This window comes from Pristis pectinata, chromosome 6 (genome assembly GCF_009764475.1).
Source record: "Pristis pectinata isolate sPriPec2 chromosome 6, sPriPec2.1.pri, whole genome shotgun sequence".
In the NCBI taxonomy this organism is placed as follows: domain Eukaryota; kingdom Metazoa; phylum Chordata; class Chondrichthyes; order Rhinopristiformes; family Pristidae; genus Pristis; species Pristis pectinata.
The window spans coordinates 97,951,154-98,095,332 of record NC_067410.1 but is presented as its reverse complement, the minus strand read 5'-3'; the positions used below and the strand labels follow the sequence as shown (position 1 = coordinate 98,095,332).

The 144,179-nt window shown below is 42.3% G+C and overlaps 1 protein-coding gene across 2 annotated transcripts; it reads right to left on the bottom strand.

The window, feature by feature from the left end:
• Positions 1 to 24,608: 24,608 nt before the first annotated feature.
• Positions 24,609 to 90,798, bottom strand: LOC127571651 (transmembrane protein 255B). Of its 2 annotated transcripts, none has more exons than XM_052018231.1 (9): positions 90,489 to 90,798; positions 85,529 to 85,671; positions 79,973 to 80,035; positions 40,411 to 40,500; positions 39,351 to 39,431; positions 36,199 to 36,284; positions 30,334 to 30,493; positions 27,628 to 27,777; positions 24,609 to 26,546 (listed from the first exon to the last, which is right to left on the bottom strand). In XM_052018231.1, exons 1-9 carry the CDS (start codon positions 90,715 to 90,717, stop codon positions 26,409 to 26,411), a joined length of 1,140 nt encoding a protein of 379 aa, XP_051874191.1. In that variant the 5' UTR covers positions 90,718 to 90,798; the 3' UTR covers positions 24,609 to 26,408. The 2 variants fall into 2 exon arrangements, with proteins under 2 accessions (XP_051874191.1, XP_051874193.1); XM_052018233.1 differs by lacking the exon at positions 90,489 to 90,798 and adding an exon at positions 86,853 to 86,877.
• Positions 90,799 to 144,179: the final 53,381 nt, after the last annotated feature.

Here is a 144,179-nt window from a genome sequence, read left to right as displayed (position 1 = left end):
GGATTAATCATAGAACATAGAACATTACAGCACAGTACAGGCCCTTCGGCCCACAATGTTGTGCCAACATTTTATCCTCCTCTAAGATCTATCTAACCCTTCCCTCCCACATAGCCCCCCATTTCTCTGTCATTCATGTGTCTAAGAGTCTCTTAAATGTCCCTAATGTATCTGCCCCCACAACCTCTGCCGGCACTGCATTCCACGCACCCACCACTCTCTGTGTAAAAAAAACTTACCCCTGACATCCCCCTTATATCTTCCTCCAATCACCTTAAAATTATGTCCCCTCATGTTAGCCATTGTCACCCTGGGAAAAAGTCTCTGACTGTCCACTCGATCTATGCCTCTTATCATCTTGTACATCTCTACCAAGTCATCTCTCATCCTCCTTCTCTCCAAAGAGAAAAGCCCTAGCTCACTCAACCTATCCTCTTAAGACCTGTTCTCCAATCCAGGCAGTATCCTGGTAAATCTCCTCTGCACCCTCTCTGAAGCTTCCACATCCTTCCTATAATGAGGTGACCAGAACTGAACACAATACTCCATGTGCGGTCTGACCAGAGTTCTATAGAGCTGCAACATTACCTCGCGGCTCTTGAACTCAATACCCCAACTAATGAAGGAATCATGTTGCTCAAATGAGCAGATAAGGAACTTCATTGCTATTAATTCACGATCTTGATTTGACAGTTCTGTGTTTCTTTAGAGAAAACTCATATAGAAAGTTCAAATTCACTGGAAGGACAAGCCTACCAGTATCAGTGTCTTCTTCCAGGCCAACATCCCAGGACTGAGGCCCTAGTTAAACTCAGTCATCTATGGTAGGCAAGTCAAATGGGTCACATGCCTGACACCAGCCCACTCAATGCTAACCTAATGCAACAGACATTTCGTAACCTAAAAGGCCAGAAGTTATCAGTAGGAGAAATAGAAAGGCAGACAAGTAACTATGCAATTGATCTGTTAAGTTGTCATTTGTGATCATTGCATCAATTGCAATTTATAAAGTTAAAATACACCATGGTAATATTCTTGTACTATTAAATTTCCCAAGGCAAGCATAAAAATCCATACACGATGACTGCAATCTCCTCTGGGGGTTGAGTAATTTAATTGAAATTTAATTGACATATTGTTTTTGGGTGGTTGAATACATGTTTGCACTTAATGCACAATTTGTCTCAGAAATAAAACTACTTGTCAAAAAGTTGTTTTGACTGTTGTCAAAAAGTTCACTTTTTAATATTTTCTCAAGGATCCAAAGCCAAGAATGTTTCTACAGTTTTATGTTCAGTAAGAAACCGTTCAGTTCATTTTAATTGCTGAGACTCGTCTAGTAGTATTTCATTTTAATCATTCACCACTGGAAATGATGGCTTAACAGCAGCAGATTCTTAGTCCTTCACCTTAACTCCTTGTGAAGGAAGCAGGGTTCACCATTCAGTTTATGCCTATGAGTTAATGATACGTACATTAAACCTGACTTATCAAGCTGCCTCAAGGTTAACCAATTTGAATGATATTGGAATCTATCAGAAACTGCAAAATTTCATTTATGTCATAATATAATTTTACCAATTACCAAAGCAAATGTCAAATGTACTATGGGATGTACTGTGCTGTAATGTTCTATGTTCTATAAAACTCCTCAGGATCTTATGTTTCAATTAAATCCTCTCTCACTTCTAAACTTCAGCAGGTAGAAGCCAAACCTGTCCAATCTTTCCTCCTCAGACATCTTGACCACTCCAGGTTCTAGTCTAGTAAACCTTTCAACTGCTTCCAACACCTTTACCCCCTTCCTTTAGTAAGGAGACCACAACCCACAGTGGCACAGTTAGTAGAGCCACTGCCACCCAGGTCCAACCCTGACCTCTGTGTGGAGTTTGCACGTTCTTTCTGTGCTCCGGTTTCTTCCCACGTACCAGAGCCATGTGGGTTGGTGTGTTAATTGTCCCCTGTAAATTGCCCCTAACGTGTGGGTGAGCGGTAGAATCTGAGGGGAATTGATGAGAAGGTGGTGAGAATAAAATGGGATTGGTGTAAATGGGTAGTTGATGGTTGGCACAGACTCAGTGGGCTGAATGGCCTCTTCCAGTGCTGTAGCTATGTCTATGTAGTCTCTCCAGTGCCCTATATAACTGAAACATCGCCTCTTTATTTTTGTATTCAATTCCCTCAGCAATAAACAGTAAGGTTCTGATTGCTTTCCTAATTGCTTGCTGTACCTGCATACAAGCCTTCTTCCAATCATGCTCAAGGACAGCCAGAACCCCTGCTTCTTAGAGCTCTGTAATCTCTCACCATTTAGATAAAATGCTTTTTTTTCTCAAAATGGGCAATTACACATTTTTGCAAATTATATTCCACGTGCCAGGTCCCTGCCCACTCACTTAACCTATCTATATCCCTTTATAGCCTCTTTACATCCTCCTCCCAACTTAACTTCCTGTCCATCTTTGTGTTATCAGCAGAGTTAGCAACCATATCTCTGGTGCCTTTATCTCAATCGTTCATGTAACTTCTAAAAAGTTGAAGTTCCAGTGATGATCCCTGTGGCACACCACTTCTTACAACTTACCAGCCCTCTCATGTTTTCTGTTAGCCAGTTAATCTTCCATCTGCACCAATATATCACTATGAGCTTTTCTTTTCCACAATTATATTTGATGGGGAACCTTTTGAAATGCTTTCCGGAAATGTAAGTATAGTAAACTTTAAGGAGAGGTTGGACAGGCTAGGACTTTATTCCTTAGAACGTAGGACACTGGGAAGTGATCTCATAGAGGAGTACAAAATCATGAGGGGCATAGATAGGGTGAATGCACTCAGTCTTTTTCCCAGGGTTGGGGAATCAAGAACTAGAGGGCACAGGTTTAAGGTGAGGGGGAAAGATTTAAAAAGAACTTGAGGGGCAACTTCTTTTTACACAAAGGGTGGAGTGAGCTGCCAGAGGAAGTGGTTGAGACAGGTACAATGACAACTTCTAAAAGGCAGTTGGACAGATGCATGGCAAATGGGACTAACTTAAATGGGGCATCTTGGCCAGCATAGACCAGTTGGGCCAAAGGGCCTGTTTCTGTGCTGTATGACTCTATGACTCAAAAATAGCAGGTGTTAACTTTAACATATTATGGAATATTGTTTTAACTGATTATTAAATGAATGATAGATCACAAATGTCATTTAGTTGTCACAGTATTCAACAATTGCTTGCAGATTATAAATTTATGGCTGAGATTAGTATCTGACATAGATAGAAACTGGAGATTAATTTAGGATGAAACAGTAATTAACCACAGAATTTTGAAATTAAGGTTACGATATAAAGAAATGTCTTGAGAGTTTGGTGCCATGACCAATGCTTTCTGGTGTATACCAAAATCTTGGACCAGGGAGCACAATTTTGAAAGTTGGTGCAGCAACCAATGCAGAAGACAGTGATAGACTCTAGGTTAATACAGAAAGCTTGTATGCACAAAGCAGGACAATTCCAACCTGGCTAATTGCCACCCAATCACTCTCAATTATTAACAGAGTGATGACAGGAGCTTTCAAATGACACATACCAATAAATTGCTCACCAGTGCCCAGTGTGGGTTTTGCCAGGAACATTCAGTTGCGGACCTCGTCAGAACCTTGGTTCTAATATGAACTGGAGAGGTGAGAATTTCTGACTTTGCCATCAAGGCAACATTTGGTATTGATATTGGTTTATTATTGTCACTTGTACCAAGGTACAGTGAAAAGCTTGTCTTACAAACTGATTGTACAGGTCAATTCATCACACAGTGCAGTTATATTGAGTTAGTACAAAGTGCATTGATATAGTACAAGTAAAAACAGTAACAGTACAGAGTAAAGTGTCACAGCTACAGAGAAAGTGCAGTGCAATAAGGTGCAAGGTCACAACAAGGTAGATCATGAGGTCATATTCCATCTCATTGTATAAGGGAACCTTTCAATAGTCTTATCACAGTGGGGTAGAAGCTGTCCTTAAGTCTGGTGGTACGTGCCCTCAGGCACCTGTATCTTCTACCTGATGGAAGAGAAGAGGAGAGAAGAGAGAATGTCCTAGGTGGGTGGGGTCTTTGATTATGCTGGCTGCTTCACCAAGACAATGAGAGCTAAAGAGTCCAAGGAGGGGAGGCTGGTGTCCGTGATGTGCTGGGCTGTGTGTCCACAACTCTCTGCAGTTTCTTGCGGTCCTGGGCAGAGCAGCTGCCGTACCAAGCTGTGTACATCCAGATAGGATGCTTTCTATGGTGCATCGGTAAAAGTTGGTGAGAGTCAAAGGGGACAAACCAAATTTCTTTAGCTTCCTGACGAAGTAGAGGCACTGGTGAGCTTTCTTGGCTGTGGCATCTATGTGATTTGACCAGGACAGGCTGTTGGTGATGTTCACTCCCAGGAACTTGAAGCTCTCAGCCCTCTCGACCTCAGCACCATTGATGTAGACAGGTGCATGTACACCACCCCCTTTCCTGAAGTCAATGACCAGCTCTTTTGTTTTGTTGACATTGAGAGAAAGGTTGTTGTCATGACACCATTCCACTAAGCTCTCTATCTCCTTCCTGTACTCCGACTCATCACTGTTTGAGATACGGCCTACGATGGTGGTATCATCTGCAAACTTGTAGATGGAGTTAGAGCAGAATCTGGCCACACAGTCGTGAGTGTATAGGGAGTAGAGTAGAGGGTTGAGGACACAGCCTTGTGGGGCACCAGTGTTGAGAATAATCGTGCCGGAGGTATTGCTGCCAATCCTCACTGATTGCGGTCTGTTTGTTAGAAAGTCAAGGATCCAGTTACAGAGGGAGGTGTTGAGTCCTAGGTCTTGGAGTTTGGTGACAAGCTTGCTTGGGATTATTGTATTGAAGGCAGAGCTGTAGTCAATAAACAATAGTCTCACGTAGGTGTCTTTACTGTCCAGATGCTCCAGAGCTGAGTGTAGGGCCAGGGAGATGGCATCTACTGTAGACCTGTTTCAGCGATAGGCGAATTGCTATGGGTCCAGGTTATCTGGTAGGCTGGAGTTGATGTGTGCCATGACCGACCTCTCAAAGCACTTGACGATGGTGGATGTCAGAGCTACTGGTCGGTAGTCATTGAGGCATGTTACCTTGCTTTTCTTTGGTACCAGGATGATAGTGGTCTTCTTAAAACAGGAGGGAACCTGAGATTGAAGCAATTTGACCAAGTGCGACATCAAGGAGTGCTAGTAAAACAGGACATCAAGTGGAAACTATAACAGTGGTTTGAATCAGACCTCACAGATATCATTGCTCAATCAACCCAGTACAGGACATCACTGCAGAATTCCCCAAGCCCAGCTATACAGGTATGTGGCTATTTCTTTAAACCTTCTTCCATTTCAAGATTAGGAGTAGGGATGTTTGCTGGTGATTGTACAATGCTCAACTCCTTTCAAAACTCAGTAGCGTGCAGCAAGACCCAAACAATATGCAGGCATGGGCTGATATATTACAAGTAATATTTGTGTCACAAAGTGACCATCTCCAACATGAGTCTAACCACCTATTCTTGACATTCAAGACAATACAATACGTGCTAGAGCTGACCTGGAATTCAACAGGTCCAGCCACAAAAAATATTGTGATTACTACAGTAGGTTACCTTGCATCCTGATACCCTAAAGCCTTTCTCTAATCTACAAGGCATGTTGGCCACATAGTGGAATATTCTCCACTTGCATGAATGAGTGCAACTCCAGAGACTAAAGAAGCTTAACGCCATCCAGGACAAAGCAGCCTACTTGACTCATACTTCATCCATCACCCCAAACACTCATTCCCTCCACCAGTGGTGCACAATGGCTGCAGCGTGTATCACGTACAAAATGCACTGCAGTTACTCACCCAGTCTAATCTGACAGCACCTCCCAACCTGCAGCCTCCTACTATGAATGACAGTGAACACCATCACCAGCATGTTTCTCTCCAATTCTCTTAACATTCTGGCTTACAAATACATTGCAGTTCCTTCATCGCTGCTGGGTCTAAATGTTGGAACTCGCTTTCCAACAGCAATCTGGAAGTACCTCACCATTTGGCAAATATAGATTGTGTGACTGTTTTGCAGACATCTCTGTTCAGTCTGCAAGGGTAACCCTGCGTTCACTCTAATTCTCTTGCCTGCTCTCACTCTGAGGTCCACCATAAGCTCTAGGAACAACACTCCAGCTTCCAACTGGCACTTGCAGCCCTTAACTCAATATTGAATTCAACAATTTCGGATTAGCAGACATTCCTGTTCATGTCCGAACTTCCCAGTTCTAATGTACGGTCATTCTCCTGCAACATTAACTTAGTTTTTCTCTCTACAGATGTTACCTGATGACTGAACTGTACTGAACTTGCACTGTACTGCTGCCGCAAAACACCAAATGTCAGGTCATATGTCAGTGATAATAAACCTGATTCTGATTCTGAATATTTCCTGCATTCTCTTTTATTTCAGCTGCTATGTTCTATATCTTACAGTTCCAGCACTTTTTTTCCTGTGCTATTCAGCTCCCTCTTCACAGACAAATCAGCTGTAATTAATGAGCAATTATCACTTCTTAGGCGGCACCAATAGCGTTGGTGTCACCTGGATAGTCTTGGTCTCCTCCCTGTCCCAGACTTCTGTTGTTCCCTCCACCCATTCCCCTCTCTGCCACTTAAGGCATGTTTGTTTTCTAACTTTCAAGACCACTAGAAATCTGATAAAAAATCATTGAAGTGAAACAGTGACTGTGTTTCTCTTTCTACAGATGCTAAGTATCTCCAGCAATATCTTTTTAATTTCAGTTTTTCAGCATGTACAGTTTTGTTTTCACCTTGATGGAGCTGGACACCACTCTTCTATCTTAACTTGTTTTGATCTTGACCTTGCTGCACTGAGTGAGACACAAAGGACAGGAGATGGTCAGTTTAAAGAGCAGCACCTTCTGGAGTGGCAATGTGGAAGAGGAATATGGTCTTCATGGAGTGACCTTGGCCATCAAGAATGAGCTAGTCTGGCATTCCAGAATTTTTCCCTGTGGGCATTTGGTGTGGTCTCCCCATGTAATCCCACTGCCTGCATCCTCAATGGACTTGCCGATTATTTCTGCAGTCCTGGCATGTTTGTCTAACAATGACAAATCATTCATTTCTGTCAAGGTTTTGGAGATGCAGGTGTATAACTATGAACATATTATCTGGTACAAAGGTATCAGCACCAACTGAAAAGTTGTCTCCATTCTTCTGCAATCTATTGCCATTGACCAGGTCACCTGTTCTGAAAGACTCAGGGATTCTGCATCAAAATATGGGCAGAGTTCGCAAGACCTGGAGCTTTATCTGTTGGCAATGAACATGGGAGAAGTCTGGGTAGGTCGTGCTTCAGACTCAGAATTTCTTACTAGCCACATGGACATGGGAAATAATCCTGTTGCCTTCATCGCGAGAAAATCTCTTATTTATTAAAAGGTTTCCTGGAATAATTCCTGGTTCAGTAGGAAATTGATAATTACTTCCACCTACATAAACTCAGTTGGTTTCCTTGCGATGGTAAATTTTAATGGTGTTTTTATGGGTTTGTAAATGAAAAAAAAAGACACATGATCAGCCGATTTTTGACTTGGCTGCCTGTCTTTTGAGAGATATCCTGCCTGCAGTTATGTGCCAACACTTTTAAAAAGAATTAACAGCTCCTCATCACTTTGAAATGTGTAAGTGTAAACGTACTTTAAAGTGGTAAAATGTAATTTTCATTAATGCCATGCATTTATAGAATTCCATAACCATGGCTGCATCACATGAAAATTTCTTGTATACAATTTTAGTGTGACAGCTTTTGAAAGATAATTTCAACACTCAATCACTTCTGCGTTCTCAACCACATCACAGATCAGCCTGACTTGGACGTACATTCCTTCATTTTCATTGCCTGTTTAACTCTGTTGGGGAAGGACTATCCCCACATGGACTGTAATGCTTCAATTATATGATTCCTTCCATCATCTACCGTAGCCAAAAACACATGGAAAAAAGTCAAGCTAAATTATTAAACGCAGAACAATTCAGGCTTGAATTGATATATTTTACATTGATGTTATCGCAGATTGCCTGCATCTGGGTATATGAACAATCCAAGCTTTAATATTTGGCCAGCAAGCTACACCAAAGAAACAAGAAACCTTTACATAACCGGCTTCATTAGAGTGCTTTTGAAGACGTTGCAAAATCCAACATACTTTGTAGAGGAGAGTTGTCTTGATCAGTTTATTTCTACCCTAGAAAATTGGGAAGCATACTTAGTTCTGGGGAATGAAATAAAGTGGTGCAAACTTCAATGCAAGACCATTTAGGGAATGGTGATCAGAATGTCATCAGATTTACAATGATTTTAGGGAAGGTCAGGTATTATATTATTAAGCTTAAATGATTTGAAAAAGGACCTGGCCTACATAGCTTGAAATCAAAAAATAATAAGTAATTGATCTGTGGGAAGCCTTCAAAGGAAAAATGGTTTGGGTAGGGAGTAGACACGTTCCCAGGAGAAAAAATGAGATTTGGAGTTTTCTTGATGATTAAATATTAGAGGTTAGAGTAATACAGGAAAAGGAGGTTCAGGTAGTTGTGAGGTTTCCAACATGGCAGTCAATTCAGCAGAATGCAGAGAAAACACTGACATTAAGAAGAGAATGGAGGGACAAATGCAAGAATAGATTGGCATCCAAAAGAGCTGGGAAGCCAGAAGTCTTTTGTAAGCACATGTATGGTAAATATGTAGTCAAAGGGTGGGTGAGACCAAGATCCTTGTGGAGCGAGTGGACAGGAACATTAATGAACGCATTGCGTTTTTCTTCACTAGTTAAGAGTATGCTTCTAACGTAGCAGGAGAGGAGGAGGTGGGATTTAAAACAGATTTCAAAGTTTGGCTGCCCTCAAAGTAGAAAATCCACCTCAATTGGATGTAATGTTGATTGAGTGATATTAATATTGATTGATTGGAAATCTGGGCATAACAGGTAAGGGCAGGGTTTACTGTCTGTGAGAAGGTGCTGGTGAGCCACCACCTGCAGCCCAACTCTGTTCGAATGGGATGGTATTGGCCACCTCAGCAGTCATTTTAAGAGTTGGCCACATGTTGGTGGGTCTGGAGTCACGTATAGGCCAGATGGGGCAAGAGCAGGGGATTCCCTCCCCTTTAATACATTCAGGAACTGGATGGGTTTTTGTGATGATCCAGTGGTTTTTGCGGTCATCTTTCCCAAGGCTAAGATAAGATAAGATTTCTTTATTAGTCACGTACATCGAAACACATAGTGAAATGCATCTTTTGCGTGGAGTTTTCTGGGGGCAGCCCGCAAACATCGCCACGCTTCTGGCGCCAACATAGCATGCCCACAACTTCCTAACCTGTACGTCTTTGGAACGTGGGAGGAAACTGGAGCACCCGGAGGAAACCCATGCAGTCACGGGGAGAACGTACAAACTTCTTACAGACAGCGGTTGGAATTGAACCTGGGTTGCTGGAGCTGTAAAGCGTTACGCTAACCGCTACACTGAATTTGCTGATGCTGCCTGGTTTAGAGAGCATGCATTATGAGGAGAGACTAAGGGAGCTCGGGCTTTACTCTTTGGAGAGGAGGATGAGAGGAGACATGATAGAGGTGTACAAAATATTAGGAGGAATAGATAGAGTGGACAGCCAACGTCCTGGGTGGGTGGGCTCTTTGATCCGTAATGCTATTACAGCGCCAGTGATCCGGGTTCAATTTGGGCCACTGTCTGTAAGGAGTTTGTGCGTTCTCCCTGTGTCTGCGTGAGTTTCCTCCGGGTGCTCCGGTTTCCTCCCACATTCCAAAGACGTACGGGTTAGGAAGTTGTGGGCATGCTTTGTTGGTGCTGGAAGCATGGTGACACTTGCAGGCTGTCCCCAGAACACTCTACGCGAAAGATGCATTTCACTGTGTGTTTCGATGTACATGTGACTAATAAAGATATCTTATCATTGGTTTGCCATGGTAGAAGAAAGCACAATAGGGTAAATGGCAGAACTCTGTTGTGATTTTTATGCAATTGAGCGGTTTGCTTGGTCGCTTTAAAGGGCATTTAAGAGTTGGATTCACACATTGTATGTTATGTAAGGACAGATTTTCTTCCTTGGAGGTCATTATCAGTTAATAGTGAGGACAAATTGGTTCTCTTTCAGCCTGATGGTTGTGGAATATGAGCAATGTTCCCTCTTGAACATAATACATACTGTGTGAACAAAGGATTGATATGACTATTAGAAACATTGTAGTTTCTTTCGAATAGCCTAGTACAGAATGTAATGATGGTGCAGACAGTTAAGACTAGACTTCTAATAAATACCCATTTTGACTTAATGCTTTTGTTCTGTAAATGCTTTGATCCTCTTGACGAAAAGTTTCATGAGTGTTGCTTACTTGGTCAGCATTCTTCATGTGTGAATCAAGACCACAATATTGACAGTTTAATCAGTAAGGCCCTTGTCTGCATGGATGTTTCTCTGCTTGTTCTCCAACTTCACAGATGTGCAGTCCAGCGTATAGACACGATATAATCCTGCATACTTTTTGTAGGCTCATTGTGTAATTCCTCCGTTATCTGATGATGGCACTTAGCCCTTTCCCTCTAGTTCCCATTTTAACTCTCCACTGCCTCTGTGTTGTCAGATTGATGGCCATTCTTGCACAAGTTCCAATTTCTTCCATTGGGAAGATTGTATCTATCTTGGATAGGTACATGGAGGGCAGGGCTGCTTGGAGGGATATGGGCTGAATGCAGGAAATTGGGACTAGCTGGGAGGGCACTGTGGTCGGCATGGACTGGTTGGGCCAAAGGGCCTGTATCTGTGCTGTATTGCTCTTTGACTCTTTTCCAGGGCACCAATGCTCAATGCAAGATTTAAAGTAATGGGTAGGAAGTTCAAGGGAGATATCAGAGGAAGGTTTTTTACCCAGAGAGTGGTTGGGGCATGGAATGCGCTGCCTGGGGCAGTGGTGGAGGCAGATGTATTGAGGAATTTAAAATAGAGGGATATGTGGAAGGAAGGGATTGGATAGTCTTAGGCGAGGTTTAAAGGTTAGCACAACATTGTGGGCCGAAGGTCCTGTATTGTGCTGTGCTGTTCTGTATTCTATGTAATTTGAATTTCCCAGCTGGTGTAGTGGGCTGATAACTCTGGTTCCTGGATTATTGAACTAGGCCTCTGGATTGCTGGTAATTTACCTATCACTATTTGCTGAGGGGAATACAGGTGGAAATGTAAGTGGGGTGGAGCAATCTTCCATTCCTCTTTGGAAACCCTGAAAATATTACACGGTTATTTAAAAATAATAAAGGAGGTAGAGTTAAAAAAGTTAGCCTAAAAAAATGGTGGAGCAACATGCAGAAAATAATTACGAACAATATGAATTGGTACTTGGAATATAAAGGTTAATAAATGAATGTCAGTACAGATGTTTAAGACAATTTGAGTCTGAACTAGATTGAATCCTTTGAAGTAGAGAAAAGGTTAGATGAGGTTATTGAAGTTTATGTGTTTGTGGAATTTCAAAAGACATTTGACAAAGTTAAAACTCATGCGATTAATGGAACAGTGGCTACACAGACTCGACTTTGGATCAGCTACAAAAAGAGAGCAGTGGTGAGTGGTTTCTCTCACACAGATTTTGGTACTTGGATCAAAGTAAGTACACAGCTCTGTTTGAAATGTGAATGACCCAGATCTACAGACCATAAGCTAGGAGTGAGGCAGATGATACAAAATCTGGAAGTGTGATAAACATTGACAGGAGAATAGTATAGACCGTAGGCAGACTCGTGCAATGTACAAGATAGAATGGTTGAACTTTAACATTGGAGAAGTATGAATCTTGGGAGGAAGAATGAAGATATCTTTATTAGTCACATGTACATCGAAACACACAGTGAAATGCATCCTTTTGCATAGAGTGTTCTGGGGGCCAGCCCGCAAATGTTGCCACACTTCTGGCGCCAACATAGCATGCCCACAACTTCCTAACCTGTACATCTTTGGAATGTGGGAGGAAACTGGAGCACCCGGAGGAAACCCACACAGACACGAGGATAATGTACAGAACCCGGATCGCCGGCACTGTAATAGTGTTATGCTAACCACTACACTGCCGTGGTTGTGATCTAAATGGTTTAATTGTAAGAGAGCTCCAGTTAGAATGTGATATGGGGTTTAATGAAAACTTCTGCAAACATCTGTACAAGTTGAAAAAAATGGTTTAAAAATAATATAGGTTAGAGTATGAATGCAAGGAATCATGATAAATCATCGTTAACCTTCCTGGGTAGGGTATCAGCTGCAGGTACATGGGGGCACCCCCATCTACAGCTTCCTCTTCAAGTCACACACCATCTGGCTTGGAAATCTACCACCGATACCTCATTGTCACTGGTCAAAGTACCTTCATCCGAAGGACTGCTCATCACCACCTTCTCAGGGGCAGCTGGGGATGGGCAATAAATGCTGACCTTGCAGCGATGCCAAAATCCCCAAAAATGAATTTGAAAAAGGAGCATGCCTTTGGTAGAAAGGTTAGTGAACAGAAGATACAGATTAAAGGCACTTGGTAAACAAACCAAAGGCAGTTGGAGGAAACATATTGTTCTCCACAGTGGTCTAGAAGTGGTCTCCAAGTGGGTAAATGGAAGCAGATTCAGCAGTATCATTCCAAAGAGAGTTGTTTAAAAACTCAAAAAGGAGAAAAACTCCTGGGCTATGACTGAACAGCAGAACAGTGGTCTAATGGAGTGAAGTTACCAAGGAGCTGATGTAGTTACACTGGGCCATGAGGCAGTCTCCTCCTGTGCTGCATCATTCTAAGGTTCTATGAAGATGGGATGTAAACAACCACTGGAGTTTAAAGTGAACAATTAAGAATTCTGTTTCAAAATCAAGAAATTTAGCTGAAGGGCTAATGGCCAAGAATGGTTGGTGGGAGGTGAGGATGGGGATAGAGCACACATAATGAATTCCACATTTGTAGCAAACCTAACAGAACTGTGATGACAAACTGCAGTAAGTAAATATTGATTTCCTCAGTCAGTATTCTCACATCAGAGAATTAAATACACACACATATTATACAATCCTCACTCATTTCACACCCCACTTGCATGCGTGCACTCTGGGCACGACCCAGAAAATTCTACACACATGCATGCACACATACAAGCATTTTACACATGTTTGTTTTAAACTGGTAGATAACTCAGACTAGTGATGCTGTGGAAGCTGTGGCAAGGCAAAGGTTAAGATAGTGTGCAGGCACCCGTGCTGAGTGAAGTCCTTGAGAGCGTAGCTCCTCTTTGTACAGTATGTCACCAGGCACACAAAGACATGATAAGGATGCAAACAAAGGACTGCAAGGCACACACTATTGGACAATTACTTACACTAAGGTATTATTGGCCATTAACACATAGCTTCTATTGGTTATTAACACCTATATAAATGTAATGTGATTGGTATTTTATGTATGCAAATAAGGGATTCTAAGGTGCACAAGATTTTAATTGGTCAATATCTGTATTAAAAAAGACAACTCTTTGCCGAAACTTTGGAATAGTTCAGTGACGGGCTGGACTGTTCCCCTTGTGCACAAGTAAATAAAGTGTGATTGAGAAATGAGTGCAAGTTGTCAGAGTCCAGTTGATATCAGCGACAACAATACAGATTATTGACCCTCAATCCCCATCCCACTCACTAAAGTATTTCATAGCTGAGCTACAGCCTAACATTGAGTCACAGAAGATTTGTGGTTAACGCGGGAGTTTAACTGGAACTGGAAAGTTGCTTGTTGTGGTTTTATTAGAATTTTCAGGGAAATTACAGAAATTCTCAATGATGATCTATTAATTAGCCATCCAGTTAGCCAATGATGATTTGGTTCAGAAATTGAGGCAGTTTTTAACTGATAATGGACAAGTGAAACTGCTTGATTTTACATCTGTTTAATGTACTGCTTTATGGTTACTAATGTTGGTATTGGCAGAAGTTTCCAGAAAGTGCAGACTCCTGTGGAGACTAAACACTGACCCACACCAACTACTGTGCAACTCATAAACAGTCTACCACAGAGTGTCTTCCAGAACATCAAGAAGTGAGTAGCAATAGATTCAGCACATCATTTAGAACTTATAATGAGGAAATTGCACATAACCATAAGAATATTTCATACTGAGAAAATTCTCTGTTTAAAAAAAATTCCCCTAAGCTTTCTTGGTAAATCATTCAGAGACACAAGAAAGTCTGCAGATGCTGGATGTATCTGGAGCAATAGACAAAAAGTGCTGGAGGAACTCAGCAGGGCAGGCAGCATCCCTGGAACAGTCAACTGTTTATTTCCCTCCATGGATGCTGCCTGACCTGCTGAGTTCCTCCAGCACTTCTTGTGTATTGATAGATCATTCAGCGGTTATTGTGGATATTTTCTGCTGTTTGCTTTATTTTTGGTAATTATGATTTCTAATGTCCAAAATTTCACAATAACATGAGCAAACACATCCACTGGTTTTTCCTCTATTATTTTGATAACTACAAACACATGAATCAGGAGCTGCAGGAGGTCACTCGGCCCTTAAGCCTGTTCCGTCACTTAATAAGATCATGGTTTACGTATCTGACAGAGCAGCCACGCGGGGTCAAATGGCTACCACTGATTCTATTTCTTATTTTCTTTGAACTGAATGGGAATATATCAGCTTCTGTGTAACCAAGAGGGGAAGTTGGGTGGTCAGTAGTTTTGTGGGAATGGGATTAAAGCAGCTGGAGGTGGGTATCACAAACCTAGATAATTGGTAAATTGGGTTATTCTTGCCACATGTTCTGAGGTACAGAGAAAAACTTGTCTTGCACACCATCCATACAGATCAATTCATTACAACAGTGCATTGAAGTAGTACAAGGTAAAACAATAACAGAGTGCAGAATAAAGTGTTACAGTATAGAGAAAATGCAGTGCAGGTAGACAGTAAGGTGCAAGGTCATAACGAGGTAGATTGTGAGGTCAAGAGTCCATTCTATTTTACTAGGGAACCATTCAATAGTCTTGTAACAGCAGGATAGAAGCTGTCCTTGAACCTGGTGGTATGTGCTTTCAGGCTTTTGTATCTTCTGCCCAATGGGAGGGGGAGAATAGATAATATCCAGGGTGGGTGGATCTTTGATTATGCTGGCCACTTTACCGAGTCAGCGAGAAGTTAGACAGTCCATGGAGGGGACAGTGGTTTCCGTGATGTGTTCTGTGTTCACAACCCTCTGAGGTCATGGGCAGAGCAGTTGCCATACCAAGCTGTGATGCATCTGGATAGGATGCTTTCTACGGTGCCTTGATAAAAATTGGTGAGGGTCAAAGGGGAGATGCTGAATTTCTTTAGCCTCCTGAGGAAGTAGGGGTGCTGGTGAGTTTTCTTGGCCGTGGTGTCAATGTAGTTGGACCAGGACAGGCTGTTGGTGATGTTCACTCCTGGGAACTTGAAACTCACAACCCTCTCAACCTCAGCACTGTTGATGTACACAGGGGCATATGCACCATCTCCCTTCCTGAAGTCAGTGACCAGCTCTTTTGTTTTGCTGACATTGAGGGAAAGGTTATTGTCATGACACCATGTCACTAAGCTCTCTATCTCCTTCCTGTACTCCGACTCATCGTTATTTGAGATATGGCCTTCTACAGTGGTATCATCTGTAAACTTGTAGATGGAGTTAGAGCAGAATCTGTCCATGCAGTCATGAGTGTATAGGGAGTAGACTAGAGGGCTGAGGATGCAGCCTTGTGGGGCACCAGTGTTGAAAGTAATCGGGGCAGAGGTGTTGCTGCCTATCCTCACTGATTGCGGTCTGTTGGTCAGGAAGTCAAGGATCCAGTTGCAAAGGGAGGTGTTGTGTCCCAGGTCTCAGAGTCTGGTGATGAGTTTGCTTGGAAATATAGCACGGAAGGCAGAGCTGAACAATAGTCAATAAACAATAGTCTAACATAGGTGTCTTTACTGTCCAGATGCTCTAGAGATGAGTGTAGGGTCAGGGAGATGGCGTCTGCTGTAGACCTGTTTCGGCGATAGGTGAATTGCACTGGGTCAAAACTGTCTGCGAGGCTGGAGTTGATGTGTGCCATGACCAGCCTCTCGAAGCACTTCATGATGGTGGATGTTAGAGCCACTGGTCGGTAGTCATTGAGGCACGTTACCTTGTTTTTCTTAGGAACCGGGATGATAGTGGTCTTCTTAAGGCAGGTGGGAACCTGGGATTGAAGCAGGGAGAGGTTAAAAATGTCTGCAAATACCCCTGTCAGCTGATCTGTGCAGGATCTAAGGACACGGCTAGGGACAACATCTGGGCCAGATGCTTTCCACGGGTTCACTCTGCAGAAGACTGATCTTACGTCTGCAATAGTGAATGTGGGTTTAGGTGCACTGAAGGCTGTCAGGGCTGGTGGTGACATTCCCATTGGGAAGGGATGCTCTGTGTCAGCGATGCTGCCCGACTTCAGTTTGTAGCCCATTATAGCATGTAAGCCCTGCCACAACTGATGGCTGGTCTGGGACTCAGTTTTCGACTGGTATTGTCTCTTGATAGCTTTACGGAGGTCGCATCTTGATTTTTTTTGTATAGGTTAGGGTCACCTGATTTGAACGCTGCAGTCCTAGACTTCTATAGGGGGTGGATCTCCTGGTTCATCCATGGTTTCTGGTTTGGGAACACCCAGATTAGAGAGAGATTTCTTTATTAGTCACATATGCATTGAAACACACAGTGAAATGCATCTTTTGCGTAGAGTTTTCTGGGGGCAGCCCGCAAGTGTCGCCACGCTTCTGGCGCCAACATAGCATGCCCACAACTTCCTAACCCGTACGTCTTTTGGAATGTGGGAGGAACCCAGAGAACCTGGAGGAAACCCATGCAGACATGGGGAGAACGTACAAACTCCTTGCGGACAGTGGCTAGAATTGAACTCGGGTCGCTGGTGCTGTAATAGCGTTATGCTAACCGCTACACTACCGTGTCTGCCGGGTGTCCTCCTTGGTACACAATCCTCAACACGCTTGCTGATAAAGTCCGTGATGGTGGTAAGTTATATTTGGCCTTTAGGTTGATCTTCATGTGGGGGGCAGATTTGACGGCGATGCATGGAGATGTGGTCTAGACAATGACATAATACAAGAACAGCTGTACACTACAAGAATGCTTTATGCATCAGGTAACCTTTTGAGGGGCAATAAGAGATGGGACTGACACTGGATGCTGAGGACATGGCTTTGAAGGTGGATGAGGGCTGTCTGAGGGAGCCACCAGCTACAACATCATGATGAATAGTGGCCCAAAGCTAACAAGGTTGAGCATGCATTTGGAGAGGATGTGAAGATAAGGTTTTTACAGGCGCATTGTGTTTTCAAGTCCATCACAGCATCTACACTTGCTTTGATGATATGGCTGAGAGTTCTGGTAATTGGCACGTTTCCATTCCACATTGTGTGCACCAGTCCTTCCACTCCTACCAACTGGCTGCTTACCACAGCATTCTCTGTCTGAGGTTTTTCAGTTTGTGCTAACGTTATAGTGATTCTAGGCACTGTTCCCAGTATTTCCGGCTGCACTCACGTCTTGGGCGAATGCCTGTGGGCTGGAAGAACCATCAGAAGAATCAGAGGAGATAGACCAGGCAGGTGAAAGTGAATTGAGTGTGGTTGGTAATCACAAGTCATCAGAAGATGATCAGAGGATGCAACTTACTTGAGGTGATGGAGAATTGGAGTCAAACTCATTCAGATTAATGTCAATGAGGGTTTTGTGTAGCAGGATGCATGACAAAGGAAAGATGCCAGAGAAGTATGGGCCAGAGCAACAACTTGGATCTGCTTGTGTATAGGAAGCCAATTCCAAAGGCTGTCATCACTGTGTTCTTAAGTGGGTCACAATATGCGAAGCATGAAAGCATCAGCTTTAGAAATAATCAACAAAATGTTAAACAGAAACATCCTGTTCAGGTTTACAGTTTTGATAATAAAAATATGTATTTTAGAAGAAAATTGTGAAAGGCCTCAATTTAAAAGATAATTAGAAAAGGAAGTCTGCAAATTTAACCCCCCTCATGGTGCCTTTAATTTTTCATAATGTTATGGCTGCACATTAAACTCCACTGGAGGCACAAGCATCATAAATTATACTCTTGTTAATTCATCGCCCCAGTATGGTTTGAATTTTCACAGTAATGGATTTGGAAGCTCGTACATGTCTGAAAATTTGTTTCTTAACTTTGCTAGACACTTGGGGTCTGATCTTAATCAGTGGTAGGGCTAATAAAAATAATGCATTGGTTAAGTTGAATGGAGCAATTAAACGGCATAGCAGAACTTGTCACACAGCCCTGTGCACAGGCAGAAGCAGGCATACAACGGTGGAGAGAGGTGCTGAACTGAAGAGCAAATTTTGTGGTGTTGCCTCTTATTGCTGGCTTTAGTGAGCTGGATCTTATTTCTGGGGCAGACCTCACTTCATACAAAAATGTTCATATCTGCACCTGGCATAAATCAGTGGTATTTCTGGCAGGTTTCCACTTTCCTGTTGTCCATTTGTATTGAGATTGGGAAGCTCAATCAGCACAGGAGTTTTGGAATTGCCTTTTGCAGGAATTTATTGGAATACTTAGAACATCTTCATACAACAGTACTTTTCTCACGGTGTTTTAATGCATGTACTTTTTCCAATAGGTATGTTTGATGCTATTTATGAGCTTCCGTAAGGTGCAGTCATCTGCGAATGAAGGTTAGGACAAAATTTGGATGCGATTGTAATTATCTGCATTACGTTCATGGATACAAGGTCATTGCTCAGCAGTGAATGGACATTCCAGACAGAAATTTGGCAAGTGTGGGTTAATGTTGGTCAGCTGCAATTGCACGTGGTTAAAAAATCTGACACATGGAAGTCTTTTAAAGGACAGCTGGTTGGAGTTCAGGACCAGCATGCTCCTGTGAGGATGAAAGATAAGGATGGCAAGGTTCGGGAACTTTAAGGTGACAATAAATATTGTAAGTTTAGTCAAAAAGAAAAAGGAAGCATATATAAGGTTTAGGAAGCTGAAATTGGACAAAGTCCTTGAGAAATATAAAGGAAGCAGGGAAAAAAAACAAGGGATTAGGAGGGCTAAAAGGAGCCATGAAACGTCCTTGGCTAATAGGATTAAGGAGAATCCCAAGGCATTCTATACACATATCAGGAGTAAGAGGGTAGGAAGGGAAGGGATAGATCCATGCAACGACACAGCTGGGAAATTTATGCATGGAGCCAGAGGAAGCGGGCGAGGTCCTAGATGAGTACAAGAAGGACATGGATGACGGTGAGATCAGGGAGGGGTGTTTTGATATTCTAGGGGATGCCAATATTAAGAAGGAAGACGTGTTGAGTGTTTTGATAAACTGTAAGGTGATCTGATGAGATCTATCCCAGGACACTGAGGGGGGTTGGGGGGGGGGCAAGAGAGGAAATTGCTGGGGCCTTGACTGAGATCTTTGTATCCCCTTTAGCCACAGGGGAGGTCCCAAAAGACTGGAGAATAGCCAGTGCCGTTCCTTTGAGAAGGGCAATAGAGACAAACCAGGAAATCATAAGCCGGTGAGCTTTACGTCAGTGATAGGGAAATTATAGGAGAAGATTCTTAGGGACAGGATTTACTATCATTTGGAAAAACATGGACTTGTTAGGGATAGTCCGCATGGCTTTGTGTGGGGCAGGTCCTGCCTCACAAATTTTCTGGAGTTTTTTGGGGAAAAGATGAATGATGAGGGTAGGGCAGTAAATGTTGTTTACATGGACTTTCATAAAGCATTGCCAAGGTCCTTTGTGGTAGGCTGGTCCAGGAGATTAAAGCAGATGGGATCCACAGGGCATAGGTTTCTCAACCCAAAACATCGACTATGCCTGTGCCTCCACAGATGATGCAAAACCTGCTCAGTTCTTCCAGCAGTTTATTTTTTGCTTCAGATTCCAGCATCTGCAGTCTCTTCTGTATCCGGGAAATATCCTGTTCTGGAATATGACATTTGTAAAGGTAAATGTGCTATTGTATGAAAGTTAAACACTGAAAAACGTTCCATCCTGTTTACTTGTTGACTTTGGATCTATCTTTTTCTTAGGCTTATTTATTGTCTCTCCCACTTACTGAAATGAGATGCCTCGGGAAAGCTTATTTGTAATGGGTTTATAACATGTCAAGGAAAATGCACTTTATAAAGCAGAACAAAATTGAAATAACATTGTAGTGACTTTGACTTTTTAACTTTCTTATTTCAACCCACAATGTTGAAGATTTTGTATAAGCTTTGATAGCCCATGAGAGAAAAAAACATAGGATGCTTGCGGTTAACTGTAGGCCAAGGCAAGAGAATAATTTGAGGAGATAATCCTGATCCTGGGATTTCAACAGTTGACGTTGGGGTGGGAGCTTGGTTGGGAACTGCGAATGTTTGAGCTACTTTCTGAGGTTAGGGCTATGGAATAAAGATTGACCCAAAAATTCACAATTTCACTTGGAATAACTCTGACTAGATTCTGAACGTGTTATATGTGGAAGGAGCCAATCACAAGTTCGGTCTAGTATCTATCAATCTCTGCATCAAAACCGTGTGCAGTTCTGGTCACCACACTACAGGAAGGATGTGATTAAGCTGGAGTGAGTGCAGAAAAGATTCAAAAGGATGTCAGCACAACATTGTGGGCCGAAGGGCCTGTTCTGTGCTGTACTGTTCTATGTTCTACGCCGCTGCTGTCACTGAGGACTTGAGTTATAAGGAGAAATTAGATAGGCTGGGACTATTTTCCCTGGAACAAAGGAGGCTTTATAGCGCTTTGTAAAATCACGAGGGGCATAAGGTAGGTGGTCACAGTCTTTCCCAGGGTAGGGGAGTCTAAAACTAGAGGGCATTGGTTTAAGGTAAGAGGGGAAAGATTTAAAGGGGCTCTGAAGGGCATGTTTTTCCACACAAGAGGGTGGTATATGGAATGAGCTGGTAGATACAGGTACAATGACATGTCAAGGACATTTGGACTGGTACATGGATAGGAAAGGTTTAGAGGGAAATGGGCCCAATGGGATTATCTTAGATAGGCGTCTTAGTGTGGATGAGTTGGGTTGAAGGGCATGTTTCCATATTGTATAACTCTATGACACTGTGGCTCTTGACAAATCTTATGAATGTTTTACTGCCCCTTGCTGTTTCTTAGCTTCGGATAAACTAGTTCATATTCTTCATTTTCTGTACCAAGATCCTTTCTCAGATCAGTGTTTATTATGTTCTTTATTGCCATGGCAACCCTTTCCCCTTTTCCACTTTGTCTATTGCTTCTAAGAGTAAGTATGTGCAATATTTAATTCCTACCCTGGGTCAGTCTGAAACCATATTGGCTTTTAGATAATTTATTTCCCTTTCTGCCATCAATTTATCCAGCTTGTTGCAAATCCTTCATGCATTCCAATACATAGCCTTTAGTTTTGCCTTTTCACCATTCTCCCTGCTCTGATTGTAATTTAAAAGTATATTCTTACATTTGTGTGCACTGTCCCCGACACAATTACCCATTTCACTGCTCTGCCTTGTCCTGTCCCTTTACAAATTTCCCCTCACCAGAATCCTACAACCTTGTCACCACCAGCCCACCTCTCCCCACTAGAGTTTTATCTACAGCTCAGCTCGAGGCAACACCAGTCCCAGCTCCATTCAAATAAATCCTGTCCCTGTGGAACAGCTCCCTCTTTTCCCATTATTGGTTCCAGTGTCCCTGGAATTGATCCCCTTTTCTCTCATGCTGCAAGAGACTTTCTCAGGATAAACACACTGAATGTATGAAATATTGCAACAGAGTAATGCAGCATGGAAACAGGCCTTTTGGCCCAACTGATCCATGCCAACCATGGTGCCCACCATACTCATCCCATATCCATCTGAACCCTCCTACCCTTGTACTTATCCAAATGTCTTTTAAATCTTGTTATTCCGAGGAAACTCTGAATGAAATTTTCAGGTTGGTTAATGCTTCGTCATTATGTGCTTGTCACTCTCTCCTTCAATTTAAAGTGGTCCATAGAGCTCACTTGTCTAAAGATAAACTATCCCATTTTTATTCTGAGATATCTCCTGTGATAAATGCAATAACGGAGTGGCTTCCTTAATTCACAAGTTTTGGACGTGTCAGAGTCTTAAAAAATATTGGACAGAGGTCTTTCATACTTTTTCTGTACTTTTCAAAATAAATTTTAAACTTAATCCTTTGACTGCTCTATTTGGGATCGTTGGAGAAAAAAATATAACTTTGAAGGTTTCTGATTTACATATTCTGGCTTTTATTTCTCTTATAGCCAGGAGAGCAGTATTGCTTAAATGGAAGGAAGTTACTCTGCCTACTCATGCTCAATGGTTACGGAATGTTACGTCATACTTGAATCTAGAGAAGATTTGTTGTTCAGTTTTTGAATCTAATCTAGACTTTCAAACCCTGTGGGGACCCTTTTTGAATTATTTTCAAAATCTCTGATTTGGGGACTAAAACGCAGATATTGCCTGACACTGTTATGTTTTTAAAGGTTTTTCCTTGCTGTTTTTTCCATCTAACAGCTTCAGGTTTGGTAGTGGGAGTAGATTGTTTTATAATAAAATATTTCAATTTTTTTCTTCCTTTATTAACTAACTACTATATGTGATTATTGATTTAGAGTATTGTAATCCTAAGTATGATTTAACACAATGTATTCAGTAGTATTTTTACTCTCTTGATGCATGTACTCGGTATTTCTTTCATGGATTCAATAAAAATATTGTAATAAGAAATCTTGTTATTTGTACCTGCTTCAACTACTTTCTCTGGCAGCTCATTCCATTATGCACCACCTTCTGCGTGAAGGATTTGCACCTCAGGTCCCCTTTAAGTCTTAACCCTGTCACCTTAAACTTATGCCCTCTAGTTTTTGGTTCCCCTTCCCCGGGAAAAAGACTATGTATGTGCATTCACCCTATCTATACCCGTCATGATGTTATACGCCTCTATTAGGCCACTGCTCAATCTCCTATGTTCGAAGGAATAAAGTCCTAGCCTGCCCAACCTTTCCCTGTAACTCAGGCCCTCAAGTCCTGACAGTATCCTAGTAAATCTTCTCTGCATTTTTTCCTGTTAAATTCTGTCTGTCTTATAACAGGGCGAACAAAACTGTACACACCTTCTGGATATCCTCTTTGTTGCTATTCCATCAACCTGCAGCTGACAGGGATAGGTTCACCGGCTTCTATTCAAATGACAGTAGGCACAGAGTCATCAGTAAACACTTCCTGCACCCACAAAGTTGGTATATCCCTTGAGTTCCTTAGCACCACCATTTGAAAACAATCTTCAGCTGCCAAGACTCCAATCTCTGGAATTCTTTCCCTAAACCTCTCTACCTCACTTTTTCCCTTCTGATAGGCACACCTTGCAGCTTACTTCCTTGACTGAACTTTTCTTTCATTTACAGTATTTTTATTAATTCCACAAAGAAAATACGGAGCACATGATTCAAAAAGAAGATAAAAATACTACTATATACATTGTTAAATCATACTTGAAATCACAATACTCTATATTAATAATCAAAAATGATAATTAATAACGAACAAATTGGAATAATTTTATTATAAAAGAAACTAAACCCACTACCAAGACTGAAGCTGTTTAGTGAAAAAAAAGAACAAGGAAAAACCATTGACACATAATGATATCAGCCAGTATCTGTACTTTAGCCACCAAATCAAAGGTTTTGAAAATAATTCAAAAAAAGGTCCCCACAGTGTTTGAAAATCTACGTTAGATTCAGAAATTGAACAACGGATCTTCTTCTAAATTTAGGCATGACATAACATCCCGTAACTTTTGGTCACCTGCCTTCGAACCACCTCATATTTTGGTGCCAGTGTTTCACGTGGAACATCTTAACTTATTTTGCTATATTAAAGGTACCATAGAAAAGGAGGTTGTAGTTGCACATTATTGTGCTTCATTCAGGAGCTGGAGGTGTGACTGCCAGTGGTGGGGGGATAAAAACTGAGGAGCACAAAAGTGAACTTTCACAGAATCTTTACATTTATTCTCTTAAGTAATAGTCTACATATGTTATGTTATAATCAGTTCCACCTTCCCTGAGGTGCAGTAAAATGAAACATTCAACAAAAATGTAAATCTTTCAGTTTTCAGTTTTAATATTGTATTAATTAACATACGATAGAACTCTTTCTTACTAAAAGAGGCTTTTACAATACGAATCTGTTCAATGCAACAGAAACAGCAAATGTTAGTAGAGGGATCCAGCAACAGTAATGCCATTGAATGTTTGACTTCTTGTTAATCAATAATTCCTCTACCCAAATGAAAAACACCACAATGCTGGAGGAACTCAGCAGGCCAGGCAGCATCTGTGGAGAAAGAAAAGCAGGCAGTCAATGTTTCGTCTGCTTCTTTCCACGGATGCTGCCTGGCCTGCTGAGTTCCTCCAGCATCATCGTTTTTTTCATCCAGATATTCCAGCATCTGCGGTCCTTTGTTTCTCTGATTCCTCTACCCATCTCACCAACTCGTAAATATTGCTCTGCAACTGAAGACCACCTTCCACACTCTCAAAAACACCAATCATTCTTGCATTAGCTGCAAACTTACTATTTATACTTCCTACATTCACATCCAAATTGTTTGTGTGTGTGTGTATGTATATATATATATATATATATATATATATATATATATATATACACACACACACACACACACACCTTGACCAACACCCTCTGCCTCCTGTTTGGGTCATGTACAGACCAAAGCTATGAGGCGGTCTGGAGACAAATGCCCTGGCAAAATTCAAAATGAGCATCTGCAAATTAGTGATTGAGTGCCACTTGATAGTGCTATCAAAGGCACTTCTCAGTACATTGGTAATTGCTTGAGGGTGTGCTACGTTTAAATTTTCCTGCTCTGGGCAATTTTCTGAGTTGTCAGGGAGGTGTCAGTGCTTTCACTGCATGAGTAAAGCTTGGTTTGAAGTGGCTGGTTCTGGTGTACAAACTTTCACTTCTGTAGTCTGGAGGTTGCCTTGTCCTTGGTCTTTACAGCATGTGTTCTTTATGTCACATGCAATGAACTGAATTGACTGGAAGCTGATTTCTGCAATGGAGACTTCAGGAAGCCAAAATGCATTATCCACTTCGCACTTCTGGCTGAAGATGGCTGCCTTTATCACTCACATACTCGACTCTGCCTCCACTGAGGATGGGAATGTCCTTGAGGCCTCCTCCTCCTGCTAGCTGGGTCGTTGTCCATTCATAACTGGGTGTGGCAGGACTGCAGATGTGAACTTTTGGCTGTGGAATCACTGGATTTTACTTACTACTTAGGACACGAGTTGAAGCAGGAGAGGTTAAGAGTTTAGGGAGATAGTTCATGGCTCAGGAATAAGACAGCTGAATGAGCAGCTACCAAAGTGGGACAAAGAACGCAGGAAGTACACAAGAGAGCACTGTTGGAGGAGTGTAAAGTTTTACAGGGTTCTGGGACAGATCGAGGTTATGGGGATTTGGATGTGGGGGGATAAGGATTGAATTTGTTGGTGTACAGTCAATCAATGCTGACTTCTACGGGGTTGGATGGTATGAATTAGGATGAAGAGTATCAGAGTTTTGGGTGAGACCATCTCTGATGGGGGAAGGGGGGAAGCTGAGAAGCTGACCAGGAGGACATTCCAAATCAACTGGAATGAATAATGCTGAAATTTACCATCAATTGAAGTCAGGACACGTGGAATGATATTGGTCCTTGGAAACTGAAAGTGCATTGCCCTATGCAGTACACTGTTCCTTATGCATGGAAAGTCAAATTAACTGCTAATTATCATTACAAGCAGGACTAATAGGGAGTTTTATTTCATTCTACTACATGGCAAATTTAGTTATAATGTTGGATATTTTCTTTATGTGAATTCTATGTAGCTAATAAGGAAAAATACAATGTATATGATATAAATATATACAATTGGTTAACAGAGTGTTATCAATGCATGTCACACTTTAACAAAAATCTCAAGGGATAGATGTTGATTTTGTACAATATTGTAAATATGTGATGGAAAGTCCAACACTCAAATTATCTTACAATGAAGGAAAAGGAGATAAAAATCATGTGGGACATAAAGTAAGTCATTTTCTCTCCATCATCCATTGAATATAATTGTACAAAAACATGAATGACCCCTTGAAGTCTTATTGTTCGGAGCTGCAGATCTGTAATGACAGATGTGTAGTGACAGGGTAGTTGGCCTTCACACAGAGACAGGCAAGAAGTGATCATATTGGATACCCCACTGGTTTATCTGGCAGCAAATTATATAATGGGGCGAAAGGAGGAGGATTGGTGTTCTTTGCACAGTTAAAATCGCAGCTAGGCAGCGATGCAGCCATTGGCATGTATTGAGTAGGGCGTCCCTGAGGAGAGAAAGATCATTATCATTTCAAATGTATATTTTTGTTTCACAGTATATACAAGTGTGAATTGTACTGAGCTTGAAAATGTTTTATACTAACAGCTGTCTTTTTCTCATTGTATCTACATCCACCAGAGGCCATCACAACTGCAGTTATACTACCAATGAAAGGATGTCGAACAGCTTGAAATTTCTTTAATTATTTTCCCCGAAGGTCTAAATTCTGCTCTGCTTGGAAGGAAGAACCTCTAGCTAATTTAACCCTTGTGATTACTTGTAAGTTTTCAGCTCAAGTGATAAGGATGTTGAATTAAACAACGCTGTGCTAAATTGTTAAATGTTCAATGACAATTCAAAAATATTCAATTAACAAAGTCCTAAATACTGGAAATGACAATTTAATAAAATAATCAGCTCTACTTGTTCCACCTTGCTTGTTTACACACACTCTTTTCAGCAGTTTCTCAACCCAGTTTTAATATTTCACTAACATCCCACGTAAACACTGAATGGGATGAGCAATGAAGGATAGGATTAAAAGTAGATACATCCACAGTACTAACAACAATGTGCTGGAGGAACTCAGCAGGTTGAGCAGCATCTGTTGGGGGTGGGGGGGGGGGGGGTGCAGAGGAATTGTAGCCAATTCCTATGATGTCAGGTTTCAACCCAAAATGTCGACAATTCCTTTCTCCTCACACATGCTGCTCGACCCACTGATTGCCTCCAGCAGGTTGTTTGTTGCTCTAGATTCCAGCAGCTGCAGGCTTTTCTGCCTTCATATTGCATGACTGGTCAGAACCCTCTATCGTGTGCAAGATGAAAGAGTTATATTTTGCAACTAATATGAAAGATTCAGGGAAATAACCCACTTACTGATGCTATGATCTTTAAGGTGAAGGAAAATAAATCTTATTCACTGACCGTTTCCAGACAATGTAATGCCATTAACAACAAAAGGAATCTAAGATGAGGAAGTTTGGTTAAAACAAAATGTTTGTAACTTTTTGCAGATTCCTGTTTAGCTACATTGGAAGAGTCCACAGCTTTCTAAATGCACAGAATAAAAAAAGGTAAGATACCTGGCGCATTGTGTCCACTGCTTGCTCGTGCAGCAGGAGAGGTGCAGATGGAGATAGTATGGGCTGGGTCTCCAGCTGCTCCTTGGACTTGCATCTGGAATTTTGAATGTGGAAGAGCTGGAAACTAACCTCAGGTCCAATGAGAGACTCCTGCAGAAGAACAGGTAGATTATTTTGCAACACCAAAGCAGCAGTGATTGATAGTTTATTGATAGCTTAAAACTGCAAATACTCCAAATAAATACATGGTAAAATGCTGCAATTATGTTTTTAAAGGGGCATCACCTACAAGAAATAGCTAAGAAGATTTGATGACTGCAACATAAATAATTATGAATTCTATCAAAACATCCTTGAATAATTATGATGTTGACAATTTGGTAGCCTCACAACTCAAAACATGAAAAGGTTTCGCTGTATACATTTTATATGCCCCATTGAATTATCAGTTGTGACACAAGTAATAATTTTTATTGTTAAAGCTATGAATATTATTATAGTGATTTCCTGCAGTTCATTCAAATAATTTAACTTTATGTTCATTTAAGATAGGATCACACATCACAGAAACAGGCCCTCAGTTCATGTTGACCATTAACCAACTGTTTACACTCAACCAACACTAATCACAGTTTATTCTCTCACATTCCCATCAATTCCTCCACAGATACTACCACTGTATTGTGAAGGGTCATGGCTGTCATGTGACACCATTGATCACCTGGGTCGAAAGCCACATCACTCACTGTCAATCAAGGTCTGGCTCCACCCACCCATTAGTCCACACTTGACCAGTGGCCTCTGTAAACACCTTTGTACCTGGCCCTGAGCAATTGGCTTGTTTGAATTACCTGGGCTGGACCACCCAGCCCTCCAGTACTATAAAGAATGCAACATGTGCATGGTTCACTCTCTTTTGATTGCTCCAGGAATCATGAAACAACGCTGAAGAGACCATTGGTAAGAATGTGCACTTCCACAAGGGTGGCAGGCACCGTATTGTTTCTTCCTTGATTTGTTTGTACCCAGTTTGTTGTGAGTGTGTGTATGTGGGTGTCTGTGTGTGTGTTTGTGCGTGCATCTCACCCTTGTTGTGATTTCCCCCACGTTCACGATCACCCGTGCCTGTGTGTGTGTGTGTGTGTGTGTGTGTGTGTGTGTGTGTGTGTGTATGTATGAGTGCATTCGTTCCTGTTCATCCTGTCCCGCATTTGTCTTTGCGAATAAATCACATTAACTCCAAAGACTGTGTCCAGAGTCCTTGCCCTTTGAGACCTTATGAACTTGTCTTACAACAACCACACACCTACACCTACACCACTGCTTTTCTTCGGCATATGGGAGGAAACCAGAGCATCCAGAGGAAACCCATGCAGGTTCAGGGAGAATGACAGACAGCACAGGAGGCCAGGATTCAATCCAGGTCACTGCTGGGAACTATAACCAGGAGCTCCACTAGCTGTACCACAGTGGAAAGGTATTAATGCAGTTCTAATTGTATATATCTAGAATGGAATCTGTCTTCAGTTTATTAGATGAACTATTGCCTATGCCCCTGGACTGCTTTACAAATAGACTTTTAGCACTGGTGGCTTATAAACCCATCAGGCAAGATTAGGTATTAAACAATTAAGACCCACCCAGCTGTTTCTACCCTCTTGAAGCCAAATACTCCCAACACATTTAAAAGCCAATTTTGCAAGAAGAAGAAATTCAATGGCAAATGCAAAAAAAAGTCTGAATTTGCATTGTACAGATGACGATTGCAATGGAAACAGGCTATACATATATGGAGGCATCGTCAATGGACAGAGAACCAGCATTATCATTTCAAGTTAAATACCTTTCAGCTTGGACGAAAAGACGTTGACCTCAAACATTAGCTCTTCTTCTCCCTCCACTAAGTTGCTGAGTACTTCTAGCATCTTTCATCTTTATTATTTTATTGTGTCTTGGAAATAACTGATTGGATAGAAAGAGGGAATGCAGCAGATGGATTTCCGTTAGATATTGGAGAACCGGCTCCAGGAGGTGTTATTAAAATTTAGTCAAATGCTAATGTAACAACATGACTAGATTAGAATATAGAACTGCACAGATCTGCAAATGGCCCTTCAGCCCACAATGTCTGTGCCAACCATGATGCTAATTTAAACTAATCCCATCTGCCTGTACATGGTCCGTATCCCTCCATCCTGTCTCAATGCTTCTTAAAACATTGCTTTTGTATTTGCTTCCACCACCTCAGCACGTTCCAGGCAGCTACCATCCTGTGTGTGTGGAGAAAAAAAACTAGCCTCGTAAGTCTTCTTTAAACTTTCCCCCTCTTGCCTTAAGCCAATGCCCTCTGTTACTTAACATTTCCATCCTGGAAAAAAGACTTGGACTACTGACCCTATCTATGCCTCTCCTAGTTTTATTTACTTCTGTCGAGTCGTCCCTCAGTCTCCGACGCTCCCGAGAAAACAATCCAAGTTTGTCCAACCTCTCCTTATGGCTAGCGAGTATTTTAAGATGAAAAAATGCTGCTTGATTAAGACATATTTCTCTAAATGTGTATTAAAGCACATCAAAAAATACAACTTGATTTTAGTGAATCCAAGCATTCATCCTATAAATGTTTTGTCATTAACTCACTGCAGCTGAAATGGAAAAATTACCCTCATCTAAGATCAGACAATTCTTGGCAATTTTACATTTTCTTACCATATTTTTGAAGCTGCCAAGGATGGCAGTGGTGATGATTCCCAAAAGAAAGGCAGAGACATTTAGCGCCGTCACGAGCCAAATCATAATGTAGACCATGTGTACCTCCTGGCAATTCTTCACTCCAGCGAATTCAAAGTAATTGTTCAGATAATCACCACTATAAATAGAAAAGTGATTATCTGATGAATAATGTTCTATCAGATATGGGTTGATTCTGACCTCTTGATTAAGTGGCTAGGCAACTCATAACAGCCTGTACTGGAAGGAATTCTCTAAGGTAACCTTGATGGAGCAGCTAGAGTGACGTGTGTAAGCACTCAATGCTTTTTCAGTGTATTTCTAACTGGAGTGTCATGGGGTCACTTACAAAAGTAGTTATTGCTGAATGTTTTATGTTCATTGAGGTAAAGGTCATCTATACCTGAAAATAGATTTTTTTTTACAAGTTAGACCATCAAACATTGGAAAAACCCATACAGTGGAGTCAGTGGAGTGTTAAGCTCTTGCAGGGCATTAGTGAGGATGGTTGCAGATATGGCGAGCAGTAGGTTTCAAGTATCTGAAGAGATAAGAAAAACTGAGATTGTTCTTCTTAGAGCAGGGAAGTATCAGAGGTGATGCAAAAAAGATGTTCAAAACTAGGAGGGGTTTGATGGAGAAAATGGGGAGAAATTGCTTTCAATAGTAGGAGTAAAAAGTCATAGAAATACATAGCACTGAAACGGGCCCTTCAACCCACGGAGTCTGCACTGACAACCAACTGCCCATTTACATTAACCTACATAAATTATAGTTATTATTCTCCCCACATTCTCATCCATGCCCCCTAGATTCTGCCACACATTTAGTTGGCAGTTTACAATGGCCAACTATCCTAGCAACCCGCACGTCAATAGGATATGGGAGGAAACAAGAGCATCCAGAGAAAACTCACCTGGTAACAGGGAGAATGTACAAAATCGGACAGGATCCAAAGTCACTCTTGGAAGTGACTGACTGTGAGGCAGTGGCTCTGCTGAACTGTGCCACTGTGTCACCCAAGTCTCCATTCTAAAATAATTGTCAAAGATCTACGAGTGTTTAGAGAGGCAGTGGTGCAGGAAACAATGAGATTGTTGCGATCTTAGCTTGTAATAGTAAATTTTTAAGACAGAGCTCAACTGAGAGAGTTCAAAGAGGTTTAAGATAGGTTTGAAGTGCAAGTATGTAATTACAAGAAGCATCCGTGCACAGTTGTGAGAAACGATCTAAACTCAGAAGCTGTGGAGCCCATTTGGATAGATGAGAAAGAACATGGTCATAGGAATATTGCACAAAACCCCCATATAGTAGTTACAATGTAGGAAAAGTGTAAATCAAGGAATTAAGTAAGATTAGTGTATTAATAATGGATGACTTTAATCTTCATGTAGATTGGGTTAATCAAACTAGAAATGGTAGCCATGAAAATTAATTTGTGGAAGAGTTTTCTAGAGCGATATGGTATGGAGTCAACCAAGGAACAGGCTATATTGGATCTGGAGACAAGTCTAATAAATGACTAGAGGTTCAACAGGAAGGAGTGATCACAGTATGATAGGTTTTGCATTCAGTTTAAGAGTGAAAATCCTGGGGCAAAAACAACTATGTTAAACACAAATGAATGAGCACAGAGCTTGCTAAATCGGACAGTGCAAGTACATTAGCAATGGCAGACATTTAAGAAGATAATTTATCACTCCTGGTTACAATATATCCCATAAAGGAGGAAGGGTTCTACATAGGGGATGAATCAACTATTAGGGAAGGTACTAATTTGAAAAAATATACAAGGTGGCAAAAATGAGCAGTAGGTCTAAACTTTGGAATAAATTCGGAATCCAACAAAGGAGGACTTTAAGAAATCAAGATAAACAACAATAAACATAAAGGAAAACTATCAAGAAATATAAAAACTAACAAAGAGCTGCTTTCAGTACATAAAAAGGAATAAGATAGATATCTTTATTAGTCACATGTACTTCGAAACACACAGTGAAATGCATCTTTTTGCGTAGAGTGTTCTGGGGGCAGCCCCCAAGTGTCACCACACTTCCAGCGCCAACATAGCAAGCCCACAACTTCCTAACCCGTACGTCTTTGGAATGTGGGAGGAAACCAGAGCACCCGGAGGAAACCCACGCAGACATGGGGAGAACGTACAAACTCCTTACAAACGAGCAGCCAGAATTGAACCCAGCTCGCTGGTGCTGTAATAGTGTTACGCTAACCACTACACTACGAATAACAAGGTCAAACTGTGGGAATGAGGCTGGAGAAATAATTATGGGTATAAGGATGTGGCAGTTTAAGTGTTAGTCTTTAGGACAGAAGATACTAAAAAGATGCATTAATAATAAAAAAAAGGAGCAGAATTGAATACCACCAACATTACTAGAAAATTAGTATTAGGAAAGTAATGAGATTAAAAACAGATAAATCTCCAGGATCTGATGGTTTGCATCCTGGGATGCTAAAGGAAGCAGCTACAATGGGTGTGGTGGTTTTAATCTTCTGAAGAAGTACCTGAAGATGGAAAAACAGCCAAAGTGATTTTCTTATTGAAAAATGGTGACAGGGAAGTGGTGAATATCTATTGGCTGTGGCCTAATGGCTATTGCTGGGAAAATGTTAAAATCAATTACTCAGGAGGTAATAGAACATATGGAAAGTCATAACGTGATCGAGTCAGCATGAAGGGGAAATCATGTCTGACATATTTATTAGAGTTCTTTAACAAAATATCAGCTGGAGTGAACAGAGGGGAATCAATAGATATAATATATTTGGATTTTCAAAAGGCATTTCACAAGGTACTACACAAAATATTACTTAGATATGTAAATAGTTTAGGAAGTAATAATAGCACGGAGAGATGATTGGCTAACCAGAAGGAAGCAATGAGCAGGGACAAGGGGGTCAGATTCAGGTTGGCAAGTTGTAACCCATGTGATGTCACAGGGATCAGTCCTGGGACCACAGTTGTTTACAATATTAATGTTTTAAAGGAAGGATGTGAACGTACTCTGGTCAAGTTTGTGGATGATACAAAAGTAGTTGAGAAGGCAAGTTGTGAAGAAGATACAGTTTGCAGGGATAGGCACAGAAGTTGACAGAAGAAGTATAATGTGGGAAAATGAGAAGTAGTTCTCTGTGGAAGGAAGAATGATGAAACAGATTGTTATTTAAATTGTGAAATACTGTAGATTGCTGCAGATCAAAGGGATTTGGGATCCTCACATATGAAACATAAAAAGCTAGTGTCTCGGTGCAGTAGGCAATTGAGAGGGCTAATCAAATGCTGGCATTTATTTCGAGGGGGTTGGAGTATCAAAGTAGGTAAGTCTTACCACAACTACACAAGACATGACTGAGGCCGGGTCTTGATTGGTGTGAACAGCTTTGATCCCCTTAGTTAAGGAAAGATATATTATCATTGGAAACAGATCAAAAACGTGATGATGCTGGAGGAACTCAGCAGGCCAGGCAGCATCTGTGGAGAAAAGCAGGCGGTCAACGTTTCGGGTCAGGACCCTTCTTCAGGACTGAAGATAGGAAAAGAGGAAGCCCAATATATAGGAGGGAAAAGCAGAGCAGTGATAGGTGGACAAAAGGGGGGAGATGGGGTGGGCACCTGACAGGTAGTTGCAGGTAAGAGATAATGATCGGCAGGTGCGGGGGAGGGGACAACAGATCCACTGGGGATGGGTTAAAGGTAAGAAGAGAGAGGAAAAAAAGGTAGAAAAAAAAGAGGCTAGGAAAGGGAAATAGAGAAGAAGCATGGTGGGGGGGGGCGGGGTTGTGGGGAAGGGGGGGGGGTGGGGATTACCTAAAGTGGGAGAATTCCTATCATTGGAAGCAGTTCAGTGATGGATATGGAGGGATTGTCTAATGAAGAATGGTTCAAAAGGTTGGTCAACAATTTTTGGAGTTGAGAAGGATGAGAGGTGATGTGATTGAGGTGATGAATGATATGTGGTGGACCTGCTGGGGTAAATGTTAGGAAGAAGAAGTTTCCCCCTGAGGGAGAGTCTAGGACCTGAGGTTATAACCTCAGAATAAAGGGGCACCTGTTTGAGAGTAAGAAGAGGAAGAATTTCTTCTCTCAGAGGGTGGTGAGTCCTTGGAACTTCTTGCACTAGAAAGCCTTGAAGACAGAGTACTTGAATATATTTGAAGCTGAGATTGTTTTACACCAGGAGGTGAATCAAGGTTTATGGAGAAAGGCTGGGAAAATGCACTTAAGGAAAGCTGCACCAGTCACAATCTGACTGAATGGTAGAGCAGGTTGGAAGGGCTGCAAAATCTCTACATTCCTCCAAATCTTAACTCTTGCTCATCCCTGAATTTGAACTCACCACCTTTGGCAGTAATATTTTCAGCTAAAACGAGCTAATACTCTGAACCTACCTCTTTAAATATCTCAACCTCTCTCAATCTCTTTCCTTCTTGATGGTACTCCTGAAACCTAGATCTCTGATCAAGCCTTTGACCATCCGTCCCAATGGTTCAATGTTAGTTTTTGGAACCATGTTGGGATGTTTTGCAATTCTAAAGTTGTCATGGTTAATGTTATTGGTATTGGTTTATTATTGTCACTTGTACCAAGGTACAGTGAAAAACTTTTCTTGCATATGGATCGTACAGGTCAATTCATCACACAGTGCAGTTGCATTGAGTTAGTACAGAGTGCCTTGAGGTAGTACAGTTAAAACAATAACAGTACAGAGTAAAGTGTCACAGCTACAGAGGAAGTGCAGTGCAGGTAGACAATAAGGTGCAAGGTCACAACAAGGTAGATTGTGAGGTCAGAGTCCATCTCATCGTATAAGGGAACCATTACTGGGCTAACAGGTGCCTTAACTACAGACAAATGCAATTGCTCTTTGTGTACTGTTCTAGTTCTCATTCTAGCACTCTTGTGGCCTGTCTTTGTCAGTTTTGAGTCTGTTTTTGCCAGCATGAAGACAATTTTGGCTTGTGGGCATATATTACTTAGGAAGTGGATTGAATCTCTTCCGAAGTTGGTTTGCATGTAATCAGTACAGCCAGCAGAGAGATGAGAAGTCCATTAGTCTGAACTAGTTTCAAAAACCCTCATAGATATAAGAGCAATATTGCTTTACCCAATTGATTTCTGTAAAACAATTATCACTTTTATTTCTACCCTTGGCTTGGCTTTTACTGTCAAAGGCTTTGGAAGTTTTCCATGTTTGAAAACTATTAAAACTTAATTACCAGCTATTAAAAATATAAAAAATAATAAACTAACATGAAATAACGTAAAAATTAAAAAAGATATATCAAGCAGTTCTCTTCAATTCAGATCAATGAAGAAGCTGGCCCTGTGACAAATCTAACCAGGTGCAGCTTGTTTGAGCAAATTCCAACGTCAGAGAACAATCATGAAAAATGCCGAAGACAACTAACAGCAATATTGGGATTGTACATGGAAACCATGAAGTTGGTGCTAGTTATGTGGGTAACTGCTAATAAATCCCCACCAAATCCCAGAATAAAAAATCTAGTATTGATATTGGTGACCATCAATCTACTGGTTCACATAAAATCCAAAATGGTTCACTAAGGTTCTTTGGGGAAGGAAATCTGTTCACTTTATTTGGTCATGTGTGCATGTGAATCCAGACCCATGGCATTATAGTTAATCAAGTGCCTTCTAAAATGGCCTAACAAGCAGTTCACGGCAATTAAGGATGTAGAAGAAATGATGTTGCCGACATCCCAAAAACAGACTTCACCCTTTCTCACCTTTTCTGTTGTCCTCCAGTACTACTTGGACGGCGCAAACACAACCAATACATATATGAAAAGCAGAATGCTCACCTTGCGCAGTTGTACAAGTCACAGCAGTAGCAAGTGTTACTCCGCACTTTCAGATCGCAAGATTCTGTGAGGCTCTGGCATGGCACCTGTAACCAATGGAATAGTGAGGTGGTGTAACACAGCTGCCTTGGTTTAGTAGCAGAAAAACTGAAGATAAATGTTGTTGACAAGCATCATAAAATTTATATGATTATGTGCGGGACTGAAGAATGTTAAACATCATTACCACAGTAGCATTGCCATGTACTTCTGACAGTTGGAGTTAGTTACAGAGCAGTTCTGTCAACACCCATGTTAATTACCTACTTCAGCAAGTCTGCTATTAGAACATAGAACAGTACAGCACAGGGACAGGCCCTTTGGCCCACAAAGTTGTGCCGAACTAGTTAAACTAGTAATTAAATGCCTAACTAAACTAATCCCTTCTGCCTGCACAATGTCTGTATCCCTCCATTCTCGGCACATTCATGTGCCTATCTGAGAGCCACTTAAATGCCTCTATCGTATCTACCTCCACCCCCACATCCGGCAGTGCATTCCAGGCACCCACCACTCTTTGTGTAAAAAAAACTTGCCCTGCACATCTCCTTTGAACTTACCTTAAATGCATGCCCATTTCGACCCTGGGAGAAAGATACTGGCTGTCTACTGTATCTATGCCTCTCATAATCTTATAAACTTTTATTGGGTCTCCTCTCAGCCTCCGCTGCTCCAGAGAGAACAACCCAAGTTTGTCCAATCTCTCCTTATAGCACATGCCCTCTAACCCAGGCAGCATCCTGGTAAACCTCCTTGGCACGCTCTCCAAAGCCTCCACATCTTTCCTATAATGGGGCGACCAGAACTGAATGCAAATGTCGAGATGCGGCCTAACCAGAGTTTTATAAAGTTGCAACATGACTTCCTGACTCCTTTGGATAAAAGCAAAACTTCCTGACTCCTTTGCTTCCATTAGAAATCACATTAAATCAGCAGCCAGGTAGGTGATTCAAATCTGTGGCATGAATCTGAGATGAAGGAGACAATACTGGTGGTGAACTGTCCCGTATCCTTCCTCTCAACCCAACCCCCTTTCCCTGCCAGAATGCAATTTTAATTTGAGTGGGTCCTGACTTACATAAGCAGAACTTGACATTAGTTTGAAGCCAGTTAGAATGACCACACCGCTGGCAGGTGTGAAGCCAATATCAGGGGGTATGGAGGTAGGGTGGTAGAGGTGGAGGGTTTGAGATCACCACTGGGGACTGACACTAGTGCCTTTCAGGGATTTCCTGAAAACAGTTTTGTTGGCAGAGTAGACAACACCAGATTCATGGACGTCTTATTGAAATCATCAGGAGACAATATTTTTATTCCATTTGAACTTGGCTCCTGCTCCTTTGGGGCAGGTGGCCTTCCTCTGCCTGAATTCAAAAGGTAAAATTAGTGGCAAGAGTGACGAATGGGGTGTTGGTGGTGGGGGGGAGGCGGGGGGCGGGGGGAGTTGTGATACCATGATCCAAGCCCACACAGTCATCGTCGACACTTATCTACACCATTCAGATTAGGCAGAGGGTTAAAATAAATCTATGTGGCTTCCTTAATAAACTTAGTGAAGTGAAAGCAGATGAAGCACTAACAATAAACCACTTCGGTAGGCTGATAATTCTAAAATGAAATTCTGCCTGTGTAGTTTTCTTTTCAGTGACTAACATCCTCCAGCCAACTCTACCTCCTGCTGTCCACCCTATTACAGACTTTCCCTTTTCTTCTCTTCTGCCCTCGCTTCCCTCTCTAGATCTCTTTATCTCTAACCATTCCCAGGTCTGACAAGGCCTTGACTCTCCTGTTTCTCATGATTGGCAAGGTATTTTCAGCAATTCTGGCCTTTTCCAGCATCTGCACTATTTTGCTTTTGGTTTTATATAAATCAACGTGCAAGCCAACATTGAAAATAGATATGCCAAATTAAAGACATGTGAGATATGTTGATGATGTTCCTTTGATATTCTGCCCATTCCAGTAGGGGGGGAAAGATTGCTCTAATACTTCAAATTCAGCAAACTGCTATGAAGGAAATCTTAAAATCCTGGTGAGGCATTTTATTGTTGCAGCTTCTTATGCTATTCATAAACCAGTCATGTCGTTCTAGCTGGTTTTGATAACCCAACCATGTACCAGGGCCAAAGCGAGACATCACACGACCTGGGAGAATGGCACGCGAAACAATGCAAGAGGAGATGGAACAAAACTGAAATAAAACACAGAAACCAAGATGAATATATGGGAACTGGCAGACATGAGTCTAGCGAGAGACACTGAAACAGAGTGGCACTCAGGGTGAATTATACCATTTAAAGAATTTGGGAGCCTGTTATCTTCTGCGCACACAAGAAAAAACTGTAAAATGTAGATAAAGTCACATTTCATACATGGCTATGTGCATATGAATGTTGTTCACATGTGACTAGGGTTTTACACATGCTAGTCATACGTAAATAATTTTTGTTTCAGACCTTTTGTCTAACCGTCTGGTTACCTCAGTAATAGATCTTTGAGCACAGATCTTTTGTAACTTAACACCTTCCTCCAGATGTGGCAATAAATACTTGTCTCTGACATGCAACAAGAACTTGACAGGCTGGATTTCCTCAATGTTATAGAATTTGTCTGATATCTACAGCTTGCTTCATCAGCTTTTCGTCGTTGTCCCATGCTCTCTGGAAGCCCACACTCAGAGCCAGGGCACTTCCAAAAACCATGGGTGTGGAGGGAAGGGGGAAATGTAGCTTATCCCTACCACTTCCTTTCATTACAATCTTTGCACGCTTTCAAATTGTGACTGATGTATGGCAGATACTTCAAGCACGCAGTGACGTCTTGCTTTGTATCTCACTGCGTGCTTGAAGTATCTGCCATACACGATACCTGCACTGTATTTTCTCTGTAGCTGTGACACTTCACTGGATTCTGTGTTGTTTTACCCTGTACTACCTCAATGCACTGTATGATGAATTGAACTGTATGAACGGTGTGTAAGATACTGTGCCTCAGTACGTGACAATAATAATTAACCAATATTAAAAAACTAACTCAATCTATTTTCAAAATGTTACTACCGAAGTATATTCAATCATTTCAAGAATTGATGTCCCATGATTCATTCCACTTACACTCGTCAGATAATTCTCATAAATAAAGTTGTGTCCACTGGTATAATATTGGCATCTCCCTGCATGCAGTGGTCTTAGGTCCTACCAGATGCAAAAAGAAATTTTTAGTTAAATGTTATCATTAAATCAATTTCAGAACACTTCATACTTGTTTCTTTAGACAATTTTTATTTAAACATTTTTAAAAATTCTTCTCAGTCATAATCATTGTTTTTGGAACCCATATTTATTTGCCTTTCTCCCACCTCTAGAATACTGATTTCAAAACCCCTTCATACTGTGCTAGTGTCAAACCTCTGCTGCTCCATGTCTGACCTCTAGATCACTGGAAAGCTCCCAGGTCTTTTAATAAGGTGTAATGGGATCTTTTGTATCCATCTGAAACACTGGTGAGGCAGGCAGAGCCTAGATTTAATGGCCTCAAAATTCGATCATGTTACACAAAGTTTATGTGTGCTTCATCATTGAACTTCTATCAAACAGAGTAAGGTACTTGTTGCAAGGGCCAGGAAGTCTGTGATCTTCCCTCTGGATCCTCCATGTATTTAACATGTGGAGACAGCTGGATGTGTGCTGGGGCATACAACATAGCACACACATGTTGATATGCGACTTAGTTGATTTTGAGTAAATATGACCACTCTTGCAGAAGCCATCCTTCACAACATGAGGGTGTACCAGGGGACGTGCGAGAGAGTTCCAGCCTAAGGCATCAGGCACTGGGAGGCAGTTTCAGGCATGTTTTCTGCCAACTGCTGCCTCCACCCTCCCTCCCCAGACCGCTCACCCCCATGACACCCACAGTCCAGACCCATTACCTATTTGTTTTCCTCTGCTTGTTCTGTAATAGTGTATCAGGAGGAGGAAGGACCTTTATATAAGGCCTGTCACATTGAGAACCCCTTGATACTGAAGAATTGCTAGGCTGATGTCTCATTTAAGGAGTTGGGTGGTGGTCCATTGGTAGGTAGTGCTGCAAAGGAATCACTAAACTCTCCTGTTCTTTGAGGATTAACTTGCCGGTTCATTGTTCTTCAAATGACAGAAAAATATTACTCACAATGTTTATGGCGGTGAAGACTCCATCCACGATCACACAGAAAAATGCTCCAATAACTCCAAAACTGAGGAAGATAATGGCTGCAACCAACTGTGGGAGCAAGGAGATGGAAGCAAATGAAGATTAATAATTGCATGCAAGTCATTTTCATTTGGAACTCAAGATTTAGTGGAAATTTCTTTCTAAAACTAAATGTTTAAACAAAAGAATACTCCAATTTGGGCTTTGTCAACTACATTTAGCTTGCACTTATATGGTATAATCTACAAAATATTTCAAAATGTGTCATATAGATGTAGCTATCAATTGTATAGTTGGAGGTTACACAGATAGGAAGGAATAGAACTAAGAAGTTATTGGTGCATGGGAATGAGAATTTTAAATTTCAGGCTTTGCGTGACAGAGTCAGAGTAAGCCTGGGGGTTTAGAACCAATTGATGATTGGAACATGCTAAAGTGTGGGGCTTAGGCAGTACTTGAAGATTTGCAATGTAACTGAGGATGGAGGCTGTCCAGGTGCATGGGACCGCCACCGCCTGCAGCTTCCTTCCAAGTCACACACCTTCCTGACTTGGAAATACATTGATGTTCCTCCAACATCACCGGGAACTCCCATCCAACAACCCCGTGGGACCACCTTCATTAGAAAGACTGGAGTTGTTCAAGAAGCTCACCACCACTTTCTCAATGAAGACAGGTAACAGATACAGACTTTGCCAACAAACTCCATAATCCCATAAGAAAATGTTTGGCAAAGACGCAGACATAAATACGAATTTCAGCATCACGTGGACTGAGGACAGATTAGAAATAAGTGACATTATTGAGGCGAAGACAATGTGGGCAATCTTCATACAGGGAAGTTCAGCATTGTCCTAACACGGAGGCCCTGAGGGGCATAATCAGCAGTACCTTCTACTCCAGGTCCCAAGGAAATTATTATCCCACCTGCCCCACACCCCTCCAGCCCAATAAACCCACCTCTCTATAGCCCTGCACATCGGTGAGCAAACAATTTGGATTATTAACAATAATCCAGTAGTTTCAAGGGCCTTACAAGCTTTTCAATTCCAAATTTATTTAATTACTTGAAGTTAAATTCCCAGATGCCATGATGGGATTTGGACTTGTGTGTCCTAATCAATAGTCCAGCTCTCCAGATATCGGACCAATAAGTTAGCCTCTATTCCAACTACAAGGCAGCAGAGAACATTCCTCATTCAGAGACCTGCAGTCTCAAGGTTGGCCCATATGACTAAAACTAAAACAGCAACTACAGGAGAGAATATTGAATTGAAGTCATGTGGAGAGAGTAAAAGGAGCTGAAACCAGAGCATTAGCCACTGTGTTCTTTCTGGTTCCTGCCTGTAGGTTTTTGTCAAAGTTGTACTGAGTGCAAAGATATTCTGTGGCTCAATCTCGGAGCTACTCTGGGGGAGTATTCTTTTGGAGCTTGGCACTACCAATTCCATCCCACGTTACAGTGCACAAAACTTGGGCAGCACACTCCGGAGAAGGTGAAGTGTCCTTTCTTCAACCTAACATGGATGGATCAGCTAAATATGCTGCTCTGTCTGAGGCTTTGTGCTTCCTTTTAACTGAAGTGTGTTGTAATGTGATTTGCCCTCTCATTAACTCAGTGTGGATAAATGTCACCATCTTTTCACGCAGCTGTTTTTACTTCAAAGGATCACAGGGTGATGTAAGGGCCCTTGACTCTGAACGTCCAGGGGCCCAAGGATTCTTTATCCATTTAATAACCAGTTCTAATGTCTGTTTTGCATTCTTCCCATTTATATTTAGTCCATTGAGACAGAGAATTTGAATTACATCTGTATCACTTGGAGAGGAATGTCTATATGATGGTGTTTATCTTGGACTCAGCTATCCCCTCCTGATCCATTCAACCACCTCAGGAAGCTTAGGCAAGCTTCCCACGGTTTTGTCATCCAAAGCTAATAACGTTCCCCGTTTAAAAGTTCAAATGAAATAGTAAATGGCGACTTACGATGAATATCGGTCAATAAACAGGAAGATTAGGGAAAATGCAGGAGGAAATTGACAAAGGCAAAGAGAGGTTACAAAAACAGATCAGCAGGTGCAATTAAACTGCCTAAAACATTTGATAATGCATGGGCCTTGCTATTAGCATTCGACTATTTTGCAGCAAGGAAACCTAAAGGTTTAATAAAAGCAGAGAATGCCAGAAACATCATGTAGGTCCAGTGAAGGGTCTCTGATCTGAAACATTATCTCTGTTTCCCTTTCCATGGATGCTGACTGCCCTGCTGAGTGTTTCCAGCATTTTGGTCTTATTTCAGGTTTCCAGCATTTGCAGTTTTTGTTTTATTTTCAAATGCGCGATTTTCAATGTACTTGCTACATCAGTGTAAGGCCTGGGTTTTCTAACTAATCAGCAGGCATGATGACAACACACGTGTTCTCCTTGTAACTTCACTGTGTAAAGGGTGATGAGACACGTGCAAACTATAGCTGGTGGGGATGGGGAGGAGAGGGAAAGGAGTGCAACCTTGGAAGATGATGATGAAAGGCTGACCCTATACCAGTGCTGCATGAGTTCTGACTGGTTTCCCTTACAACATTCAACCATCAGCCCTCAAACTTACATTAACAGCTCATTCTGGTTAAAAGTCCACTCATCAAGTGTTACCCAGGGGCTCTAAAAGATCATGTAAGGGCACAGAACATAAGGTATTATAGCATTTGTCTTCACAAAGGATTACATGATATGACATTACACTAGAAGTTATAGACACAATTATAATAGAGAAGATATATAAAAAAAAGCATCAGTAAATGTCGAGATCCCCTGACTGTTGAGAGAAACACAGAGACATTGGTCACCAACCAATACTGGGAAGATTCAAAGGGAAAGGAATAAACCAAGAAAAATTGCAGGTCTTTAGTGATAGGAAGTTATTTGAAATCACTTCAATACAGAAAATTAGATGTGACTAACTTGACAGAACTTTATGATGAGGCAACAGAAAATACTGATTCAGAGAGTGAAGTAGACTTTCAGAAGGTGTTCAACAACAGAAATCCTGCAGTATGTCTTAAAAGCACATTTCAGCCTATGTAGAAGTGGAACAGCTGACAAGTACTGGTTTGCATTTCTGCATTTGCTGTATAGGAGGCTTGTTTACGAGGGTGTTAAGCCAAGGCATTAAGGGGAAAGTTGTGGGACGGATGCAGAATTGGGTGTCAGGAAATAGAGAGAGATTGGACTTTTTAAAAATCATTTTTGGAGATGTGAGCTCCAGGTCAGCATTTATTGGCCAGCCATAATAGACTATGAGAAGTGATGATTGGCCACCATATTAAACCACTGCAGTCCACCTGGTGCAAGTAATCCTACAGTGCCTTTGGATGGGAAGTTCCAGAATTCAGAGCCTGTCGCGATGAAAGACAGAGAATCTGCTTCCAAATCAGAATGGTATGTAACTGAATGGTATGTAACTTGGACACGAATCTGCGAGTGACGGTCTTCTCATGTGCTTGCTCCCCGTGTCCTCAGAGAGAACTCTCCTGTATTTCTTTGAGGAGTATGGGATTGCTTTTCCATCCTCAGAGGTGCTGCAAAGGTGCTGATCCAGGACAGTGGGTTGGAACATAGAACAGTACAGCGCAGGAATAGGCCCTTCGGCCCACAATGTTGTGCCAAACTAAGCTAATGATATCTAATTCCTTCTGTTTGCATGTGGTCCATATCCCTCCATTCTCTGTACATTCTGCCTATCTAAGAGCCTCTTAAATGCCTCTATCGTATCTGCCTCCACCACTACCCCTGACAGCATATTCCAGGCACCCAACACCCTCTGTGTAAAAAAACTTGTCCCGCACATCTCCTTTCAATTGTCCCCTTCCAAGGTTGAACCTTTCACAAGATGTGTGTGCAATTATTCCCTGAAACTGTCAAAGTACCTGTATTGCAGGAAACAATACCTCACCAGAGAGGCTGCAACAAAACGAAAAGGCTGATAAATCATCACCAGGACTGTTTCTGTGATAGGTCAGGTAGGAAAAATTAATCGTTTCTTAAGTTTTTATGTTACATAGAACACTTACAGCACTGTACAGGCCCTTCGGCCCACAATGTTGTGCCGACATCTTATCCTCCTCTAAGATCTATCTAACCCTTCTCTCCTACATAGCCCCCTATTTTTCTATCATTCATGTGTCTATCTAAGAGTCTCTTAAATGCCCCTAATGTATCTGCCCCCACAACCTCTGCCGGCAGTGTGTTCCATGCACCCACCATTCTCTGTGTAAAAAAAAAACTTACCCCTGACATCCCCCTTATACATTCCTCCAATCACCTTAAAATTATGTCCTCTCGTGTTAGCCATTGTCGCACTGGGAAAAAGTCTCCGACTGTCCACTTGATCTACACCTCTTATCATCTTGTACACCTCTATCAAGTCACCTCTCATTCTCCTTCTCTCCAAAGAGAAAAGCCCTAGCTCGCTCAACCTATCCTCATAAGACATGTTATTGGATCCTTTGAAAATATTCTGTTGAATTGGGTCAAATGGAAAATCTTATTGAATCCAGCAACTTATAAGGAATTTTTCAAGAGGGGGAAACAAGTCTATTAGCCTGCTCTGTGGAAAAGAGCCAACATCAAGAGACCATGCGGCAGACTTAGGGCAAGTTCCACAAGTTCAGGCTTTGTCCAATTTACACACGTGGGCTGTGGGCTCCTTACTCACGTAGCAGCATTCATTGTCCTGGGGAATAATACTGTCCCGATACTATTGCAAGAGACATGGCTCTCCAGGTAGTATCTGTCGTGTCTGAGTTCTTTGAGTAACCTTATGGGTGACGACCTGAACAGAATAATCTTAAGAGACTATTTATTGTGAGAACTCTCCAGACTAGGTCAGCAGGTCTTTACAGAGGACAGTTGATCTCAAGATACTGTGTTTAACAAAGTAGTGGCCTTAAAACAAAGTCACCCCTTTGCAGACAATAGTAAATACGCAATGCTCTACCCCATCCCTCCACCCTGTTAGAAATGTCACAAACCAGCAACAAAAGAAACACACTGAGCATGATTCAGTGTTAAAAACTATTTTATTAATCACTACTTATGATAATACGTAAAATAAAAGTTAAAAAAAAATGTTAGTATGTTAGAATTCAAAAATGTTAAACCTCGAACATTAACCCCAAAACTAAACTCTTCGTGTGTGTGTGTGACAAAGTCCAAAACTCCCAGTTCCGGAATGGTTCTTAAAGTTCAGTTCCGCAAGCCATAAGGTGAAACATGAGCAAGGGCTTCTTCAACAACCACCGTTGTCTGAAGATAAGATGTAGATGTAGAAAAACATAGAGAGAGTACATACGAAATCCAAATGTTCCTCGATGGAACCCAAACGACACTTCAGTGTTTACTCGGTAGTGACTTCCTCACCCCGAAAAGCATCCGAACCGTGGTCGTCCACACACAAATACCTGTTTCCTTCTACAGGTCAGCAACAAAGTGAACTCCACCGGATTACTTCCAACTTCCATACATGGATTTCAGTGGCAAACACAGTTATTGTTTCTCATCCATCGATAGAGAAAACAAGCAGGCTGGTGTCTCTCTCCCTTCTCTCTCTCTCTCCTTCTTCTTCTGCCTTCTTCAACAACGACATTACGTCCTTTATCTTCTATTGACGTAAGCACGCCCCACACACACATACACACACACTCTCTATCTTAAAGGGACTTTCACTGAGTCCGTAACAGAAATAAAAGAATATTATTTACATACGCCATATATAACTACACATTTAACCTTCATTCCCCCCGGACCTCCTGCTGGTGTGACCAAAGTCTACATGTGTTAGCCTTGCTGCATGCTATGTTAAGCTTGCCTCAAAAGGTTTAACACATTAAACTCCAATGTCCTTTCCAGTTCTCCTTGGCTTCAAAACCTGCATAACCAAAGATCGTGTTTGGTCTTATCCTTTCCGGCTTTCACTGACTTAGTTTCATCTCCATCTTCTGTTCCCATGTCCACCTTTATCTGCCTGTGTGCTGGTGCTGCATCCAGAACTTCCTCCTGGTTGTGAGGGTATAAGATCGAGACCTGCAACGCATCAGGCTCGGACTCAGCTGGTGATGTGTATGGTGCCCATGCCCCTGAACAGCACTACAGTGGGGGGGTCTGAGCTTGTTCTGACCTGGCTACGTGGTGACTGAATATTCTACCTCAGTTGTACTTGAGACCACCATCCATTCTGAGCTCAGTAACGTGCAGTCTAATACCATGACAGGCAACTCAATTTCTTGAAAATTGGACATAGCACTGCATGTCAATATTGTCATTACCTCACCCTAGAATGTGTTCACCACTATCTTGCTGTTGCTTAATGGGATCTTCCTGAACTTTTATCTATATGGGTTTCTTCCGTGATTGAACTGCAGTCTCCAAGTTCTGGCCATTCATCTTCACTGTGGCATAAGTGCCATTTAAACTGTAGTCCTCATCTTAATGGTGCATAGAGCACCCCTTCATGCTTGCTCCATAAACCTTCCATATGAAGTCTAGTGGACAACCATTGTTTGCGTTTGCCATTTTTTGTTTTCCTTTGCAGACCAGCACCATGTGTCCTACTTAGGCTGTCAAACTGTTCTGGATCATGAAATGGTCTTAGCGTGGAAAGAGGCCATTTGGTCTGTTGATATTGTACTGAATCTACACTATGTAATCTGACATCCTGTTGCTCTGCAAACTCTTTCCCTTCAGATAATTCTCCAGCTCCTTTTGAATGCTACAAATGAATCTGTCTCAACCACTACTCTTGAGCTGATTGGTTGCCCTGACAACAAAAATAGGCCATCCCACCTTTCTCAAAACACACAGTGAAATGCATCTTTTGCGTAGAGTGTTCTGGGAGCAGCCCACCAGTGTTGCCACGCTTCTGGCACCAACATAGCATGCCCACAACTTCCTAACCCGTATGTCTTTGGAATGTAGGAGGAAACCGGAGCACCCGGAGGAAACCCACGCAGACACAGGGAGAACATACAAACTCCTTACAGACAGTGGCTGGAATTGAACCCGGGTCGCTGACGCTGTAATAGTGTTATGCTAACCGCTACACTACCGTGCCTGCTGTTGTTATCATACACGTTGTTTTGCTCTCAGCATGTACTCAAAGCTGCTTCCTGCAACAAGCAGAGATGTTTATGTTTCCAAAACTACTTCCATGGCTGTAACCAAATTATGTCTTTTCAATTGTGAGCATTTACAGTTTGGCCTGAATATGCTCACTGGCAAAGCCCCAAATGAATAATTTCTGTAGTGCCTGATCTGGGAACATGATAAATTCTTTAATTGAACAATGAAGTCACTGATTGTTTTGCTTAGTTTATGTTGGTTCCAAATTCGTAATTTTCAGAAGTTTCTGAGGGCATTTTAATGGCTCTGTAATACTGCAACAACTTTGTTGACATGAGCATCAACCCGACCCTGAGGTCTCAGCAGATTAAACATGTAGCAGGCCTATTTCTGTTAGAGATGGTTTTTTTTTTGTTGTTCCAGTATTAGCTTCTTATCATGATTGTCACGAACCAGCAACAAAAGAAACACACTGAGCATGATTCAGTGTTAAAAACTATTTTATTAATCACTACTTATGATAATACGTAAAATAAAAGTAAAAATGTTAGTATGTTAGAATTCAAAAATGTTAAACCTTGAACGTTAACCCCAAAACTAAACTCTTCGTGTGTGTGTGTGACAAAGTCCAAAACTCCCAGTTCCGGAATGGTTCTTAAAGTTCAGTTCCGCAAGCCATAAGGTGAAACATGAGCAAGGGCTTCTTCAACAACCATCGTTGTCTGAAGATAAGACAGAGACGTAGAGAAACATAGAAAGAGTAAATAAGAAATCCAAATGTTTCACAATGGAACCCAAACGACACTCCAGTGTTTACTCGGTAGTGACTTCCTCACCCCAAAAAGCATCCGAATCGTGGTCGTCCACACACACAAATACCTGTTTCCTTCTACAGGTCAGCAACAAAGTGAACTCCACCGGATTACTTCCAACTTCCATACATGGATTTCAGTGGCAGACACAGTTATTGTTTCTCATCCATCGATAGAGAAAACTAGCAGGCTGGTGTCTCTCTCCCTTCTCTCTCTCTCTCTCTCCTTCTTCTTCTTCTTCTTCTTCTTCTTCAACAACGTCATTACGTCCTTTATCTTCTATTGATGTAAGCATGCCCCACACACACATACACACACACTCTCTATCTTAAAGGGAGTTTCACTGAGTCCGTAACATGATCACTATTCCCTATTACCTCCAATATTTTCTTCATGGAAGATTGATTCCATTGTTATAAACGGGTACCAAATACTTCCTACATCTTCACCAATCTCCTGACGTGGGCTGACCTAACAGTGCAGCCAGTTGTGCTGTTGAATCACTGCTCCAGCTACCTGGGTTCTATCTGGACCTCTGGAGCCATTGGAATACGTAGGTTCTCCCTGTGACCATGTGGGTTCCTCCCAAAAAACTGAAGAACTGCGGGTTTGTAGGTTAATTCTTCCTGGTGTAGGTGGGTGGGGTTTATGGGCACATGATAGAGATTAGGTCACAGTGAAATTGTAGATAGGTGCAAAGGGAGGCCATTTGGTCTATCGTGTCCACACTGGCTCCCTAACAGAGCAACTCTTTAGTTCCACCCCCACCCCAACCCCTTCTAAACCCTGCAAATTATTCCTCACAATATATTTATCCACTCTCCTCTTGAAGGCCACAATGGAACCTATCTCCACCACACCTGCAGCAGTCCATTCCAGAGTCCAAACACAGGCTGCATTAAAACATTTTTCCTTGTGCCTCCATTAATTCTCTTCCCCTTTATTTTATATTTTATTTATACTTATGAACTCTTGCCCTTTAGCTTATGGTAGTTAGGGAAAGGAATTGATGGGATTGCTTTGTGAGTTGCCATAGACTTGATGGGCTGAACAGCCTTATTCAAAGTCGTGAGAAAAATAATAAAATGATACAATAAAAATGTACGCAGCTGTATCTTGCCTGTCAAAAACTTCACAAAGGCTCTGCTTTCAATGTCTCGGGACTTGCTATGCTTACTTGCAAGGTTGTCAGACTCACCTGATCCCACATTCTAAGCCCTAGACTTTTCATAGCTTTGCCTTCTCATTGCCAGTTTTGCATCTGGATTCTTGTGCAGCCTTTGTGGATGAGGAACTAAACAGACTCTCAAACTCAAGAGCAAACTAACTGTTTACTCCAAGGGGCTCTTCTCACTGGTTCAGGAAACCTCTACTGGCAATTACTACCTCACAGAGAGAAGTGAATCACATCACACTGTACTTAATGCAGCAGCAATTTCAATGCTAAATATACAAGAGTATCCAGGTGAAAACATGACAAGTCATTCCTATTCAGGGATAATAGGCAGACGTTCCAGCGAGGAAACAACTCCAGAGAAATTGCCATTGTTTTTAAAAAAGTAATTCTTCATCCTAAACAGCCAGCTCCCCTCCACATACCTTGCCCCCAACCCTAGAGTCTTCTAGCCAAATACAGCACAAATATTGCAAATACTTTCGATTGTCCTCAAACACCTACCAGAGAGGAATGGACTCACTGGCTAGCGGATGAAGGTTGTAGAGAGGAACAAAGACCGTAGTTATAGAGTTGGAGGAAAGTACCTCTAATTCAGAATGCTGGAGAAGCAGCAAGATAAATCCAAGATTGTGCTGGGATGAAAGATATAACAGTGAGGTTAAATTGGTTGTCATCAGCATGTACACACAAGCTGGTGATGTGTTTTCAATTATGCAAGAACAAGAGTTGGCTAAATTCAGAAGTTTCCAAACATTTACATCCTCGTTAAAAATGGATTTTTAAATCACGAGAACAGCAATGCTGTAGATATTGGCAAACATAATTACATTATTTCAACCCAACTTCAAAGAACTCAATTTCAAATCAACTTTGAAGATGCTCTAAGTTTAACCTTCACCATTCCACCCATCCACTGCATTTAGCTGCCAGATTATCAAGGGATGCATTTACGCCTAGGCCTCACTGTTATGTAATAGTTTGAGCCATGTGTTGGAATTAGAGCCAATAGACATTTAACTCTCAGTCACAACAATTACACACAGAGCTTTACAGAAGGACACCGACAAGGATTGAAGTTACACTGAACGTGAAGTCAACTTGTTTTTATAACATCTTAGTTTCACAGAGTGATAGGAGGAGCAGGGTATGGCCAAGCCTTACACTTCCATCATCCTGTGATCTCCTTCAGATTTTACTTCATTTCACCCTTTTGCTGACACTGAGATTATTCCCCTCCGAGGGCTGAAAGTTTACCCCAGCTAATGATTCCTGCTGAGGTTAGACAAGGGTCAGACATCCCATCTGGAATCCCAGAGGCAAAGGTTGGGAGATAAAATCCCTCCAGGTTTCACCCAGTGCTGTCGTGATTTCTGACATCAGATTTCTGAACGGTCCATGAACCCATGAACACTACCTCATTATTCCTCTTTTGCATTTTTTTTTGGTAACTTATAGTAATTTTTATGCCTTGCACTGTACCTCTGCTGCAAAACAACACATTTCACGACATATGTCAGTGATAATAAACCTGATTCTGACAGTTCGCCCCCAAGTTAAAGGAGATTTTCAAATAGAGGGTAAGGGAGAGTAAGACAGTTTTGGGAAAAAAGAGCCCTAAAACAGACGAGCCCAAACTAGCTTCAGAGAATATGTCAAGATTTGAATCAAGTCAAATTTTGTAACTGAATTCCAGCGATACTATTGGGATGAATCTCCTTGGGACCTCTCCTAATGACCTGGTGATCCTCTGACTGAGAGAAAGAAGGAAATCTGTATGCCATTTCGTTAGAACCTTCGTGATGATAGTGAGTGTACTGTCCAAGAGCTCTAAACTTAAGTCATACTTTAAGTTCTATCTGGCATAAGTATCTACGAGTACCCTCACACTAGGGAGATTATACTGCATCAATGTACACTTCAAGGACTAGTTTACTTCACTACTTTAGTCTCTATGGAAAGGTCTAGCTGTCAATAATCACTATTTCAAGCGGCGGGTCCATCCTCTCAGCCAAGGAGAAGATACTTCCAGCCAGCAAAGCAGTTCAAACACAGATTATTTTATTTTAAATGAGACATGTTTAATTCTAATAAGTAATTCTTAACAATGACTTGTAACTTGCAAAGGATTTCCAAACACAAGTACAATTCTTACAAGCTAAAAAGTCATACCAACAAGTTGCAGACAGACAGGTCATTCGTCACAAAAACCAAAGGCTGAGGAATGAATTCTTGGTCTCCTTTCTGTAACCCCTTCTCTCTGTCATTCCCCCCTAACCTGACTGCTTTCTAACATTTATACTGTTTTTTTCACTGAGTCAGCATCATTGGTGTGTGATGGTTTTATGTTAAGAGGCTGAGCAGGGAGTATTGGTTAGAAGTTTAACTTAGCAAACAACAAACATCTTGAACCTTGGACAGTTTCTGCTGTTTTTGCAAAAGGGATTTTAGCTTAATGAGCAACCACTCCTTGACCTTTGGACAGGTCATGCTGCTGTGTTAAAAAGCTGAGGTTAGCGATAAGCCTTTTTGGGCCCTGGAAAGTGAATATCCATCACACCTTATGCTGAAGTTAAGTTAGGAGAATACCTTGTGGTCCCAGTCTGTGTGTTTTCAAAGAAAACCTCCACAAAGAATTTGCTCAAAAATACCCAAACATATGTTCAGAATGGAAAATTCACAAGCAAGTTCAGGACTAACAGGGGAACAGAACTAAGAACAGCTTGCAGACTGCAGATTCTGTTAAATATGTTTTGCTGTCTCCAGTAACTGTTCTTCCTTTAAATAAAATATTCCTTGTCATATTCTGGGAGTTCTTGATCAGTCACATTCTATGATTATTTCTGTGCGACTCACGCTAACAACGTGGTGTTGGCAACACCCTCTGACCTGGAAATGTTTGATTCTTATTAGTACTCTAGTACAATGAGATGGTACCAGATGGAACTACAGCTCTTAATCCTGCCCCTAATATTTAAGTATGCTCTGATTTTAACATTCAATACAACAGAGACCAGATTCTTAGTTTTCCAATAAGTGCAAATAAGTTTACACGCATATGGGTTCTATCAGTTTAAACTACCTTATAACAAAAACTGTTGTGCTTTCAGCATAAAATTTCAACACAAGTGTCCAATCCAATAACCCAGCTACCCCAGCACAAAGTCCTTGGGATGTTTTGGTAGGTGAATTGTTTGCCCATATCCATTTGTCACTGACTGCTGTTCACTTTGACCAGGTTGAGCTGCAGTGTTCCAGTTCTCTAGCAGGGGTTATATTGCATCCTCTGTTAACTTATCATTAATTTCAATCTCTTGAACCTCTTCCACAGTCTTCCCAAGATGACACCTGTTCTTTAGGTACATCACTCCTTCCTCTGTCTTCACCTCACAGGATCTAGACTGCAGCAACTGTCTGATGACTGCAGACCTCTGCCATCTTTCTGGCTAGTGTCATGGTTGGATACTGATGGAATTAACCTGGTTTAAGGGTGACAAGTCCATTGCTGTCCTGTTCCTGCAGGGAACTTGCTTTCTTTTCTCTTTTCCTCTCTCTGCTATTCCAGCTGAAACTTTTGCCTTCAGCGATCTTGCTGCATTGGCCGTGTTGTTCTGGTTCAGTAGTTATCAGTCTCCAGCCTGGGCTTCAGTTGGTATATTTCTACGTGCCAAGGTTCTGTGGCAGACACCCGTTCTTCCTCCTTTTGCCTTTCTCAAGGCCGATGGCTGTTTTTACAGCATTCTCCATTGGACTGTGGATAGTGTGATGATCATGTGTGAGTGAATTCGACAAACCTGGCCATAACATCTCCAGCAAATTGTCGGTTGATGTCCATTACAACCTCCTCTGGAACACCATGAGTAGGAATATGAGCCTTCACCTTCCGAAGGATGGCCAAAGATGCAGTTGGGTCCAGGTTGCCTATTCCCAGGAAGTTGAAAAAAAAGTCGACCATTACTTGGCCACAGCCACGTATAGATCCACTGCTACCTTCACCAAGGGTCTATTCAGCTCTCATGTTCAAACACTGCTCTTTCTGTTACTTTACCTCCATAGAGCAGTACACATCACAATGTTGTGTGGAGCCCATCACTTCTGTGTTCATTCCTGGTCAGTGCAGTGATCCATGAACTTTCCTTAAACTGCAACCGCTCCCAGATTTGATGAGTGCATGTGCTTTAGCGTTTCACTCCTCCCCGCTTATCCATCTCTAACAGCAATCCCTCAGCAGGAGTGAGCTAGTCTAAAATGTGGAAGTACAGGCCAAGACTGCCTAAGAGCTCCTGATGCTTCACTGGCTATCCTTGCACAACAACTGCATGCATTTCTAAAGTGTTATATCATCAAATGGTTTTGGTACAAATAAGTCTTTCAGCACATTCACTTGTTCCATCTCTGCATCTGTTTTTCCTGCAGGAAGATACGTACAGCTCAATGTGTCTGCAATGTACTGCTTACTGCTCTCTGTATGGAGTTTGCACATTCTTCTAGTGACCACAAGGGTTTCCCCAGGTGCTCTGGTTTCCTCCCACATCTCAAAGGTTATTTGGCTACTGAAGGTGCCTGGGGGCGAAATATCAGGAGCTGGTATTGGGCGTGAGTGAAAGAATGGGATACAGTGAAATGTGAGGGAATGGGATTGTGCTGAGAGCTGGCATAAAATTAATGGGCCAAAAGGTCTACTATGTCGCAAGGAAATATGAAAAACTGAGAATCTTGTATCACATATCTGTAAGCACAGGGTGAGCTGTTTATGTCTCAATGAGGCTTAGTGGAAATTCTTCATTGAAATGGCTTCAAAGTGTTTGTGATCAGTCTGCACATGTACCTGTTTCCCATACATGTACTGGGGTGACCTCTCAAGCCAAGATGTTACAGCCAGCAGCTCCTTTTTAATTTGAATGTAGCATTTCTCAGCATCTGACAGAGTTTAGTTGACATACATTTTTGGTTGGCCATCTTGCACGACAGCTGCTCCAGGACCTTCTTCCAAGGTGCCTCCTTCTGAAACTTCCACCAGAGTTCAACTCCCTTCCTGCTTTTTCCATAAAGTTCTGAATTGGATCTGCAACCTCTTCAACTCTATTCACTTCTTCCTTTTCCTCTATGTCTGGGTTAGATCCTGTTACACTCTCCCTCACACGTTAGACAACGTGAATTGGTCATGCCCCTTCATTAGTACTCTTCTGCTTGCTACTCGTCTTCCCCACTCTGCAATAGGATGTAAAGTGATTCATCCCTTTGAATCCATGGCATTCCTTCCCACAAACTGAATACAAGAAGATGAATCACTCCTACTGCCATTCATAACGTTTACCATAAGATTTGCAGATCATACACTGTTGCTGTTCTTTCCATCTGAGCTTCTGCTTCACTGTATGCGGGAGCATTTTATAGCTCACTATCCTGGCTTTGGGTAGTTCTGACAGGATTTGACAGATTTTGCAAAATCCCAGTCTGTTTCCCTAACAGAGGCTCCTAGAATTCTGCATACGATTTTGTTACAGATCAACAAGTCCCTCTGATTTCTGAAGTTGCAATTTGCTGCCAGCAATTTCAGTTCAGTCAAGTACGTGTGAAATGTTTTCCCATACCTGGCATCTCCTGAAAAACTTGAATCTGTCCACTGTCTCATTGTGTGGAGGGTTGCTGTCATTGCACAAGGCTTTGAGACCTTCTGACATCTCACGGTGTGCCTGATTGCTCAGCAAAGCTCTCTGTGTTGGTGTCCAACTACATTCTCCAGCACATGTTCTTTTGTTTCCTCCCTTTTATTAACCATTGCCAACTCAATAAGAAAGAAAACTTCTTCCATTGCTTCCAATCATTTAGCAACTTGCTTGCCTCAGAATGCAGCCGTTTAGTGGATTTTATTTACACCACCCTTCAACATGCAGGTCAATGATGAATTATCCAATGAAAGAAAAGCAAGTCTGGCATTGCTGGACACTCAGCTCGTGCCTACCTTATGCTTTCTTACTGAGGTTACAGTATCCAGTCACACGGCCGTCAGCACCCCACTGTAATGTCCAAATCCCAAGTCTGTCTCTTTCAAGCCTCCTTCTCCATCCTCTTTCTCCCATGGAGATATGTGTCATAGAGACATAGAGACATACAGCATGGAAACAGGCCCTCTAGACCACCATGTCCACACCAACCATCAACCACAATGCCCCTCACTCATAATGCCCAGAAGCACCAGTGTTCCTTGCCAAACCATATTTAAAGTCAACATTTGGTTTAAACATTTAAAGTTGGTTACGAGCCTGCAATGTGGTCATCCTCCGCCTCAGCAACACCTTCTCACCTGGAAACACTTGTTGAACAGGCTGCAAATCGAAGTAATCGCTGGCATTCTGTAGGAAGGGTTTTCATACTAATTCTATATGTGAGTCACTATCCATACCTAATTAGTGATGATCATGCTAACAGTACCTGTGGTATCTGTGGCTTATTTATCTTTGCTGTCTCACAATTGCACAACTGCAATTAGGGTGCAGAAGGGTCACTGGAATGCTGCCTGGATTAGAGGGCATGTGTTACAAGGAGAGGTTGGACAAACAAGATGGCATTACATCTCTTACTCCTTTACACTGTTACTTCATTGTAATGGGATGAATGTACTTAAAACAGAATAAAAATGAATATAATTCTTGAGTTGTATCATAGGATCCTTTCTTATAATATTCTAGTAACACTATGCACCCCTTTTTAACCTCCAACTCTGTATTTAGAATTACTAATTATACATTTTGATCCCTAAGGCTGGGAATTTGAAGGGCTCCATGCAGTTCCATTTACATCTGCCACAAGTAGTGTGGTAAGGTATTAATATTTATCAGTCTAACTTATTTTCAATCTTTCTTAGGGCATTCTGCTTTCCATTGAGTAAGTACTTTGGCACAATCTGCTCTGTGTCCTGATGTCAGATCTATGTTAGACTCTTCCTCCCTTTTGAAATGCAGACACTTCTGTGTTTTATTGCTTAGTTTTGCCATATATCAAATATTTCAATGAAATCACAGTTCTATCCTCTGAAAGATTTCATGAGATGTTGCAATCTCTTCCCATGCAATTCACAGGGGGGCTAATGAAGATGAAGTGCTGGAATCGAATGTTGCTGGCAGTAACTCCAGGCTTCAGCAACACAAGCAATGCTAGAATTCTGTGAAGTGTTCTCACCCTCAGAAATTGCAGGCACTTCATTTGTCTTCTTAGTTCACTTGCATAGAATAAGTGATGGTTTTTGAGCAAATTTCTGAAAGAAAAATGAACTGGAGTCCAAACACATGGCTGTATTCAGATTCTGCCAGAACCACTATGGAAATAGTTTAACCTCCAAATTACTTTCTCAACTTGCAGCAACTTTCCTCAGTACAAAATTAAAGTAAATTTGCTTCTCAGCATTTCTACAACTCACTAAGTATCTTTCCAATAGCTTATGTTGTAAAGTTCAATCCACAGGCTGCAAGTCCAAGTAATCACTGGCATTCTGTAGGAAGCGTTTTCATACTAATTCTATATGTAAGCCATTATAATGTTGCAGCTCTATAAAACTCTGGTTAGACCACACTTGGAGTATTGTGTTCAGTTCTGGTTGCCTCATTATAGGAAGGATGTGGAAGCTTTAGAGAGGGTGCAGAGGAGATTTACCAGGATGCTGCCTGGATTGGAGAGCATGTCTTATGAAGAAAGGTTGAGTGAGCTGGGGCTTTTCTCTTTGGAGGGGAGGAGGATAAGAGGTGACTTGATAGAGGTGTACAAGATGATAAGAGGCATAGATCGAGTGGATAGTCAGAGACTTTTTCCCAGGGCGACAATGGCTAACATGAGGGGGCATAATTTTAAGGTGATTGGAGGAAGATATAAGGGGGATGTCAGGGGTAAGCTTTTTACACAGAGAGTGGTGGGTGCGTGGAACGCAGTGCCGGCAGAGGTTGTGGGGGCAGATACATTAGGGACATTTAAGAGACTCCTAGACAGACACATGAATGACAGAGAAATAAGATATCTTTATTAGTCACATGTACATCAAAACACACAGTGAAATGCACCTTTTTGCATAAAGTGTTCTGGGTCAGCCCGCAAGTGTCACCACGCTTCCGGTGCCAACATAGTATGCCCACAACTTCCTAACCCGTACGTCTTTGGAACGTGGGAGGAAACCGGAGCACCCGGAGGAAACCCACGCAGACACGGGGAGAACATACAAACTCCTTACAGACAGTGGCCGGAATTGAACCTGGGTCGCTGGCACTGTAAAGTGTTATGCTAACCGCTACAGGGCTATGTGGGAGGGAAGGGTTAGATAGATCTTAGAGCAGGATAAAATGTCGGCACAACATTGTGGGCCGAAGGGCCTGTACTGTGCTGTAGTGTTCTATGTTCAGTACCCACACCTAATTAGTGATGAGCATACCAACAGTACCTGTGGTATCTGTGGCTTATTTGTCTTTGCCGTCTCACAATTGCACAACTACAAAGAAGGTACAGAGAGGTTTCCTGGAATGCTGCTTGGATTAGAGGGCATGTGTAATAAGGAGAGGTTGGACAAACTAGGGTTGTTTTCTCTGGAGGGTGGAGGCTGAGGAAAGACCTGACAGAAGTTTATAAAATTATGAGAGACATAGAGTAGACAGCTGGAATCTTTATCCCAAGGTCGAAGTGTCTAATACTGGAGGGCATGCACTTAAGGTGAGAGGGAGAAAGTTCAATGGAAATGTGTGGGACAAGTTTTCGTTTTACACAGAGAGTGGTGGGTGCCTGGAAATGTGCTGCCAGGGGTGGTGGTGGAGGCAGATACAATAGAGGTGTATAAAAGGCTCTTAGATAGGCAGATGACTATGCAGAGAATGGAAGGATATGGACCATGTGCAGGCAGAAGGGATTAGTTTAATTAGGCATTATTAGCTTAATTAGTTTGACACAACATCATGTGCCATAGGGCCTTTTCCTGTTCTATGTACACAGAATTTACAGCATACAAATAGGTCATTTGGCCTGACAAGTGCCCTGATGCTTATACCCCCCATTGCCTCTCAAGCAAGTTCTGGCTCAGATAGTACAATGTAGACCATTGATTGATGAGCCAGAGGTCATCGTGATGCTCAATTGCTATCTGAATGTTTCCAGCATCCCGGGTTGCTGTTTTAAATTTTAAAAACTGGAATTCCAAAATGAAGCCCAGGATGCTCGAAACACTCAGATAGCAATTGAGCATCACGATGAGCTCTGGCTCATCAATCATTGGTCTACATTGTACTATTTTTCTGAACCCTGACTCTCTTACGCAAAAGATCCTGACCATCCACATTCTCAATTAACATCCAGGGGAGAATACCTGGATTTTTGAGACAAATTTCTGACAGGTTGCAGTCTTTGTCAGGCCTCATTGCCTGTGCATGGTGATGTCCCATTTCTGTGGGAGAACCCACCAACAGACACACAGAAACTTGAGAAGCTCTATAGCAAGGAGACAACCACTGCATCAGGAGACAGATGGCAAGGAGCTTTAAACATGGTCCAACTGGTTCCAACTGAGGGCATCAACTGAGGTCAAAGTCTTCAGATAGGACTGACAAGAGAGAGAGAGCAGACTGCATCATCCATTGGGAAGACATATTTACAAGTCTACTCTCACATTCACGTTCACATTGGACTTCAGAAGTGTTGATTAGCTATGACCACTCCCCACCACCCCGCCCCCCCAAGTGCCATGTTTCCTCAAAAAGCTTTGTGACTCCATCCTCCATCTTAATTCAGATTCAGAATCAGGTTTAGTATCACTGACGTATGTCATGAAATTTGTTGTTTTGTGGCAGCAGTACAGTGCAAGACATAAAAATTACGATTATTTTATACTTATAACTATATTATTATTAAATGAATTATTGTTATTATTAAATGACATTATATAATATTACTACTATTATAATAAAAATTCCCCTCCTCCTTCTTTTCTGGCCTCCTGTCATCCTGTACCTCCTCCTCATTATCTCCTGTCCATATCCATAGCCATCTCCTCAACCTCACCCCCCTCCTCCTCGTTCTCTCGTCTCTTCACTCCCTCACTCTGACCTAGTCTCCATTCCCTTTCTACACTCCCTCTGACCCCACCCCACATTTTCCTCCAAAATTGCTCTGCCTTTTAATCCAGTTCTAAGGCGATTCCTTCAGCAAGCACTTGTTGAACATTGCCTAGATATACCTCTCTCTGCGAAATCTTAGGAAATGCTTTCATACTTTAAAGAATCTGGATAACTTTAAATCATTGCAGTAGCAAAATAGAGCTATCATTACAAGGCATTTCAATATTTTTACAAAAAGATTGCTTCCTGCTGCATCCTTGTGCAACGTGGCAAAACTTTGTGGTATTCATTAAGATCAACAGATGAATAACAAAGCCAGATGTTTAAGGAACTATTTAAGAATACTTGCACCAAGTATATTTGTGCCATCATCATTTCTGAATACGGTTTCAGTAGAGGATTCAATATTTTTTTCAGAGCACATAGCAGAACAGCGGTGTCTGTGAAGCATCTCTGTCATCACCTTTTTGAACTTTGCTGTGAGTTAAGAGATTGGATTATGTCCCTCCCACCTCCCCGTAATAATAAATGAAGCATTACATAAAGAAAACATTCCCTTCAATATGTATTATTTACAGCATTGGAATTGTATGAATAATATTCTGCATAGGAAGTTGGATGAAGTCTACGCACTACAGCTTTACTGCAATGAGATGTTCAGTGTAAACAGCCGTTGTAGGTGCCCTTTTGACAAATCATCAGGGGGAGAATGTGAGCTTTCAGAATGTTCTGATGCAGGGTCCTGGGCCTGAAATGTTAACTGTTTTTGTTTTCTGCAGATGCTGCCTGACACACTAAGTGTTTCCAGCATTTTCTGTTTATTTCGTTGTTAAATATTTGTCAAATGTGTTTTAATAAAGATTGCCTCCTGTGGAGGTGTTTAAAGAAGCCACAGATTCTTTAAATCACAGATTCCTGAAGATTCATTAGTCAGGGGATTGAGTTTAAGAGCCGCAAGGTAATGTTGCTGCTCCATAAAACTCCAGTTAGACCACACTTGGAGTATTGTGTTCAGTTCTGGTCGCCTCATTATAGGAAGGATGTGGAAGCCTTAGAGAGGGTGCAGAGGAGATTTACCAGGATGCTGCCTGGATTAGAGAACAGGTCTTATGAGGAAAGGTTGAGCGAGCTGAGGCTTTTCTCTGTGGAGTGACGCAGGATGAGAGGTGACTTGATAGAGGTGTATAAGATTATGAGAGGCATAGAGGCACCAATAGCCAATACCAGAGGACATCCATTTAAGGTGAGTGGAGGAAAGTTTACGGGAGGTGTCAGATAGCATTTTTACACAGGGAGTGGTGGGTGCCTGGAATGCATGGCTGGGGGTGGTGGTAGAGGCTGATACAATAGGGACATATAAAAGACTCTTAGATAGGCACATGGATGTAAGAAAAATGGAGGGTTATGGGCTGTGTAGGAGGGAAGGGTTAGATTAATCGTGGAGTAGGTTTATATACATCGGCACCACATCGTGGGCCGAAGGGCCCGTACTGTGCTGTACTGTTCTATATTCTATTCCTAAGGAATGTGTTCCATGACTAAATGTGAAGATCCAAAGTGATTCTTCTTTTCTCTATGATTTTCTCTAGCTTATTGGACAAAGGTTTCCAAATAAGTGGTCACATTCTTTATCTACACAATATTAATAATCATTCCACATCCGATCTAAGTAAAACTTTGGGGCATGCTTTGAATGAACAAAGTGATTGCCTACTACCTTTGAATGGAAACACCTGCATTGTTTTTCACTATTGTTTTCCAATATTGTGTGGGTTTACTTTGTATATTGGTATTGGTTTATTATTGTCACTTGTACCGAGGTACAGTGAAAAGCTTGTATTACAAACTGATCGTACAGGTCAATTCATTATACAGTGCAATTACATTGAGTTACTACAGAGTGCATTGATGTAGCACAGGTAAAAACAATAACAGTACAAAGTGTCACAGCTACGGAGAAAATGCAGTGCAATAAGTTGCAAGGTCACAACAAGGTAGATCGTGAGGTCATAGTCCATCTCATTGTATAAGGGAACCGTTCAATAGTCTATATATTGAGGCCTTGTTGTTAGGCAGTCCTCTGGGTCAACTTATCTCTGTCTTAAATGGGTGATACCTTATTTTTCAACAGTGGCCTTTAGTTCCAGAGAGGAAACACCTTAGAATCATACAGCACGGAGATAGTCCCTTCGGCCCACCAAATCCATGCTAACTATCAAGTGCCCATTTACATTAATACCAATTTTTAGTCTCCCCCACATTCCCATCAACTTCTCCCTCCCCCAAATCCCTATTCTATCACTCACCTACACTCCAGGGGCAATTCACAGTGGCCAATTAACCGTGGCCAATTACCCTACCAACCCACGTCTTTGGGATATGGGAGGAAACTGAAGCACCCAGAGGAAACCCAAGTGGTCAGAGGGGGAGCGTGCAAACTCGACACAGACAGTACCCAATCTGCTGGAGCTCTGTGGCAGCAGCTCTGCTGCACTACCATGCTACCTCTTCCCTATCAAGAACTCTCATAATCTTGTATGTTTCAATCAAATTCCCCTTCACTCTTCTAAAATCCAACAGATACAAACCTATTCTGTCAAAACTTTCTTCATAATATAACCCATCCATTCCAGGTATCAGTCTGTTACACCTTCTCCACACAGGTGTATTAACATCCTTCATGAAATAAGGAGACCAGTCCTGTACACTGCAGTCCAATGAATGCTCCGCATAACTGAAGCGTAACTTTCCTACTTTTATATTCAAGTCCCTTGCAATAAATAATATTATGTTAGCTTTCTTAACTACTTGCAGTATCTGCATACCAGCCCTTTGTGAATCTTGCACGAGGACACCTGAATCCCTCTGCACCTTGGAGCTCAGCCATGTCTCACCAGTTGTCTATCTTTGTGACATCAGCAAATTTAGCAACTGTGCCCTCATCCAAGTCATTCAAATAAATTGTAGCAAGTTTTGGTGCCAGCACTAATCCATGGCACACAGTTAATTACATCTTGTCAGCTAGAAAACTAACCACTTATGCTGCCTTCCACTCCCTGTTAATCAGCTAGCCTTCTATCTGCACCAGTGTTATCCCTTACAACATAAGCCTTTATTTCCCACAATAACCTTTGATGTGTCATCTTTTCAAATGCCTTCCGGGAATGGAAGTACAGTATACCTATCAGTTCTTCTTTATCCACAGCAGATTTTACTTCTCCAAAGATTGTCAAGTGGCAAAGTTGTGCTATGGGAGCAGACCAATGTTTTGTGGATGTTTAATGTAAGGCCCATTCACTTGTACGGTTGCTACACTACAAGAAAGATGTGATTAAGCTAGAGAAAATGCAGAAAACATTCACAAGGATGTTGCTGGGACTGACAGGCTTCAGCTACAAGTAGAGAATGGATAGAACATAGAACAGCAGAGCAGAGGAACAGGCCCTTTGGCCCATGATGTTGTGCCGAACTACTTAAACTAGTAATTAAATGCCTAACTAAACTAATCCCTTCTGCTTACACAATGTCCATATCCTTCCATTCTCTTCACGCTCAAGTGCCTATCTAAGAGCCTCTTGAATTCCTCAAATTTAGGCTAAGACTGTTTTCCCTGGTGTGAAGGAGGCTGAGGGGTGGCTGTATAGCGGTATGTAAAATCATGAGGGGCATAGATAGGGTGGGGAAGTCTAAAACTTGAGGGCATTGGTTTAAGGTGAGGAGAGAAAGATTTAAAGGTAACCTGAGAGGCAAGTTTTTCCACACAGGGGGTGGTGGGTATATGGAACGAGCTGCCAGAGGAAGTGGTAGAGGTGGGTACAAATGCAACGTTTAAAAGGCATTTGGACAGGCACATGGGCCAAACGGAGGCAACTGGGATGAGCTTAGGTAGGGACCTTGGTCAGCATGGACAAGTTGGGCTGAAGGGCCTGTTTCCATGCTGTACAACTCTATGAATCTATGTATGCTGCAGTGAATGAGTCAACAATCGCTTGGAGCACGGAGTCCAAATGCAGACGTATACAAGTGTCATTTGTGTACTGCAGCTCTTTCACTGAAGTTGCACTTACTTTGGTTCTGGTTGGAGCTTATGTAGATTGAACAGTTTCCCGTTCACCCTTGTGGATTAGCTCCACTCCAAGGTGGTAACGCTTGATCTAACTTTGATAAGGACAAATGTTTCATGGCTTTAGCTCTGATGGTTACTGTGAAAGATTTAGAGAAACACCTTGATTTAGTGTCTCTGCAGCAGGAGATTAAAGGTAAAATTCCATTTTAAAGATCACATATCTGTGTGATTTTGTTTGTGATATTCTTGCTTCTGGCAGGAATATGGACTGCCAGAGCTACAGTCCACATACGGTATTAAAACCCGGGCCATAAATCTCTAAAGCAGAATTAAAAGATCTAACAGAGCTATAATGATAGAACAATGACAAAGGTTAATATTTATCCCTGAATCAACATTATCGAAAAAGCACATTATCTATCATATTGTTTTTTTGTGGCAGCTTGCTGTGTGCAAACAGGCTGCCTCAATACTGCATTACAATACTGACGACTGTGTTTGCTACAAAGTGCTTTGGGATATTCTAAGGGCAGGAAATGTGCTCCCTACACATCAATCCTTTCTCATTATAAGGCAAAATGAGAATTCAGTGCAGTAAAGCAGTGAAGCATTCAAAGGAAATGTTAAACCAAGGTCTTTTCTGCTTGATCATGGAAATGTTAAACCCTTTATGCCATTGTTGGTACATATTTCAATTCAACATTATTCAGTGATTTAAATTTTGTGCAGTTCTACTATAGAAATGATAGACATGCATACCGTATCTACACAACAGTGGCTTCGAAGTAATTTATTTGTTGTAAGAACCTTGTTGGATTTTGTAACAAAAAAGGCAGGATATAAACGTAGAACATAGAACAGTACAGCACAGAACAGGCCCTTCAGCCCACAATGTTGTGCCGACATAGCTAATCCCTCCTACCCACAGAATGCCCATATCCCTCCATTTTCCTCTCATTCATGTGCCCATCCAAGCCCCTCTTAAAGCCCCCAATGAATTTGCCTCCACCATCCTATCAGGCAACACATTCCAGGCATCCACCACTCTCTGAGTAAAAAAACTTACCCCTCACGTCTGTTCTGAACCTACCCCCTCTCACCTTAAATGCATGCCCTCTGGTAATGGATTGCTCAATAATGGGAAAGAGATATTGCTTGTCCTCTTTCTTCAATGTAGTAAATGCAACACAATGTGACATTGCAACAACTATGACTCAATTACATTGTACACTAAAGCACCTATATACAAGGTACATAAATTGCAATTAGGTGACCTGTCAAGCTAACTTCCAATGGTCAACTTTACTGCTTTCTGGTAGTAAAGTCATACAGCAGCGGGGTGATGTGATGGTAATCTTCAAGAAGAACTTAGTTCCCATCTTTCAAAAATTTGTTTCTGATGAAGAATCATTGATCTGAAACTTTACATCCACAGATGTTGCTTGACCTGGTGAGCGTTTCCAGAATCATCTGTTTTTTTATTTTAGATTTTGAGCATTAGCAATACTTTACTTTGGTCTGAACTTGTCGTGCTTGACTGGAACTTATTTGATTTGTTTTGTTTTTTTAATCCCTCCCTGTCTGGTTCATCTTCTCCACTCCTTCGCCTTTCCAAATGTGGTGCTCCTCCAATTCTGGCTTCTTCCACAACCCAACATCTATCACACTGCCTTCAGCTGCCATGACATTAAGACTTAGAAACCTTGCCTTAAACCTCTTTGCCTCTCAACCTCTCTTTCTCTTTTTATAAAATGCTATTTAAATCTACCTGAGCTAACATGTGGTTTTGTTCAAGAATGCTCCAGCGAAGTTCATTTGACCATTTTACCACTTTAAAGATGTTATGCAAATTCCCCCATTTGAGGCTACTTTTGTTAACAAGCTCCTATCACCATAGGAACCTACTCATTAGCTATGCATATTGTAAGATTGGAAATACTTTATATCCATCATCAAAGATAAAGCAAATGAGGGAAGGAATTCATTATGCCATGAGAAGAATTTCAGTGCCAGTGTGTTGAAATAATTTCTGAATAGGATCTTCAGTCTAACTGCTATTTCAATAATTACAAACAGAAAACACTGGGATGATGCATAATGTAAAACACTTGTGCACGCAAACTGAGCACAGGTAGCAATGTAACAGGAAAATCTTACTGATAAACATTTTGCACTGGAAGCCAGGTCAATGTTATGAGCTTTAGGGAAATTTTCAAAGGAGGAACAAGAGGGTCAGGAAGGCAATCAAACAGGTACAGGACTCTGGAAGCTGAAAGATACATCATTGATAGTGGGATAAATGATGTGCTGGGGGGGAGAGCGGTGTGCAAAAGCTCCATTCCTCTATGGGCAACTTGGAGAGTGGGGCTGTGAAGGAAATTGTAAAGTTAGGTTGTGCTCAGTCTGTGAAGAAATTCAAGGATATGAATTGTAAATTTAAAGCATTGCAGAACAGGAAATTCAGGTCAGTGGCTGTGTAGGTGACCAAGTACTTTTGCTAAGCATCCTTCAGTTCATTAATATTATCACCATCTTCAGGCCATTGATTTGAAATCAACGTAGGATCAAAGATTGTTTCAAGTGCACATCTATAGATCTTTATTACTGAGCTTGCTGCACCATCTGGATCTCTGGATTATTAATAACCTCAGTCACAATTAAGGTAAAACACTTTTCTATATTTTCATTCAGAAAGGACAGTTTCACGTTTTCCCCACATTGTTCTTCACTGGCCAGATCTTTGCCTACTCACTTAACTTCTCTATACTGGTCCTACCTAGGTTATGAATGCCCAACTTATGTACAGCCTGTACATAGGAGCGAGCATTTAGGAGAGCAGCGGGATGGATCCGCCGGCTGCCACAGAGTGGCAGGCATCTTCTGCCGTGTGGAAACTCGGTTTGTGACCGCTTCTCCGACTTGCAAACTATTTGGGTTACGGACAGTTCACAGGAACAAAACCCTGTTGTAACCTGTGGAGGATCTGTATCCCTTTGTAGCTTTCCTATGTCCTCTTCATAACTTCCTTTACTACCCATCTTTGTGGCATCAGCCAGTTTAGCAACTATCCTTTAGGTGCCTTTATTTATATATATTGTAACAAGTTGAAGTCTCAGCACCAATCCCTGTGGCACACCATTTAATACATCTTGTCAACCAGAAAAATACTCATTTATGCCTACTCTCTGTTTTCTGTTAGTCAGCAAATCTTCTCTCTGCACCAATGTATTACCCTCTACACCAAGGGCTTTTATTTCCATAACAACCATTGATTCTGCACCTCATCAAGTGCCTTCTGGAAATCTAAGTATAGTACATCCACCAGTTTCCCCTTTACCACTCTATATTACTTCTTAAAGAACCGCTGTAGACCTTCAAAATGAAATAAAAAACTGCATATGCTGGAAATCTGAAATAAAAATCGAGAAAGCAGAAAATATTGGAAACACTCAGCAAATCAGGGGTTGAGGTGTGGTGTAGAGTTGCAGCGGAAGATTGTGCAAAACTAATGTTTTTCAGATGTTTAGTTATAGGCCTAGTCACTTGTATGATTCAGCAAACGAGACAACAAAAACTTGGAGCTTGGCCACCAAATGCACACATACACAGTTGCCTTTTGTGCACTGCAGCCCTATCAGAATCAATAAATTACTTTGAGGGGATATCAGTAATGCATCATAAGCAGACTGGATGAATGGCATCCAGGGGTTATTGTCCACCAAATCATTCAGTGAGTCCCGCAGTAAGCTACTGTACATTAGATTATTTCACAAGTTAGAATCTTGTGGCATCAGTAAGATTTGGAAATGCCGAATTAGAACTTGGTTCCAATCCCACAGGCAAAAAGTTGTAGATAATGAATGTGGATGAGCATGGGAATAAATTACTACTGGTGTTCCCCCACAGTCGGTCATAAGCACTGTACTCTTCACTACATTTTGCAACTACCTGGATGGTGGTGCTAGGAATTGGGTTACTGGGTTTGCAGATGAGAGTAAAAGAAATCGACGAAGAGTGCAATGGAATCATAAAATCATTACAGCTCAGAAGGATGTCATTAGGTCCATCAAGTCCTACAAGGAGTCATCCATTTAGTCCCACACTCCAGTTTTCTGCTGTAATTTTTTCCTTCAAATATTAATCTAATTCCTTTTTGAAAACAACTTTTGACTCTGCTTTCATTACTATTTCAGGCAGTGAATTCCACATCATAACTATCTACTGTGTGGATTTGATTTTCTTTATTCCTCCTTGGATACCTTTGCTGATTTCCTTAATTCTGCATTCACTGATCCCACCAATGGGAACAGTTTCTCTTGTTTTTACAGCTCCTCTGTCAAATTTCCTCTCTACCTTCTCTGCTTTCATGATACCAACCCTAGCTTCTCCTATCTTCCACTATAAGTGAGGTTCTTCATTTAACTATGCATCCAGTTGTGGAATGGATTAAGATGTGCTGGGGAAGCAGATTACATAATGATTAACAGTGTTTAATTTAGATAACTGCAACACAGTATGTGTTGACAGGGTTAGGAATACATGTGTGACACAGAAATACATGGATAATGTGCAAAGAACAACACTGAAACATAAAGAGAGAAAAAGATCCAAATGTTCTTGTGCACAGATCTCTGAGGTTTTGTGATTAATGTTGAGAAAATGTAGTGTTGTGTTTTATTAATAAAACCAAGTATTCGGCTGCATTAGTAGAATCCTTTGGTATGAATTAAAGAACATTGCATTGATGCTCTCAAGTTTAGTAGTGTGTATACATCTGGATTACTGAGCCTAGTTTTGGTTCCTCCCCTTTACTGGGACACTAAAACACCAGAAAACTCGAGAGAAAAGCTTCAAGATTGATCCTGAGTTTTTGAGAACCTCAGTCACATTGGATCAAGGAGATTGGTCTATTTGCTTTACAGCAGAACTTGCCAAACTGTTTAGCCACATCTCACTCCCATTCTTTCCACTAAGTGTAAACAAGGAATAAAAACTATTTGTTGTTATAATTGTTCCTTTCCCATGCTTGACTTTCCACCAGTTTGAAAACTGAGGTGTTAGAGCAGCATAATCTTGGAAGCAACTCGGTTGATAAAATAATTAAAAGGCCAGCAGTAGCCAATTAATTCAGGAGTTTATTTGGGAGAACCAAAATTTTCTTGTTTAAAGGACATAGGGCAGGGAATAGACTAGCGATGAGGAGATTCAGCATTCCTTAAAGAGTAGTGAGCCTGTGAGTGATGTCCAGCTGCAGACCTTCAAATGTGAACTGTACTAATCCTTAAATGACGTAGGTACTGTATTGTGCAGAAGAGTTGGGTCAGATTATCCTCAAGGATGTTAATCAGTTGTGTGATGCACCAACCATCATTTTAAATGTAGCCACCCTTTTGGAAATTCAACAACAACCAAGGACTGAGGTGTTGGGACTTAATAAATCACAGGTGCAGAGTTTGAAGTCTAGGTTAAGAAGAGAGGCAAGGATGGGGTGGGGGTGGCAAATCAAAATTTGATGAGGCCAAGGTATTGGTGATGGTTGGACCTATGGTTGCAGGTCTGGGGTGAAGTGGAGATCAGTGGTGGGTGGGGCTGGGACACATGACAGGTACTGGGGTGAAGGAGGGGTAGTCATGGTGATTAGCAGACATGGGAGTTCAGCAAGGGTTAAATTTTGGGTAGAGGGTGGTCAGTAGCAATGGTTTTAGTGGAATGGAATGGTGTGGGGGTGAGGCCCTTTGAAGAAGAGCTGATAGGGTAAATAACTTAAAGGGAGCTACTTAATTCAAGCTTCCAGTGAAAGGCTAAGACCTGTTTTAAGAGCCTTTTTTAAGCAAGCAGTGCTTAAAAAAAACCCGATTGGGTTGTAACTGCCTAACAACAGAGCAACATGAATTAGTTCCTCTCAGAAATGTTCTAAACAAGAATTGTACTAGGAATGACGTTGTAATGTTTTATAAGATGTGGAAAGGGGCTCACCTGTGTAAATGTGATTTGTGATAGGAAGTTTCTGTTTATGGTACAGTGTAATTCATCCTGTAAAACAATGTAATCACGTTGTGCTTCAGTAACATTGATTTTCATATGGGTAAAGCAGACAGAGCATATGTCTAATAAATAATACATGGGTCGTCTGGGCTCCTGGAAAGGTTTCAATCACCTGAAGTGGGTTGTAGAGAAATTTAACAAAGAATCTTTTCCCTTATCAACCTTGAGTTTCCCGTGATTCTTATCTTTCTCAGAAAATTACATGGGGGAGGGAATGGAGTAATGGGTGGGAGAGGGAGAGACCGGGGGTGGGATGCTTTAGTCACCGGGCATTAGTCATCGTGGCAGGTGAAGGACAAGCTGGTCTTTTTGTAATGGATCGAGTCCAAGCAAGGATCAAAAGGAACCGTTTGATGACAAAAGTATACTGGAAGTACAGAACTGCCAATATATTTTAGTAGTCAATACTCCCTTGGTGTTTCTGAAGGTAACATGTCCTCAGCATGGTGAACTATGGCTCTAACCGCAGTCCTGAATGTCCACAATGTAAGCAGCATAGCTGTTGCAAAGGAAGCAACTGCTCTTCACCAGCAGAGAAGCACCCAGTAGACACAGGCCAGCTATTATACCTTGCTTGAGGACTCTCAGCCTTGCTGCCTGGTAGAGGGTGACCTCAGCATCCAACCCCGGCTGTGTCACGTCGAGAACGGCAGTGCAGAACCTGAAAACGTCCAAGTGATTGGCTGAAACTATGGGGGAAAGTTTGATAACACTCTCTCTTCCTTCCTCCCCTTCCTGCACACAACCACACTCAGTCTCTTATCGGGCACCAATTTTATGAAACATTCCACAAGAGCACCGACAACTTTGTATCCCACACTAAGGCCACATAGAAGGGTCTTGGGCCTGAAAGTTTAACTCTGTTTTTCTTTATGAGAAACACTCTCCCCAACCTGCTGAGTGCTTCCAGCATTTTCTGTTTCAGATTTCCATCATCTGCATTTGTTTTTGATTTTGCCCTACCTTAACAAATGGACTGCCATGCCGAGCCCAAAACCACCTTTATCCACTTGGATAAAATCAAACCCATTCCCCTCGCATCTCAACCAACCCACACGTTCTCAACTATCCCTTGTATTCCTGAATAGTTTCAGGCAAAGGTTCATCACTGACATCCCCAATCTCATTTTCCTGATCCTGGCGGTTGTGGCCCCATCAGTTGGTTGTCTAGCTGGGTGAAATGTTCCCAGAGCCAAGTGATCTAAGAGGTAAGTGGAGAGGGCCAAAAATATGGAATCAGAATCATGTTTATTATCCTGAAACATTGAATGTGGGTCTTCAGGATTCTGCACCTCCTCCCTGATGGTAGTAATGCGAAGAGGGCATGTCCCAGATAGTGAAGGTCCTTAATGGTGGATGCTGCCTCCTTGAGGCACTGTCTCCTGAAGACGTCCTCAATAGCAGGGAGGGTTGTGCCCGTGATGGAGCTGGCTGAGTCTACAACCCCCTGCAGCCTCTTTCGATCCTGCGCATTGGAGCCTCCATACCAGGCTGTGATGCAACCAGTCAGAATGCTCTCTACTGTACATCTGTAGAAATTTGCAAGAGTCTTTGGTGACAGACCAAATCTCCTCAAACTCCTAATGAAGTAGAGCTGCTGGTGTGCCTTCTTCGTGATTGCATCAATGTGTTGGGCCCCAGATAGATCCTCTGAGATGTTGACACCCAGGAACTTGAAGCTGCTCACCCTTCCCACCACTGACCCCTCAATGAGGACTGGTGTGTGTTCTCCCAACCTCCCCTTCCTGAAGTCCACAATCAATTCCTTGGTCTTGCTGACGTCGAGTGCAAGGTTGTTGTTGCGACACCACTCAACCAGCCAATCTACCTTACTCCTGTACGCCTCCTCATCGCCAGCTGAGATTCTGCCAACAACAGTGGTGTCATCAGCAAATTTATAGATGGCGTTTGAGCTGTACCTAGCCACACAGTCATGAGTGTAGAGAGAGTAGAGCAGTGGGCTAAGCATACATCCTTGAGGTGTGCCTGTGTTGATTGTCAGTGAGGAGGAGATGTTACTACCCATCCAAATATGAAAGAGTTTCCACATTGAGAACCTCTCAACCCACCAAACCGCAAATGCAAGTCATTTTCGATACCAAGAGACTGTCTTAGAAGAGAAAGCATTCCACCATGCTGAGTGAAAATGTTCCTAATTGTTTAGTAATAGCATCATAGTACATAACAGCCGAAGATAATTAATCAGGAAATTCAGAGCATGACTATTTTACAATCCTTTTGGTTATCTGTCCTACTAACTTCTCATGCAGCTCATTATCAGACTTTGTTTGCTAAGGCCTCTTGAAACATTTTTGCTCTATAAAAGGCAATATATAAATTGAAGTTTTGTTTAATGTTATAACTGTACTTTCAGTAAAAAGCCAGCTATCCATTATTACTAATAATTATACCATGGTAATATATACTGCTGTCAGTCCTTAATCAGGAGCAGACTTTATCAACTGGCAGAGCTCTGATGTGAAAAGCTCTCTGCCAGAACTCATGTAAACAACTTCAACATAAAATTTACAGATCCTTAGAGAATATTTTCAATAAGCTGTGTACAGTTCTATCCTGAACACATGCAGGGCTGCAAATAAGGCAACTTGCTCCACCAGAAACAAAAGTAACATCAACAAAAATACACAGTGAAAGTTGATCCTTCATATTTACCCAACTGGGTTATCTACACTTCAAATCTCAATTAACATCTTAAGACAAAGGTGCTAGAGTTCGGTCACTGAAACACAGAAGTTAACACATAGATGAAGGAAAGGATGATTAGCTGCCACTGAAGTAATGTAAATTCTGCAAATTAAATGGCAAATTTAAATGAAAGCAGTTTGGAATATAATTAATTTTGGAACATACTTGGAATTTAACTATTTCTCTTTCCACAGATATGCCTGACCTGCTGAGTTTTTTCAGCATTTTCTGTTTTTACTTTATTTTGGAATATAATATCTGGTTGAAAGAATCTTCCCAAAGCCCCTTCACAAATGTTCAGTTTTTTCACACATTTAAAGTTAAATGAAACAGGACAGCAGACTTGCTTCCCCCTGCCTCTGCCAGGGCACAAGATTAATACAATACATCCACCTGGACTTCTGGCTTGAGGGGCCTTCAGGAGTGCCAATGACCACTGGCAGTGGGGTCTCATGGTTGGTGTTGGAAAACAGCAACCAGAAGACCCAAACTCAAAGATTTCATCCTGTGGCTAAATAGTTTAGAAATTTCTTCTTGGTCCTTCCATATACTTCATGCCAACACTGATTCTTTTGCCATTCCCTGAACTGTGGCTTCTGATTATTGACCCTTCAGCCACTGGAAATTGTTTTTTCCTTATTTAGTTGATCTAAACTCACATGATTTTTAAACACCTCTATCAAAATGCTGCACCCTCTCAGCAAAGGACAATCAGTACTTATACCCTTTATAGATAAATCCTGGGATTTCTGAAGCTTTATTAACTGCTTTGTCCCTTTCGAGGAATTATGTAGAAACACCCAGAGATCTCCCAGTTCTTGCACCCCTATAAAATGGTCCTGTTTGACACACATCGTCTTTCTTCCTCTTCCTCTTGAAATAGATCATTTCACACATTTCAATCTCAAGTTTTATATGCGACATTTTTGGCCATTCTAATTGTGCTTGTCCTCTTGAAGTCCGTTTCCATCTTCATCATTGTAACAGTGGAAAAGGAGGTAAGGAGCACTGGAGATGTGGTGAATAGGTTAATGAGCAAAGTATGGAGGGGGCAGTGAGTGAAGTATCAAAATCAGGTTTATTATCGCTGACATATGTTGCGAAATTTGTTGTTTTGTGGCAGCAGTACAGTGCAAGACATAAAAATTGCTACAAGTTACAAACAAAAATAGTATAAAAGAGGAATAACGAGGTAGTGTTCATGGGTTCATGGACCGTTCTGAAATCTGATGGCAGAGGGGAAGAAGCGTTGAGTGTGGGTTTTCAGGCTCCTGTACCTCCTCCCCGATGGTAGTAACGTGACGAGGGCAAGAGTGAAGCAGCAAGAGGAGCAGTGAGTGGGTAGTGCATTAAACAACAAGGAAATGGCGAGAAAGCAGAGAGAGCTGTGAAATTTGTGTCTTTAGACAAGATTAAAAATATCAGTATCTGGTAATGCATGGTTAAAATAACATGTGTTTCTCATGGATGGCCCTCTGCCCCTCCCCAAAAAAATATTGTACACTACCGACTTAATGCCATTATTGCAATCTAATCCAGAAATAATCTCTTGGTGATGAATGTTGAACATGCCCTATTGACCTTACATGAGCAAAGTGCATTTGGTCCAAGTCATAGGGAGATACAGCACAGAAAAAGGCCCTTTGGCCCACCAAGTCCATGCCAACTATCAACCACTCATTTGTACTAATCCTACATTAATCCCCTTGATTGAATATGATTGATGAGGGTAGGGCATTGGCTGTTGTATACATGGACTTTAGTAAAGCTTTCGACAAGGTTCCTCATGGTAGGCTGATCCAGAAGATTAAGCTACATGAGATCCATGGAGACTTGGTAGATAAGATTTAAGACTGGCTTGGCCGTGTAGTAGTGGAGGGGTGTTATTCTGACTGGAGGTCTATGATCAGTGGTGTTATATATGTGTGTGTTTTTGGATGAAAATGTAGGTGGGCTGATTGATATGTTTGCAGATGACACAAAAATTGGTGAAGTTGTGGAATAGTGAGGAAGGTTGTCAAAGGATTCAGTAGATTATAGACCAGTTGGAAATGTGGGCAGAGAAATGACAGATGGCGTTTAATCCAAACAAGTGTGAGGTCTTGCACTTTGGAAGGTCAAATTTAAGAGGAAAGTATACAGTAAATGGGGGAAGCCTTCGCAGCATTGATGTACAGAGGGATCTTGGAGTGCAACACAAGTAGATAGGGTGGTAAAGGTGGCATATAACATACTTATCTGTCAGTCGAGATGTTGAATATGCAATTTCACAAGTCATGTTGCAGCTGTATAAAACTTTGGTCAGGCCACATTTGGAGTATTGTGTGCAGTTCTGGTTGCTGCATTACAGGAAAGATGTGGAGGCTTTGGAGAGGGTACACAGGAGTTTTATCAGGAGGTTGCCTGGATTAGAGAGTGTTAGCTATAAGGAGAGGTTGAACAAACTTGGATTTGGGGCTGAGGGGTGATCTAATTCAAATATATAACATTATGAGAGGCATAGACAGGGTAGATAGTCAGAGTTTTTTTTCCTAGAGAATCATGGACTGATTAGGGACAGCCAGCATGGCTTTGTGAAGGGAAGATCTTGCCTCACAAGCCTGATAGAGTTCTTTGAGGAGGTGACCAGGAAGATTGATGAGGGCAGTGTGGTGGATGTGGTTTACATGGATTTTAGTAAGGCATTTGATAAGGTTCCTCATGGTAGGCTTCTTCAGAAGGTCAGAGGCCGAGGGATCCAAGGAAGCTTGGCTGTGTGGATTAGGAATTGGCTTGCATGTAGAAAGCAGAGGGTTGTGGAGGAAGGAGTGCCCTCGGATTGGAAGGCAGTGACTAGTGGTGTCCCGCAGGGATCGGTTCTGGGACCTCTACTTTTTGTGATATTTATAGATGACTTAGATGAGGGGGTGGAGGGCTGGGTTAGTAAGTTTGCGGACGACACTAAGATCGGCGGTGTTGTGGATAGTGTGGAGGGCTGTCGGAGCTTACAGAGGGATATTGATAGGATGCAGAGCTGGGCTGACAAGTGGCAGATGGAGTTCAATCCGGAGAAGTGTGAGGTGGTACACTTTGGAAGGACAAACTCCAGGGCAGAGTACAGGGTAAACGGCAAGGTACTTGGCAGTGTGGAGGAGCAGAGGGATCTGGGGGTTCATATTCACGGTTCGTTGAAAGTTGCCTCACAGGTGGAAAGAGCAGTTAAGAAGGCCAATGGGATGTTGGCTTTCATAAGTCGTGGGATTGAGTTTAAGAGCCGCGAGGTTATGATGCAGCTTTACAAAACTCTAGTTAGGCCACATTTAGAGTACTGTGTTCAGTTCTGGTCGCCTCATTATAGGAAGGACGTGGAGGCATTGGAGAGGGTGCAGAGGAGATTTACCAGGATGCTGCCTGGATTGGAGGGTATTGAATATGAGGAGAGGCTTAAGGTGCTAGGGCTTTATTCACTGGAAAGGAGGAGGATGAGAGGAGACATGATAGAGGTATATAAAATATTGAGAGGAATAGATAGAGTAGACAGTCAGCGCCTCCTTCCCAGGGCACCAGTGCTCAAGACGAGAGGTCATGGCTTTAAGGTTATGGGTGGGAGGTTCAGGGGAGATGTCAGAGGGAGGTTTTTCACCCAAAGAGTGGTTGGTGCATGGAATGCACTGCCTGGGGTGGTGGTGGAGGCAGATACATTGAACAGGTTCAAGAGCTTGTTGGATAGGCATATGGAGGAACGTGAGATAGAGGGATATGCGGGAGGAAGGGGTTAGGTAGTGTGAGGGTGGTCTGATGGATGGCTCGACACGGTGGGCCAAAGGGCCTGTTTTGTGCTGTATGGTTCTATGGTTCTATGGAAATGTCAAATACTAGAGTGCATAGCTTTAAGACCATAAGATGTGGGAACAGAATTAGGCCATTCGGTCCATCGAGTCTGCCCTGCCATTCAATCATGGCTGATTTTTTTCAACTCCATTCTCCTGCCTTCTCCTCATAACCTTTGACGCCCTTACTAATCAAGAACCTATCAACCTCCGCTTTAAATATACCCAATGACTTGGCCTCCACTGCTGTCTGTGGCAATGAATTCCACAGATTCACCACCCTCTGGCTAAAGAAATTCCTCCTCATCTCTTATAAAGGAGCGTCCTTCTATTTTGAGGCTGTGCCCTCTGGTCCTAGACTCTCCTACTACTGGAAACATCCTCTCCACGTCCACTCTATCCAGGCCTTTCAATATTCTGTAGGTTTCAATGAAATCACCCCCTCATCCTTCTAAACTCCAGTGAGTACAGGCCCAGAGCCATCAACCGTTCCTCATACATTAACCCTTCCATTCCTGGGATCATTCTTGTAAGCCTCCTCTGGACCCTCTCCAATGCCAGCACATCCTTCCTTAGATATGGGACCCAAAACTGCTCACAATACTCCAAATGTGATCTGACCGACACCTTATAAAGGCTCAGCATTACATCGTTGCTTTTATATTCTAGTCCTCTTGAAATGAATGCTAACATTGCATTTGCCTTCCTTACTACCGACTCAACCTGCAAGTTAACCTTTAAGGAATCCTGCACCAGGACTCCCAAGTACCTTGCAGCTCCGATTTCTGAATTCACTCTCTGTTTAGAAAATAGTGTATGCTTTTATTCCTTCTACCAAAGTGCATGACATACATTCCTTACGCTGTATTCCATCTGCCACTTCGTTGTCCATTCTCCCAACCTGTCCAAGTCCTCTTGCAGACTCCCTTCTTCCTCAACACTACCTGCCCCTCCACCTATCTTTGTATCATCTGCAAACTTGGCCACAAAGCCATCAATTCTGTCATCCAGATCATTAACATATAACGTGAAAAGTAGCGTCCCAACACCAACCCCTGCGGAACACCACTAGTCACCAGCAACCAACCAGAAAAGGCCCCCTTTATTCCCACGCTTTGCCTCCTGCCAGTCAGCCAATGACTTGACAACCTTTCCTGTAACACCATGGGCTCCTATCTTGTCTAGCAGCCTCATGTGCGGCACCTTGTCAAAGGCCTTCCGAAAATCCAAGTAAACAACATCCACTGACTCTCCTTTGTCAATCCTGCCTGTTACTTTCCTCAAAGAATTCCAACAGATTTGTCAGGCAAGATCTCCCTTTAAGGAAACCATGCTGACTTCAGCCTATTTTTATCATGTGCTTCCAAGTACCCCGAAACCTCATCCTTAATAATGGACTCTAACATCTTTCCAACCATTGAAGTCAGGCCGAGATGAGAGGGGGACAGTTTAAAGGTGGCAACTTTATTTTTTGTTTACACAGAGAGAGTGGTAGGTGCTTGGAATGCACTGCCAGGGGCGGTGGTGGAAGCAGCTACAATAGATGATGTGCAGGCAGATGTGTAGTGTAAATTGGCACCATGGTCAGCACAGACATAATAGGCCAAAGGGCCTGTTCCTGTGCTGTACTGTTCTATGTTCTATACCTCTGGCACTGTGAGGCAGCACCACTATGCCACCCACAAGTGTCTGCCTTTTCCTGTTAGTTTTTGGATCAGGGGCTATCAACTAAAGAGCTGACCATTAATTTCACACAATTAACATCACATAAGCAAACCCTTAACACACATTTCATGAACAGGTGTTTATGCAATTCATTCATTAAAGGTATACCATTTATTCATGGGGCCTGTGGTTCTTACACAACTACGCCTTTATTATTTTGTTCCCCTCAGACCTGAAACACTATGTTTATATAACTCACACAACATCAGAGCAGACTTTTGTCTTCTCCTCGAAGATATCATTTAGCAAAGCAGAACACCTGCCTTTCATTAACCTAATTGCCATAAAAATTGTGCAGGTTCTCCACTGGGTGGGCAATCAGCTCTGACAGTTTACTTTTCTGGCAATAAACTGGGAGTAAAGACAAATAGTTACCCCATCTTGTTATTTCTGTCACATCAGCAACCTGATCAGCCAAGTGGAAATAACTGGATTAGCTCCAAAGTTGCACATGAAATTCCAACCAGGCAGACTCTGAGCTTAAACTAGGGACACATAAAAAAGGCACTTCACCAGGGATAAGAAAAATCACACAAATATGCACAGTAGGAATCTGGTGAAACATTTTCCATCTGTCAAAAAGTAAGTGTGATATATTCACATGCAGATACATTTCAGATGGTAAGGATCTGATTAAGCTCGAGAGGCTACAGAAAAGATTCACAGGGATGTTGCTGGGACTGGAGGGCTCGAATTATAAGGAGATACTGGATAGGCTGGGACTGTTTTCCTCAGACCGAAGGAGGCTGAGAGGTGATCTTATAAAGGTTTATAAAATCATGAGGCGCATAGATAAGGTTGATGGTCACCGTCTTTTTCACAAGGCGTAGGTTTGAGGTGAGAGGAGAAAGATTTAAATGGGACCCATGGGGCTGGTTTTTCAAAAAGAAGGTCGTGAGTATATGGAATGAGCTGCCGGAGGAAGTGGTAGAGGCGAGTACAGTTACAACATTTAAAAGACATTTAGACAGGTTCATGATTAGGAAAGGTTCAGAGGGATAAGGGCCAAATGAGACAAGCTCAGGTAGGGACCTTGGCAGGCATGGATGAGTTGGGCCCATGGGCTTGTTTCTGTGCTATATAACTCTTATTTCTCTGACCAAAAAGTAACATTTTTTCAATTAAAATGATTACAGTACTTGATAAAAATATAACAAACTAGCATAGCTCATTTTACGAAGAAAGGACTTGTACGTGCATATCAGCCCCCGCAACCACAGGACATCCCAAGAGGCTTTACCACCAAATAAAATGCATTTGAAGTGCAGTCACTTCTTCTAAAGCAACATCTGGCTGTGTTTAAAACCTCTGTCACATTTGTCTGCTTCGTTATATCTGTTCCTGCGCGTCAATATTCTGCGGCGCACACAGTTTGTGTGCAGCACATAGTGATCCGTTTTTCAGATGACATGAATCATGAACGGACAGAACAGTTAGATCAAAACTGTTCCCACTGGTGGAGAAGTCAAGAACCAAGAGGCAAAGAATGAAGGTGATTGGCAGAAGAACCAAAAGTGACACAAGGAAACTTTTTTTGCCACATGGGTGGTGTGCCGCCAGGGGTAGTCAAGGAGGCAGACTGTTCAGAAGGGGGCCAGATAAGAATATGAAAGCAATGAATTTGCAGGGTTACATTGAGAGGGTGGGGAAGTGGAACCAGCTAGATTGCTCTTACGAGAAGCCTGTAAGATTGTGACAGAGTGAATGGCCTTCTTCCTTGCTGTAAACATTCTGAGATTCTGTGACTAAACTGAAGTCCTGTCTGCTTTCTCCAAGTTCCAGAGATGGCCAGGTATTTATCCTTACTGTCCTCGTTAATAGTTATCCTTCCACCAACATCACTAAAACAGGTTACCTGGTTATAATCACAGTACTGTTTGTGGGAGGTCGCTGAACGCAAGCTGACTGCTGTGTTATAACAGCACCTACAGTCTTGAAGTACCTTCACTGGCTGTGAGCCACTTTTTCTGCTGAGCTGGAAGGATGTGAATAAATGGCTTACCAGTTGTTTCCGATTTTCATCCAGAAAGAGTCCCAGCAGTGCAAGGAAAGACCCAAAGGCAAGCTTTAGAAGAAAGCGAAAACGATTCTGTGAGTTATATCACTCATAACATAATGGATCTCAATAAGTAGTACTGTAATGGATTTAGTAATAATAAGCTAGAGATTTTCTTTCAACTATCCCACCAAAATATATATCATTAGCACACGCCAGTCATGAACTTGGTTGCCCTGTATGTTTCTGTTTCAGGCTGCAATAATTTAGTTTGGAAATTAAGTTGAAGTCAATGGATTTCTTTTCAAGATCACAAACTCAACATAGGAAAAGTAAGTTATCTACAAAATTTATTATGTTTTAGCTGAACTTCTCTTCCAAAATCTGGACATACATAATCGAGCTGTACACTCCAGCCCACATCACCCATTCCATAAGCATTGGAAGAATTCCCTGACTCTAAAGCAATGCTTCTGGTTTGCTCGCTCTGCCGAACTGTTGGAACTTTATCTATCAAGCACAGTGCTTCACCCTACCTCAAAACCTATTTTTGATATTATTTCAATGTCTTCAAATTCTTCATGAAAACTCAATCCTGTCACCAGGCCTTCTATACCAGGTCTGGATACATTTTTTCCGAACACCTCTCTTCATTTTAGAACTGATGCTAAATTTATACTGGGAAACAAAACTGCAGATGCTGGAATCTGAAACAAAAACAGAAGTGATGGAAGAACTCAGTCAGTCAAACAGCATCTGCGGAAAGGGAAACCGGATAACATTTGATGAAGGGTCTTCCATCTGAAACATTAACTAGTTTTTATCTCCACAGATGCTGCTTGAACGGCTGAGTTCTTCCAGCATTTCTCTTTTTGATAAATTCATACTTTCTGCTGACTGACTCAAGGAAAAGGCAAATATTATGGCCTTAGTTAACAGCTTTTTGAAAATCAATACATAAAAGAATCATGCATTTCCTTCATCAATCTGCTCTGTTATTTTCCTTTTGGAAATCTATTAATTACATCAAACACTATTTAACTTTTATAACTGTCCTTAACTAATTTTACACAACATTATGACCTCCAGAAGCCTGAATAATTCCAGTATTAGCCCGACTGGTTAAGTTGCCTGATCTATTTTACTGTGTTCCTTAGCATCAAATAACAAGAGCTCCAACCAGTACCGTGCATAAAATAGATTGCCTGGATTCTGATCTCAGAAACAGTTCCTTGCAAAGTTCAAGCAAACAATGTACCGTGGACTACCACGTTCCTGACATTGATTTCCATCTTATTGCAATGCAACCAGCAGCCCTGATGTCGTCAAGCCAGCTGAGAAACCAATCATATGGATGAATTCTGACAGCAAACCAGGAAGGAAGAAGGACAATTCTTACTTAATGTTTTAAGCACCTTACAGAGCCGTAAGGATTCAGTCATACATAAGATGAAGTTGGAAGCTGTAATATTCTAAATAGTCGGGAAATTTCCCACAACTATTCAAGTTGGCTGACTAGAAAAAAATTTCCATTTCAAAATTTGCAGGCCAGTTGACTCATTTACTTGACTCTAATCACTCAGTTTCAGAGCTTCCAACTGAATTAAAAACGTCTGAAACATTTGCAATCAGATACCATTTAGTATAACTTGCTCATAGTTCAATATTAATTACTTCTGTCATATGGTAACATTTGTTTGACAATACAAATATTTTCTTGACCTTTAACAGTCAGTGCAAATATAGATAAATCATCTTCACATAGTAGCCAGACCCATGCATTCTCTCTCCCAGCCACAACCTTTCCAGCAGATGATCACAGTAGCCATTTTAAAATTGATTATATTCCAGCATATCTTCAAATTCCTGTTAGAATTTCTTGCGATTTGACAGAAGACTAAACTTAGATTTGACCCATGTTACAATTTGGATGTAGTGCGTGAATAATATATGGAATTAATTTTAAGTCAGAATCATACAACTTGATGAAGGTTATGAATAATTTGCATTATTTACAAGCACTGGGCCTCCATTTACACTTACGTCCGTTAACTTTCTCTGCACAGTCTCTACTATTTTTTGCAGTACTGTAAATAATAAGCAGAAATGGAAAATGTGGCCCAAGATCAGTTTATAAATGAATCTGTTATGCTACCATTGTTGACAAGAACTGGACTTATTCCAAAGGGATTAACCACCCTCATAAATGGACAAATACATTGTATTCCATGCAATATATTTGAAAATTGCATAAGAGTTTTCAAAAAAGCTTGTTAATTGATGTCCAAATATTACTAATATTTACCATGCTAGTCAAGATTACATCAATTATTGGCCAAGATTTTCCCATCAGCAATTAGTGACCCAGAATGATGTATATATTAAAAAAGCAATTATCCTACAATTCTGGAAGACATCATAAACCTTAGCAGTATGACCTAAGGCGACAGATTAATAAATCAATTATCGAATAGAACATCAAGGACAAAGACCCGTCCAATAAAAACAAATTGCTGAATAAATCTTTGGAAGTAGCCTCAGCCAGCTGCCAAACATGTCAAAAGCTTTGACTGTTCTGAGTGTCTTTCAATCTCAGAAACAATGGGAAAGCTATTCCAAATTAGTTAGAAGTTGAAAAATTATTAAAATATTTTTAAAAGCAAGCAAGCACTAAAATATTTAACAAAAGCAGAAATGGATCAGTGAGGAGAGAAGCAGTCAATACTTTGGGTCAGAAGGAACTGTCCAAAATACTTAAATTCCAAAATTTCAAGAGCAGATAAAAATAAGTAAGAACATTCGACAAAGTTCAATTAATTCAAAAGAGTAAATTACCAAATGTGCATCTTCTCCACTCCTTTCCAATGGAGGGTGATGCTCTTCCTATACCAGGTCTAACCTGATGCAAGCTTTCCAAGTGGAGACTAGACAGGAAATTGCCTGTGAAGAGCAGTCAGCAGCCTAAGGACATCTGTGTTCACACATTATTGAGCAGGAATTCTGAACTCAGTGATAATAATGAGGGAAAATTCCCATAGTACTATGCCAAACTGTTAATAATTTCTGAAATATCCAGACCAATTTGTTTTCTGGGGCATTTACCTCAATTATATTCCTTGTATTCAATGTAAAAGGCCATTTCTATAAGTTATAAGTGAGATCTTGCTTAACATGAATCGTAATATGCCTTTAACAACCAACATTTAACAACATGTACCAGAATTAGGTTTATGATCACTGACATATGTTGTGAAATTTGTTGTTTTGCGGCAGCAATACAGTGTAAGACAAAAATTACTATAAGCAGAGTTCAAACAGAAACAGTTAATACATGCATCCATGTCTCTCTGCGATCTCTGTAAAGTAGATTTACTTGTGATCAGTGAGAAAACTGGGGGGGGGGTTGGTGTGGGTGGGAGGAGTGGGGGGAGTTCTACAGTAATAAGTAAATATGTTGTCTCATTCTAGGGTAGGAGGTAAAAATTGCTTTCTGTCCTGAAACAAAATTTAGAACTGGTCCTGAAATAATGTTTTGCTCTAGTGCTTTTTCTGTGTGTATGCTACTGAAATGTTGTTTCAAACTGGCTAATTTTGCAAATATTTGCAGAGGCCACAAATGTATTTTGGCACTAAATGCAGTTAGATTTTGGTTGACCTAAAATGGGTTATATCCAAATTCTACGCACTCTTTCTCAACCTTTCACATGGAGCTTACATTCCCAAAAATAAGCTAATAAGTTTCGAGCTATCAAGTATTTCCTCTTCTCGGTTAAATGATGCAGAAATTGTGGCTCCGATTGTATAGTAGAGCTACCCTCTCACAGCTCCAGAGACCCCAGGTTCAATCCTGGCCTCTGGTACAGCCAGCGTGAAGGTTGCATGACTGTGTGGGTTTCCTCTGGGTGCTCTTGTTTCCTCCCACATCCCAGAGACATGCAGAGTTTAATTGGCCATTGTAAATTACCCAGTGTGTGTAGATTGGTGGTGGAATCTGGAAAGAGTTGATGGGAATGTGGGGGAAATAAACTGGCCTTAGTGTAGGATTAGTTAGTGTAAATGGGTGCTTGATGGTCAGGGTGAACTGAGTGGGGCAAAGGGCCTCTTTCCATGCTGCATGGCTCTATGACTCAATGACTCTTAACGTTCAATTTCAATGCCTCTTAAAATGGCATTATGTACATCAGGCATTATGTGTGGCCTCTCAAGCCTGAGAATGCAGCCAGTAGTATTGTATATTTAAACTGACTGCCAGTTTCAGGTATAAAATAATTTTACATTGACAAGCTTAAAGGTGACCAGCGTTATCAGGGGCTCCAGTGATCTCTCACTAAACTGATGACATTTCAGAGCATTTGACTTTCTTACCATAGACAAAAATAACTCTGATTTGTAAAACAACTTTCAAGTTTTTAAGGCCTCTGAAGTACTTCACACACAATAAACTATTTCTGAATTTTAGTCATGATTGTTTTGTAGGGAAATAGCTACACTAGATATTTAGCAACAATCTTATATTTGCCACAACTTGTACTTCAAAAAAAATATTGTATGTACCCAACCATATGTTCTTTTTTCATAGTAAATTCCTTCTTATTTTCACCTCATCGCTCTACTGCTATGAATGGTTTCAACTAGCTACTTAAAAGGAGTATAAGAGCAACGTGGGGCCAATTCTCCCCCGAAGTTTACAAGAAGACATGTGGTCCCCATTTAAATAACAACGTTTCCAGTCTCCCAGATAAAAGAGGTGAGGAGATGCAGTGGTGTATCCAAAGGAAAATCTTTGTAAATTATTCTGTAAACAAATGAGAGACTGGGCTGTTTGCTGTAATATTATGTCCAACTGGAAGTGCAGCTTTGAAGCATAGCCTTGCCTAGATTTGCCACTTAAACTACCTCCATACACAAAATAAGCAGCAGAGTAAGGAAGAGTGGAATGTACACAAGATATTGAGCTCCTGTAAAATTCAATAGTTGCTGGGTCTTGGTACTTCTGCTACCAGTGGAGGGCATTGCTGACATTAAACGTGCCTCACTAACTTCCTAATTAGAGAAGACAATCTATATCTCAGAAGTGTTGAAGCAACATGAAATAAGAATAGAGACCTAGTACACAAAATGTATCAATGAAAATGGTTAAAGCTGCATTTGGTACTCTTGGAAAATAGTGGAAATATTCAGCAGATCAGCCAGCATCCGTAGAGAGAGAAAGTGAGTTAATGTTTGATTGCTCTTATAGTAATGGTTTCAGAGTTGTTGTAGGAAATGAAGTACAATTTTGTCCTTCCTCACTCCTGAATTTCTCTGTGTCTTAAAACCTGGTACGTTTCTAACTTTTGCCGGTTCTTATGAAAAATCATTGACATGAAATGTTAACTAATTCTCTGTCTGAGGATTTTCATGTTTTTCTGTTTTTATTACAGATTTCCAGCATTTGCATCATCTTTCTTTTTGCTACTTTGGTACTACCTCCTATGGTCTCAAAGAGTAGACACGTTTGTGGGTGTTTCCGTGGGGAGTGACAATTTATCTTCTTAAAGGGATTTTCCCATTTGCACTTACAATTATTCCAGATGCATAGCCGATGACACTTATATTCTCTGTTCTTGTTGCAGTGAATATACCGACAGCGGTGATTAGGAGTGACAGAAGTAGGAGAATGCTTGAAAGCCATATAGCTCTCTTCTTCCTTTTCATCAGTAACTCTGAAAAGAGGAATATCTTGGTAACGTTATGCTGTACAATTCCATTTCCATTCCTTCTTATGATTCCTGACCACAGTCAGGAGATAAACTGGCTATCAGCTACAAGCTATTTAATTGGAACATATTTTAAATAACTGAGTAATGAAATATTTTGGTATTTTTTCTACAGAAATATTATTACTCATTCTATGAAGAGGACAGGTTGGAAATTACAATGATTCATATAATATTGCTTCTATTTCATATATTTAAATATGATAAATATGTTTGTAATTATTCCTTGGAGTTTGGAATAATGAGACATGGCTTTACTCAAACATACAAGACCCTAAGGGGGGCTTCACAGGGTGGATGTTGAAATGTTCTCACTCGTGGGGAGTCACAAACAGGGAGGGAAAGCAACAAGATAAGGAGCTGGTCACTAAATACTGAGTTCAGTAGATTTCTAGTCCTCTGATTTAAGAGAAATTTCTTCTCTCTGAGGGTAGTGAATCTCTTGAATTCTCTGCCCCTGAGGGTGGTGGAGACCAGATCATTAGACATACTTAAGGTGGAGATGGGTAAGTATTTAAAAGATCAAGGAGCCAGGGGTTCAATTCCGGCCATAGTCTGTAAGGAGTTTGTACGTTCTCCCCATGTCTGCGTGGGTTTCCTCCGGCTGCTCCGGTTTCCTCCCACATTCCAAAGACGTACGGGTTAGGAAGCTGTGGGCATGCTATTGTTGGCGCCAGAAGCGTGGCGACACTTGCAGGCTGCCCCCAGAACAATACACAAAAAGATGTATTTCACTGTGTGTTTCAATATACATGTGACTAATAAAGATATCTTATCTTATGGGGCTTTAACTCACTGCTGCCTTGCTGTGATGTCAAAGTTGATGGGTTGCCTAGCTTTCCTATAAAGTACATCAGTCATAACAAATACTTTCCTACATATTAGCCCAGCTAATTTAAAAAAATTATCCATCGCTTTCTGAAGTATTAAGGTTAATTGTCCTGGTCACTTGCAGTTTCATGGAGAGTGCAGTGCACACAGCTCAGCATACTAGTTCCCAAAGGGGCTTCACAGGGCAGATGTTGAAATGTTCTCACTAGTAGGGAGTCAAGCTTCATGTGCCATGTGACTGAGTTGCCCTACTGCCTGTTAGGGGAAGTGGACTCTTTGTATGTATCAATACTCACCAATGCCTCAATATGTCATTCTGCCTGCCTCCCCTTTTCTCTGCTCTGTATGGCTTCTTCTTCATATTAAAACAGCAAAAAAACTACCCCTGAAAAGTTCTCACTCTGGTTGGGAAAGCACGACAACTACCAGCCCCTCTCGCTCTGTGTCTGAAACAAGCCTTCCACTGCAAAGATAGAATGGCAAACTAAAATCCCAACAACAGGAGCTTTAAAGCTTTGGAGATTACTAGTGAATCTCCACGCCCTTCATGTTAAGAAACTTTACTCTTTCGCCTGCCTTGGATAACGCTGGCAACAGCTCAACTTCAAAATTCTGAACTGAAGTTACCATGTGTGCTTAGCTGATGGTACTCAGAACTTCACCACCACTGGCCTTCATTATGACGCACTCAAGTGAGATCCCTTGGTGCTCTCAGGCAGTTTGTGGGAACACCCAAAAAGTACACCAGGATCCAAAGGGATTGGTTTCGTAATGGGAAACAAATTATTTCTGCCCCATTTGTTCTCAGAAAAAAAAGTTCCTTACCCAGAAGATACTTGAAATCACACCAAAAATGGTGTATTTCTCCACCTCCGCATTTTCCTCAGTACACATTGCAACAATCTCTCTCATCTGATGTGAAAAAATAGATTTGACTGTTGCTCTTTTCCTCAGTTGATGATTTGGCCACAGACGCATTAAGACTTTTATGCCAAGGAATAACAATCCAACAATATAAAGATTACTGACACAAATTTGAATTACCAAACAGTTTGCAGTATAATTTAAAACACATTTCAATTAATATCTTAATTTTAATTACATTTTTAAATGCCATTTATGCCATAATTTATGTTTAATCAGAGCATATTTCCAAATAAACAATCCTGAAAAATTGTGAGCATTGCATACACTCCACAATAAGCTTGCACAAAAGAATTAATGTAAAACTTTCTTGTTTATTAAGTTTTCCATTGTTTTAGGAGTTCATTTCTGTGGAGCTGCTTTCAATATATAATTAATTCGTTTCTTCAGAAAACATGCCTAAATACACATTGGTTGTTAGGAAAGGTAAACCCTGGTTAAAGGAATTGGGAAAGGGGGTGTTTCATATCAAACAAAAATGCAAAACAATAAATAATATGATCAAAGTCATTGAAAACTGTAATTACACCTTGCCTTATTCATGCTGGTGTAAGAACGTGTCCAGTTTTGATTTAAGAATTCTCACTGCATTTGATCCAAAATTCAGTCAATTAGGAAAATGTTTTGGAATCAAAGGTTATAATACACATTAACAGTTCAGGGCTTGCTTGTGGTGAGCAAAAGCAGCTTGATTTACAATTACGCTCTTTATTTTCTGATCTGAAATTTCCATTTTATACACTTTATATGTAATGACCTATGGAAAGTAAAAGTAAATTAAAATATTCAGTATAATTATAGGGCTCAAAACATCCACACACGCAGTTCAAAGTTGCCTTAGGTATTTGTACCTACAATTATATTGCTGTTGTTTTTGGATGTGCCTTTGTTAACTTGATTCCCATTTCAGAATCCATTAGCTTGGGGTCTGATTTCATTGCTGCTCTCTGCTTGCTCACTAGAACCAGCTATTAATGTTTGTCAGTGAGCCATGAAACCTACAAAGGCTGATATCAATTCATGGGAGCATCGTAGGAAGTGGGAGCTTTGTTTGTCTTCTCACCCCCACCACCCCCTCCCCCCGCCAACTCACATCAAAACCCTAACTTTCATGATCTGTGCAATTGAGCAGATCACTGGAAGAAATCAGAAGGTAATGCAAATCAAAACAAAATATGCTGGAGGAGGGCCCACTTTGTATCAATGATAAGCAATCGGTCGCGTTTCAGGACTAGGGTGATATAATTACCTCTTGCCAACAGTTTTAACAAATATAAGTAACTTAAAAAATAAAAACAAAATGAATAGAAACAAGCCCCATTCAGCCTCACACGTGCCTGTCCACCATTCAATTGTCTGATCTTTTACCTCAGTGCCACTTTCCTGCACTAACCCTTCTCCCTTGATCCCCTTAATATCTTAAATGAGTCAGTCTTGAATATATTCAGTGACTGAGGATCCTCGGCTCTCTGGAGCAAAGAATTCCATAGATGTACTAACGTCTGGGTGAACAAGTTTCTTATCATCCCAAATCTCATACATTTCTGATAGTTTTCTCATATCGTAGGAGGCCATTTGGCCCAGCAAGTCTATGCAGGCTCTCAGCACTTTCCCATCAATCCCATTCCCCCATTTCTTTCCTCTCTGTAATCTATTGTCTCTCACATGCCCATCAATGGAACTCAACACTCTTGCCACCCACCAACACAGGGGGTAATTTAGAGTGGCCAATTAGCCTACCAGCACATCTTTAGAATGCAAGATGAAACTGGAACACTCCAGTGAAGCCCAGGTGATCACCAGGAGAACATGCAAACTCCATCAGGCAGCATCTAAGGTCAGAGTCAAACCAAGATCATGGAACCTGTGTGGAAGCTGCACCATTGTGCCTCCCTGTGCAGTCTTAAGTGGTGGGTTCCTCATTTTGAGACTGTGAACTCAGGTTCCAGCCACTCCTGGCAGGTGGAACGTCAACCATATCCACTCCAGCAGGCCCTACATTTCAATAGGTTCACTCCAGGCACCGTGCACTTAATCTCTCCTCATAGGTCAATATCCAGCGGTGGAGAAGGATGTCCAATTATCCCATGTGAACTTAGTCACTCCGTGTAAAAAGTCAACTCCAACTGGGTCAATAGCTTTAAACGCCAGAAGCAGTGGGTTTAATTCTGGTGCGTGCGTTGCAAAAGCAAATGAAGATTCCAATGGAATTTAAAACAATAAATGTTGGGAATACGCAGAGGAAACGGGTTCGCGTTAGATTAGAACTATTCTTAAGAAGATTTTTAAAAAATCAGATTCCAACATTTTCTCTTTCAGATTTCTGCGAGTGTTTTTAATTGTTTCACGCGAGTGACGTGCTGAGTGTATAAATTTCGCTCTCTATGTCTTCATATTTCAAATCGGTGGTTCGATCTGCAAATGCCATGCAGACTGTAAACGGCGTCCTGCGATTTACAAACCAGTATTAGTAAATTACACCCCTCTTCTCGGGCACCCTTGAGTGGAAACGGACTTTAACCAAATCAAAATCGAATTGATCTTGATTCTGTGCGAATGATTCCGGAGTTGAGATTTACGCACAAGTAGCATTCTGGGCGCGATGCAAAATAACTTCGAGACGGAAACTAAAGGCGCCGTTGCTAAATGAAATTTCGCATCTTTTAACGAAATCCTAACGTTTCGCAAAGATTAGCGTGAATAACGTTTAAACGCTTTCAACAGACGCCAACAATACAAACGAATATTGCTGATTATCGATGTGCAAAATGTAATTTATTGACATCAATCGAAACAAATGCAACTGATTAATAACGATTTAAGTTTGTACAATTTCTAGGTGAGAATTAGGTTTCTTGGGATTTGCTGTAATTGTGGGTGGGGTGGCGTTGGCGGATTGAGTCAATGAGCCACTAACCACAAAAAAGCTAATGGGAGACACTTAGTTTAGATGAAGGGGAAAGAGAGGTTCGGAATTAAACAACTGCATAATGTAGTTCGATACTCACCGAATAGTTCGGAACGAACTTGGGGTAGATTTTGGCCCAGGAATTGTTGCATGGTGCGCTTCTCTCTGCAAGTGAAACTGGTGCGGGGAGCGGCGTGGGACGGTGAGGGGGAGCTATCGCTGTGCTGTGCAGTCGCCAGGTACTGAGCCCGGTCTCGTCTTCCCGGAGTCGAAAGCACCTCGGGTTTCCACGTCCCTGCGCCCCGAACCTGACCTTCCCGGCTCCACATTCACTGACAGCCCGTCCTGGTAATGGCAGGGAGATGGGAATCATCCGGTGCCGAGCCGACAGGGCGCAGACTCTCGCCAAATTTTGCACTACCTTCCTCGCACACTAAGTTACATAAGCGCCGAAGCCCTTGTGGGATAATGTTCCCGTGAACTAAAGAGGGTGTTTTAACCCTCTGACGCCCGTCACAAAAACAAATGGGGGAACAGCGGCCGCAGATACATCATTTTGGGGCTTGGTTTTAGTTAACCGAGCACACCCAGCGGGGAATGTGACTTTTGGAACTATTTTCAGCAGTCTGGTAAAGATCACTTCGTGAGCGTTTCTTGGAGATAATCTAACTAATGAGTAGGAAGAATGGAAGGAATTATTTAGCGTGTAACGTGCGATGAGGTCTTTAGTCAACTTTTTAAAGTGAGGCTTGTGTGTGCGGACAGGGTCCAGAAGTCGTTTCCAAATTCACCGGGTCGAGAACAAAGAGCTACCATCGCTGGCTGGAAGGAGTTGGAGATTGGTTTTGAACATCCAGCTCGATTAAAACCGCCCACTATTTAGCAAATTTGTATTCCGAAATCTATAAATACGTTAGAAAAGGGTTAATCCGTTCCCGAGTATTGGAAGTGTTGATACATTTCCCCACTAGCTACTCGACACGTGCCTTCTTTACCTTTGACCCGTTTGTTTGACATGTCTGAGGATTCCCATAAGATAAGATTTCTCTATTAGTCACATGTACATCGAAACACACAGTGAAATACATCTTTTTGCTTAGTGATTTGGGGGGCAGCCCGCAAGTGTCGCCACTCTTCCGCCGCCAAAGTAGCATGCCCACAACTTCCTAACCTGTACATCTTTCGGAATGTGGGAGGAAACCGGAGCACCCGGAGGAAACCCACACAGACACAGGGAGAATGTACAAACTCCTTACAGACAGTGGCTGGATTTGAACCCGGGTCACTGGCGCTGTAAAGCATTATGCTAACCACGGTGCTACCGTGCCTGCCCCTTTTGATGAAAGATCATCCATCCGAAATGTTCTCTGCTTCTCTCTCCACGGATGCTGCCTGACCTGCTGAAATTTCCTGCTCTAATTTGCCGTGCCCACAGTAACGTGCACCTGACACCCCACCTCCCAGTCCACACCTTCCCCAAATTAAGGCACCATAAACTGGACATATTATTTTTTTTTAAAAAACTAACAGAAAATGCTGGAAACACTCAACCAGTCAGGCAGCATCTGTGGGAAGAGAAATAAGTTTCATCAGAAGTGGGCAAGAGAGGAGTCAAGTAACAAATCCTCTCCAGCTTATGAACACCCAACTTGTATACAGTCTGTACATACTGAGCAGTGCTTGGGAGACCAGATGGGTGGATTTGCCAGCTGCTGTGTGGCTTGCAGGCATCCCCTGCATTGTTGGAACGGTAGTCGTGACCGAGTTGTTAAGGCGATGGACTAGAAATCCATTGGGGTTTCCCCACACAGTTTCAAATCCTACCGACAACGGGAGCAGTGGGTCTGGCCGAAGTAGCCCATCTAATTTGCATTTCTCTGTAGCTGTGACACTTTACTCTGTTATTGTTTTTACCCTGCACCACCTCAATGTACTGTGTAATGAATTGATCAGTACAAACGGTATGCAAGGCAAGTTTTTTGCTGTACCTCAGTACAACTGACAATAATAAACCAATTTACCAATATCTGAATGGTTAAGTTAAATGCCCTGGTCTAACTACTCATCGCCCTTGGTTGGCTTATGTCTTTATTTCAATATATTGCTGGGTGCCACATTTCTGACCTGTGAACTGTTCAGGTTATGAACAGTCGTCGGGAACTGAACCCAGAATTAGATTTATTATCACTGACTTACATGAGGTGAAATTTGTTGTTTTGCGGCAGCAGCACAGTGCAAAGGCATAAAATTACTATAAGTTACAAAAATAAATAGAGTGCAAAAAAAAAGGAATAGTGAGGTAGTGTTCATGAGTTCATGGACCATTCAGAAATCTGATGCAACTTGGGGTGTAACTTGGGGTGGACCTGTAGGTTTAAGTTGCAGAGACGGTAGGTTGGGGGGATAGGACAGAGGGACTGTCAGTGATAGGTTGAATCCAGATTTGCCCAGATTTACCCAGCTGCCTGACTGAGAGATTAATCAAGCAGTTAGAAAGAGAAAAAGCAAAGTTTAAAGCAGTGACATGCAGGCCAGAGCTAATGTTAAAATCTGAAATCTGTAGGAGAAGGCTGAAAATCCCCAGCCAATCAGGTGGTGCATATGTGTGTAGAGAGAGAGAAAAACTGAGTTAACATTACAGATGGATAACCAAACAGCAGAAGTGGCTAGGAAGCAGAGAAAGCAAGTTACTGGAAAATTATTGAATTGGTATTGTTATTGATTTATTATTGGTATTGGTTTATTACTGTCACATGTACCGAGAAACAGTGGAAAAACTTTGTGTGCCATCCAGGCAGATCATGCCACACATAACTACTTACTGAGATCACGTCCAGACAAAAGGTGACGTGTTGTTCCTTAAGCTCCTTAAGCAGGAGTCCACAGATCAGTAGGTCACAGTGCAAGTGGAATGGGGAATTACAGTGACAGACAATGAAAGTTGAGGGTCACCCCTGCAGATGGCTCCACAACTCACACACCCAGTCTGCATTCACTCTCTCCTTTGTAGAAGTGAGCACATCGTGAGCACTGAATCCCATACGCTGGATTGGAAGAAGTGTAAGAGAGTCAGTGCTTCACTTGGAAGGGCCACTTAGCTCCCTAGATGGTTTGGAAGGGCCACTTAGAAGGTGGGAAGAAATGAGGCAAAAGAGCATCTCATGCAGCGTTGCATGGGAAGTGGCGCAAGGAGAGGAGTGCTCAGTTGAGGTGGAGGAACAGATATGTCTTTGACCTGGAGCCAGCGAGTGGAATTGAAAGAGAAGTTGTTCATTGAGAAAAAGAGTTCAGCCGGATGAATGAGTGTATTGGTGGAGGGGAACTGCTTGGGTCTCAATTTCAGAAAGAGACAAAGGGCCCTCGGGCCACTTCTAGAACCTGTAGTTACTTTACTTTTCAAATATTGTTCGAACTTCTGCCCTGTCATTGATTTGTATGGGCCTCTGCATTGCCTCCTCACTTTGGAACTCTACACTCCTGTTTTTTTAACTTAGAATTCCCAAGTGTTTTATTTTATGCTTATCAAGTTATCCTCATTATTCTTGCCAAAATATATGACCACACATTTCTTCACATGGGATTTGTATCTGCCATCTGCTCAATCAATTAAACTCTCTATCCTCGCCAGCTGTTTACATTTTCACAAAACTATTTTCAAAGGGTCACCTGGAAGTATTGATATCATATCTCGGACAATCAAGTTCAGATTATTTATTGATATGGGGACACCAGACTGCAAATGCTGGAATCTGGAACAACAAACAATCTGCTGGAGGAACTCAGTGGGCTGAGCAGCATTTGTGGGGGGAAAGGAATTGTCGATGTTGCTAAGAACAAGTATTATACCTCCTGTGATTAACAAGTATTGCAGCTCCTGTGGTGAGGGATCGCTGCGTGAGGTGCAACTCTTGTTCTTGCACTTCCTCCCTCACCACCATCCAGGGGTCTAAACAGCCCTTCCAGGTGAGGTTCACATGCACTACCTCCAACCTCGTCTACTGCACTTGCTGCTCTCGATGTGGCCTCCTCTACGTCGGTGAGACCAAGCGTAGACTAGGCGGGTATTTTGCAGAGCACCTGCGCCCCGTCCACAATGGCCATCCCTAGTTCCCAGTTGTGTGCCATTTCGATTTCCCTTCCCATTCCCACACTGACCTGTCCATACTCGGCCTTCTCCACTGCCAGGGGCGCGGCCCAACGTAAACTAGAGGAACAACATCCCATATTCCGCCTGGGTAGTCTACAACCCGATGATATGAATATCGAATTTTCCAGTTTCAGGTACCCTTACCTCCTGTGTTTTGCCCCGTCATCATCTTCCAATTCACCTCTGGTCATCCCATTTCTGTCCCCATTCCCGCCCCCCTCCACTGATGGTTCTGTCCATCTACTACCCAAACACTTCACCCACTGGAAACCCTCCCTCATCTGGTTTCACCTGCTTTTCACCTCTCCCCTAATGGTTCCCATTCTCTCCGTCTTTAGTTAACACATTCCAGCACTGGTAGTCTTTGTGTTCCCACATCACCCTCCTGCAGCTGTCCCCACCTTCGCCCTCCCCTCCCCTCACCCTGGCTCCATTTGTCTGCTTCCACCTACCACCCAGCTGCCTCTGTCTCCCAACTCTCCCCTCCCCCTCCCTTATCTGACTCCATCTGCTCGTGATCCTTCACCCCTCATCGGTCCACCGATCACCTACTGGCCCCTATCTCACCCTTCCCCTTCTCCTCAATATACCAGCTGCCTTTCCTCTCCACTCTCAGTTCTGATGGAGGGTCTCAACCTGAAGCGTCGACTATTCCTTGCCCCCCACAGATGCTGTTCAACCTGCTGAGTTCTTCCTGCGGACTGTTTATTTGTTGATATGTTTATATGATAGAAAGCAATGATCTTGAGTCTGGTATTTACAGACACCACTTTATAAATCTCTGTTTTCTTAAAAACATCCATTCATAACAGTCCTTCACTTCCTGGCTTCTAACCAATTTCCAACTCATATGCTCACATTCTCTTTCTTAACATATGTCTTCATTTTACTAACAAGTTTCTTAAGCAGCATATTTTGAAAATCACACACCACTCTCTCTATTTTATTTATCAATACATGCCATTGTTTTGACAATCACATTTGTAGGACACCGGTTGTCTTTGATAAGTCCTTGACATTTGTCCTTAATTAACCCGGCGAATTGCGGCTATTGATTTTATCCAGTACATGGTCTTTTAAAGTTTTTCTACTCTGTTATGTGGTGATATTATGTGGAAGGGTAGACAAATTTGGTACTTAAATAGCTAAGAATAGGCTGAACAGTGGTTAGTAGGGAAATGTATGTCGATACATTGGGCACATTTGACTGTGCAGGATAACTGATGCAGTGTTTTAATTGCTGCAGTTTACAACTGCACCACTTTCCTGATTTCTTGCCACCTTCCTCATTCCTCCTTCTTGCTTTTCTTTGATGATAGCTCTGCATGTATTGTATTCTAGTTTGTATCGCCCATTCTGCTGACGTTCTGCAATATTTTACAAGTTCGGATAAACGTTGTCATCGGCCAGGATCAAATATAGTAGGTCCGATCAAATAAACCAGACGGCAGTGAAAATAATGGTGTAACAGGTGCCTGCAGGGTATTGCTTTGGAAGGGATGTGAAGTACTATATAGAGTCATTGAGTTGTAGAGCGCAGTAACGGGTCCTGTGGCCCATCTTGTCAAGTTCCCATCCATACTAATCCCATTTACCAGCACTTGGTTGGTAGACTCTCTGGTACTATTGTCACTTGTACCGAGGTACAGTGAAAAACTTGACTTGCATACCGTTCGTACAGGTCAATTCATTACACAGTGCAGTTACATTGAGTTAGTACAGAGTGCATTGATGTAGTACAGGTAACAACAATAATAGTACAGAGTAAAGTGTCACAGCTACAGAGAGCTGCCTTTATATTCTCATCAAGATACTTCTATTTACTTGTTTTATAACTTATAATAATTTTTGTCTTGCACTGTACTGCTGCCACAAAACAACAAATTTTACGACATATGTCAGTGATAATAAACCTCATTCTGAAATCTTGTGAGAGATCTACCTTCATTACCCCTCAGGCAGTGCACTCCACATTGCAGCTACCCTCTGGGTGAAAACATCTTTCCTCAGATCTCCTCGAACCCTCCTACTCCTCACCTTAAGCCTATGCCCTCTGGTTTTAGATGTCTCCATTATGGGGAAAAGTTTCTTATTATCCACCCCATCCATGCCCTGCATAATCTTGTATTCTTCTATAAGGTGTTCCCTCAGCCTCCTTCACTCCAAGGGGAACAAATGCAGCCCATCCAATCTCTCCGTCTAACTAATACATTGCATCCCTGGCAACATCCTCTCTGCTCTCTCTAGTGCAAAGTTTTCTACTGTAGTGTGATGAAGTTGTTTTTTTTTGCCAACATTGCAATCATCCCTTCTGCAGGTTCCTGCAAAAAAAAACAACTTCATCACACTACAGTAGAAGAAAGGAAGAAGGAAATGTTTAGTCAAGATTCACCTGCCATTATGAATGTGGGGCAGGATTTATGGATCAGCTGAAATTCTCCCATCTGGCAACTTGATAGTTCATAAAAGTTGTCATTTGGTTGCCCTGGAGAGGATGATATAGCTCTAGAACAATGTAACCTATGAAGCAGAGGCAAGAAGTCTCCTCTCAGAAGCCCTAGATGTGTTGTCTTGGTCTGTAGACCCAGGTCCATCGTACCTGAGTTGTAATTCAGTCTGTCTATTTTCTTCTGAGATGAACAAGTCGTTGGTGAGGCTGAATTTGGAGTATTGTGTGCAGTTCTGGTCACCTACCTACAGGAAAGATATCAATAAGGTTGACAGAGTGCAGAGAAAATTTACAAGGATGTTGCTGGGACTTGAGGACCTGAGATATAAGGAAAGGTTGAATAAGTTGGGACTTTATTCCCTGGAATGCAGGAGAATGAGGGGAGATTTTATTGAGGTATACAAAATTATGAGGGGTATAGAATGCATGCAGGCTTTTTCCCCTCAGGTTGAGTGAGACTAGAACTAGAGGTCATAGGTTTAGGGTGAAGGGTGAAATATATAAGGGGAATCTGAGGGGGAACTACTTCACTCAGAGGGTGGTGCGAGTGTGGAACAAGCTGCCAGCAGAAGTGATAGATGTGGTTTCCAATTGTAACATTTCAGAGAAGTTTGGATAGGTGCATGGATGGGAGGCGTTGAGCTTGAGAACTGGGTACAATTAAAATGTAGCTGCAAAAGGGATTAAGAGCTAAAAGTCTCACTGTACGTGTGGCAAGGATTCACCAAGGAGAAAGTAAGTTTCTAGTCCTCAGTGGCTAGCAGCATGGCTTTAGCCACCAGTTCACTATGCTCCTAGAATTCAGTCTTAGAACACAGCCTTTCCAATTTTACAAATATCGATGACGGCTGCATAATTTTCTGAACCCCATTCCACACACTAGCTCAGCTGAACAATTAAACTGGGCAAGAAGTCCCATTTGCAAGACTATTATTTAGGCACAGAAGTTGAAAATACCACACTTTGTGTCTCAACTGTAGTTCAAAGGGATTTCTATTTTAATTCAGCACTTTTCTAGGAGCACAATCAAACATTCATGCCAGAGCACATAAGGAAACAGTTGCTCAGGTGACCAAAAGCTTGATTAAGAAGTTGCTCTAAGACCGTAAGATATAGGAGCAGAATTAGGCCATTCGGCCCATCAAGTCTGCTCCACCGTTCATTCATGGCTGATTTTTTTTCAACCCCATTCTCCCACCTTCTCCCCGTAACCCTTATCTCCTTTACCAATCAAGAACCTATCAATCTCTGCCTTAAGTACACCCAATGACTTGGCCTCCACGCCCCTCTGTGGCAATGAATTCCACAGATTCACCGCCCTTTGGCTGAAGAAATTCCTCCTCATCTCAGTTTTAAAGGGACATGCTTTATTCTGAGGCTGTGCCCTCAGATCCTAGACTCTCCTACTGATGGAAACATCCTCTCCACATCCACTCTATCCAGGCCTTTCAGTATCCGGTAGGTTTCAATCATCCTTCTGAACTCTATCGAGTACAGACCCTGACACATCAAATGCTCCTCATATGCTGTTTGTTCTACACTGGTTTGACTTTCCAAAATGCATCACCTCACACTTATCTGTATTGAAATCCATTTGCCATTCCTCAGCCCACTTCCCTAACTGATCTAGATCCCCCTGTAATCTACGAAAACCTTCTTCACTATCAACACCACCTAATTTTGTGTCATCCACGATCTTACTGATCAAGCCTTATGCATTTGCATCCAAATTATTTATATAAATAACAAATAACAAGGGTCCCAACACCAACCCCTGTGGCACACCGCTAGTCACCAGCCTCCATTACAACAACCTTCAACCATCACCCTCTGCTACCTACCTCTGAGCCAATTTTGAATCCACCTAAATAGCTCTCCCTGGATTCCCCGGGACCTAACCTTCCAGACCAGCCTACCATGCAGGACCTTGTCAAAGGCTTTGCTGAAGTCCAAATTGATAACATCCACTGCCCTACCCTCACCTACCTTTTTTCCAGTTCTCTCTTCAAAAAGCTCTAAAAGGTTAGTCAAGCACGACTTTCCACGCACAAAGCCATGCTGACTCCCCCTGATCAGACACTGTCTATCCAAATGCTGGTAGATCCTGTCCCTCAGAATTCCCTCCAGTAACTTCCCCCCTACTGATGTTATGCTGACCCAGCCTGTAGTTCCCTGGCTTGTCCTTGCTACCCTTCTTAAACAATGGAACAACATTAGCCACCTTCCAGTCTTCATGAACTTCACCAGTGGCTAACGATGAAGCAAACATCTCCGCAAGGGCCTCCGCAATTTCTCTTCTAGCCTCCCTCAAGGTCCGAGGATGCATTCAGTCAGCCTCTGGGGATTTATGCATCTAATGTGCTGTAAGGCTGCAAAATACCTTCCCCCGGTAATGTGAATTTCCTCCAAAAGATCTCCACTGCTTTCCCTAATCTCTTCAGCTGCCTCTTTCAGAACTTTGGGGTGCAGTCCATCTGGTCCAGGTGATTTCCACCTCTAGGCCTTTCAGCTTCCCTAGCACCTTCTCCTTAGTAATGGCCACCACACTCACCTCTGCCCCTGACTCTCTTGAATTTCTGGCATGTTACTGGTATCTTCCAGTGAAGACTGAAGCAAAGTATTTATTTAGCTCCTATGCCATTTCCCTGTTCCCTATTACTACTTCTCCAGCATCATTTTCAAGCGGTCCAATGTCCACTCTTGCCTCTCCCTTACCCTTTATGTATCTAAAAGAACTTTTGAAATTGGCTAGTTTACTCTCACATTTCATCTTCTCCTCCCTTATAGCTTTTTTAGTTGTCCTCTGTTGACTTTTATAGGCTTCCCAATCCTCTGGCTTCCCACTAATCTTTGCCATATTGTATGCCTTCTCTTTTGCTTTTATGTTGCCCGTCTTCCCTTGTCAGCCACAGTTGCCTCGTGCTCCCCTAGTGTGCTTCTTCCTTGGGATGAAATTCTGCCTCCTGAAATACTCCCAGACCCTCCTGTCACTGCTGTTCCATAGTCTTCCCTGCTGGGGTCCCCTTCCAATCAACCGTGACCAGCTCCTCCCTCATGACTCTGTTGTTACCTTTACTCAAGTGTAATACTGTCACATCAGATTTCAGCTTCTCTCTCTCAAACTGCAGGATGAATTCTCTAGTATTATTGTCACTGCCTCCTAAGGGTTCCTTCACCTTAAGCTCCCTGATCAAGTGTACCTCATTACACAACACCAAATCCAGAATTGCCTGTTCCCTAGTGGACTCTACCACAAGCTGCTCTAAAAAGCCATCCCGTAGACATTCCACAAATTCCTTTTCTTGCGGTCCACTGCCAACCTGATTTTCCCAGTCTCCCTGCATATTGAAGTCTCCCATGACTACCATAACCTTTCACGTGATCCCCTTTCAATAACTTTCCAACTTAGAGGAACGGAGCTGATGACATAATATTGCTCTGTTTCTACTGAGAAATTTTAGCCCAGTTTTTTTTTCCTTTTTTTTGTTGTTTGTTTTGTTTTGCAATTTTTCTGTTTAGTTTAGTTTATATTGTCTATAATTTTTCTTATTGATTTGGGGTTTTTTCTTTATTTTTAAAAATTTATATAATAAATCTTTTTCTTTCCTTTCTTTTCTATTATATTCATTTACTAAGAGATCGTTGGATCTACAGATTTTTAAATATTTTATTGTTCTTTATGATTATCTATGCCATGATTGTTCTCCTGATCGCTTTGTATTACATGTGTAAATATTGATGCTATATATCAATCTGTATTAATTTGAAAACTAATAAAAAGATTGAAAAAGATAAAGAAAAGAAAGACTACCATAACATTGCCATTCTCACGTGCCTTTTCTACCTCCTGGTGTATTTTGTACCCCACATCTTGACTACTATTCAGAGGCCTGTACATAACTCCCGTCGAGGTCTTTTTACCTTTGCAGTTCCTCGACTCTACCCACAAAAATTCTACATCTTCTGATCCCATGTCGCTCCTTGCTATCGATTTCATTTCATTTCTTCCAACAGGGCCACCCCTCCCCTTCTGCCCACTTGCCTGTCTTTTCGATAGGATGTGTATCCTTGGATATTTAACTCCCAGCTCCGATCCTCTCCATGACGCCCAGGACACTGTACCCGCCAATTTCAGTGCATCTTAAGGTGCAGCTTAAAGGAGGAAAGAGAACAGTGGAATGTTTAAGAAGGAAAATAAGATGAGATAAGATATCTTTATTAGTCACATGGACATCGAAACACACAGTGAAAGTCACCTTTGCATAGAGTGTTCTGGGGGCAGCCCGCAAGTGTCGCCACACTTCCGGCGCCAACATAGCATGCCCACAACTTCCTAACCCGTACGTCTTTGGAATGTGGGAGGAAACTGGAGCACCTGGAGGAAACCCACGCCGACATGGGGAGAACGTACAAACTCCTTACAGGCAGTGGCCAGAATTGAACCCTGGTCGCTGGCGCTAACAGGGCTCTATATTTCACTAATGTTTACCAGTCATGCTCCTAACCATTGACACCATTTATCTCTCTGACACTGAACCAGATTGCTTGCAATAGGACTATGACAAAACTTTGCATGTGCTTGGGAGGACCAATCACATTTGGCAATCAAACTTCAGCTTCAAATTTACACATTGTGCACACAAAACATGTGCCAAATGACTGAATTTCTAATCTGATAAATACACGGGGAATATTCAGTATGGAGGATGCCAAGAATAAGAAGCTATCGTCTTATGGAAAGATTTGAGATATTGAAACAATTTCCACTCCGTCTGAGACATTCAAGAAAGTGTTCAGTTAAGACAATTTTGTAAAAGGGCATAGAGAAGCTGTAATTCCTTTGTTTGGGTAGCTCGTATCTGTGGTGAGTGGAGTGCCACAGGGGTCGGTGCTGGGCCCACAACTGTTCACGATATACATTAACAATTTGGAAGAGGGACCAAGTGTAGTGCATCTAAGTTTGCTGATGGCACTAAGTTGAACAGAAAAGCAAATTGCGCAGAAGATGTGGAGAGTCTGCAGAGAGATATAGATAGGTTAAGTGAGTGGGCAAGGGTCTGGCAGATGGAGTACAGTGTTGGTAAATGCAAGGTCATCCACTTTGGAAGGAAAAATAGAAGATCGGATTATTATTTAAATGGTGAAAGATTGCAGCATGCTGTTGTGCAAAGAGGCTTGGGAGTGCTTGTGCATGAATCGCAAAAGGTTGGTTTGCAGGTGCAACAGGTTATCAAAAGGCAAATGGAATGTTGGCCTTCATTGCTAGAGGGACTGAATTTAAGAGCAGGGAGGTTATGCTGTAACTGTACAGGGTACTGGTGAGGCTGCACCTGGAGTACTGCGTGCAGTTCTGCTCTCCTTACTTGAGAAGAGATTTACTGGCTTTGGAAGCAGTGCAGAGGAGGTTCACCAGGTTGATTCCGGGGATGAGGGGGTTAGACTATGAGGAGAGGTTGAGTTGTCTGGGACTATACTTGCTGGAATCCAGAAGAATGAGAGGGTACTTTATAGAAACATATAAAATTATGAAAGGGATAGATAGGATAGAGGCAAGAAAGTTGTTTCTACTGGTAAGTGAGACTAGAACTAGGGGACATAGCCTCAAGATTCAGGGAAATAGATTTAGGACGGAGATGAGGAGGAACTGCTTTTCCCAGAGAGTAGTGAATCTGTGGAATTCTCTGCCCAGGGAAGCTATAGAGGCTACCTCATTAAATATATTTAAGATATAGTTAGATTTTTGCATAGTAGGGGAATTAAGGGTTATGGGGAAAAGGCAGGTAGGTGGATCTGAGTCCACGACCATATCAACCATGATCTTATTGAATGGTGGAGCAGGCTCGACGGGCCAGATGGCCGACTCCTGCTCTTATTTCTTATGTTCTTATGTCTCACAAGCGACAATCTAAAATGAAGAGAACAAAAAAAAGACTAGATGTCTTTAAATAAAAAGAGCCTTTTCAAATCAGGGCATTGAGTACAGGAGTTACATAAGACATGGTGAGGCCAAACTTAAGAGTATTGTGTGCACCTACCTACAGGAAATATATCAATAAGCTTGAAAGAGTTCAGAGAAAATTTATGTGGATGTTGCCGGGTCTTGAGTTATAGGGAGAGGTTGAATAGGTTATTCCCTGGAGCGCAGGAGAATAAGGGGAGATCTTATAGAGGTATACAAAATTATGAGGGGTATTGATAGGGTGAATGCATGCAGGCTTTTTCTCCTCAGGTTGGGTGAGACTAGAACTAGAGGTCATAGGTTTAGGGTGAAGGGTGAAATATTTAAGGGGAACCTGAGGGGGAACTACTTCACTCAGAGGGCGGTGCGAGTGTGGAACGAGCTACCAGCAGAAGTAGTGGATGGGGGTTCAATTGTAACATTTAAAAGAAGTTTGGATAGATGCATGAATGGGAGGAGTTTGGAGGGATATGGTCCGAGTGCAGGTAGATGGGACTAGGCAGAAAATCAGGCCGGCATGGAATAGATGGGCCTGTTTCTGTGCTGTAGTGCTCTATGTAATTCTTACACACAGGGAGTGGCTGGGGCCACGCAAAACTCTATCATGGGAGTGGAGATAGTTAACAGAGAAAACTGGATGAAAAGTTGAAGAAGACACTGAGAAAACGACAAGACTATTGGAAGGGATGAGGTCGCCGGATTAATTTTGGGTTGCTGCAGCAAACACTTATCACAAGCATCTGGGTCTAAATCTCTCTTTTTGTGTTGCAACAGCTTGTGGTTCTAATCCAAACCATAGTGCAGAGCTATTTTATCAAACCTAACCTTATTTCAAATGTTGATTATAGTTGATTTTATAAAGAGAAGAATATAATGAGAATTGGCTGGATTTTGTTTAGTGTTCTGCCATATAACAAGGATACAGGAATGCTTAAAACGTTTCAGGAGGCTAAGTACAGTACTTACTGCAAGCTGACAGACATTATGGGGAGTTAGGGGGAAATGTAATGTCTTACAAATTACAACTCATATTGAAATCATTTTGGGAAATGATTCTCCCTGATTAAAGGACATGGATTGAAGATCACAGTCAAGTGGTCAAATAATCTATTTATTTTTATTACTCAGGCTGCCAATAAATGAATCTCAGGACAGAAGTTCTACACTAATCAACATGGAGGGTAATTTACCAGACTACTTAATTGGTCTGCAACATCAAAATTTATGGGACAGGATTCCATTCAGCCTATCATGTCTGTGCTAACCTAAACTCACTTCCCAAAGTCTGTGACCTTGTGGGTTACAGGGCTTTAAGTGTATATTCAGTGTTTTTTTAAAATGCAGTAAAGATTTCTGTCCTTTTCATCCTTTCAGGCAGTGAGTTCCGGACCCGATATCATCACTCCCTCCTCCCTGTATCTTCCTCAAAAACTCTCCCCATCACCTCTGTTAATCAGCTACCAATTAAGTTAAATGCATGCTATATGGTAATTGATCTTTCTGCTGAGGGAAATGTGTCCTCTCATCCATATTGTCTAAATCCTTATAATCTTGTATCCCTCAATTAAATCACCCCTCAGCATCCTCTGCCTCAAGTAAAACAACCTCAGCCCATCCAAATCTTTTCTCAGAGCTACAATTCTCCAGTCCTGGCAACATCCTCGCAAATCTTTCCCTGACCTCCTCAAGTTCATTCACATATTTCTTGCAATGTGGTGTGCAGACTACACACTGTATGCTATCTTTGGCTTAAGAAGTGTTTTGTACAATTTCATACAACATATGGCATACTGTTTTATTGAGCATAACTTCCCTATTCTTATATTTTAAATTTAACTATTCAAGGAGAATTTGACTTTGCAACTTATTGTAAAAATGATTGATACTGTCCAATTTACATCATCCACAATTTTAATTTCCACTGTGTCAACAAGAAGCCAACCAACATTTTGTATCAAAGTGAGTGCACCTGGTTACTGTTACCTCCTACAAAGGTATCATCTGCCATCTCAAAACCCACAGACCTGGAGTAGAAGCAAGTCATCCTCTCCCCCAAGGGACTGCCTAACAAGAAGAGGTTGATATATAAAAAAATTCAGGAGACCCAGTTGAGGATGAAAGTTGCATCTTTGGACGAAGTGTCCATTCTGCACATGTGATAAAGTTCTGCAAGTCTGCGGTGCAGTGCACTAATTTGGAATTATTTCAATTTTGAAATAACTGATCTGTGGAGCACATGAAGAGTTTGGGGTTGGGTGCTTGAGAGTCAAACTGTTAGAGAGTAAACATCATTTAACTTTGGTGGACTCTGACGGCATTGCACAGGATCAGAAAATTTAACCAACTAGGACTGCATTCCTGTTGAAAACAGAGTGATAGGTGGCTGAAAATAACCTGCCTGCACCCTGACCACCATCTTTCTTGCATTCAAATATCTGGTAAATTTAAGGTAAACCAATCATTTGTTTATCTTTGAAAACTCGTCTTAAATCTTTCATCAGGGCACCCACAAGAAACTTGCAATAGTTTACTGGGATATGATTCACTTGCTAACATTGCTAGATCTTAAATGAAAGCTACCAAAATAATAGTGGGCAAAAATAAATCATTTTATTGTAGTCATTCACAGCTCTGGTTTCCTTCCTGGCTGAATTGTCCACAAACATTAACTCTTTAGGTTCACACATTTTAAGATCACGCTCTCACCATGGTAGCACAGAAATTCCTTCACACATCTGATAGCTATGTTAACTCTTGAAGAAACAGGATGGAGGGAAAGGAAAATCATATCAGTCCTTTGCAACATTCATGGTGGAGGAACAGTTTGAGTTTCACCACATGCTTGAGGAACATGAGAACAAGGGCAGGCATTTTGAGTGCTCTTGGCTAATTTGTATCTTTACTCCATCCAACTACAATGCTTCAATAATATTTCTCTCATTTTTTGACGCTATAGAAGGCTACTCTACCCATCAATTTTTATGCTGGGTCTCTGAGCATTCCTGTCAGTCCCAATTCTCCACTTGTTTCTGAATCTCTCTCACATACCCATCAACTCCATCCAGGTTCTCTGCCCCCCCACCTACACCAGGGATAGTTGGTGGCACTCGACTAACCTAGTAACCAGCTTATCTTTGGACTGAGGGAGGAAATTGGAGCACCTCACAGAAAGCCACACCATCACAGGGAGAAAGAGTAAGCTCCCCATCGACAGCAGCCTGGGTCAGGACTGAACCTGGGCCAGGAGCAGAATGCTGCCCCACGGTGCTCTCCTCAAACCCATGGGAGCCTTGCCTACCAACTGTTTTATTGATCGCAGTTCCAAATATTTCCATTTAACTCGGCTCTCAGGGAAATAATTCCAAAATTCCACAGCTTAGGCAGACCCTTGGGATTGAGGATGACTTGCTTCCATTCCAGTATTGTGGCTTTTCAGGTGGCTCAGGAGTCCTATGGAGGATCTGCAGATACTGCCTCAGGTGATGCTTGACAGGGCAAGCAGGGGGGTAGCCTGGGTAGTGGAGCGATCCTTCTACCATTTACACTGGGCGGCTGTCTGCTCCCGGTGAAAGGATTTGTGGTTCACAAATGTTTCTGCTCTACTTTGAGGGGTCATGGACCCACCATGTCAGTGGGAATGTTTTATACTTTTTCAGGGAGGCTTTGGGAACATTTCCTCTATTGCAATGATGGAGTTTGGAGTAAAGTGCCTGCTTCAGGAGTCCTAGAGTCATAGACTAATACAACACAGAAACAGGCCCTTCGGCCCAACTCCCATGCTGACCATGGTGCCCACCAAGCAAGTCCCATTTGCCCACGTTTGGCCCATATCCCTCTAAACCCCTCCTATCCATGTATTTATCCAAATGTCTTTTAAAGGTTGTTGTTGTATCTGCTTCAACCACTTCCTCTGACAGCTCACTCCATATACACACCACCATCTGCATGAAGAAGTTGCCCCTCAAGGTCCCTTTTAATCTTTCACCTCTCACTGTAAACCTATGTCCTCTAGTTTTTAGTTCCTGTTCCCTGGGAAAAACACTATGTGCGTTCACCCTGTCTATACCCCTCATGATTTCATACACCTCTGTCGGATCCGGTTATGTTCGAATCCACAGGTTCTTTCAGGAGTCCAAGAATGAGTTGAAAACAACTTCACAAAGTTTTATTGGAAAAGTTTAAAACAAAGAAACAGTCACAGAGCACATGGCACTAGCTTTACTACTAGGAGATGAGCCGAGACAAAGGAACTAAAATGAGCTCGGGCCGGGGGGAAGAGAGCAAGAGAGAGAGGCAAGAAAGTGATTAACAAAAAAAAATGACATATTTTATACCTAAAATGACATATTTTATATCTTGTACTCCTTGGCTAACAATAGTCCGATCAGAAAACCTATTGGATACCTGTGGCAAAATCAACCAATGAGAAAACACATATTCACCTGATGGACGAACCAATAAGCTAAAACCTTGTACAGTCACTTGAGGTATAATAAACACTATACATGTTAAAAAAACTACTTAAAACAGTCATATCCAACACCTCCATAAGGTCACCCCTCAATCTCCCACGTTCCAAGGAATAAACTCTTAGCCTGCCCAACCTCTCCTTGTAACTCAGTCCCTCAAGTCCTGGCAAAATCCTCGTAAACCTTCTTTGCACTCTTTCCAGTTTAATGACGTCTTTCCTATAACAGAGCAACCAAAACTGTACACGATACTCCAAGTGCGGTCTCACCAATGCCTTGCATAACTGCAACATAACCTCCCAAATCCTATACTCCTATACTCAATACCAGGAGTCTGGAATAGGGCATGTGAAGAAAGTGGCCCGCCCATTGGAGCTGACTGAGCATGTGCAGAGCATCAGTGCTGGGGATGTTGGTCTGGGAGAGGATACCAACATGGGTTCGTTTCCCTTGTCAGTAGATTGGGACGGTTTCATAGAGACAGCATCATCAGTGCTTTGAGGGCCTGCTGTAGTTAGACCTTGTGTCAGAAGGTGAGGATTCTTGCTGCCTGATAGACCATGAGCTTCTTGCTGGATTTGAGATCTTTATCCTCAAGCACCATTTTCCTCAGAAGGCCAAAGGCTGCGCTGGCACACTGAATGCTTCCATTTCTGAGAGGTGGCTTCTGATAGATAGAAAATGTTCCACATTAACCATAGTCTGATTGAGGACCTTGTTGCCAGGGGGTGGAGGGGTGGTGTTATACAGCAGGGACACGTTGGTAGAGGACCTCTGTTTTGCCTGTCTTTGCTGTAAGGCCCCTTCTCTTGGATGATTCAGTGAATCGGTTGTTGATGACTAGAGGCTGGAGTGAGCTTGGTTCTTTAAGTCAGGAATGCATGAAAAAGGGGGAAATCATGCGACTTCTCACGCCTGCCCCTCTGGACAAAATAGAGTCTTGTGCAGAAACGTTATCCCCTCCTGCAGCACCACAACGATCTGACAGAAGCAAAGTAAAAGAGAATAGTCTTTGAGAAATTTAGGAAAAATGCTGAAAAATTCAAGCAATTTCCAGAAGGTCATGATCGTCATATTAAAACCAGAAAATGCTGGAAAGACTCAGCAAGGTCGGGTAGGAGCTGCGGGACTCTGCAATGAGCAGGTCAGATACTGTCTGACCTGCTGAGTGTTTCCAACATTTTCTAAATTTTTTAGCAAAACACACAAGACAGCAGGTCAGGCAGCATTTATGGAGGGAAATGGACAGCCAATGTTTCGGGTCTAGACCCTTCTGAAAGGTCATGACTCAAAGATGTTGACTGTCCATTTTCCTCCATAGATGCTTCCTGACTGCTGAGTTCCTCCAGCATCGTGTGTGTTGCTTCAGATTCCAGCAGCTGCAGTATCTTCTGTCTTCTAAATTTTTTAGTTTAGATTCCTAGTGTCTAGTTTTAGGGGTGGTTTTTATATCCTGATCATCTACTCCACAAGATTCCAGTTATCGTAGAGGTATACAGCACGGAAATTGGTGCTTCGGCCTAATTCATTCATGCTGACCAAGTTGCCTACCTGAGTGAATCCCATTTGCCTGCATTTGCCCGCATTTGCCCATACCCTTCTAAACTTCCCTTATCCGTTTACCTATCTGAATGTCTTTTAAACATCGTCATTTTAAATGCTCTTCTCTTCAGGAGCTTGTTCTTTTGAAAGACCTGAAAGGTAGACTTGCATTTATTTGGCATTCATCATCTCATTGGGTAAAGAACTTTATAATTACAGACCTTTTTTTTAAACAGGCGTAATGTTCATTGTGTTATACGATACACAAGAGCAAATATGCACACAGTAAGCTCCCACAAGCAGTAATGTAATGTTTCAGGACAACAAATAATCTGCTAGAGGAACTCAGCAAATCAAGCAGCATCTGTGGGAGGAAAGGAATTGTCGACAGTCTGCAGAACTTGATGCAGGGGGTCAACCAGAAACATCAACAATTCCTCCCCCCACAGATGCTGCTCGACCCGCTGGGTTCCTCCAGCAGATTATTTATTGCTCCAGGTTCTGGCATCTGCAGTCTCTTGTGTTTTTTTGGAATGATCACTGTGAGCTAAACATTGGCCAGGATACCAGGGATATATGAAGAAGCACCATGGGATTTTAATATCCACCAGAGAGACAGTAAAGTTGGAATTTTGGTTTAATATCTCATCTGATGGATGACACCTCCAATAGTGCAACTTCCCTCCCTGGTGTGCCAGTCTGGATTTTTGTGCTCAAGTCTCTGAACTTATAACCTACTGATACAGAGGTAAGAGTACACCAATCAAGCTACAGCTGACTCCAATAATTCTTTCCTCACCACACATTTCAGTAATATGTTCCAGATAGAGAAAACTCTTCTTTTAAAAAAAGAATATTTTGGTACTTAACTCTTTCATCCTATGAATTATTCATTATAAAAACAGAAAGAGAGAGGTAGAGAAATTCTGAATATATAGGAAGGGCATCAGATAAATCCAATAGCCCTTGACCGAACTCCTCTGTAGGAGACATCACCTATTATCACTAGTTTGAATTTGGCATGGTAGTGTAGCAGTTAGCGTAACACTATTACAGCACCAGCGACCCGGGTTCAATTCCAGCCGCTGTCAGTAAGGAGTTTGTACGTTCTCCTTGTATCTGCGTCGGTTTCCTCCGGGTGCTCCGGTTTCCTCCCACATTCCAAAGACGTACGGGTTAGGAAGCTGTGGGCATGCTATGTTGGCACCGGAAGCGTGGCGACACTTGCGGGCTGCCCCCAGAACACTCTGCGCAAAGATGCATTTCACTGTGTGTTTCAATGTACATGTGACTAACAAAGATATCTTATCTTATAATGATGTCCAGACTTTACTTGTTGAACCGCTTTGCATTAACTAGTGTGGATTATATTAGAAGAAAATAAACAAAGCTGCAGATGCTGGAAATCTGATATAAAAATAGTAAATACTCAAAACACTCCAGATCAGGCAGCATCAGTGGAAAAAGCAACAATTAATGCTTCAGATCCTGGACCTGAAATGGATGAATGAATAAAATCTGATGAAAGGCCCTGGACCTGGAATGTTAACTGCTTTTCATTCCATAGATTAAATTAGTTATTTACACTGGTAATGTCAATTCATAGAAGCTACCAAGTTTCTGCCTTTCTGCCAGACAACTGAAAAATAACAATTGTTTATTTTTGAGTCATAGTGAATAGGAGTAAATCATTAAATGTACAAAGTTAAGGTCAACTGACAAAAATCTAACAGAAATTAGAAGGGTGGTCAGTGTGTCACAATCATTTAGTTGTTACTGTTTGCTGATAATAAATTCACAGTGAAGATCAGCATCTGAAAATTATATAAATAGGAATAAATTCAGCATTGATAGATTAGAAATTGACCTCTCTATCTGGGGTATCTTCAACATCCCAAATAGGTCAGTTTCTTTAATTCTCCCATTAGCCAAGTTTCTGCTTTGAATGAAAAGTTGTCTTGAGTGTGGAAGCAGGTTACGTGAGCAATGAATCTAAAGTTTCTGATTTCCATTGTAAAATGGCTCATAGGAGACCAATATTCTGCCTGATGATTTTCAGTTCCACCATACACTAGAAGTAAAAATCCAGAAGGGTTATAGAATAAGCTCTAATTCTTCTTACACTGTTGCACAAGCCAAATTCTATTCCTGTAATTTTCCAATATTTTTTCCAAATGACAGTAATTCTACATGTTAATTTAAAAAATAAATGTACCACAGGGAGTTAAACCTTCATAAATTATATCTCAAGTTATTACCGTAACATGAATCAAAAGAAAATCCGGACAAGCCTATCCTTGACTGTCATTATCTTCTGGCTTTCTTTGACCTGAAAGCAGAAATTTGCAAGCAGCTGAAATTGCTCCCTAATTGTCCTCAGGCATTTAAAAGAGTTAAAACCACTTGGATCTCACTATGTAGGGCAGCCTCCAAATGTACATATTTAAGTACTGGGCATACAGAGCTTTAATGTGATCTGCTTATTTACGAAACATTTCTCCAGAAAATAGCAGCTACTACATGGCAGTTCCACAAGTTCACTCTATAGTATTATATAGAACTGGAGTTGGAGCAAGTCATCTTCAGTCCAAAGGGGTTGCTGGAGAAGGTTACCTACAAACAAAAAAGCTGCATTTATATAGCAGCTTTAATGTCTCTTTCACAACATTTTCGTGATTTTTATTAATGACTTGGATGAGGGGGTAGAAGAGTGGGTTGGCAAGTCTGCAGACGACATGAAGGTTGGTGGTGTTGTGGATAGTGTAGAGGATTGCTGAAGATTGCAGAGGGACATCGATAGGATGCAGAGAGGGGCTGAGAAGTGGAAGGTGGAGTTCAATCCAGAGAAGTGTGAGGTGGTGCACTTTGGAAGGACAAACTCCAAGGCAGAGTACAAGGTAAATGGCAGGATTCTTGGTAGTGTGGAGGAGCAGAAGGATCTGGGGGTTCGTATCCACAGGTCACTGAAAGTTGCCTCACAGGTGGATAGGGTAGTTAACAAAGCTTATGGGGTGTTAACTTTCATAAGTCAAGGCATCGAGTTTAAGAGCCACGAGGTAATGATGCAGCTCTATAAAACTCTGGTTAGACCACACTTAAAGTACTATGTCCATTTCTGGTTGCCTCATTATAGGAAGGATGTGGAAGCATTGGAAAGGGTGCAGAGGAGACTTACCAGGATGCTGCCTGGTTTAGAGAGTATGCATTATGAGGAGAGACTCAGGGAGCTAGGGCTTTACTCTTTGGAGAGAAGGGGGATGAGAGGAGACATGATAGAGGTGTACAAAGTATTAAGAGGAATAGATAGAGTAGACAGCCAGTGCCTCTTTCCCAGGGCACCAATGCTCAATACAAGAGGGCATGGCTTTAAATTAATGGGTGGGAAGTTCAAGGGAGATATCAGAGGAAGGATTTTTACCCAGAGAGTGGTTGGGGCATGGAATGCACTGCCTGGGGCGGTGGTGGAGGCAGGTACATTGGTCAAATTCAAGAGATTACTAGATAAGCATATGGAGGAACTAAAATAGAGGGATATGTGGGAGGAAGGGGTTAGATAGCCTTAGGCGAGGTTTAAAGGTCGGCACAACATTGTGGGCTGAAGGGCCTGTATTGTGCTATACTGTTCTATGTAACATGCCAAACTTATTTACAGCTAATGCGTGACTTTCGAAGTGTATGTCAGCTGTAATACAAGAAAGTGGGGGAGAGGGAGGGGTTGGGGGGGTGGAAAGAAACACAACCTTGAGAAGAGAGAGACTGAAATATGATCTGGGCCTCTGTTACCCATTGGCTGCAGAATCTGCACCAAATGTTGTGCAAATATTAATGCATTGCATGAGAGATGTCAGCTCATCAAATTCCATGGTTATATAGGACATGGAACGGTACAGCACAGGAACAGGCCCTCTGGCCCACCAAATCTGTGCCAGCCATGATACCAATCTAAACTAATCCAATCTGCCTGCACATGGTCCATATCCCTCTGTTTCCTGCCTGTTTATGTGTCTGTCTAAATGCTTCTTACATTACTATAGTATCTGCTTCCACCACCCCTGGCAGTGCGTTCCAGGCCCCTACCACTCTCTGTGTGTAAAAGAAAACTTGCCTCCTAAATCCCCTTTAAACTTTCCCGCTCTTGTCTCAAAGCTATGCCCTGAAGTATTTGACATAAATATTTACGTTTACATTAATTATTTACATAATTTAGTTTAAGACATACAGAAGTTCCAAGTCAGTAATTCTGGGAGAGCCTGGATAAACTACAGAATGGATCAGGAAAAGAGAGTTAGGCTGAGCCGGATTTCAAGGTGAAATCGCCGGACGCCTGGTAATTTTCATCAGGGAATCCTGGCTGAACCCAGCAAGTTGCCAGGTGTAGGGGAGGAGGTTTCCCAGCGGGTTCAGTTGGAGACTTTTCCACGGCCTGATGGTTTTCTCCTGCTGACCAAGGGGTGCCTGGCTCCTGATTGCTTCCAAACACTGGTGAACTTTGGATTTTATTTTTCAGGAAAGGTTTGAATGAATAAGTTATATGTTTTGGAAAGGAGAAACATCAACATCACTCAGAGAAGTTCAGCTCTTGAAACTAAAAACTTGCCCGTCCCGCCCCATTCAGAACACAATGGCCTTTGCCGTGGCAACACACTGTAAACACACAGCAGCTCTGCGTTCCCCCACTGCCAGGCCAGCCAAGACTTGCACTGCGTCAAGGGGATGAATATATTGATCCCATGGTCGGTGAGCCCTGCCGGGTTCTTCAGCAACCAACGCTTGGGAAAGGTAAACCCCCCGCATGAGTGTCTTTGGTTCACTTTAAAACTGAAATGGTGGTGTCGGCGGCGGGGAGGAATGAAAGGCCGCTGAACGTTGCACTTGCTGTGCGGTTGCGTTTTGTGCGACCTAAGCTCGACTGAACAGTCGTCCCGAAGCGCAGCTCTGCTGTAAGGTTCAACTGGATGCTGGAATCATGGACAGAGCGAGGAGATCGTTTTAGTAAATCATACTTAAGCTGAAGGAGGAGATCCCACCACAGAAATTCACTGTGATGGGGAGGCATTTGGCAGGTTACATACAGTATGTATGTATACCCCCCCTAACTGGGGCACTCTAACCCGAATTCTCTGTCCTTTCTCATACATTTCGTTTCAAAATAGCTAACAATGTAAACCTCTGACTCGATTGCATTTATGGCAAGATAATTCATATTGTAAGAAACCTCTGTATGGAAGTTCTGTTCCAAGGTCTTTATGTTTGTGTCAGCCACTGTTCCCCTGGAAACATCCTTGCTTCAGGTAAGTTTGCAGATTCAAATCATGAAGACTTGAGTACAAAAAAATCTCGGCTGATTCTCCAGTGAGCACTGAGAGAGTGCTGCATTATCAGAGATGCTTTCTTCCAGGTGAGGTGTTAAAACTTAAGGCACCATCTGCCCTCTCAGGTGGATTTAAAAGATTCCATGGCACTGTGAAGGGCATGGAATACACCCATGGTGGTACTTTATCGGTTGTTAAACATTCTCCGGCAGGGTAAGTGCTACAGAAACGAAAGAATTTTCTTTTTTTTATTTGCTGTGATCTTCAAGTTCTTAATACTGACTTGCCAAACAGTGGAAGCAGTTGTTCATTGTTTATCCTATTAAATAAAACCTTCTTCACTTTAAAGCATATTTGTCCTTACTCTATCCAACTAATACTTCAGTGTTACATAATTGTAATTCCTAACTGCAGTAACATTTGGGTGAATCTTGTACATTTGGCATGCTCTGATCCACACGCGATATTGCAGTACCCTGAACTGTGTACAACAGCCCATTGTTTGCTCAATTTAACCCATATCTAGTGCTAACTCAGCATCTACATTCAGTGTGCCATTGACTTGCACTTCTACCCTTGAAATCACTCTCTACATCCACATCATTGTTGAATGTGCATTCTTAAAATTCTTATTGGTTAGGATTTTTTCATTCTATTCTTCACCAGTTTCTGAAGTGCCATATATTCATCTATTTTATTAATATGCCTTTGAATTCTTGTGATCCTGACAGTTTGCCAAACTCCTAATTCGATGTCATCAGCAACAATACCATTCCTCTTGAGCTTATCATGTACATAAATGGAAAACAAAATAAATGCCAGCATAGAGCACATCACTAACCACATCCTGCTCTTTTTATGAAGTTGGAAATATCAGTGTGAGAATAATTAAAATGTTACATCTGTTTCAAATTCCAAATGTTCTTCTTTACTGTTTCATGTATTGTGTCATTGTAAATGCATTAATAATACATTATATTGACCTGAATTACTAATGGAAGGAATTTTAGCATTAAACTTGAAAACTCTACAGAAAGATAAACTGCCATTTTTATAGCCCCTTTTGCATCCCTTTTAGGACACCTTAAAGTACTTTTCAAACAATGAATTACATTTTGAATTGTAGTCGATTATGAAATAGGAAACATAACTGCCAATTTGCACACTAGAAACTCCCACAATCATCAACAGTGACCTGTTGGGGTGAGGGATAAATACTATCCAAGATGCTGAACTAACACCTCATCTGGAAGAAAGAACTGAAAGGGCAACAATACCTCTTTGACCGTGAACCTCTAGAGTGGGACTTGAATCTATAAACTAATGGCACTAAGGAAGGACTTACTGAGCATCTTTTGTAAATCATTGTTCACCTTAAGTATACCACTTAAACTGTAAGCCAAGTGATCAGTGTGAAGGTGTGCAGATCTCCTGTTGCACATCAATAAAATCTTTTTAACAATACCTTGTATATGAATGATGGCCTCCTGATCCATAACCATTTAATCTGATACACTACTGTTTTCAGTTCTATGATAAATTGATTGAAAGAAGCTCAGTTCATTTAAAAGAAAGTAAATTACCTGAAACTTGCTCCCTCACATCCTTTTCTCTCCATTGAAATATGCCAGGTCTAACATGGCAGGAGTCCCGAGCTTCCTGAAAGATGTGGTGGTAAATGCCAATGAATCACACATTCAGGAATATTCAGCCTTTAGGAACTAGCGTGAGTATAGGGACCTACATAGATAGATATTTAGAACATAGGATAATTAAGGGTTTGGAGGATACAGCTCACCTCTCCTCAATCTCACTTCTATCTTTGAACCATTTTCCTGCTGCTTGACTTCCAGGGGTCAATCACAGACCACGAGGATCAGGAATCTGACTGTGGTTTAACATGACTGCCTCACATCATGCTGGTTTTAAACATCATTGAGAGGGCTAGTACTTACTTGAACACAGTCCAGAGCTGCCTCGATCCCTTCTAGTGAGGCCCCGCCTGTTGACTTGACTTCCCAAGTTATAAACCTGCCATACAGATGGGGATAGCCCTACCCATAAAGTTGCCAAGACCACGTCCTCTGCTTTATGATTTTCAAGTGGTGACCATCCCAGATGAGAGGGAAGTTGTAATGAGCACAGAGAAGGTGGAACGAGAGCTTAGGGAGAAAACTTTGGATGTTGTGACCTTGCCAGTTGAGTGCATGACAGCCAGATTGCAAACTATTAACATCAGAGACACACAAGTGGCAAGAATTGGTGGTGGGGGGAGGGGTGGGGGGGGGTGTAATCTCGGTGAGTTGGAGGACTGGAGGAGATTATAGAGGTGCAAATCTGTAGGACCATGGAGAAAATTGAAAACATTGGTCAAAACTGGTAAAACTGAACCACTGCTTAAACAGGAGCAAATGTAACTCAGTAAGCACAGGGACAATGGTGAGCAGGACTTGGTGTGAGTTAGGGCATGAGCAACAGAGCTTAAGACAGCTCTAAGTGTATAGATGATAGAACAAGGAAAGCCAGCCAGGTGCCTGGGGGCATAGTTAACCCACATAAGAGGAATATATGGGTTTCAGGACCAGATGATCTGAGGTAGGTGGTGAGTCACGGAGTGTTAGGGAAGTGGAAATTGGTGGCCATAGTGAAAGTGGAAATTGGTGGTCATAATGATAGAGGAGAAATTGTAGTTGGTAGCTCGGATGACAGACGTGGCACCGAGGTTGTAAAGAGTCTGGTTCGGCTCCAGGCAGATGTGAGTGAGGGAGAAGGAGTCAGTGGGTAGGCAATAGTGTAGAGCTGGGACTGAAGGAGGAGGCCGTAATCCTCCCAGTATCTAGCAGGAGGAAATTTCTGCCCACCCAGTACTAGATCTCAGTCTTTGGTGGGCCTTCTGTTACACACGTTGGCGCTGTCCGGCCTGTGACGCACTTCTTCCTGTTTTTAAAAACCTCTTCAAAACCCTCATTTTGAACGTGCACTGAAACCTCTTCCTAGCCCCTGTTCCTTTCTATTTTTGTTTTCCAAATTTGTATCCACCCATGTGATAATAGTCTGTGAAGAATCATAGGCAAGAATTGTGTAATTGTTTCAGTAAAGAAGGAGGACATTTGGCCCACGCTAGTTCCTCAAAGAGCAATTCTGTACATATGAAATAGGAGCAGGAGTAGCCCATCTGGTCCTTCGAACGTGCTCCACCATTCATTAAGTTAATGGTTGATCTTCTACCTCAGTGCCATTCTCCTGTGTTATCAACATAACCTCTTAATTCCCTTAACATCCAGAAATCTATCGATCTCTGTTTCAAATGAAACTAAAGACAAAGGTTCCCCATCTTCTGAGAGAAGTCTCATTAACCCGCTCTTTCCCTGCAGCCCTGTAAATTACTTCTAGAGGATATCCAATTCCCTTTGGACATCCCTACAGGCAGTGAGTTCCATATCATTACTACTTTTTATGTAAAAAGGATTTTCTTCACTTTCCCTCTTGCATTTGCCCTTCACCATGAATCTGTGCCCTATGATCCTTTAATAACTGGAACAGCTTCCTTCTGTTCCCCCCACGGTGATTTTGTGTACCTCTGTTAAACTTTCCTTGGAGATTTCTATATAAGTGCTTCAGAAATGCAGATTGTTGTGTCAAAACCATGCATGTGTAAAGTTTGCATGTTTTTCTTGAAAAATTGCTATTTTCCATACTCTAAACAGTAACCAAAAAAACTGGGTCAGAATTGAACAGTCTTTGCCTTGTCTGTTATTGAAGAGAGATATGAACAATATGAAATGTTATCTTGCTTTATAATTTCTTTGCATTGAATCTTTCTGATTTGTGAGCATTCAGTGTAAAGATGTAGCACTGCTTTGTGTTTGTGTTGCTCTCCTAAGTAAAGTGATTGTAAAATATAATTATGTGGTGCAGCTTTGGGCTCGCAGATGTTGACAGTAGCTCTGTGGGAAAAGTGGTATTGTATTTTTCTGAGACACCATTGGCACGCTACAAAGAATTATGAAATTAACTGGAAGGACAGGAATGCTTAATAAAACTAAAACTGGGAAAACGAGTTACTTCAGCAATTGCTGTATTTTTTAAAAATTTGAAACAGTTCATATCCATCTGCTTTATCCGCTGTGAACTTTTTCATTAGCAGTCTCCACATAAAGCTATGTCTACACCATGTGTCGCCTTGAAATGTTTTTTTTCGGGATACTTTTAGTTCAAACAAATAAAATGGCTTTGAATTTGGATGCTTGAGCCAAGCAATGTTATTGTTTTGCCCTATAATTTATCTTGTGCTCCTTCCAGTACGGCTTGGCACGAAACAAGAAGGATGAAGAATCTAAAGAAGAGTAAGAAGGAGCAGAATAAAAATGTTTCAGACATTGTTCAAAAATTTCTGAAAACCTATGAACGTTACTGTGCTCAGACATCAAGTGCAGTCAGCTCAATGCTTGTACGTAACCTGCAGAAATGCATTGAAAATGAAGAAATCCTAACAAAGGTACTTATGGTGATCAATTTTTGCTGTTACATTTTCCTCTAGAGATCGGGTAACTGTGGAGAGTGCAACAAGCTTGCTAGTCTCAGAGTGCAGTTGAGAAGTACAAATAAAAACTCAGAATTTTTTTCCCCAAATGTGCTATCCTGGGAAAGGGAGCAAAGGAATGGCAGATGGAATTTAACTCGGACAAGTGCAAAGTGAAGCATTTTGGAAAGTTAAACTAGGGCAGGACTTACACAGTGAATGACAGGGCCCTGGGGAGTGTTGTAGAACAGAGAGACCTGGGGGTACAAGTACATAGTTCTCTGAAAGTGGCAAAACAGGTAGATAGGGTGGCGAAGAAGGCGTTTGGCATGCTTGCCTTCATTGGATTGGGCATTGAGTACAAGAGTTGGGACATCATGTTAAACCTGTACAAGACATTAGTGAGACTGCACCTGGAATATTGTGTGCAGTTCTGGCTGCCCTGCTATAGGAAGGATGTGATTAAGCTGGAGAGGATGCAGAAAAGATATTCCCAGTACTGCAGGGCTTGAGTTATAAGAAGAGACCAGAAAGGTTGTGACTGTTTTCCCTGGAGTGAAAGAGATTTTATAGAGGTTCATAAAATCATTAGGTGGGTGGATGTGGTCTTTTTCCCAGGGTAGGAGAGTCTAAAACTAGAGGACATAGGTTTAAGATGAGGGGGGAAAGAGTTAAAGGGGACCTGAGAGGCAAGTTTTACACACAGAGGGTGGTGGGTATATGGAATGAGCTGCCAGAGGAACTGGTAGAGGTGGGTACAATTATAATGTTTAAAAGGCATTTGGACAGGATAAGTAAGGTTTAGAGGGACTTGGGCCAAATGGAGGCAAATGGGACGAGCTTAGGTAGGCACCTTGGTCAGCATGGACAGGTTGGGCTGAAGGGCCTGTGTCCATGCTGTACAACTCTATGAATCTATTCAAAAACAGAAGTTGCGAGAAACAGTCCACAGATCAGACAGCATTGGTGGATGGACAAATAAAAATGGTTAACATTTCTATTTTTGTAATCTTTTTTCAGATGAAAGTTAATGAAGTCCTTTCTTCTGTCACCACAGATAAACTGCATGTATTTTCTGTTTTCGTACTATGGTATTGTTTAGCTGCATGTACCTTCCAGAATCTTTGTAAACATTATTACTAGATGAGCAAGTTTTTTTTTGAACAACTTTGGGACGAAAGCTTTGAAATTTGCTTGCAGTGTGCTGCTTTACTGCCCTATCTTTGGTTGTAAATCATGTAAATGTAGTCAAAGTGATTAACGCATGTGATTAACACATCAGTGAAATTGCACCTAGCAGCTTAGTGTGTGTTTGTTATGCACTAGCACACACAGAATGTCTGCCATATAGGATATGCACATACTTAAAGAGTTTCCTTATGTGAAATTTGGACTTGTTTTTCTGTTTAAGAAAGACTGGTGCACTTCTAGGGAACCAGCATTTCATGGGGCCTCATTCACAGCAGCTGCACTGCTTTAAGAAGGGCTGCTCAGCCACGTTTCACTTCCATAGTTAGGAAGTTGCCAAGGTCACAGGATGGTCCTGGTGCCCTGTCATCCCACCAGCTTTGACCTCTTTGCCTTGGAGCCATGCAGTACATCCAGAGAATCCATCACTGAAGAGGCCCAAGGTAAGGCGTAACAACGGAGGCAGGGCAGAGTTGCTGGACATCCCACGTGAGGAGGGGAAGATGGGGTCTTGTTTGTAGACCACATTTCTCACAAGAGTACACAAAGCTTCACATACACCCCAGTGGTCCATGCAGCAATGTGTCTGGAGCATAAGGTCTCCCAAATGACCGGTGCCAGAGATTTTTGACCACCAGCAGACAGAGCTGCAGCAAATCCAACACCCTGACTGTCCCGACCTCTGGATCTTTCTAGGTGATGCAACGAATCATTACCATGTGTTTCTACTTTTGGCTTACCACTGCATGGGGTGGGGTCAGTGATGCTCTCGGCTGAAGGAGAAGAGACTGCGTCTCTGCTCTGGAAAAGGAGGATATCAAGCAGTGCAGACTTGTAAATTTACCAGGATAAAGGGGTTTTCAGACATTCGGAGAGTAATCAACTGTGTTGTGGCTCCCCAGGAGAACCTGGATGTCTGCACTGTGTAAAGGGTGTGTGTTCACCATAATGTAAACATTTAACCCCCCCCCCCCCCACCTCTGCATTGTAGGAACGTAACCGTCTGCCTGCATTATGGAGCCCTCTACTTTCTGCAGGAAGTCGGAAGAATTCTTCCTCACTACACCCTTCTAGGGCAATGCACAAGCATCTCAACACGTATCAGCATCAGCCATCTTGAGTACCTTCCTCCTCCCGCATCAGAGTCCTCCTAAACTAACCTACCCCTCCAAAAAGCTGGCACTCTAGCTTTCCTCCATCTCAACTGCAGTCCACTGGTGTCCATGAAATGCTGGACCTTAATGTAGCCCATAAAGCCCTAGTACTTCATCAGGCCAGGTGTAACGACAGTTCATCCTCCCTCTGCTCCGTTTACTTCCATATGGCTCATGCCTTCCTCTTCCGTAGTGTAAGGATCACCCGCGACTCTTCAAACAATAATGGCAGCAGGACGTATGGGGATGGCAGGGTGGAGGAGTGACCAGCGGACACAGGCAGTGCATTCAGTCCTGTGAGTGCAAGAGGCATGTCAGAGGGCAGGTTAGTTAATTGCCAAACTTTCTTCTCCATGACATCTGCTGGAGCTCCACACAGACTGCTCCTGTCCTCATTCCCGCCAGCAGTATCTCCTCTAGCCTGGTGCACCTGGTTACCTCTAGCCTGGTGCACCTGGTTACCTCTCTCCTCTAGCCTGGTGCACCTGGTTATCTCTAGCCTGGTGCACCTGGTTGCCTCTCTCCTCTAGCCTGGTGCACCTGGTTATCTCTAGCCTGGTGCACCTGGTTGCCTCTCTCCTCTAGCCTGGTGCACCTGGTTATCTCTAGCCTGGTGCACCTGGTTGCCTCTCTCCTCTAGCCTGGTGCACCTGGTTATCTCTAGCCTGGTGCACCTGGTTACCTCTCTCCTCTAGCCTGGTGCACCTGGTTATCTCTAGCCTGGTACAGCTGGTTACCTCTAGCCTGGTGCGCCTGGTTACCTCTCTCCTCTAGCCTGGTGCATCTATGGGACTGGAAAGGACTATCTCTTGTCAGAGAGGTGGACTTGCGAACATTTCCCAGATGACAAAGGGAAAGTTGTAAGTTGTGTACCGTAATGACATGACTGCTGACTTTAATGGTTTTGACTTGCCTGACTCCCCTGGCCACTCCATCAATGCTGCTTCACCTCGGTACCCGCCTGGTACATTCTCGGTGCTTCTCTCTGCCTTTCCACTTCCTTGACCAGGAACTTGAGGTTGCTGCTTCTGAACCCAGAGGCCACACCCTGCCCAGTTCAACTTCCCTCCCACTATTGATGCACTGTGCCCAGGGAGAATTTCCGGCTATGGTTTGCTCGTGTGGTCAGACGCCACTTTGGTGCTGGAATCCTGGCATGAACAGGGAATGGCTCTGCCAACAGATGTGCAGCATTTAAATAGTAATAACAACTAGCTGCATAATGGATGGTGGGAATTCAACTTGGTGAACGTTTAGGAGTTGTGAGTGAGTGAAGACAGTATTTCTGTTGTGGGAGTGCATATGGTGAAAATGGGTCAGTGTGAGGTTAGGGAGAGATTGTGGAAGGTGGGCAGAAGTTTTAGGGCTACTAACTGTGGACACGTTCTTGAAGATTTCAACAGCTGACCACTTCCCAGTCTCTGACCACCCTGCTCCACAATCGTTACATCACATCCAAATCCCAATGTGCATCATCTTCCCATTCTTGGGGTTGGAGTTTTGGTATTGGTTTAAATGGATATTGTGGATTGGGATATTATGGACTTTTGAGGATGAGCTGATTATTCTTGACTGCTAACAAGAATGTGTACATCATCACATATCAGAATTAAAGCACTAACATCTCCTAACAACCATTTGTGTTTACATGACAAGCTTTTAAAATCCAGTTCTTTGATCAAAAGTGGAAAAAAAGTATTATATTTTTGTAACTATCTTTCTCTCAGATACCTGGAATCAATACACAAGTTGCGCTGTTTCTAAATAAACGTTAATGATTGTTAACGCATGATTGTCTCCTCATTAGTGTAAAGGGGATAGATGGGGGTAGAATTTGTTAGGAGTGTCCAGGAAGGATTCCTGACACAGTATGTGGACAGGCCAACTAGAGGAGAGGCCATACTGGACCTGGTACGAGGCAATGAGCCTGATCAAGTTTCATATCTCTTGGTGGGAGAGCATTTTGGAGATAGTGACCACAACTCCTTGACCTTTACCATAGCCTTGGAGAGGGATAGGAGCAGACGATATGGGAAAGATTTTAATTGGGGAAGGCGGAATTATGATGCTGTTAGGCAGGAACTTGGGAGCATAAATTGGGAACAGATGTTCTTGGGAAGTGCACAATGGAAATGTGGATGTTGTTTTAGGGAGTACCTGCAAGGGGTTCTGGATAGGTTTGTCCCGTTGATACAGGGTAAGGATGGTAGTGAAGGAACCATGGTTGACAAGAGATGTAGAATATCTTGTCAAGAGGAAGAAAGAAGCTTACCTGAGGTTTAGAAAGCAAGGATTAGACAGGGCTCTGGAGAATTACAAGGTAGCCAGGAGGGAGCTTAAGAATGGACTTAGGAGAGCTAGAATGAGCCATGAGAAGTCCTTGGCGAGTAGAATTAAGGAAAATCCCAAGGCATTCTACACTTATGTGAAGAATAGGAAGATGACTAGAGTGAGGGTAGGACTGATCAGGGATAAAAGTTGGAAGAGGTAGAGGAGGTCCTTAATGAATACTACCATTCAGTATTCATTAGTAAGAGACCTTGAATTTTGTGAAGATGGCGTACAACAGGCTGATACGCTAGAGCATGTCAATGTGAAGAAAGAGTATGTGCTGGAGCTTTTGAAAAATATTAGGATAGGTAAGTCCCTGGGGCCGGGTGGGATATATCCAAGTTTATTACAGGAAGTGAGGGAAGAGATTGCTGCACCTTTGGTGACGATCTTTGCGTCCTCACTGGCCACAGGAGTAGTGCCAGATGATTGGATGATGGCAAATGTTGTTCCTTTGTTCAAGAAAGGGAGTAGGAATAACCCTGGGAATTACAGACCAATGAGTCTTACTTAAGTGGTGGGTAAATTACTGGAGAAGATTCTTAGAGACAGGATTTATGAGCATTTGGAAAAGCATAGGTTGATTAGGGACAGTCAGCATAGCTTTGTGAGGGGCCTTTCGTGCCTCACGAGCCTGATTAAATCCTTTGAAGATGTGACAAAGCACATTGATGAAGGTAGAGTGGTGGATGTGGTGTATATGGATTTTAGTAAGTCACTTGATAAGGTTCCTCATTGAAGGCTCATTCAGAAAGGCTCATTCACCCATAGAAGACAGAGGGTGGTTGTAGATGGAGAGTATTCTGCCTGGAGGTCGGTGACCAGTGGTGTTCCGTGGGGATCTGTTCTGGGAGGCCTGCTCTTTGTGATTTTTATAAATGACTTGGATGAGGAAGTGGAAGGGTGGGTTAGTAAGTCTGCAGATGACACGAAGGTTGGTGGTGTTGTGGATAGTGTAGAAGGTTGCTGTAGGTTACAACAGGACATTGATAGGATGCAGAGCTGGGCTGAGAAGTGGCAGATGGAGTTCAAACTGGAAAGGTGTGAAGTGATCCACTTTGGAAGATCAAATTTGAAGGCAGAATACAAGGTTAATGGCAGGACTCACACCATAGATCCCTCAAAGTTGCCATGCAGATTGATAGGGTTGTTAAGAAGGCGTATGGTGTGATGGCCTTCATTAGTCAGGGTACTGAGTTCAAGAGCCACGAGGTAATGTTGCAGTTCTATAAAACTCTGGTTATTGGAATATTGTGTTCAGTTAATGAGGTTGCCTCATTATAGAAAGGATGTGAAAGCTTTAGAGAGGGTGCAGAGGAGATTTACCAGGATGCTGCCTGGATTGGAGAGCATGTCTTATGAGGATAGGTTGAGTGAGCTAGGGCTTTTCTCCTTTGAGAGAAGGAGGATGAGAAGTGACTTGATAGAGGTGTACAAGATGATAAGAGGCATAGATTGAGTGGACAGTCAGAGACTTTTTCCCAGGGCGACAATGGCCAACATGACGGGACATAATTTCAAGGTAATTGGAGGAAGGTATAGGGAGGATGTCAGGGGTAAGTCTTTTACACAGAGAGTTATGGGTGCGTGGAACGCACTGCTGGCAGAGGTGGTGGAGGCAGATACATTAGGGACATTTAAGAGACTCTTAGACACATGAATGATAGAAAAATGGAGGGCTATGTGGGAGGGAAGGGTTAGATAGATATTAGAACAGGATAAAATGTTGGCACAACATCGTGGGCCAAAGGGCCTGTACTGTGCTGTAATGTCCTATGAAAATCTACTCAAAGAACTTGTTCTGTTTATTTTCAAATTATTTGGAAAATCACTAAAGGAAAGAAAAATCCTTTTATATCCTTACATATTTTACTAAGGATATGTAGTCTTGTCTCATAATATTGACTTTAACCAAGGCTTTTGAAGGAGATTGAAACCTTCATGTGATCTTTTCACGCAAATGAAAGCCATTTCTTTAGTGGGACGTGGGCATTGTTGGCAATGCCAGCATTTATGGCCTGCCCCAACTGCCCCTGAGAAGGTGGTTGTGTGCTGCCTCCCTGAACTGTTGTAGTCTGTCAGATGAAGGTATTCCCACAGGTCTTGGGTAGGGAGCTCCAGGATTTCCATCCAGCATTGACGAAGGGGAGGTGAGAGATTTCCATGTCAGAATGCTCAGTGACTTGGAGGTTCTGACATTCTGCTGAGCCTGCTGCCCCTGTGCTTTTTAAGTTGCAGAGATCTTGGGTTTGGGAGATGCTGTCAAGGAAATTTAGTAAGTTGCTGTATTGCATCATGTACTGTAGGTAAGAATACAGAAATAGAAGCAGGAGCAGGCCTTCAAATCCATTTTCCTGCTTGATTCCCTCAAATTATCTTCCTGCTTAAAAACCCATCAATCTTGGCATTGACTGCACTCAATGATTTAGCACACATGGTCTCCTAGGGTAGACGATTCCAGATTCACGACCCTATGGGCAATGACATTTTCCCTTTCAAAATTCTTCACCTGGGCTCAATGCTGCTTAGTTCTGGACTCTCCAACTAGAGGAAACAGCCTCCCAGAAACAACCCAGTCAATTACCATCACATTCATTTGTGTTTCAATGAAGTCAGTACTAATCCTTCAAAACTCCATTGATTATGGTCCATCATAATCAATCTCTGCTCATAGGATAACCCTCTCTTCACAGAAAGTACTCTAGCGTGTTATCATAACAGCATCTTTAGATGTAGGCAAGCATTGATAACACTTACAGTTGAGCATTCCAAACCCCTGTGCTCTATGCACAAAGATGTTTTACTGTCAATGTAATCTGACCACTAGAAGTGACAACAGTACAGTTAGTACATCTCTGAAAGAACCTTATTCTTTAAGGGAGAAAAGATGTGATAATCCTTTGTGGATGAAAGTAAATGTGTAGTACACTAACAAAATGAAAATTACCATTTCCTCATTTACAAGTTGAATCTACCTTGCGATTTCCTTCTTACTGTGAATGAAGCAGCTCAGTTTGCACTGGAGCATCACCAGTAGGTGACACTCTATGTCAGTTCCAGGAAAAGTGAGGACACTTGATTCGCACAAATCCTCATTTGGTTGAGCTGATAACACCAATGTATGATGTCTTATGTGGTCTTAATGCTTCATGACTACCCAAACAAACGATAATTTCCGCACAATCAATGACTCATCCTGATGTTCAGCTTCCTCATGTGACATCTTGGGAAAAATTCAGGATCGCCTACTCCAAAGTGATGCCCACAAGCTCTGGCATCATGATGTTCCTTCTGCTTCACTTGGTTAGAACACAGTAGCGCTCTTTGGTTTTCATCAATCTAAGTTCCATCAGCACGTTGGTGGGTGTTTGTTCTGTAATTGCATGTGGTGTATTCCAGTTGTGAAATTAGAAGCGTATTTTGCAGTTCAACTTTCACAGTCTGAGCTGCCCCTTCTGGCAACCCTGTGAAGAGCAACTGTGCACAGGAACTGGATCCCATTCCTGCTGAGCAATTTGACAAATTCAGCATCAGTGAAGTGCTTCCACTGTTGGGTATAATTAACTCCTGAAGACCAGAAGTGGTGAAAATTATTTTAACTTTGAAATTATGCATCCCTGGGAACAGCCTGTAGATCAGAGGATGCTCGAGACAAATCTCAACAAGAACCCCTGCATCCTTTTCCAGATCTTCATGGCAAATGCATGGTCCACAAAGAGGTGACAATCTTCTTATCCATATTGCAGCTGTCCCGAGGGGAGTATGTTGGGAGTGAGACAGGGGTACACTTGTCAGACAAGTGGCGTTGTGATGCACAAGTCTCCAGAGAATGGAGGTAAAAGTGTACCCCTGTCTCACTCCGAACACGCTGGTCGCCCCATTACAGGAAGGATGTGGAGGCTTTGGAGAGCATGCAGAAAAGGTTTACCAGGATGCTGCCTGGATTAGAGAGCATGTGCTATAAGGAGAGGTTGGACAAACTTGGGTTGTTTTCTCTGGAGCAGCGGAGGCTGAGGGGAGATCTGGTAGAGGTTTATAAGGTTATGAGAGACATAGACAGAGTAGACAGCTGGTATCTTTTTCCCAGGGTTGAAAAAACTAATACCAGAGGGCATGCATTTAAGGTGAGAGGGGGTAAGTTCAAAGGAGATGTGCAGGGCAAGTTTTTTTTACACAGAGAGTGGTGGGTGCCTAGAATGCACTGCCTGGGATGGTGGTGGAGGCAGATACGAAAGAGGCGTTCAAGAGGCTCTGAGATAGACACATGAATGTGCTGAAAATGGAGGGATATGGACATTGTGTAGGCAGAAGGGATTAGTTTAGTTGGGCATTTGATTACTAATTTAATTAGTTCAGGACAACATTGTGGGCCGAAGGACCTGTTCCTGTGCTGTACTGTTCTATATTCTATGCTTCATCTTGGATTTCCAGATGAAACAGAAGCTTGGATGACTGCAGGAAGGATCTGATGACAAGGGCACCTCTCACTGCCTGCCAAGCGAGGCTTGGAGCTTGTTGGTGACTTCTGGCAATGAGGCATTCTGCCAAATGACTTCAACAGTCTGCTCGGGGAACCATCCCATGGGATCCATCATGTCCTTCTCTTGCAGAGCCCGGAAGACATTCTGTGTTGATCCCTGCCTGATAGACTTGTGACTAAAGGTGTATTTTCTCTGTAGGACAAGTACTGCGGCAAGGTCCAACTGAATGGAACATTACTCGGCATTGAGTCCAGGCAACATGGGGGCAGGTAGAACCTCAGCACGTTGTGACACTTGGTGTTTGCGTACTTTGGTTCTATGCACAGCTTGATGCACCTGCACATAAAGGTGGCATGAGGATGAAACCAATGTTGGGTACACTTTTCCCCCCATTCTCTGGAGACTTGAGCATAACAACCTAAAGGACGTGCTCCATCTTGGATCTCCAGCTGAAATGGAAGAGGGTTCGGTGACCGTCACAGTGGAGCTGCAGAGTATGGGCCTCACCTGCACCATATCCCGTTACACCGAGACCACCTCACACATGATGACCAGTTGCTTGTCTGCCATCGAGAGGGAGCGCTGCTTCCACAGTCCCAGTTTCTGTTTGACCTTGGCCATCCACTCCAGCCACTACTTGTCATGTACCTCGACTCCTCTGATCCAGACCCACAGCATGTTCAGGTAGCCGGACAGGGGACCTGTCAGGCCAGTTGCCAAAGAGTTGCCTCTTTAGCTGACGCTTCTTCCAGAACTCTCCTGCCCCACAAGTTCCTCAACCTCTCAAAATCCATTTTGCGGTTAAATCAAGATTTCAAAACTGAGGACATAAGATACAGATTAGCCTCAGTGTAATGAAAAGGTGGAACAACTTTGAGGGGCTGAGCATGTGCGCGTGTGTGTGTAAACCATGCCTCTAAATGATACTTCACGAACTGTGAGAATTCATGATAGTAGTCTGGCATCTCTGGAAACAATACATTTGTTTGTTTCTAAATCTCAAGTAAAATGCAAAACATATGGAAGAACAGATGCCCAGGGCATTTTAGAAGAAGAGTTTTAGGAAATGGGAAAACCTTACATAAAAAGACTGCGGCATCACATTAAACTAAAAATTGAAGGCTTGTAAAGTTTATGCATTGGCTTCAGAGCTGGAACAATGACAACAAACAACCATAAGTATTAAGTCTCACTGTTGAAAATACTGGTTGGTGGAGATCTTTGCCTTTGACCAAGTGCCTGTTTCCCTCAGTCATTGCCCAGTGTTTTGGATGTCCAACCAGAAAATATTTCTGTAATGCCATAACCAGACTGCAAATCTCCGTGCAGCACAGAGATTTAAATAGAACACTATGGGAGGGTTCACTAATGAATTGGTAAAATAGATTCAGTGAAATGAGCAAAGCACTACCAAACTTGTTTTGGAGTTGACCCTTGCATTATTTGGGACCTACATAAGTAAGTGTGGCTGGCTATGTATAAGTGAACATTGCAGGAGGTGAATTGATGGATAAACCAAACTTTAATGATATGAAAGTTTTGAGATTTCTTCGCTTTAGTTGGTTGCATTCTCATCTCTTAAGTTTGAAGATAGTAACCACAAGGCTTTACGTTGACATCAGTGACAGAGTGCTGTAGGTATTCCCTTCCAGATGAAACATTAATCCAAAGCCCATCTGCTTTCTCGGGTAGATCCACAGCACAGACTCACAGGTGAGGTATTTCTAAAATGGGTTATCTGGTCATTATCACATTGCTGTGTGGGAGCGTTTTTCACAAATTCACTGTATTACAACAGTGACTACACTTCAGTTGCATTCATTTGACTGTAAAACACTTTGGGGTGCACCAAAAGGGGCATGGAAAGTGTTTTATAAATGCAAATCTTTTTTAAAACGTCTCAAGGGGAAAACATTTCCAGCCCACCACCAGCCCCTTAGTTTCACCCTCTGGCTAAATATCTTACCCTTACTTTACTCCTATGCCCCCTGGTCATAGACACCTCTGCAAGGGGAAAAGTTCTTCACTACCTGTCCTATATATGCCCCTCATAATCTTGAATACCTCAAACAGGACACCTCCCCCCCCACCCTCAGCCTTCTCAACTCCAAGGAAAGCAAATCCGGACTATGAGGAAGCTGTGGGCATGCTATGTTGGTGCTGGAAGTGTGGTAACACTTGCAGGCTGCCCCCAGAACACTCTACGCAAAAGATGCATTTCACTGTGTGTTTCGATGTACATATGACTAATAGATATCTTAACATCCAGGTGAATCTCCTGTCCGCCTTCTCTACTACAATCACATTCTCCCTATTGTATGGCAATCAGAATTGCACACAATAGTCTTGTGGCCAAACTAATGTTTTGTATAGTTGTACCAAAACCTTCCTGTTCATATATGCTTATTTGCTATGTGCTGGCTAATGAAGATGAATATCCTGTATGCCTTTGTAACCACCTTATTTGCCTCTGCTGTCGCCTTCAGGAATCCTTGGACATGTTCACCAAGATCCCTCTGTTTCTCAGCACTTTCTATGGTCCTACCATTCATTGTGTTTATCCTCTCAAAATGCATCACCTCACATTTTTAAATTCCATCTGCCTTTGCTCTGCCCATCTTATCAATTCATCATTATTGTTCTATAGGCAAAGATTACCCTCCTTTCCGTCAACAATAACACCAACTTTCAGTTGGTTAATCTTACCGCTTACATGTCATGTCCAAATCATTAATGTACATAACAAGCAGTGCCGATCCTTGTGGTACACCAGTGGTCACAAGTTTCCAATCACAAAGACAGCCCTTGACCATATCCCTTTGTCTCCTGTTATCAAGCCAACTTTGGATCTAATTTGCCAAATTACATTGGATCACATGAGCTATTGGACCACTCTCTCACATCAACTGCACGTCCCTCACTGTCACACAGAGTCACTTCCTTGAAAAGTTAAATCAAATTAGTCAGATGTCATCTTTTAACAAAGCCATTCTGACTATCCTTGATTAATCCTTGCTTCTCCAAGTGCAGATTACTCCTATCCTTCAGAACTTTTTCCACTAATTTACCTACAGCTAATGTTATACTCGGGGATAAGCTAGTAATTAACTGGCTTCTCCCTGCTGCCCTTCTTGAATAAATGTACTACATTTGCTGTCCTCCATCATTTGGCACCTTTCCTGTGGCCAGATAGATTAGAAGATTTCTGTCAGACTTTCAGCAATCTCCTCCTTTGCCTCCCTTAGTAACCTGGGATACATCTCATCATGCTCTGGGTACTTGGTCTCTTTTAAACCTGGTAAGCCATCTAATACCTCTTCCTTTTCAATAGTAACTTGGTCTAGAATTCCACCGATCCTCCCTGAATTTTCCAATTACAATACCCTTCACCATACCGATGAGTATCCATTTAAGACCTCAGCTATGCCCTTCAGCTCCATGCACAGATTGCCATTGTGGTCCCGAATGGGCCCTACTCTTTCCCTGGTTTTCCTCAGTCAAGCAAATAAAGCCATCCATTTGAGTAGCATTTGTGCTGACAGAGTGTTCAGAGACCCGAATGATAGTAAAGAAAATGTGGAAATCAAATCGGGAGAGGATTAAAATTGGCAAGCAACTTGATCTTGCCTGCTTATATAACATTATACCATCAAGCCGTACTCCCGACTGCCTGTTTTTTGATGTTCCTCCCTTCCCTTACAATTTCAAAGGTCCTGCCATAAATTTTTTTGAGCTCTGTGGAGGAAGTTGCCAGCTGTGGCCAATCAAAATACAGAAAGCATTGGGATGATAATCATTTGAACATTGGAATGTTTTCCAAATAAAACTTCATATAATCTAAAAAAATATAATTTATTGTGTTAAAAAAAAGTCAAGAGCTGCTGTACTAGTTGGCCATGTATTGGAAACTCTTAGAAGTCATAGTCATCACAACTGATATGCTCCAAGGGGGTACGTAAAGAGGCCATTAGCAAAAAATATTGTGGTTAAAGAAAGCAGATTGAGGGAATTCAACACCAGTGTTAAGATAAAAAATTAAATGTGAAAGATTGGAAATGGAAGATATGAGATAAATTTGTGGATTTTTTAAAGCATGATATTTGATCTCAGCATTGATGGGGTAGCAGTGTGGGTTATCTAAATTAATGCAATTAAAGTCTGCATTAAATTTTATGTGCAAACATTTACGTAAGTTACTGTAGTAACTTGTTCTGTGCTTTCCAGTTGATACTTGCAGGGCTTGAGACAACTACAGATTCTTTGCCACCAGTCACTCTGAAACCATTGCTAATGACAATCCGAGATCAGCGTTACATGTACGGGAAGGAGCTGTGTGTCTGGCATGTTGATCTTAACAATGAGGACATTGCAAATTTAGTAAGTTTTAGTATTGATTCTATACTGTTGAAGAATCCTGGGTTTTGGATAGGGTGCAATAAATCAATTATTTTGACGGATTAGCTGTTTGCACATATGGCATATAATTAAATCCAGTATTGGGAAAAATTACCAAGTGTAGCACCATGACAATAATTTATCCCCTACATTACAATAGTTTCCACAAACCATAATTTCAACATAGTGTGGTGTAAAGTGTTTTTTTGTTTTGGAGCAGCTGGTGGTTTATGGGGGGGGGGGGGGTTGGGGAGTAGAGGGAAAGATATGACTTTGGTGATACATGTGGGAGTCATTTCATGTCACAGATATGACTAAGTATGAAAGTTGGATCTTGGCATTTTCATGAAATTTTGACTTCTTTCATCTTCTTAATCTTTAGACTTTTAATTATCCCCTGTCAAAATGAAATATCCAATATTCTGGGCTTCACTTCCAACATGTGTGGTAATAAAACCTATTACCAATTGACCTAGTCAGACAAAGAACTGCTTTTACTGCCACTTAATAAATCTCAAAGTTGGACCAGTCATGGTTAAAAGTTTAAACCTTTTGTAAAATGTTACACAACAACTTGCCAATCTAAAATCAACCGTAGTAGTGGCAGGGTGCGTGATCATTCAGGCACACGGTGAGATTAAATAACTACCTGCTGTGAAATTCATTTGGGAAAAGTGGATGCAGTACTTGATTGGTGATAGTCAACTTAAAGAACAACACAACAGCCAAAGCGTTATTCAAACAAAAATAGAGCTGAAAATGATTTTATCCTTTATTCATTGAGTTGGGAAAAAGAAACAATGTTAAAAGTAATGGGGTGAATGAGGGTGGCTGGAGTCAGTGTATCCAATTGGAACGAACAGCTTCCAGATTTTTGAACTTCACTTGTTCTTGTGCGCTGCTTTCCAATGTAAAAATCACTGTGTCGCTGGATTCCATGTGGACTCAACAGCAGAGACCAGTCTGGCTGAGATCCCCACATAGAAAAGGCATTTTGACAGGTACTAATGTGAGCAAATGGGATTAGCACAGATAGGCACCACGGTTGACATGGATGAGCAGGAGGAAGGGCTCGTTTCTCTGCTGTATAACTCAATGACTCTAAGGTGTCTCACCATTTGAAATGTTCCTTTTCTTGTTCCTCTGAGGCTAGTCAAGGTTCTAAACCAAGCCTGGCGTGAAGAATTCACAAAGAACATTCAGCAGCTGCCTGTTTTAAATTCTTTATGGATGGACTTAATTACCCCTTTCAAAGGGTTGTCTAATGTTTCCAGTCACCATCTTAATTACTCCAAGCCATTAATGAACAAAATTAACAGCAACATCCAACTTCTTGATTAGTTAGCGTGGTTATTCTCATCTCTGGTTTTACTTGAGTGGTCTTGATATGTCCTGTTTAAACACCTCTTGCTAAGCCCATACTAATGTCACCAATTTAATTGACTCAACTGCCTTATCCATTATAAGGTATTTATCCCCTTCCCTTTCCTGCCTCCCAGTTAGCATGATGTGTCTATTTTATGTCTCCAGAGGAAGTGTGGCACCACAGGCACAATGTGTTGCTTTTAGAGCTCTGCTGGAAACTCATCTGTTGAAGTTTTCAACTTAACGAATGCAGCTCCAACGTCTGTCTGTTCTTCCTTCCCTTGTATAATTTCCTCACGGATCACAACATCGTGACCATTTCCATTAGATTATGTAGCTAATATTTTCCTTCCAACTTTCTAACTATACTCCTACTCCGAATCCATGACCTAACTTTCATCATAGCGATGATGTTGTACCCAAAACACTATACCTGCCCCTCTTTCACAATGAACCACTTACCAACTTAGCCATTTCTGGGTTACATGCTCTTTTCTCTCACTTCCTGATCAAACACCATAAATAATGCATCAAGACAAGGAAATTCATAATACTGCATTGCATAAGTGGCAATGAAAGATTTCTCAATGCTATTTTTAAAATTTGTATCTATCCTGTAGATGACCATTGCAAAGTATTGCCTCTCCTTAGCTTTCAACTCTCCTTGTCTAAAATATACATTATACTTTCCTCCCAACTTTGATTTGTCTCAAAGATACTCATGTGTTTTAACACACTGTCTTGATTTTTTCCAACATCAGATTCCCTATGAGCTTCATGTCATTGCTGTGATGACTTAGTCAGTTACCTCTCCCTTTCTCATGAATTGCATTAACCATTTCACGATGCGGGATTGTCAAGTAACAGTGTATGTCTGACACCTGTTCTTCAGTGCAAATTCACCAGGCATTTTCATGGGTCTGTTCCCTCATTCACAACCTGTTTTATTTGCACATTCACGGCAGGACAATATCTGTTGGTGAACTATACCCAGATAATGTAACCCAATTTTGGATCATTTCCTTTTTGGTGATAATTTCCTTCCGTATGTGTGATTGAGAATATATTGAAATTACTATGTCACCTTATTCAGGAGCTATGGAAAAACTTTACTGTCTGATCGGTTATTTCCATAATCCCTTTACATTATTTGTTCGGTATTCTCTCAAGGTCCCGGTTACCAGCACAGTCTCTTTTGATTAATTTAAACTATCACAGAGACACCCTAATAGAGTCACTGCATTACCGTGTCAGAAACATGGGTTCAATCCTGAGCTTGGGTGCGGTTTTTGTGGAGTTTGCATGTTCTCCGTGTGACTGCATGGGTTTTCTCTGGGTGCTCCGGTTTCCTCTCTCATCCCAAAGATGTGCCAGTTAGTGGTTTAATTGGCTACTGTAAATTTCCCCTGGGGTGTAACTGAGTGGTAGAATCTGGGGGGAGTTGATAAGAATCTGGGGAAAATAAGAAGTGGGATTAACGTAGGATTAGTGTAAAATGGGTGGTTGATTGTTGGCATGGACTTGATTGGCCAAAGGGCTTGTTTCCATACTGTATGGCTCAATGACTCCATAACATATCATCCCATTGTCCATTTTCTTTTAATTTCAGAATCCCATATCTAAACATTGTTGGACTAACAAAATTTTTTAAAAAGTCATGTCTTTATTTAAGTATTTATTCCTTTCCACACAGTAAACTTCCCAGAGTGGAAATTTTTCCCAATCAAAATTTGATTTTTTCCTTACCGTAATTTCCATTGGAAAGTAACAAACAACCCTGAGTATTAAATCTGAGCTTTTTAAAGTCAAAGTCTTAAATTCAACTCATCACAATGTCTGCGGGTACAGTTTTAGATGCTTGAAACTTGATTTCTTGCTGCACCACTTGTGATTCCAAAACATTAATGCCACCTGGTTTAAAAAGAATTCAGTCCATTGTGGTGCTGCTGAGAAGCCCAGGGGGTGAATTTGACCCTGCTGGAAACATTATTTCGTTGTAACCGCTAAAGACACATTCACAGTTTTCCCTTAAACCAATAAATGTCAGATGACCAAAATCGGCTCAGATCTCCATAAATGTCAAATTAAATTATTCAACAGTTTCCAAATTCAATATGATGGAACCTCATATCTGGAATTATAGCCTCTTGCATTATCTCAGATCTCCAAAAAGAGCTACACCTGGTCATAATGTAATTCAGATTTATTTCAGCTCAATTTATTTCAGCTTTAATTCCAATCCATATTCACTAACTGATTTAAAAAAACATGAAAGACAGAAATCCAGACGCAGAGAAATAAAGAGCATGTGACATATTGCAATCTGTTACCATTCTGCTTCTGAATTACTTTGGAAACCAAATAAATTCAGAGAAAACAATTTATCACCCATTTGTGTAAACTGCATGAAAAAACTAACCCAATTATTTTAAAATTAGACTGTTTAATTTAGAATTTAAGCTTAGTTTCATTTTTATCTCTAAAATCTATTAATTCTTCATAGCATTCAGTTCCCTTGTTTTAAAAAAAATCCATGATAGAAATTATTTATTAATATTTGGTTGAGTTTTTTCCTCAGTTTGCAAACTAAAATAATTCAACAAGTCAAGAAAAACATACATCATTCCATAAAACTTTGGAACATTGAACCACATAGTGGATCAGGAACTCAAAAAATTGCCAACCTTTCAGGAACATTCAGATTGTGAGCTTGTGAAACACTCATATCATTTATGAAGCACTTCTGAACCAAAACATGATTCAATTATTACAATGTGTACAATTCTGCAACAAAAACTGCAAAGGGTTAACAGCTTTCAGTTCTGAGTACAACTGTAACTGATACAAGCAGCAATACCCAGGCAAACATTCAGACACACTTGCAGATAAACTGAATTTAAATACCTTTTACTGGCTCAATAGCTTCATTTGTGTAACCCAGATCAACATGTCAAGTTCTGATGAAATACCTAAATCTCACAAAGGGAGCCCCTACTGCATGGATCAGTCTGTCCCAGCTGAAGCCAGAAAGGGCAACTACGAATGCTGGTTGTTATCCTGTATGCTTTTGAAGCTGTTGAATTTCTGCCAAGACTACGATGGGTCATGGTCTACGTTAGTAAAAGGGGTGGTGGGTGTGATAGTGGGAAGAAGTTTTCCCTAGTTAATATTTTATATTCTAACTATACTCCTAGCAATTAACTTTTAGCATTGTTCATGGAGTTTTACTCATGCCTGTGTTATGATTCTGTGATCTTGCTGACATGGCCAGTAAAACAGGGTTAGCAAGCATATAGGTAACTCAGAATATGACTTTGTCAAAATTATATCTGGAATGATGACTGCAAATGTCATTCTGTAACTACTTCGGCACAGTAATACAGGACAGTGGAAACTTTATTTTGGATCACACATGGCAAAGACGAGAGAAATCAAAAAGAGTGTCACTTAATTTGGAATGAAATATGATTAGAGGAAAACCAAAGTGCAGAAATTTTGAGGCTGTTGTGCTGCTACATTTCCTCCCAGATCAGAACTGTGACAGCTGAACGAAGTGAATTAGAGGAAACTGCTCAGCTTCCAGTGTAGATGCCTGTACTGGCTCTTGAAAATTATATGGTTGAACAAAGTTGCAATTGAAAGTATAGTTCAGAAAGCAAAATCCTGGCATTGTAGCATTTTTGGAAATTGCATTGATAAGATTGGTTACATTCTTGGAATCATTGCCACGGGGATTATTTAATTAAATATATAATTGGGAGCAACAATGTTAAAGAGGTAAAAGTCAGTCAAGAGGAACTTGACTGCAATAATAATAATGGACTTGGAAAAATGTCAACTGCAGACAAATGCTTAATGCAGAATTGGATTACTTGGTTGAGTATTGCTTCGTCTTATACATTTTTGCTAATCCTATTGGAATTTTACCCCAACTACTCTTGTGGGCAATACCTTCCTTCCAAAAGAATACAGAACCGAATCATAGGAGGTTTTTTAACCCATCAAGTCAACGTCAGCCAAAGAAGTTCTATCAGACCTAATTTCAGGTTCAGCTCTCACTTTGTGGACCTGAAGGTTGTGTATACTTCAAGTGCTCGTCCAGTACTTTTTAAATTTGATGAGAGATCTTCCCTTGACCAGTCTTTCAGAGAGTAAGTTTCAGACCTTCATCACCCTGAATGGGAAAAAAAGCTTTCCTCAATCAATACTCTCTGGTTATTGACCTTTTTGCTCAGAGAAATAGTTTCTTCCAATCCCCTCTCTCTAAGCTTCTTGTAATTTTGTGCAAATTATATGTAATTTTAAACAGGAAAGCTACTGAAAAAAATCAAATTGAAATGAGAACCTAACTGAGCAGGAGAGGTCTGTGGCTGTGCTAGGTTTCTTAAACCTTACTCTTCATCAATTACAGGCAATAAATGTTAACACTTCTAACATATAAGATTTTTCCTTACTCTGATTTCATACATTTCAAGTTTCTTATTATGTTCATGCACTTGCACGGGTTGTGGGAGTAGATGTTACAGTGAATTTGTCGAGCTTCAAAATCTGCTTGCCTTTATGTGTCCAACCAAGCCAAAACGTGAAGCAGCATTCAAGAAAAAAACTCTCTATGTTGTATAAATTCTCAGTTCCATTCAAAATGAGCAAAAATATACTAGCTGATTTAAGAGGGAGTTGAACCACTTTTTGATTGGGTCAGCAATTGCACTGTTGTTGTAAGTAAATGAACTAACTGCAGAGATGTTTGCCATCATACTGCAGAGTGTGGAGGAGGAGGGTAGGGAGACTTGCTGGATGCAGCATAAATGTACTGTAGTTCCAGATAGTGCAGGGAATGCAGCTATTTTCCTGCTGCAGTGACCCAAGTTTGATTCTGATCTCCAGTGCTGTGTGTGGAGTTTGCATATTCTCTATGTGACAACATGGGTTTCCCCCAGGTGCTCCAGTTTACCTTCCACAATCTATAGCCCTGTTGGTTTTTAGACTCATTAGCTACTGTAAGTTCCCTCTTGTGCACAGAGGTGAGTAGGAGGAGATCAGGATGTTAATAGGCATGCAAAAGAAAGAATAGGTTACAGGGAAATAAGTGGGGGAATTGGATTAATGGGATTGCTTTGAGAGCTGCCATAGACTCAATAGGCTGAATGGCCTCCTCCTGAGTCTGGGAAAAAAAATTAGAAAGTAGTGGATGCTTTGATGGTGATCTTTCAGAATTCCTTGGAACAGTCCAAGTGGATTAGAAAATAGCAAATGTAAACACAGTTCTTCATCAGATTAGGAAAACGGGAAAAAAAGCAGATTAGATAGTCCGAATCTTTTGCCCAGAGTGGAAATGTAAGTTACTGGAAGGCATAGCCTAGAGGGGGAAATTTTAAAGGAGATTTACAGGGCAATTTTTTTTACACAGCGAGTGGAATGCACAGCCAGGGGAAGTGGTGGAAGCAGATATGACAACAATGTTTAAAAGGCCTTTAGACAGGCACATGAACAGGTAGATATAGGCCACCTGTAAGCAGTTGAACAGTTTAAATTGGCATCATTGGTCGCTACAGACATCATTGTCTGAAGGGCTTGTTCCTGTGCAGTACTGTTCTGTGTTCTATGTTTAAGGCAATGGCAGGCTATGTAGGCAGATTGTTGGGAAAATGCTGGAATCTATTAGTAAGGGAATGGCAGAAGAGTCCTTAGAAAAATCGCATGATAATGCATAGTCAGCATGATTTGATGAAAGGGAAACTGAGAAATCTATCAGTTATTTTTTGAGGTGTTACCTAGCAGAGTAGATGAGGGGAAACCAGTGAATGTCATATTTTTGGATTTTTAAACAAGTAATAACTTGCCATACTGAAGCTTTCCATACAAAATAAAGGCTCACGGGGTTGGGACAATATTATCCTAGAGAGTATTGAGTTAAAGAATAGAAAACACTGTAGGAATAAATGGTTCATTTTCTGGTGGCAGACTGTTACCAGGGACAAGCTACTTGATTGAAACTGATATGGAGAGGTTAAAAAGCTGACTGATGGAACGGAATGTCAAATTGCAAGGCTATTTATTTCTTAGGAAGAATAGAAACATTGAATTAGTTTTCACACTAATTAGAATTGATGTTCAGAGGGATTTTGTTGTCCTTGTACAGAAATCACAGAAAGTGAACATGTAAAGAATTAAGAAGGTGTGGCGACTCACCGTCTAGCCGGGCGAACTGGCTCGGCAGTCGGGTCACGCGGCGTCGGAGCGACGAGGCCCAAGATGGCGGCGGGCCTCGTCTTTCCGAGCGACGGGGAGAACCCGCGCGCAGGAAAGTCCTGATGACGTAGGACTTACGTCATTGCCGGTTGTTTTGGGCGGGAACATTCTCCCTTAAAGGGCCCGTGCAAGGCGGGAAAATAAACCAGTTCTGTTTGGCAATCCTCCGAGTAGAGTCTTGTCTTATTCTGCGGTAGCAACCGCTACATTGGTGACCCCGACGGTCCAAACGGCTTTTGGACCCGCGAAATGGACGACAGCGCAGCAGCCAACGCAGTGGCCCTCAAGCTGCCGACCTTTTGGACACTTTGGCCCAGCGTCTGGTTTGACCAGGCCGAAGCACAATTCCACCTTCAGCAGATCACCTCCGACTCCACGAAGTACTACCATGTGGTTAGCTCTCTGGACCAGGAGACAGCCACCCAGGTTGGAGACTTCATCCAGTCGCCTCCGGAGGAAGATAAGTACCCAGCTTTCAAAGACCTTTTGATCCGAACCTCTGGCCTCTCCCGTCGTGAGCGCGCCGCCCGCCTGCTTCATCTGGATGGCCTGGGGGACAGATCCCCATCCGCCCTAATGAATGAGATGCTGGCATTGGCCCAGGGACACAAGCCATGCCTGATGTTCGAACAGGCCTTCCTCGAACAGCTCCCCGATGACATCCACTTGTTGTTAGCTGGCGCCGACTTCAGCAACCCCCGTGAGGTGGCCGCCCGGGCAGATGTCCTGTAGAGGGCCAAGCGCGAGAGCGGTTCGTCCGTCAGTCAAATCACCAGGCCGCGAGCCCAACGCCCGCCTCGCCCGGCCCCAGCAACCGAGCAGCCACGCCCCAGGAATGCAGACGACGACACGGGTGACCAGCTGTGCTTCTACCATCAGAGGTGGGGTGCGGAGGCCCGTCGATGCCGCCCACCCTGCAAGTTTCAGGGAAACACCAGGGCCAGCCGCCGCTGATGGCTACGGCGGCTGGCCGCCGACAGAGCCTCCTCTTCGTTCAGGACAAGAAATCTGGACGGCGTTTCCTCGTTGATACTGGAGCGGAGGTCAGTATTTTGCCCCCGACAGGCCGCGACACTCGTGACAGGCCATCAGGTCCTCTACTCAATGCCGCCAATGGTACAACGATACGGTCTTTCGGCACCCGTACGCTTCAATTACACTTTGGCGGCAGCTGTTTTACCTGGACCTTTACCCTTGCCACCGTCGCCCGACCACTCCTAGGAGCCGATTTCCTTCGGGCCCACAACCTGTTAGTCGACCTGCGAAGGAAGCGGTTAGTCCACTCTAGCACTCTCCGGAACTATCCCCTGGGAGAAATCAGCCCACCAGCCCCGCGCCTGGACTCCATTTCCCTTTCTGGCGACGATTTCGCCAAGCTCCTAGCCGAATTCCCATCGATTTTGGCACCTTCGTTTACAAATTCTAGGCCCACACACGGGGTACGACACCACATCATTACCACAGGGCCACCCCTTCATGCCCGTGCACGACGATTACCTCCAGACAAGCTCCGCCTGGCAAAGGAAGAGTTCCGTCACATGGAGGAGCTGGGGATTGTTCGCAGGTCAGACAGCCCCTGGGCCTCCCCCCTGCACATGGTCCCCAAAGCCACCGGAGGGTGGAGGCCCTGCGGCGACTGCCGCAGGCTGAATGACGCCACCACCCTGGACCGCTATCCCATCCCTCACATCCAGGACTTCGCAGCGAACTTACACGGGGCCCGCATCTTTTCCAAAGTGGACCTCGTTAGGGGATACCACCAAATCCCGGTCCATCCGGATGACGTCCCCAAAACTGCGATTATCACCCCATTCGGCCTGTTCGAATTCCTTCGGATGCCTTTCGGCCTTAAGAACGCCGCGCAGACCTTCCAGCGGCTGATGGACGCGGTAGGCCGAGACCTGGACTTCGTGTTCATTTACTTGGACGACATACTGATCGCCAGCCGTAACCGCCAGGAACACCTTTCCCACCTCCGCCAGCTGTATTCCCGCCTCCGCGATTTCGGCCTCACAATCAACCCGTCCAAGTGCCAATTCGGACTTGACTCTATCGATTTCCTCGGCCACAAAATCACCAGCGACGGGGCAACACCCCTTCCCGCCAAGGTAGATGCTATCCGCCATTTTGCCCGCCCCGACACAGTCAAAGGCCTACAGGAATTCCTTGGGATGGTCAACTTTTACCATCGTTTCATCCCTGCAGCAGCCCGTATCATGCGCCCTCTGTTCTCGCTGCTGGCTGGTAAGTGCAAGGACATCACCTGGACTGACGAGGCTGCGGCTGCTTTCGTTAAGGCCAAAGACGCCCTGGCAGACGCCACGATGCTGGTACACCCCAGGACTGACGTCCCGACTGCCCTCACGGTAGACGCGTCCAACACCGCGGTGGGTGGGGTACTGGAACAGCTACTTGAAGGCCGCTGGCAACCCTTGGCATTTTTCAGCAAGCACCTTAGACTGCCCAAACTGAAGTACAGCGCTTTTGATCGGGAACTTCTAGCGCTGTATCTGGCGGTCCGGCATTTCCGATACTTTCGAGAAGGCAGGCCTTTCACCGCTTTCACCAATCATAAGCCTCTGTTCTTTGCCTTCTCCAACATCTCCGATCCCTGGTCAGCTCGTCAGCAGAGACATTTATCCTACATTTCCGAGTTCACAACTGACATCCAACATGTCTCCGGAAAGGATAATGTCGTTGCTGATGCACTTTCCAGACCAACCATCCACAACCTATCCTTGGGTGTCGACTACACGGCCCTAGCTGACGCACAGCAAGCCGACGACGAACTGCCCAGCTACAGAACCGCAGTCTCGGGTCTGCAGCTCCGAGATTTCTTGGTTGCTCCAGGTCAGCGGACCCTACTTTGCGACGTTGCGACTGGTCGGCCCCGCCCTATAGTCCCTGCAGCCTGGCAGAGACGCGTTTTTGACTCGGTACATGGGTTGGCGCACCCGTCCATCAGATCTACTGTCCGACTGGTCGCCAGCAAGTTTGTCTGGCATGGCCTGCGCAAACAGGTCAGTGAGTGGGCCAGGACTTGTCTGCACTGCCAGACGTCAAAAATCCGGCGACACACCAAGGTCCCACCACAGCAGCTCGAGCCTACCCGTAGGAGGTTCGACCACATACACGTCGACCTCGTGGGCCCTCTGCCAGTTTCAAGAGGAGCCCGGTACCTCCTTACCATCGTGGACCGGTTCATGAGGTGGCCTGAGGCAACCCCCCTGACTGACATCACAACTGATTCCTGCGCCCGGGCGCTGCTCACAACTTGGGTCTCACGTTTTGGCGTTCCGGCCCACATCACTTCAGACAGAGGCACCCAATTCACTTCCAGTCTCTGGGCTGCATTAGCGAACCTGCTAGGGACGCAGCTGCACACCACCACGGCCTACCATCCTCAATCAAACGGGTCGGTGGAATGTTTTCACCGCCATCTGAAATCGGCCTTGATGGCCCGCCTGAAGGGTCCTAACTGGGTTGACGAGCTGCCTTGGGTCCTGCTCGACATACGCACTGCCCCCAAAGAAGACCTCCGCACTTCGTCAGCTGAGCTTGTATACGGGGCGCCACTAGTTGTCCCCGGGGATTTCATACCTGCCCTTCGGGACCAAGGGGAACAACCCCCAGCGGTCCTACAAAGACTGCGCGAGAAGCTTGGCGCCTTGGCCCCGATTCCCACCTCACGGCACGGTCAAGCCCCATCCTGCCAGCCTAAGGAACTACGGGACTGTAAGTTTGTTTTCGTTCGCAGGGGCACACCTCGGGCGCCATTGCAACGACCATATGAGGGACCGTTCCGAGTCATACGGAATAACGGATCCACTTTTATTTTGGACATTGGAGGCAGGGAACAGGTTTTCACGGCGGACCGCCTCAAACCGGCCCATTTGGATCTGCAACAGCCTGTCGAGGTTGCCATGCCGCGACGCAGAGGCCGCCCCCCTAAGCGGCAGCTAGCACAGCCCACGGACCTTGGGGACTGTATCACCGGTTCTGGGGGGGGTTGTGTGGCGACTCACCGTCTAGTCGGGCGAACCGGCTCGGCAGTCGGGTCGCGTGGCGTCGGAGCGACGAGGCCCAAGATGGCAGCGGGCCTCGTCTTTCCGAGCGACAGGGAGAACCCGTGCGCGGGAAAGTCCTGATGACGTAGGACTTACGTCATTGCCGGTTGTTTTGGGCGGGAACATTCTCCCTTAAAGGGCCCGTGCAAGGCGGGAAA

Excerpts from the sequence above, each read along its gene's own strand:
- LOC127571651 (XM_052018231.1), bottom strand. The coding sequence starts at position 90,717 with ATGTGGAGCCGGGAAGGTCAGGTTCGGGGCGCAGGGACGTGGAAACCC. Across the intron at positions 80,036-85,528 it reads GCTATGCATCTGGAATAATT|CTTGCCTTTGGGTCTTTCCT; the intron begins GTAAGTGCAAAT and ends TTTCTTCTAAAG. Across the intron at positions 30,494-36,198 it reads GACTTGTACAACTGCGCAAG|TGGTGATTATCTGAACAATT; the intron begins GTGAGCATTCTG and ends TTCTATTTATAG.